Source organism: Neoarius graeffei, chromosome 24, assembly GCF_027579695.1.
Source record: "Neoarius graeffei isolate fNeoGra1 chromosome 24, fNeoGra1.pri, whole genome shotgun sequence".
In the NCBI taxonomy this organism is placed as follows: domain Eukaryota; kingdom Metazoa; phylum Chordata; class Actinopteri; order Siluriformes; family Ariidae; genus Neoarius; species Neoarius graeffei.
This window is the reverse complement of record NC_083592.1, coordinates 57,124,417-57,266,219: the sequence shown is the minus strand read 5'-3', so window position 1 is coordinate 57,266,219 and position 141,803 is coordinate 57,124,417. Positions and strand designations below refer to the sequence as shown.

General features: G+C 42.7%; 3 protein-coding genes across 3 annotated transcripts; all 3 read right to left on the bottom strand.

The window, feature by feature from the left end:
* Nucleotides 1-21,892: 21,892 nt before the first annotated feature.
* Nucleotides 21,893-67,699, bottom strand: arhgap25 (Rho GTPase activating protein 25). The gene is made up of 11 exons (XM_060907520.1): nucleotides 67,206-67,699; nucleotides 59,868-60,067; nucleotides 52,067-52,148; nucleotides 50,234-50,347; nucleotides 44,863-45,067; nucleotides 35,642-35,774; nucleotides 35,291-35,364; nucleotides 30,870-30,991; nucleotides 28,118-28,278; nucleotides 26,343-26,914; nucleotides 21,893-22,729 (listed from the first exon to the last, which is right to left on the bottom strand). The coding sequence occupies exons 1-11, from the start codon at nucleotides 67,267-67,269 to the stop codon at nucleotides 22,534-22,536; spliced, it is 1,923 nt and encodes a 640-aa protein (XP_060763503.1). The 5' UTR covers nucleotides 67,270-67,699; the 3' UTR covers nucleotides 21,893-22,533.
* Nucleotides 67,700-75,522: 7,823 nt separating this feature from the next.
* On the bottom strand, nucleotides 75,523-116,144 carry cds2 (CDP-diacylglycerol synthase (phosphatidate cytidylyltransferase) 2). The gene is made up of 13 exons (XM_060907519.1): nucleotides 116,002-116,144; nucleotides 102,023-102,165; nucleotides 101,614-101,710; nucleotides 98,747-98,844; nucleotides 98,119-98,258; nucleotides 91,108-91,166; nucleotides 90,915-90,997; nucleotides 83,788-83,875; nucleotides 83,625-83,693; nucleotides 82,667-82,819; nucleotides 80,802-80,921; nucleotides 80,499-80,602; nucleotides 75,523-79,122 (listed from the first exon to the last, which is right to left on the bottom strand). The coding sequence occupies exons 1-13, from the start codon at nucleotides 116,071-116,073 to the stop codon at nucleotides 78,990-78,992; spliced, it is 1,359 nt and encodes a 452-aa protein (XP_060763502.1). The 5' UTR covers nucleotides 116,074-116,144; the 3' UTR covers nucleotides 75,523-78,989.
* A 9,017-nt stretch (nucleotides 116,145-125,161) lies between these two features.
* neff1 (neuronal intermediate filament family member 1) lies at nucleotides 125,162-135,407 on the bottom strand. The gene is made up of 4 exons (XM_060907518.1): nucleotides 134,736-135,407; nucleotides 128,213-128,530; nucleotides 126,962-127,086; nucleotides 125,162-125,984 (listed from the first exon to the last, which is right to left on the bottom strand). Exons 1-4 carry the CDS (start codon nucleotides 135,405-135,407, stop codon nucleotides 125,573-125,575), a joined length of 1,527 nt encoding a protein of 508 aa, XP_060763501.1. The 3' UTR covers nucleotides 125,162-125,572.
* Between the last annotated feature and the right edge of the window lie 6,396 nt (nucleotides 135,408-141,803).

The window sequence follows — 141,803 nt, the reverse complement described above, 5'->3', positions numbered from 1 at the left end:
GGGTGGTGGTGATAGATGTGGCGATCCCAGCTGACGCCAACATCAGGAAGAAGGAACATGAGAAACTTGAGAAGTATCAAGGGTTGAAAGAGCAGCTGGAACGGATGTGGAAGGTCAAGGGTTGCGTGGTCCCCGTGGTAGTGGGGGCACTTGGGGCAGTAACCCCCAAACTGGGAGAGTGGCTCCAGCAAATCCCAGGAACAACATCTGAAGCCTCAGTCCAGAAGAGCGCAGTCCTAGGAACATCGAAGATACTGCGCAGAACCCTCAAACTCCCAGGCCTCTGGTAGAGGACCCGAGCTTGAGGATGACATGGATACCACCCCCCCGCCGGGGGTGAGAAGGAGATTTTTTTTTTTTTTATATATATATATATATATATATATATATATATATATATATATATATACACACACACACACACATTTTATATATATATATATATATATATATATATATATATATATATATATATATGTGTATGTGTGTGTGTATATATATATATATATATATATATATATATATGGCAGCAGGGGCGTGGTCAAGTGCCGGTCTGTGACAGGAGAGTGGAGTCAGGGAAGGTAAGTGGCAGAATCACTACACCTGATGGCAATTAACCTGTGTTTGTGTGTCTTCCCAGTGACCACACCCTACTTAAGGAGGGAGGGCGAGAGCAGAGGGAGCTCTTCCCCGAACCAGACGCCGATTGTGTGTGTGTGTGTGTGTGTCTGTCTGTGAATTCAAAATAAGTGTTCACTGAAAAGTGTAGCAATAAAATGCTGTACCAACCTGAACTCTGTCCTGCAGTCTTCTGTGCTCCACCGTTATACGAGAACTGCTACAATATAATATACAGTGGGGCAAAATAGTATTTAGTCAGTCACCAATTGTGCAAGTTGTCCCACTTAAAAAGATGAGAGAGGCCTGTAATTTTCATCATAGGTACACTTCAACTACGAGAGACAAAATGAGAAAAAAAAAATCAAGAAAATCACATTGTCTGATTTTTAAAGAATTTATTTGCAAATTACGGTGGAAAATAAGTATTTGGTCAATAACAAAAGTTCATCTCAATACTTTGTTATATACCCTTTGTTGGTCAAACGTTTTCTGTAAGCCTTCACAAGGTTTTCACACACTGTTGCTGGTATTTTGGCCCATTCCTCCATGCAGATCTCCTCTAGAGCAGTGATGTTTTGGGGCTGTCGCTGGGCAACACGGACTTTCAACTCCCTCCAAAGATTTTCTATGGGGTTGAGATCTGGAGACTGGCTAGGCCACTCCAGGACCTTGAAATGCTTCTTATGAAGCCACTCTTTTGTTGCCCGGGTAGTGTGTTTGGGATCACTGTCATGCTGAAAGACCCAGCCACGTTTCATCTTCAATGCCCTTGCTGATGGAAGGAGGTTTTCACTCAAAATCTCATGATACATGGCCCCATTCATTCTTTCCTTGACACGGATCAGTCGTCCTGGTCCCTTTGCAGAAAAATAGCCCCAAAGCATGATGTTTCCACCCCCATGTATGGTGTTCTTTGGATGCAACTCAGTATTCTTTCTCCTCCAAACACAAGTTGAGTTTTTACCAAAAAGTTCTATTTTGGTTTCGTCTGACCATATGACATTCTCCCAATCCTCTTCTGGATCATCCAAATGCTCTCTAGCAAACTTCAGATGGGCCTGGACATGTACTGGCTTAAGCAGGGGGACACGTCTGGCACTGCAGGATTTGAGTCCCTGGCGGCGTAGTGTGTTACTGAGGGTAGCCTTTGTTACTTTGGTCCCAGCTCTCTGCAGGTCATTCACTAGGTCCCCCCGTGTGGTTCTGGGATTTTTGCTCACCGTTCTTGTGATCATTTTGACCCCACGGGGTGAGATCTTGCGTGAAGCCCCAGATCGAGGGAGATTATCAGTCTTGTATGTCTTCCATTTTCTAATAATTGCTCCCACAGTTGATTTCTTCACACCAAGCTGCTTACCTGTTGCAGATTCAGTCTTCCTAGCCTGGTGCAGGTCTACAATTTTGTTTCTGGTGTCCTTTGACAGCTCTTTGGTCTTGGCCATAGTGGAGTTTGGAGTGTGACTGTTTGAGGTTGTGGACAGGTGTCTTTTATACTGATAACGAGTTCAAACAAGTGCCATTAATACAGGTAACGAGTGGAGGACAGAGGAGCCTCTTAAAGACATTGTTACAGGTCTGTGAGAGCCAGAAATCTTGCTTGTTTGTAGGTGACCAAATACTTATTTTACTGAGGAATTTACGAATTAATTCATTAAAAATCCTACAATGTGATTTCCTGGATTCTTTCCCCCCATTCTGTCTCTCATAGTTGAAGTGTACCTATGATGAAAATTACAGGCCTCTCTCATCTTTTTAAGTGGGAGAACTTGCACAATTGGTGGCTGACTAAATACTTTTTTGCCCCACTGTGTGTGTGTGTGTGTGTGTGTGTGTATATATATATATATATATATATATATATATATATATATATATATATATATATATATATATAAAATTATCTGTAGCTGCTTTATCCTGTTCTACAGGGTCACAGGCAAGCTGGAGCCTATCCCAGCTGACTACGGGCAAAAGGCAGGGTACACCCTGGACAAGTCGCCAGGTCATCACAGGGCTGACACATAGACACAGACAACCATTCACACTCATATTCTCTCTCTCTCTCTCACACACACACACACACACACACACACACACACATATATATACAGTGGTGCTAACCCTTTAGAATTTTCTATATTTCTGCTTAAATATGACCTAAAACAACATCAGATTTTCACACAAGTCCTAAAAGTAGATAAAGAGAACCCAGTTAAACAAATGAGACAAAAATATTATACTTGGTCATTTATTTATTGAGGAAAATGATCCAATATTACATATCTGTGAGTGGCAAAAGTATGTGACCCTTTGCTTTCAGTATCTGGTGTGACCCCCTAGTGAAGCAATAACTGCAACTAAATGTTTGCGGTAACTGTTGATCAGTCCTGCACACCGGCTTGGAGGAATTTTAGCCCGTTCCTCCGTACAGACCAACTTCAACTCTGGCATGTTGGTGGGTTTCCTCACATGAACTGCTCGCTTCAGGTCCTTCCACAACATTTCGATTGGTTTAAGGTCAGGACTTTGACTTGGCCATTCCAAAACATTAACTTTATTCTTCTTTAACCATTCTTTGGTAGAACGACTTGTGTGCTTAGGGTCATTGTCTTGCTGCGTGACCCACCTTCTCTTGAGATTCAGTTCATGGACAGATGTCCTGACATTTTCCTTTAGAATTCGCTGGTATAATTCAGAATTCATTGTTCCATCAATGATGGCAAGTCGTCCCGGCCCAGATGCAGCCAAACAGGCCCAAACCATGATACTACCACCACCATGTTTCACAGATGGGATAAGGTTCTTATGCTGGAATGCAGTGTTTTCCTTTCTCCAAACATAACGCTTCTCATTTAAACGAAAAAGTTCTATTTTGGTCTCATCCGTCCACAAAACATTTTTCCAATAGCCTTCTGGCTTGTCCACGTGATCTTTAGCAAACTGCAGATGAGCAGCAATGTTCTTTTTGGAGAGCAGTGGCTTTCTCCTTGCAACCCTGCCATGCACATCATTGTTGTTCAGTGTTCTCCTGATGGTGGACTCATGAACATTAGCATTAGCCAATGTGAGAGAGGCCTTCAGTTGCTTAGAAGTTACCCTGGGGTCCTTTGTGACCTCGCCAACCATTACACTCCTTGCTTTTGGAGTGATCTTTGTTGGTCAACCACTCCTGGGGAGGGGAACAATGGTCTTGAATTTCCTCCATTTGTACACAATCTGTCTGACTGTGGATTGGTGGAGTCCAAACTCTTTAGAGATGGTTTTGAAACCTTTCCCAGCCTGATGAGCATCAACAATGCTTTTTCTGAGGGCCTCAGAAATCTCCTTTCTTCGTGCCATGATACACTTCCACAAACATGTCTTGTGAAGATCAGACTTTGATAGATCCCTGTTCTTTAAATAAAACAGGGTGCCCACTCACACCTGATTGTCATCCCATTGATTGAAAACACCTGACTCTAATTTCACCTTCAAATTAACTGCTAATCCTAGAGGTTCACATACTTTTGCCACTCACAGATATGTAATATTGGATCATTTTCCTCAATAAATAAATGACCAAGTATAATATTTTTGTCTCATTTGTTTAACTGGGTTCTCTTTATCTACTTTTAGGACTTGTGTGAAAATCTGATGATGTTGTAGGTCATATTTATGCAGAAATATAGAAAATTCTAAAGGGTTCACAAACTTTCAAGCACCACTGTATATGGCGGCACAGTGGTGTAGTGGTTAGCGCTGCCGCCTCACAGCAAGAAGGTCCGGGTTCGAGCCCCGTGGCCGGCGAGGGCCTTTCTGTGTGGAGTTTGCATGTTCTCCCCGTGTCCGCGTGGGTTTCCTCCGGGTGCTCCGGTTTCCCCCACAGTCCAAAGACATGCAGGTTAGGTTAACTGGTGACTCTAAATTGAGCGTAGGTGTGAATGTGAGTGTGAATGGTTGTCTGTGTCTATGTGTCAGCCCTGTGATGACCTGGCGACTTGTCCAGGGTGTACCCCGCCTTTCGCCCGTAGTCAGCTGGGATAGGCTCCAGCTTGCCTGTGACCCTGTAGAAGGATAAAGCGGGTGCTCCGGTTTCCCCCACAGTCCAAAGACATGCAGGTTAGGCTCCAGCTCGCCTGCGACCCTGTAGAACAGGATAAAGCGGCTACAGATGATGAGATGATATATATAATTATTTTGTAAACTTAATAACATGGTTGATGGATACTGTTGGAGCGCTATCTGTCGAGTTCACGCTGATTAGTTGCTCCCCAGTATTGTGGATCAGTGTCTTCCAAATCCACCTTGATTCCAGGGGAGGGGGAGGCATTTTACAAAGGAAATGCCCATGTTTAGTAAGGGGTTGTTTATATTAGGTTCAGTGAGTGTGAGTGCTTGAATGTATGTGTAAACTTGCATCTCTATAATAAGGTTTCTCTTTTTTTCTCTCTTCTTTTTTCATTATTATTATCCCAGACGTACATGAATAATGTTATAATTGTATATGGAGAGGGCTAAACAAGAAAATGCAACCCCGATTTCAAAAAAGTTGGGACAAAGTACAAATTGTAAATAAAAACAGAATGCAATAATTTACAAATCTCAAAAACTGATATTGTATTCACAATAGAACATAGACAACATATCAAATGTCGAAAGTGAGACATTTTGAAATTTCATGCCAAATATTGGCTCATTTGAAATTTCATGACAGCAACACATCTCAAAAAAGTTGGGACAGGGGCAATTAGAGGCTGGAAAAGTTAAAGGTACAAAAAAGGAACAGCTGGAGGACCAAATTGCAACTCATTAGGTCAATTGGCAATAGGTTGCCCTTACAGAAAAACCACATGAACTTCACATGTGATTTCTCACATGTTAAATATGTGGAAAATGTGTTTTGCACATGGGAAACGTGGTTTTGGCCCAATTTTATGTGAATCACAGGTGGGAATGTTTTACACGTGTTAACTTGTTTTCCACAGGTGCTCTACGTGGGAACACACGTTACAAAATCTGATACCATGTATTCCACGTGGTGGCACGGTGGTGTAGTGGTTAGCGCTGTCGCCTCACAGCAAGAAGGTCCGGGTTCGAGCCCCATGGCCGGCGAGGGCCTTTCTGTGTGGAGTTTGCATGTTCTCCCCGTGTCCGCGTGGGTTTCCTCCGGGTGCTCCGGTTTCCCCCACAGTCCAAAGACATGCAGGTTAGGTTAACTGGTGACTCTAAATTGAGCGTAGGTGTGAATGTGAGTGTGAATGGTTGTCTGTGTCTATGTGTCAGCCCTGTGATGACCTGGCGACTTGTCCAGGGTGTACCCCGCCTTTTGCCCGTAGTCAGCTGGAATAGACTCCAGCTTGCCTGCGACCCTGTAGAAGGATAAAGCGGCTAGAGATAATGAGATGAGATGTATTCCACGTTACCACATGTGGTAACATGTGATCACATGGGAAATTCATGTGTTTTTTCTGTAAGGGTCATTAACATAACGGTATAAAAAGAGCATCTTGGAGTGGCAGCGGCTCTCAGAAGTAAAGATGGGAAGAGGATCACCAATCCCCCTAATTCTGCGCCGACAAATAGTGGAGCAATATCAGAAAGGAGTTCGACAGTGTAAAATTGCAAAGAGTTTGAACATATCATCGTCTACAGTGCATAATATCATCAAAAGATTCAGAGAATCTGGAAGAATCTCTGTGCGTAAGGGTCAAGGCTGGAAAACCATACCGGGTGCCCGTGATCTTCGGGCCCTTAGACGGCACTGCATCACATACAGGCATGCTTCTGTATTGGAAATCACAAAATGGGCTCAGGAATATTTCCAGAGAACATTATCTGTAAACACAATTCACCGTGCCATCCGCCGTTGCCAGCTAAAACTCTATAGTTCAAAGAAGAAGCCGTATCTAAACACGATCCAGAAGCACAGACATCTTCTCCGGGCCAAGGCTCATTTAAAATGGACTGTGGCAAAGTGGAAAACTGTTCTGTGGTCAGACGAATCAAAATTTGAAGTTCTTTATGGAAATCAAGGACACCGTGTCATTCGGACTAAAGAGGAGAAGGACGACCCAAGTTGTTATCAGCGCTCAGTTCAGAAGCCTGCATCTCTGATGGTATGGGGTTGCATTAGTGCGTGTGGCATGGGCAGCTTACACATCTGGAAAGACACCATCAATGCTGAAAGGTATATCCAGGTTCTAGAGCAACATATGCTCCCATCCAGATGACGTCTCTTTCAGGGAAGACCTTGCATTTTCCAACATGACAATGCCAAACCACATACTGCATCAATTACAGCATCATGACTGCGTAGAAGAAGGGTCCAGGTACTGAACTGGCCAGCCTGCAGTCCAGATCTTTCACCCATAGAAAACATTTGGCGCATCATAAAACGGAAGATACGACAAAAAAAGACCTAAGACAGTTGAGCAACTAGAATCCTACATTAGACAAGAATGGGTTAACATTCCTATCCCTAAACTTGAGCAACTTGTCTCCTCAGTCCCCAGACATTTACAGACTGTTGTAAAGAGAAAAGGGGATGTCTCACAGTGGTAAACATGGCCTTGTCCCAACTTTTTTGAGATGTGTTGTTGTCATGAAATTTAAAATCACCTAATTTTTCTCTTTAAATGATAAATTTTCTCATTTTAAACATTTGATATGTCATCTATGTTCTCATCTCATCTCATTATCTCTAGCCGCTTTATCCTGTTCTACAGGGTCGCAGGCAAGCTGGAGCCTATCCCAGCTGACTACGGGCGAAAGGCGGGGTACACCCTGGACAAGTCGCCAGGTCATCACAGGGCTGACACATAGACACAGACAACCATTCACACTCACATTCACACCTACGCTCAATTTAGAGCCACCAGTTAACCTAACCTGCATGTCTTTGGACTGTGGGGGAAACCGGAGCACCCGGAGGAAACCCACGCGGACACGGGGAGAACATGCAAACTCCACACAGAAAGGCCCTCGCCGGCCCCGGGGCTCGAACCCAGGACCTTCTTGCTGTGAGGCGACAGCGCTAACCACTACACCACCGTGCCGCCTCATCTATGTTCTATTCTGAATAAAATATGGAATTTTGAAACTTCCACATCACTGCATTCCATTTTTATTTACAATTTGTACTTTGTCCCAACTTTTTTGGAATCGGGGTTGTAGTCTGATTGTTAATATTACAAGTTAGAATGTGAGGGGATTGAGGAAAACAACTAAACTAAAACAAGTATTAAACAGGATAAAAGATCTAAAATCTAGGATTATCTTTATACAAGAATCACATATGACCACAATAGATATACAAAGGTGAACCAAAAGATGGCCTTGTCAGGTTTTTCATGCTTCCCTTAATAGTCAAGCTAGAGGGGTTGCTATTCTTATACACAAATCGATACCATTCCAAACAAAAAACTCAAAGACCCACACGGGAGGTACATTATAGTACAAGTCAGTATTCTGTCACAAAAAATAAACCTTATTAATATATATGGTCCCAATGACGATAACCCCTCCTTTTTTGAAAAACTATTCCTAACCGCGTCGGCTCTGGAGGGCCTATACCGTACATTATAGGAGGAGACTTTAACTGTACCCTAGACCCAGTTTTTTAGATAGATCTACTCAAACTGACAACACCCATACAAAAACCAGAAAAATACTCAATGATTATATACGAGACCTTAGACTATATGACATCTGGAGAATTAAAAACCCTAATAACCAGGAATATTCATGTTACTCTAGTTCATATAAAAGTCATTCACGTATTGATTTTTTTCCTAATATCTATAGAATTACAACCTCAGGTTAAAAAATGCTGGTATAACAGCATTGTAATTAGTGACCATGCAGCAGTGTCTATGTAAGTCCAATTGGGTAAAATTGATTTATTGTCCAAAAAGATGGAGATTACAATCATTTTTGTATGTCAAATTTATAGAAAACTCTATAGACATGTATTTTGAATTAAATAGGGATGAAACCACGGCTAGTATTAGATGGGAAGCTTTCAAAGCCTACATAAGGGGAGAAATTATAAGCTACACCAGTAACAAAAATAAGCAATACAAACAAGAAATACAGTCATTAGAAAAACAAATTAAAAACATAGAGAGCAAGTTCTATCATGACAAAGAGCCCAAAAAACTACAAAACTTGACTATTATGAGAGTTAAATATGATAAACTGAAAGAGTGGCTAAGAGTTTAATGTGGACCAAGCAAGCATATTATGATCAAGGAGAAAAAGCAGGTAGATTACTGGCCTGGCGAATTAAGAAAGCACAGGCTGAAAGGACAATTCATAGTATTAAGTCAAAAACAGGTAACTTAACGATTGACCCCACAGAGATAAACAATAACTTCAGAGCGTTTTATAAGCTGTTATACAAATCGGAATATAATGGAAATGAAGAAGCTCAGAACTTTTCTTGACCAGTTACAATTCCAGACGTTATCAGACGAGGATAAAGCAATACTTGATAATCCACTAACAATAGAGGACCTTTTAGAAGCTATAGGAGATATGAATAGTGGTAAAGCACCCAGACCAGATGGGCTGCCAATAGCATTTTATAAAGAATTTAAAAGTAAATTCGTACAGCCACTTCTAGACATGTATAATGAATCATATGAATTGGGAATGCTATCTGATTCGTTAAGAATAGCTACCATAACTCTTTTATTAAAACCAAATAAATCCCCAACTGAATGTTCCTCCTACAGGGGAATTAGTCTTATGGGATGTGACACCAAGATATTATGTCAGGCTCTTGCTAGGAGACTAGACAAATATTTACCTAAATTGATAACTGATGACCAACAAGGTTTTGTTAGAAATGGACAGGGCTATCACAATATCAGACGGGTTCTAAATATATTATATGAGAAACACAACACTAAAGACACAGCAGTGTTATCTCTAGATGCATACCAAGCATTTGACAGAACAGAATGGAATTATCTCCTGGAACTACTTCCAAGATATGGATTGGGTGAGTCATTCCTTCAATGGATTTGACTACTACTGTATATACAAATCCTACAGCACAAATTCTAACGAATAACATTTCAAAACCCTTTAGCCTACAGCGATCAACAAGACAGGGATGCCCTTTGTCACCACTACTTTTTACATTAGCAATAGAACCTTTAGCTGTAGCGGTGAGAACACATGCGGGAATATCAGGCATAAGAATTGGTAAAAGAGGCCACCTAATTTCTTTATTTGTGGATGACATCATATCTTTTCTGACAGATTTAAAAAAAGAGCATCCTGAACCTGACAAGGCCATTAGAAGACTTTGGAAAATTCTCTGGGTACAAAATTAATAATTCTAAATCTGTATTAATGTTTCTTCATGAGGAAGAGAGGGGAAACCCCACAATAACAACACCATTTACAACAACTACTGAAGGTTTCAAATATCTGGGTGTTAAAATCACTCCACAACTCAATAAAATAATCCCATCAAACTATGACCCTCTGGTAGATGAAGTCACCAAATTATTAAACCGATGGTCTAATTTACCCATATCCATGATGGGACAAATAAATGTTATAAAAATGACAGTTTTACCTAAATTCCTGTAGTTTTTCCAGACACTTCCTCTCCCATTACCAGCATCGTTTTACGATCATTTAACCAAGTTCTTCAGTCAGTTCATCTGGAACAATAGGAAAGCAAGACTTCGCCTAAAATTACTATACCAGCTTTATGAGAGAGGGGGGCTTCAGTTTCCAAATCTCAGGTGGTATTATATGGCGGCCCAGTTAACATCAGCTACACATTATTTTTGTACTTCACCCCCATCTTGGGTAAGCATTGAACAAGAATCAGTTCCAGAATTGTCCTTACATAGTTATTTATATTCTTCAGATGAAAAAAGACTTTAAAAACATACAAAAAATCCCTTCCTGAAAAACACAATTCTCGTGTGGCACGCTGCACACAAACATATGGGAGACTCTCTAGTATTCTCCCAATTTACCCCTATCTGGGGTAATGAACAATTCACACCTGGTAAAAAAGATGGGGGATTTAGATCATGGCATGCAAAAGGCATCCAGAGAGTGAAAGATTTGTATATGGATGGAGTGTTGCTTACCTTCAATCAGTTATGTGAAAAATATCAAATTCCTCCAAAGCATTTTTTAAAATATCTAGAATTGAAAAATTCGGGTAAAAATTTAAAAAATTTAATCCAGCCACTGGGGGTGCATAAGCATACTCTTGGTGCCGGTCCCAAGCCCCGGGTAAATTGAAGAGGGTTGCGTCAGGAAGGGCATCCGGCGTAAAACTGTGCCAAATCTAACATGCGGAATGAAAAGAGAAATACCATACCTGATCGGTCGGGGCCCGGGTTAACAACGACCGCCTCTGGTACTGTTGGTCAACAGGGTGCCGGTGGAAAGTGTGCTACCGTTGCGCCAAAACGGAGAAGGAGAAAGAGAGGGGGAGGCGTGTTAGGAGAGAGCGTGAAAGATAGAAGGGAAGGAGCTTAGAATTGAGGGTAGGAACACTGAATGTGGGAACATTGACTGGCAGAGTGAGAGAGTTTGCAGGTATGATGGAAAGAAGGAAGTTGGACATTTTGTGTGTGCAGGAGACGAGGTGGAAAGGAAGCAAGGCCAAGAACATTGGAGATGGATGCAAGTTGTTTTATTATGGAGTGGATGGAAAGAGAAATGGTGTTGGTATTGTTTTGAGGGGAGAGTTGGTCAACAGTGTGATTGATGTGAAGAGGGGTCAGATAGAGCGATAGGCATGAAGTTGGAGATTCAAGGAGTGGTAATCAATGTTGTGTGTGCGTACGCCCCACAGGTTGGATGTGAGAATGAAGAGAAAGAGTCTTTCTGGGAAAAGATGGATGAAGTGGTAGAAAGTATACCGAGGGAGGAGCGCGTGCTGATAGGAGCAGATTTCAACGGACATGTTGGCGAGGGAAACAGAGGAGATGAGGGCGTGATGGGCAGATATGGTGTAAGAGAGAGAAATGTGGAAGGGTAAATGGTGGTTGATTTTTCAAAGAGGATGAATTTGGCAATAGTCAGTACATACTTCGAGAAGAAAGAGCAGCACAGGGTGACATTTAAGAGTAGAGGAAGATCTACACAGGTGGACTACATACTCTGCAGAAGGGGTAACCTGAAGGAGATTGGAGACTGTAAACTGATGGCAGGGGAGAGTGTAGCTAGACAACATCAAGTGGTCGTGTGCAGGATGAGCTTGAAAGTGAAAAAGAGGAAGCGTGAAATAGTGGAGCCGAAGATTAAGTGATGGAAACTAAGAGGTTGAACATCAGAAGGAGTTTAGGGAAGAAATGAGACGAGCATTGAGTGGTTATGGAAGTCTGTCGGAAGATTGGAATCCTACTACTGTACTAGTAAGAGAGGCAGCAAGGAAGGTGCTAGGGTGGTCATCGGGAAGGAGGAAGGAAGACAAGGAGACATGGTGGTGGAGCAAAGAAGTGCAGGAAATTATAAAAGAGAAGAGGCTAGCAAAGAAGAATTGGGATGAGCAGAGAGACGAGGAAAGCAGGCGGTTATACAGTGGTGCTTGAAAGTTTGTGAACCCTTTAGAATTTTCTATATTTCTGCATAAATATGACCTACAACATCATCAGATTTTCACACAAGTCCTAAAAGTAGATAAAGAGAACCCAGTTAAACAAATGAGACAAAAATATTATACTTGGTCATTTATTTATTGAGGAAAATGATCCAATATTACATATCTGTGAGTGGCAAAAGTATGTGAACCTCTAGGATTAGCAGTTAATTTGAAGGTGAAATTAGAGTCAGGTGTTTTCAATCAATGGGATGACAATCAGGTGTGAGTGGGCACCCTGTTTTATTTAAAGAACAGGGATCTATCAAAGTCTGATCTTCACAACACATGTTTGTGGAAGTGTATCATGGCACGAACAAAGGAGATTTCTGAGGACCTCAGAAAAAGCGTTGTTGATGCTCATCAGGCTGGAAAAGGTTACAAAACCATCTCTAAAGAGTTTGGACTCCACCAATCCACAGTCAGACAGATTGTGTACAAATGGAGGAAATTCAAGACCATTGTTACCCTCCCCAGGAGTGGTCGACCAGCAAAGATCACTCCAAGAGCAAGGCATGTAATAGTCGGCGAGGCCACAAAGGACCCCAGGGTAACTTCTAAGGAACTGAAGGCCTCTCTCACATTGGCTAATGTTAATGTTCATGAGTCCACCATCAGGAGAACACTGAACAACAATGGTGTGCATAGCAGGGTTGCAAGGAGAAAGCTATTGCTCTCCAAAAAGAACATTGCTGCTCATCTGCAGTTTGCTAAAGATCACGTGGACAAGCCAGAAGGCTATTGGAAAAATGTTTTGTGGATGGATGAGACCAAAATAGAACTATTTTGGTTTAAATGAGAATGTTATGTTTGGTGAAAGGAAAACAATGCATTCCAGCATAAGAACCTTATCTCATCTGTGGAACATGATGGTGGTAGTATCATGGTTTGGGCCTGTTTTGCTGCATCTGGGCCAGGACAGTTTGCCATCATTGATGGAACAATGAATTCTGAATTATACCAGTGAATTCTAAAGGAAAATGTCAGGACATCTGTCCATGAACTGAATCTCAAGAGAAGGTGGGTCATGCAGCAAGACAACGACCCTAAGCACACAAGTTGTTCTACCAAAGAATGGTTAAAGAAGAATAAAGTGAATGTTTTGGAATGGCCAAGTCAAAGTCCTGACCTTAAACCAATTGAAATGTGGAAGGACCTGAAGCGAGCAGTTCATGTGAGGAAACCCACCAACATCCCAGAGTTGAAGCTGTTCTGTACGGAGGAACGGGCTAAAATTCCTCCAAGCCGGTGTGCAGGACTGATCAACAGTTACCGCAAACGTTTAGTTGCAGTTATTGCTGCACAAGGGGGTCACACCAGATACTGAAAGCAAAGGGTCACATACTTTTGCCACTCACAGATATGTAATATTGGATCATTTTCCTCAATACATAAATGACCAAGTATAATATTTGTGTCTCATTTGTTTAACTGGGTTCTCTTTATCTACTTTTAGGACTTGTGTGAAAATCTGATGATGTTTCAGGTCATATTTATGCAGAAATATAGAAAATTCTAAACGGTTCACAAACTTTCAAGCACCACTGTACAGAGAGACGAGACAGAAGGCAAAAAGAGCTGTAGTGAAGCTGAAAGCAGATGCATACCAGGAGTTGTACGAAAGACTGGAGACCAAAGAAGGTGAGAAAGACCTGTACAGACTAGCTAGGCAGAGAAACAGGGAAGCGAGGGATGTACAGCAGGTAAGAGTGATGAACGATGGAAATGTGCTGACAAAGAAAGAAAGTGTATTAAGAAGGTGGAAAGAGTACTTTGAGGATTTATTAAATGAGGAGAATCCAAGAGAGAAAAGGTCAGATTTGTTGGAGACAACAAATCAAGAAGCAGAGTTAGTTAGTAAGGATGAGGTGAGGGCAGCCATGAAAAGAATGAAGACTGGGAAAGCAGTCAGACCAGATGGTATCCCAATTGAGGCTCGGAGATGTTTGGGTGAGACGGCTGTGGAGTTCCTAATGAGATTGTTTGTTTAATAAGATCCTAGAGAATGAGAAAATGCCAAATGAATGGAGAAAGAATGTGCTAGTCCCAATATACAAGAATAAGGGAGATGTACAGAGCTGCAGTAATTACAGAGGAATAAAATTGATGAGCCACACCATGAAGCTATGGGAAAGGGTATTGGAGGCGAGACTGAGAAGAGAGGTAGCAATCTGTGAACAGCAGTACGGGTTTATGCCAAGAAAGAACACGTCAGATGCAATTTTTGCTTTAAGAATGTTAATGGAGAAGTACAGAGAAGGCCAGAGAAAGCTACATTGTGTGTCTGTAGACCTGGAGAAGGCATATGATAGAGTGCCGAGAGAGGAGTTATGGTATTGTATGAGAAAGAGTGGAGTGAATGAGAAGTATATCAGAGTGGTGCAAGACATGTATGAGAACTGTGAAACAGCAGTGAGGTGTGCAGTTGGAACGACTGAATGGTTCAAGGTGAAGGTGGGACTCCATCAAGGATCTGCTTTGAGTCCTTTTTTGTTTGCCATAGTGATGGATAGCTTGACGGACGAAGTGAGGCAAGAGTTACCATGGAACATGATGTTTGCAGATGATATTGTGATATGTGGTGAAAGTAGAAAGGAGGTTGAGTTGGGTTTGGAGAGATGGAGGTATGCATTCGAACGAAGAGGAATGAAGGTGAGCAGTAGCAAAACAGAATGCATGTGCATCAATGAGAATGGGGATGAGAGTGTAGTGAAGATGCAAGGAGTAGACGTAAAGAAAGTTGGTGAATTCAAGTACCTGGGGTCAACTGTGCAGGAAAATGGGGGCTGCGATAGTGAGGTGAGAAAGCGAGTGCAGGCAGGGTGGAGCAGTTGGAGAAGGATTTCAGGAGTCATTTGTGATAGGAAAGTCCCAGCAAAAGTGAAAGGTAAGATGTATAAGACAGTAGTGAGACCAGCTGTGATGTATGGATTGGAGATTGGACCCTTAACGAAGAGACAGGAGGCAGAGTTGGAGGTGGCGGAGTTGAGGATGTTAAGGTTTGCGATGGGAGTGACGAGGTTGGACAGGATAAGGAATGAGCACATCAGAGGGACAGCACATGTAGAGAGCTTAGGAATTAAGCTAAGAGAGATGAGACTGAGATGGTCTGGGCACATCCTGAGAAGAGATGCAGAGCATGTGGGAAGGAGAATGTTGAGGATGGAGCTGCCAGGCAAACGAAAACGAGGAAGGCCAAAGAGGAGATACATGGATGTGGTGAGAGAGGACATGAAAGTGGCAGGTGTGGTAGAGAAGGATGCAGAAGACAGGGAGCAATGGAGGCGAAAGATCCGCTGTGGTGATCCCTAATCGGGAGCAGCCAAAAGAAGAAGAAGAAGATCTACAATTGAAAAATTTCTTGTCATCCAGATCCAGACAGATTACGCGTGTCCCACCATTATCAAAAATAAAAGAAGTCTCCCTTGGGCGTATGGGAAGGAAACACCTACTTTCTATTTATTATAATTTGCTAATATCTACTTCTGAAGGTTCAGCAATGGACAGGTTAAATGCTTGGAGAGATGACATACAAGAAGACATAACTGAAACAGACTGGAATAAGGCTTGTTTAAAGGCACAAACACAAACAATAAATACAAGGTTTAAGCTCCTCCAATATAAATGGTTGATGAGGACGTACATGACCCCTGTCAAACTTCACCATCATGTCTGGCAACATTCCAGACACTTGCACTAAATGTCTAAATAACAAGGGAACCCTTTTTCACTGTTTATGGGAATGTCCAAAGATTCAGAAGTTCTGGAAAGATGTTATAAATTGTCTGTCAGAGGTCTTTTGTATTAACATACCACTAAATGCTAAGTTGTGTGTACTTGGAATCTATCCATTGAACTTCATACAAATGCAGAAACAGACTAAACTACTGGACTTTGGACTTCTACAAGCCAGGACTTAATTGGAAGAGTGTAGAGGCGCCCTCTATGAAACAGTAGATAAAGGAACTTTCAGAGTGCCTTGGTCTAGAAAGACTAACATATATTGCTAAGGGAAAACAGAAAGAGTTTGTTCTTCTCTGGGAACCATATATGAGCATTATAGTCTGAAATGTAAACTTTTATTTATTTCATTTTATTATATATGTATTTTTTTTTAAAGTGTGATCCTTATTATATTGAAGTTTAAGTATTTAATTTAAAATTTTACATTGATTTTAATTTTGCAAAATTGTGCATTGATATGTGGATTGTGCAAGTTTAGGTGTGTGTGTGTGTGTGTGTGTGTGTGTGTGTGTGTGTGTGTGTGTGTGTGTGTGTGAGAGAGAGAGAGAGAATGTTAAGTTCTATCTGTGACAGTAGTTCAATTGTTAAAGTGTTCTGTAATGCAAAAAGACCAATAAATATATTTTGGGGGAAAAAAACAAGTTTATTTTTCTATTCTTTATTATCTTAAACATTCCTTTTCTTAAATTAAAAAAAAAAATCATTTTCTTAATAACCAACAATATTTATTTACCTACATTTGTAAAGGTTGGAGTAAAATATCTCATCTCATCTCATTATCTGTAGCCGCTTTATCCTGTTCTACAGGGTCGCAGGCAAGCTGGAGCCTATCCCAGCTGACTATGGGCGAAAGGCGGGGTACACCCTGGACAAGTCGCCAGGTCATCACAGGGCTGACACATAGACACAGACGAAGTAAAATATAATAGCCTATTAACTAATATATTCCTTTTTAAACAAAAAATGAAAAAAGTTAATAAGAAATCATCCTTTTCTTCATAAACTTTTTTAAAACATTTGTTCTGCCTCCATTTACTTCTCTTTCCTTTATCTTTCAGCAGTCTGTAAAAAGAGAGAGAGCTCTGATTTCTTGTTAAATCTATTTATACATAACCACACAGCAGATCTTTCACATTTTAGATCCGTTTTTTATGTGTTTTTGTGACATTAGAGCTGTGTTACTTCTGTCTACGGTGAAGTCACGTGTATTGCTTATTGCTGTTGTATGTTATTGCACCCTCTGCTGTTTAAACAACACAATTACAGCTCAGAAAAACAGATGATGCAGCCTGATAATAATCCCAATTCATTTTTTTTTCATTGATTTGATTCATCATAAATTTGTGTCACAATTTATTGTCACATGACATACCGTTACAGGACTAACTGTGGCCAATTGTAGAGAAATTTATGTAATTTGTAAAATGCTGTAGGATTAATTTTGATACACTCAGCCATTTACCTTTTAAGCACCAAGAAGAGCTCTTCACCAAAAGTTAAAGCGAGACGGCGTTTCAGTTTCATAAAATCGGTCAAATTTAGTTCCGTCTGAAATGTGGTGATTGTGATATCTGTTTATTTCTGTAATATTTCACAAAATATCAGGCCATTCTGTGGATGGGAAGTTATTTAATTTGAGGGGATTAAAGCAAATAATGTGCATGAAATCGCTCGCTTCACGCAGTCAAGCAGACAGAGGAAGTCCGTGTGCGCATGCGCAGGTTTACCTTCTTCTTCTTCTTTTGGGTTTTACGGCAGCTGGCATCCACAGTGTTGCATTACTGCCATCTACAGGTTTCCCTTTGAGCGTGCACTGACAGTTCCATCATTCTGTCGCTAAACGAACAGCTGATCACACCGAGGTGCTCGCTGAGCGCCCATATTTATTAGTTTGGTCCTGCATTTCATGTCCTTTGCAATATAACATCTTTTCTTCTCGCTTTCTGTTAAGCCCGGCGCACACAGGCGATTTTTCCATCACTTGGTCGTGCAACTTTTTGACGCAAGCGAAAAATTACTTTGTCTGCTGATATTTGCAACGGTGATTTTTGTTGTTGCTTGTGACAAATCACAGGTATCAAAAATGCTTGATATTCTACGACAAAAACTCACCAGTTGCTGACTTGTTGCAGAAATATCACCTAGTGTGCGTGTATTTGTGATAACGAAGCGATCACCTCCAAAGGTTAAACCAATCCCTGCCTGCGAAGTAGTCACGTGATTTCCACGTGACTCGCACCCCTGTCCCCAAATCTCCCACTGGTCACAGATAAGGTGCACACACAGCTACCCAAGAGGGGAAACTTGCATCCAAAAATCACAATACGCTTGCGACAAGAAGTTGCCCGTGTGCGCCGGGCTTTACTGTAGTTGGTCTTTCATGTTTCATTTGCACACTCACATCCTCCATTTTTCTCTCCTGTTTCAAATTTGTATCCCACAATGCCTTGCGCGAACAGGGGAAGCCCACCATGTGATGCATGACGTAGTATCTTGAATTGGGTCATGGTGAAGCAGGAAAAAATAGCGGAGAATTTAGGGCCACATGGCTCTAAAGTCATTAATTGTTCCATTTTAAAAAAACTAATAAAATTGGAAGTCTGTGATTTGAATTCAGTAGCTTTCGGTCACTAAACAAAAATAATTGGGTGTCGGGGAAATTTCTTTTTATGACCTACACTTGAAAAATCTGAAAGGCAGTCTACCTTTAATTCCTGCTAGCTAACTGGTTTGTGTGTTTAAAAAACAAACAAATAAACAAACTAATATTTCCATGCTAATAATTCAGACAGTGTTACAGTGGTGCTTGAAAGTTTGTGAACCCTTTAGAATTTTCTATATTTCTGCATAAATATGACCTAAAACATCATCAGATTTTCACACAAGTCCTAAAAGTAGATAAAGAGAACCCAGTTAAACAAATGAGACAAAAATATTATACTTGGTCATTTATTTATTGAGGAAAATGATCCAATATTACATATCTGTGAGTGGCAAAAGTATGTGACCCTTTGCTTTCAGTATCTGGTGTGACCCCCTTGTGCAGCAATAACTGCAACTAAACGTTTGCGGTAACTGTTGATCAGTCCTGCACACCGGCTTGGAGGAATTTTACCCCGTTCCTCCGTACAGAACAGCTTCAACTCTGGGATGTTGGTGGGTTTCCTCACATGAACTGCTCGCTTCAGGTCCTTCCACAACATTTTCATTGGATTAAAGTGCATATCACGGGTAAATTCAGGAGTAAGATCAATGTAATTCTCTTATTTTATATTAAACTTTGGTCAAATATCTGTCACATTTTGCATTTTGTGCAATTTTTTTACCTTGCGCAATACCAGAAAAATTCAGTTGAAATCAAGCCATTTGAGGTGAATTGGTCCGCCTCTGAAAAAAACTGGCATTTGGATTTCCCGCCAAACATTGATTTTCATGACGTCACGTGCGGGACACCTCCTTCTGAATCCTACGTCAGTGCTGGTTTGTTTATGAGAAAATGACCTGGTGGTTTTCTGCAAATTTCTTCAACGTTATCACGTAATTATTAAAATGGTTAACAGATGTATCGTAGGAGGTGTAGCAACACCAATCTTGATGGGATTAGTACTCATCGTTTTCCAAAAGACCGGACAATGAGAGAGAAATGGGAGCGCTTCGTGCGAGGCACCTGGAAAAATTGGCTACATGCTACAGATTACAGAATTATTTGCGGTGCTCACTTCACAAGGCCCGACGACTTTGAGAACTATTTGCAGTGGGAAATGGGCTTTGCGAGGCAACTTGATCTGAAAAAAAGACACAGTTCCATCTGTCAGAATGCCCAAAGCAACACCGTCTCCATCTGTGTCAGTGTCACCAAAGGAGCCAGCCGTGTTCGTCTCCCCTGACAGAAGGCGAAGTGCCGCATCCACTGAGGCCCTCGAAGCCGAGGACCAAGCAGAGCCGAGAAAAAGAACAAGAAAATCGGCAGTTCACAAGTTGACTGTTGCCAGGGTGAAAAATAAGAGAGATTATACTCTAAATTAGGTGTTCCTGTGTTTGTGTGGTACACGGATAATGTTATTTATTGACACACACAAAAGTAAACAACACGAAAGCGCTGGGCGATAATGCACTTACTTCACATGTATCGAGGGATATACGGTGTGTCCGGGCTTGAGATCTTGGGACCTGTCAAACAGATTAAATGTATATACAGCCCTGCTTAGCCGATTCCATGTGTGTAGCTTATGAAATCTTTCTCCTACAGTAGCCAGTACTCTTCAAAATGAAGAAATATATAAATACATAATAGTAATTAGAAAAAATATGATTTATGTAACAATAGATAGATGAGTATTGATAGATGAATCCATGGGTTTAGAAGCTCAGGTGACAATTCGATATTTCAATACAAAATCGCTAACTGCTAAACTTGGTCTACACAGACTCTGCACTGAATCCATGCAAGCTCTCTCAGCCTGCTGGCAGATTCGTACATGATGTCACAAATCTGGCTCTAGAATCCCTTGGAATTTTTCCAGACACGTTTTATTTTATTTTTTTCTGCTGTAGACAGATGGCCTTGTGCAAAATTACCCTTCTGGATGAGTGTGTAAAGGGACATATATTCATATTTAAAAAAAAAAACTAAATTGGTCCAGGATACGCACTTTAAGGTCAGGACTTTGACTTGGCCATTCCAAAACATTAACTTTATTCTTCTTTAACCATTCTTTGGTAGAACGACTTGTGTGCTTAGGGTCGTTGTCTTGCTGCATGACCCACCTTCTCTTGAGATTCAGTTCATGGACAGATGTCCTGACATTTTCCTTTAGAATTTGCTGGTATAATTCAGAATTCATTGTTCCATCAATGATGGCAAGCTGTCCTGGCCCAGATGCAGCAAAACAGGCCCAAACCATGATACTACCACCACCATGTTTCACAGATGGGATAAGGTTCTTATGCTGGAATGCAGTGTTTTCCTTTCTCCAAACATAACGCTTCTCATTTAAACCAAAAAGTTTTATTTTCGTCTCATCCATCCACAAAACATTTTTCCAATGGCCTTCTGGCTTGTCCACGTGATCTTCAGTAAACTGCAGACGAGCAGCAATGTTCTTTTTGGAGAACAGTGGCTTTCTCCTTGCAACCCTGCCATGCACACCATTGTTGTTCAGTGTTCTCCTGATGGTGGATTCATGAACATTAGCATTAGCCAATGTGAGAGAGGCCTTCAGTTGCTTAGAAATTACCCTGGGGTCCTTTGTGACTTCGTCAACCATTACACTCCTTGCTTTTGGAGTGATCTTTGTTGGTCAACCACTCCTGGGGAGGGTAACAATGGTCTTGAATTTCCTCCATTTGTACCCAATCTTTCTGACTGTGGATTGGTGGAGTCCAAACTCTTTAGAGATGGTTTTGTAACCTTTTCCAGCCTGATGAGCATCAACAACGCTTTTTCTGAGGTCCTCAGAACTCTCCTTTCTTCGTGCCATGATACACTTCCACAAACATGCGTTGTGAAGATCAGACTTTGATAGATCCCTGTTCTTTAAATAAAACAGGGTGCCCACTCACACCTGATTGTCGTCCCATTGACTGAAAACACCTGACTCTAATTTCACCTTCAAATTAACTGCTAATCCTAGAGGTTCACATACTTTTGCCACTCACAGATATGTAATATTGGATAATTTTCCTCAATAAATAAATGACCAAGTATAATATTTTTGTCTCATTTGTTTAACTGGGTTCTCTTTATCTACTTTTAGGACTTGTGTGAAAATCTGATGATGTTTTAGGTCATATTTATGCAGAAATATAGAAAATTCTAGAGGGTTCACAAACTTTCAAGCACCACTGTATATATGAGGAAAAAATAAAAACTTTCAGGTATGTCCAGCATTAACATCGGCAAAGATGATTTATGACATGATGACATCATTGACGTAGTGAACTGAATTTTGTTAGAAATTTATTTTGAGGTTCAAGAACAAAGACTGTGGTCGCAGTACATCCAAAAACAATTATAGTTCTCTGTTTGATTCTGTCAAAATCAACAGACACTCTAGAGAACTTGTGTGTTTTTTTTCCAGGAAGACCTGGCTTAAAAAGCAAACTAAAAACATAACACAGTCCGTTAACATTGTCTCTCATCACCAGCAGTCTTGTTACAACGGGAATCGTCATTTTTCTACTCTTTTGTGCCATTCTCTGTTGGCAAACGGAATTTTTAGTTTTTCAAAACAAACTTTTGAGAAAATAATTCATAAATCAGTTTAAAAGCTTTGGGAACATTGTGAACTTTGTTCCCTGGGCACATATCGGTACCAGCCGATAATTCTTGTCCACTGATGTTCAAGATAAAACGTGACCTTGCTGTGAGGATGTAATATTTATTACCTAATGGAAAAAATACTATAATTTCATATATTATTGTCCAGAATCTAAGTTTAAATATAAGTCATTTAAAATATCCTCTGGAAATAAATAGCCAGATGGTTCGTAAACCCATAATGGATCAGTCATATTCGATCTGTCCTGATGTAAGAGTCCCGAGCCTGGTCGGCTGTCCGAGTGCATGTTCACACTGGTTTGGATTTACTGATGAACATCTGGATCTCTTGGTCCAGCTGTTTGTTGCGTCTCAGAGCTTCATCCCTGCTGCACTCTGCATTACGTAACAAAATTTCCAGAGCTGCTTTACGGCGTCGCTCAGCCTCCAGCGCTGACTGGAGCTCAGCCACGGTCGCACTCAGCTCCTTATTCCTCTGCTGGAGACTGAAACACACACAGAAAAAAAACACACACGCATGCGTTAGAAAAGTGTTGGAGTTCTAATCAGTAGCAACAGCCACTTTTAAAGATAATCCAAATAAAATAAAATAAAATTTGAAGGTAACTTTAGATGGATATTTGTGATGTGCTTCATTAGATATCATACAGTGTGAGTTCTTGTGCCATGAGGCTATGGTTACAATCAATCGTGATCGCGTCTATCATGTGATTTTCACCATCTTGTAAAGAAATCAAGTTGTGCAGTCTGAGTGATGGTCATGTGACCGGATTAACTGATCTAATTCTTAACAGTGTTCTGAATTTTTTGAGGAACAAGAACTACACAGTTCCTAAAAATGTTCCTGGTTTGGTTTGGTCTTCACAAAGATCATGGCCTTAAAGTGACCTGAAATGAAAGTTTACAGTGTCTTGCAAAGTGTTCATCCTGCTTTGTTGCATTACAAGCTGGAATTAAAATGGATTTTTGGAGGGTTAGCACCATTTGATTTACACAACATGCCTACCACTTTAAAGGTCCCATGGCATGAAATTTTCACTTTCTGAGGTTTTTTAACGTTAAAATGAGTTCCTCTGACCTTCTTAAGTCACCCCAGTGGCTAGAAATGTCATAATGTGTAAACCAAACTATGCCCACCCTTCGTCAACATTTGAGAATGGCGTGTCAAAATGGCACGTTGATAGGCTCTTCCCTTTACTACGTCAGCAAGGGAGATGATCCCCACGCCCCCCCTCTGGATTCCCACCCACTGTATGGATTGCCCGCCCAGCTCAAAAGTTGCCACCATAGATACGTCACATCAATTTTGTAGTGAGGAGACCATAGAGGACACAACAACATGGCACCACCTAAGCGAGCGAAACATGGAAATTGCGCTGTACATGGATGTGACAACACAGAAAGGAGTCTGTTTTTACTGCCGACGGGAGAGCCCCTGAAGACGCAGTGGCTTAATTTTATTTACTCCAATAATACGCCGTCGAGTCTACCTAAGACGGTGTATGTTTGTCGGAAGCATTTTCCTGAGGAATGTTTCCACAACTTGGGACAGTACAGGGCAGGTTTTGCACATCAACTGTCACTGAAGCCTGGGTCCGTACCAAGCATCCCTGCCGCATCAGCCACAAACACCGAACAAGTAAGTGTATAACTGTTAAGTCGTTTTGCTGTGTTTTAAAATCGGTGCGTTAGCCTTGCAATGGCTACATTAGCTGTGCAGCTAAACGCTTCCTGCAGTTAGCCAGGTACTCTGCGCTACAAAACCAAAAAGCATGCAGCATGCTCTGTTAAACTGAGTTTAGTCTGGAAATTGACTGTAACTTATGAGCTTATGTTTGACTACTGCTCCGCAATGCATGTCTTCTGTTGGATAAGCGATATGTTGCTGTAGTTGCTGCTTCTATCCTCTTTGGTTATGGAGTGCGTGTTCAAGCCTAGGGTATTATACGTTCGTAAACTACCACTCCGAACACTCTCACTCTCTGTTCTCTGTGTCACGTTGAGTTTACGAAAGGAGTCCGAGGGAGAACGGGGTTTTGCCTTAGCAGCGTGGCTACAGGCGCTGATAGCAGCGAGTATGTGTGCGCGCAGCTTGGTCAAGCCCCTCCCCCTCCCCCCATGGCCCGCCCCCACCCTCTACCCTTCCCCGCCTCCATGCTTCTCATTAGCAAAACGACGCACTGGGAAAAGGGCTGAAATGGGGCTTTCTCCCAGGAGGCTATATCTACGTACCGAGGGTTCATTTTGAGAAAGGCTGCGGATATAACATCCTGAAACCTCCACGAGCCCGTTTAAAGTATCAACAAACCACCATGCCATGGGTCCTTTAAAGGTGCACATTGTTGTTGTTTTTTTGGTTGTTTGTTTTATTGTGACAAAAACAATAATTAAGATGAAAAAACAGAAATCTGGAGTGTGCATAGGTATTCACCCCCCAAGTCAACACTTTGTAGAGCCACCTTTTGCTGCGATTACAGCTGCAAGTCTCTTGGGGTGTGCCTCTATTAGCTTAGCACATCTAGCCACTGGGATTTTTGCCCATTCCTCAAGGCAAAACTGCTCCAACTCCTTCAAGTTTGATGGGTTGCGTTGGTGTACAGCAATCTTCAAGTTATGCCACAGATTCTCAATTGGATTGAGGTCTGGGCTTTGATTAGGCCATTCCAACACATTTAAATGTTTCCCTTTAAATCACTCCAGTGTAGCTTTAGCAGTATGTTTAGGGTCATTGTCCTGCTAGACCGTGAACCTTTTGTTCCAGTCTCAAACCTCTGGCTGACTCAAACAGGTTTTCCTCCAGAATTGTCCTGTATTTAGTACCATCCATCTTTCCTTCAGTCCTGACCAGCTTTCCTGTCCCTGCAGATGAAAAATATCCCCACAGCATGATGCTGCCACCACCATGATTCACTGTAGGAATGGTGTTCTCAGGGTGTTGGGTTTGTACCACACCTGGTGTTTCCCATGATGGCCAAAAAGATCAAGTTTAGTCTCATTTGACCAGAGAATCTTCTTCCATCTGTTTGGGGAGTCTACCACATGCTGTTGGGCAAACTTTTCATCTTAATTATTGTTTGTGTCACAATTTAAAAAAACAAAACCACCTTTAAAAAGTGGTAGGCATGTTGTGTAAATCAAATGGTGCTAACCCCCCAAAATCCATTTTAATTCCAACTTGTCATGCAACAAAACAGGACAAACACCAAGGGGGATTAATACTTTTGCAATACACTGTAAATATAAGCAGTTTATAATTTAATAAGCACAAGGAAAGATGTCTTTAATGTTAAGTCATGTTGAAGATGGCAAATATCAATTAAGCTACGAGTGAGATTGCTGGGCTGAATACTTCTGAGACCTTTCTGTCTCGCAGCGTTTATAAAAACAAAACAAATAAGTTTGGCTTTGCTTGTAGTCACATGTCACTCATCAAAATAGTTTGCTAGCTAAATGCTGTGGAAGAGCAAAAGTTGTGACCTTTGCCAGAAACTTCAAGTGCTGCACCAGGAAGTAAATTTTTCCTGGAACTACAGCCCAGGGGCAGCACGGTGGTGTAGTGGTTAGCGCTGTCGCCTCACAGCAAGAAGGTCTGGGTTCAAGCCCCATGGCCGGCGAGAGCCTTTCTGTGTGGAGTTTGCATGTTCTCCCCGTGTCCGCGTGGGTTTCCTCCGGGTGCTCCGGTTTCCCCCACAGTCCAAAGACATGCAGGTTAGGTTAACTGGTGACTCTAAATTGAGCGTAGGTGTGAATGTGAGTGTGAATGGTTGTCTGTGTCTATGTGTCAGCCCTGTGATGACCTGGCGACTTGTCCAGGGTGAACCCCGCCTTTCACCCGTAGTCAGCTGGGATAGGCTCCAGCTTGCCTGCGACCCTGTAGAAGGATAAAGCGGCTACAGATAATGAGATGAGACTACAGCCCAGGACCTTCAATTGGTCCTGGATTCTCTGTTGGGATCATGCTGTCAGAAATGTCTTTGGTTCTTGTAAAGGTTCCTGTGCCAACAGAACTACTGTTAAACCCTGCATGCTTTGGGTTGGGTATGATTGGAATTAGGAAACCATAAAACTATGAACCAAAACAATATGAGCAGATCGAACCTGGTAATAAGCTGCTGTTGGTCAGGTGTGCTGTCCAACTGTTTCTGGATCACACCCTGTGGCTGCTGTTTCACTGACTCCTCTCTGCTCAAAGACAGCAAACTCTGCTTCGGGTTCTCTTTTGGCTTGGCCTGAGGTTCCACTTTCACTTGCGGAGGTTCTGTGGGTTTAACCGCACCATTGCTACTCCTCCTTTCCTGCGTGGCATCTCTTCCTTCATCTCTAACATTGGTGTTCTGTTTTTCCGGAAAGAGTGTCACCTTCTGAAGGTCCAGGATCTTGAAGATGTCCTCAGAGAACGTCTTCTCGTCCTTCTCGTCCAAGGCCTCCTGCAGATAGCTCCAGCGGTCCCAGGATGGTTCTCGGGATGTTCTAAACCCAGGGGGGCCACCTAAGCTGGGCAGAGTTTGCGTACGTTTCCTCGGGCTCCCGCTCAGTACATCTGCTGGAGGTGGGGATACTGGGGACGAGGAGGATGAGGATGAAGGAGCGACTTTGGATGCTGACCTCTCTGTCTCAAATGTGTCCAATTCCTCTTCTTCTGGGGACTCGGACAAGGACGACATCTCGCACTGAGAAAGCAGAGGACAGGGTTAGTGGAAGAACAGGAAGTGAAAGCAATAAGGAACAAATAAGAGTTGTTGGAACAACAGCATGGTGTGATGAAGTGATGTTACTGTGTGCACTTCAGAGTTGATTATTTTTCTGTAACAGCATGTTTTGAAATGCTTTTTTCCTCTTATACCACATGAATTTACCAACAATTATGATTTTCAGTGTATTACAGTACAATATATCACAAGTTTTACTCGTCAGTGGTGAATAACAGGCCAAGCCTTGGTCAGACCAGGCCGGGCTTGGGCTCACTGGAAAGGTCTCTTTGAGCCGGAGCTGCCTAGCAAATCTGGTGGCCCTGCACATCTCAGTGTGTGAGTTGCGGGCCCCAAAGTACAGGATTTCCGGGGCAAATAACAGGCGGAGCCGCAGTCGTGCTGGGCCGGGCTTGGGCTCAATGGAAAGGTCTCATTGAGCTGGAGATGCCTGTGAAATCTGTTGGTGCTGGGCCACGGGTTTGGGAGTTATGGGCCCTGAAGCACAGGGGTTCCAGGACAAATAACAGGTCAAGCTGCAGTCAGACTGGGTTGTGCTTGGGCTGCACAGTAGTTACATTTAATGATGTTGAAAGTCCATGAAACAAACTAGTTCCTTTTCTCACTTATATTAGACCATCTATTAGAAACTTTTCTTTGTTTGTTTTCAACTGTTACAAAGTGCTGACACTAGAGACTCCTTCCATAAACATTAAATAAATATTTCCTCACAGACATCTTCACCGTATCAATGATTACACATTTCTTTTTAATCCGTTTATATGGCACATCTGCAATAAGAGTCTCTATAGAGGAGCTGTTACTACAGAAACGATCACGTATCCAGACGAATGTGTTTGTATAAACCTGCACTGCTTAATTTTTAAATTAATCAACACCTTCTGACCAATCAGGATGCAGAACTCAACAGTGCTGTTCTTGCTGCTTTAGATTTTTGATATGTAATTGTTCATGTTGGCGTAGATGATTTGGATTTCTGACAGGAAGTGTCCAACAGTACTGCTTATTATAAATCACATTCCTGCACAATCATAAGAAATAAATCCATCATGCATATAGAGAATGTCCTAAAGTACAACTATGATTAATTTACTTCCTATAAAATATAGATTTGTCTCTTCTGTTGACCGAACAGTGAGGAATAAAATTTGACGAGTGCTGTACCTCTGCAGACTCCCAGCCCACCAGATTGCGTGGATTTGCTGCTTTTTTGCTCTTCAGCTTCTTGACAGGAGCAGGAGATGGAGCAGCGTCTTTCAAGGCGGGGAAGAGCAGCTCGTGGTGCCTGATCATCACCGTCATCACCTTCTGGATCATCGGGGTTCCTGTGAGAGTGTATGTGTAGTATCTTTAAGCAATATCTCACATCTGGTCCAAAAAGAATCCAAGCATAAGAATGTAACTGCTGAAGAGTTTGACAAGTCCAACATTACAGTTTCTCAATCCTGAACATTTAGTTACAAAGCCAGAGAGAAAAAACAGCGATTCTGCAGGACCAGGATGGAGAAAGATTGGTGTGGAACATCAAGAACGTATGGAACATCCGGAACATCTGAGTGCTGCTTATAGTGACATGTAGAAGGTAAATACTGATGTGAAGTGAATACTGATGTCCAGAAGATGGTGCTGTAAAGCTTGAACGCTGCTGATAGATTACAAACTAAACCACACAGCTTTATTTATTTATTATATTTATTATAAAGCTAAATAACATAATTTCTCCATGAGAAATAACAGAACAGCAAAATATGTGAGATTTTAACTGATTAAACAACTAATTATTGTTTAATAAATTCAATCAAATTAATATTTTCCATGAAATTGAGGTATGTTAAATTTCTCTTTGTGATTTTTATTTAAAGTTCAAAATATATATTTTTTCACAAAACATGTGCTTAAATCACACTGTAATGACAGAGTCATTTTCCAAAGAGCAGCTGTAGAAGTAATAAAGCTGTAACCTGCTGGAGTTTTTCGTTTACAACCCCAATTCCAAAAAAGTTGGGACAAAGTACAAATTGTAAATAAAAACGGAATGCAATAATTTACAAATCTCAAAAACTGATATTGTATTCACAATAGAACATAGACAACATATCAAATGTCGAAAGTGAGACATTTTGAAATTTCATGCCGAATATTGGCTCATTTGAAATTTCATGACAGCAACACATCTCAAAAAAGTTGGGACAGGGGCAATAAGAGGCTGGAAAAGTTAAAGGTACAAAAAAGGAACAGCTGGAGGACCAAATTGCAACTCATTAGGTCAATTGGCAATAGGTCATTAACATGACTGGGTATAAAAAGAGCATCTTGGAGTGGCAGCGGCTCTCAGAAGTAAAGATGGGAAGAGGATCACCAATCCCCCTAATTCTGCGCCGACAAATAGTGGAGCAATATCAGAAAGGAGTTCGACAGTGTAAAATTGCAAAGAGTTTGAACAGATCATCATCTACAGTACATAATATCATCAAAAGATTCAGAGAATCTGGAAGAATCTCTGTGCGTAAGGGTCAAGGCCGGAAAACCATACTGGGTGCCCGTGATCTTCGGGCCCTTAGACGGCACTGCATCACATACAGGCATGCTTCTGTATTGGAAATCACAAAATGGGCTCAGGAATATTTCCAGAGAACATTATCTGTGAACACAATTCACCGTGCCATCCGCCGTTGCCAGCTAAAACTCTATAGTTCAAAGAAGAAGCCGTATCTAAACATGATCCAGAAGCGCAGACGTCTTCTCTGGGCCAAGGCTCATTTAAAATGGACTGTGGCAAAGTGGAAAACTGTTCTGTGGTCAGACGAATCAAAATTTGAAGTTCTTTATGGAAATCGGGGACGCCGTGTCATTCGGACTAAAGAGGAGAAGGACGACCCAAGTTGTTATCAGCGCTCCGTTCAGAAGCCTGCATCTCTGATGGTATGGGGTTGCATTAGTGCGTGTGGCATGGGCAGCTTACACATCTGGAAAGACACCATCAGTGCTGAAAGGTATATCCAGGTTCTAGAGCAACATATGCTCCCATCCAGACGACGTCGCTTTCAGGGAAGATCTTGCATTTTCCAACATGACAATGCCAAACCACATACTGCATCAATTACAGCATCATGGCTGCGTAGAAGAAGGGTCCGGGTACTGAACTGGCCAGCCTGCAGTCCAGATCTTTCACCCATAGAAAACATTTGGCGCATCATAAAACGGAAGATACGACAAAAAAGACCTAAGACAGTTGAGCAACTAGAATCCTACATTAGACAAGAATGGGTTAACATTCCTATCCCTAAACTTGAGCAACTTGTCTCCTCAGTCCCCAGACGTTTACAGACTGTTGTAAAGAGAAAAGGGGATGTCTCACAGTGGGAAACATGGCCTTGTCCCAACTTTTTTGAGATGTGTTGTTGTCATGAAATTTAAAATCACCTAATTTTTCTCTTTAAATGATACATTTTCTCACTTTAAACATTTGATATGTCATCTATGTTCTATTCTGAATAAAATATGGAATTTTGAAACTTCCACATCATTGCATTCCGTTTTTATTTACAATTTGTACTTTGTGCCAACATTTTTGGAATCGGGGTTGTATTTTAACGTTAGTGTGTGATGTTGAACAATAGTGTGTGAATGATGTTGGATTTTTCTTGCAGTCAGAGTGAAATAATCGGACTGATATTAAATACTGTATGAGAAATACATTCTGGAACTTCATGAGGTGTGTTTAGTGTTTTTGTAAGTATCATATTCATCAAATATGAAAGATTTAAAGGTTGAATTTAGAGACGGATGGATATCGATCCAATGTCTCCAATGCTCCAATCCAATGTCTAACACACCCTTTTTCTGAAACAGTTGAACAAGTGATTAGTATTGCTCTGATTGATGAGGTGCCATTACTTTTGCTTTAACGCCTCACCCTTCATCATGCTGAACGCGTCCTCCACCTGTGGTTTGAACAGGTTCACCCCCATCACCGTGGCCAGGTTCTCCACGCTCATCTTATTCACCTTGGAGTGCTGCTGCACCTCAAACAGGAACCTGCAGGAACCAAAATGTCCATCACTGTGCTCGCCTTTTGTTTTAAAGGATTAAAGGAACAAACAGCAACAACTTCCTGTTCATAATGTCATGGTGCCACACCTTAGTGTTGCTATTCTTTGTGTGCATGTGACACCACATTTATTTTCCAACCCAGAAATCTACCATGTTGGATGATAACAATAACCAGGAACCGGTACTTCACGTGTGAGCTGCTGCAACGCTTTGTGAGTTTCTTTTGATTTCTTTGCCTTTGAAGAAAGACAATAGCAACTTTGTGTGCAGGATATACAGTGGTGCTTGAAAGTTTGTGAACCCTTTAGAATTTTTTATATTTCTGCATAAATATGACCTAAAACAACATCAGATTTTCACACAAGTCCTAAAAGTAGATAAAGAGAACCCAGTTAAACAAATGAGACAAAAATATTATACCTGGTCATTTATTTATTGAGGAAAATGATCTAATATTACATATCTGTGAGTGGCAAAAGTATGTGAACCTCTAAGATTAGCAGTTAATTTGAAGGTGAAATTAGAGTCAGGTGTTTTCAATCAGTGGGATGACAATCAGGTGTGAGTGGGCACCCTGTTTTATTTAAAGAACAGGGATCTATCAAAGTCTGATTTTCACAACACATGTTTGTGGAAGTGTATCATGGCACAAACAAAGGAGATTTCTGAGGACCTCAGAAAAAGCGTTGTTGATGCTCTTTAGGCTGGAAAAGGTTACAAAACCATCTCTAAAGAGTTTGGACTCCACCAATCCACAGTCAGACAGATTGTGTACAAATGGAGGAAATTCAAGACCATTGTTACCCTCCCCAGGAGTGGTCAACCAACAAAGATCACTCCAAGAGCAGGGCGTGTAATAGTCGGTGAGGTCACAAAGGACCCCAGGGTAACTTCTAAGCACCTGAAGGCCTCTCTCACATTGGCTAATGTTAATGTTCATGAGGACACCATCAGGAGAACACTGAACAACAATGGTGTGCATGGCAGGGTTGCAAGGAGAAAGCCACTGCTCTCCAAAAAGAACATTGCTGCTTGTCTGCAGTTTGCTAAAGATCACGTGGACAAGCCAGAAGGCTATTGGAAAAATGTTTTGTGGACGGATGAGACCAAAATAGAACTTTTTGGTTTAAATGAGAAGCGTTATGTTTGGAGAAAGGAAAACACTGCATTCCAGCATAAGAACCTTATCCCATCTGTGAAACATGGTGGTGGTAGTATAATGGTTTGGGCCTGTTTTGCTGTATCTGGGCCAGGACAGCTTGCCATCATTGATGGAACAATGAATTCTGAATTATACCAGCGAATTCTAAAGGAAAATGTCAGGACATCTGTCCATGAACTGAATCTCAAGAGAAGGTGGGTCATGCAGCAAGACAACGACCCTAAGCACACAAGTCGTTCTACCAAAGAACAGTTAAAGAAGAATAAAGTTAATGTTTTGGAATGGCCAAGTCAAAGTCCTGACCTTAATCCAATGGAAATGTTGTGGAAGGACCTGAAGCGAGCAGTTCATGTGAGGAAACCCACCAACATCCCAGAGTTGAAGCTGTTCTGTACGGAAGAACGGGCTAAAATTCCTCCAAGCCGGTGTGCAGGACTGATCAACAGTTACCGCAAACGTTTAGTTACAGTTATTGCTGAACAAGGGGGTCACACCAGATACTGAAAGCAAAGGGTCACATACTTTTGCCACTCGTAGATATGTAATATTGGATCATTTTCCTCAATAAATAAATGACCAAGTATAATATTTTTGTCTCATTTGTTTAACTGGGTTCTCTTTATCTACTTTTAGGACTTGTGTGAAAATCTGATGATGTTTCAGGTCATATTTATGCAGAAATATAGAAAATTCTAAACGGTTCACAAACTTTCAAGCACCACTGTAAATGCAGTAATAATGCTGCTTGTGGCAAAGAGAAACGGTTCTTCAGGATTCCCAAAATAATTAAAAATGGCAACAAGACTGTTCAGATGAAGAGCTGTCCAGAGAATGTTGTGTGTACGCTGTGGTTCAAAAACAAATCGTAACGACTTAACTGAGGAAAAAGCTAATTAAACTGAACTTTTGAGTGGTGTTTCTTGAGATCGTTGTGAACTGTTTACATGAGCATGAGCAAGCAGCTTATCATCTTTTAATTGTTTGGTGAGAAGACGACCAACCAACCGAGCGAAACACAAAGAAACTGTCGGTATCTCAGCTCTTATTAGCCTTCATTTGTGCGTTGGTTGTCTACGAGGTTTGTATAAGGAGAGAGTTCACGCTGATATCAGGGGATTCAATCACTGGTAACAAGGCTAAATCCTCTGTATAATCGGATGGCTTTAACATATCCAGGTCAAAGCCACAATTTTCAACTTTTTTTTCTCTGAAACTTGACTTGGCAGACGACTCCAGAGAACCATAATATTTCCAGAAAGTTGGAGATGCATCACAGTTATTGTTCACACGAGACGGCATTCTGGATTTGTATATCATCCAACATGGTGGTGGATACATACGTCACACTATTTGTCACGTGGTTGCACACAAAGAATTCCACTGTTTGGCTGCGTTTGAAACAGAAGGTTTCTGATTTGTTGCCTCGCAGGTGTCTCCGAAGACAGGACTTTTGCCTGAAGGCATCTTCAGTTTGAATAACATTTCTAGTTCACTAGTTGGTTAACAGATACCTCACAAATCAGATCAAACAAAGTGTGTTGGTTCCAGTCTTGGGGTTAGAAGATAGTATGTCATCTCATCTCATTATCTGTAGCCGCTTTATCCTGTTCTACAGGGTCGCAGGCAAGCTGGAGCCTATCCCAGCTGACTATGGGTGAAATGCGGGGTACACCCTGGACAAGTCGCCAGGTCATCACAGGGCTGACACATAGACACAGACAACCATTCACACTCACATTCACACCTACGGTCAATTAAGAGTCACCAGTTAACCTAACCTGCATGTCTTTGGACTGTGGGGGAAACCGGAGCACCCGGAGGAAACCCACACGGACACGGGGAGAACATGCAAACTCCGCACAGAAAGGCCCTCGCCAGCCACGGGGCTCGAACCCGGACCTTCTTGCTGTGAGGCGACAGTGCGAACCACTACACCACTGTGCTGCCCCAGATAGTATATATATAAAATAAACACTATATATATAAAAATGAAATCACGAGCGTCACAGTGGTGTAGTGGTTAGCGCTGTCGCGTCACAGCAAGAAGGTCCGGGTTCGAGCCCCGTGGCCGGCGAGGGCCTTTCTGTGCGGAGTTTGCATGTTCTCCCCGTGGGTTTCCTCCGGGTGCTCCGGTTTCCCCCACAGTCCAAAGACATGCAGGTTAGGTTAACTGGTGACTCTAAATTGAGCGTAGGTGTGAATGTGAGTGTGAATGGTTGTCTGTGTCTATGTGTCAGCCCTGTGATGACCTGGCGACTTGTCCAGGGTGCACCCCGCCTTTCGCCCGTAGTCAGCTGGGATAGGCTCCAGCTTGCCTGCGACCTTGTGGGACAGGATAAAGTGGCTAGAGATAATGAGATGAGATGAGATGAGATGAGATACGAAATCACTTTTCTGTGAAGTTCGGTCCGCCATTGTTTTTATGTTTTTGTTTCTTGACAGAGCTATGGCACAGATTTATGGGTCATCAGTAACATCGAGGAGACATTAATCAATGTTGCCTTCAAATGGGGCAGTTTGAAGGCATCTTAGACAGGAAACAAGAGTTTGATCAGTTTTAAAGGGTCTTTGAAACCTCACTGTCTTGTTAGACATCCTCCTGAGACAGCATTTCCACTGTTTTGAACGCAATGCCTAACAAGACCATTAATGACGGGGCCAGAGTGAGCTACGCCATCTAGTCCAGAAGGAACGATCTAAAGTGGGCCACCTTGCACAATAGATGTTGCAAGCTATATACACTATATACAAGCTATATATAGAAGCAATATCAACCCTAGGAATACCGACCTATTTACCAGAAAGAATCCAAAACGGCGAGGAATTGACCGAGAAGAAGCGATTTTTGTTGAACTGCTCATTAAGGCTTAATTAGTCCATAACTTCATTTATAATTGTAATTAAACAAATCAGGGTAGAAGTTATATGCACCCTAGGTACCCCTACCTACATGCCAGAAAGAATCAAAATCAGTGAAGAACTGAGAGAGAAGAAACAATTTTCGTGAAATGTGGACGACGCCAGACGGACAACACATGAAGGGATAAACTCATCACCTGTCGGCCAGATGAGCTAATAATATACGGCACACACTCCACAGCCTCATTTTCCTGCAAGCTCACCTGCATGTGTAGCTCAGGAGGTTGTAGTTGGCTTTCGGAAGCAGGCTGATCTGTTTCTCCAGCTTCTCCTTCCCCTGTGAAAGAAACAGATTTACTATGAAAGGTTCACACTGTTATGAGAAGTTCATCTCATCCTGGTTCAAACTGATAAACATCGACTGAACAGATGCACCGATGTGCATAAGAACTGTTTACCTTCACTAAGGCTTATATTTCCTGTCCTGCAGGTTAGTAAATTATTTAAGACTGGACTTGATGTAATGTGTCCCTGTTCTCTATTTCTGAACCTGTGACATTCCGGTTACTGTGAGTTTATCAGTACAGAGGCACTGACGCCGCTCTGCGTCTCACCGCTGCTGTCGTGGCGTCCAGCGTCACGCTGCTGTCCAGAAAGTCCTGATACTGAGTCCAGGGCACGACCGGCTCAGGCAGCTCACGCAGGTACAGCTTGAGTAAGGACGCCACCGTGTGGACATCTGTGTCACTGCAGGCAGAAAGGAGAAGAAAAAAGGTCAGAATTTTCTTTCAGTCATGTGGATTATCCTGATCTTTTTTTTATATATATTTTAAATGGTTTGGAACAGAAACAATATTTTTACATTCCAGCTGCAGCATTCAATGCCCCAAACCACAAAAAACTCAAAAAGAATATTCAATAAAGTTCTTTAAGGGAAAACTTAAGACATTCTTATTTGATGCATAAATTACTTTTCTTTATGGAAAAAAATGAATAATTTTTTTTTTAAGATTTGATATTGTTATATTACTATCACTATTCTCTTTACTATACTATCACTGTTTGTTTGTTTTTTTCCAGCTGAGAGTACACTGTGCACATTTTGGCTGCCTCTTCTCACCACAGCTTTTTATTTTTCTTTTTTCCCTTTGTTTTTCTTTTTGTGATTGTATGATTTGATGTTTGTTCTTTGTTTTGTCCACTGGTTGTGGCGTAGCTCCAGACCCAGTTTTGGGCGTCGGTTCCCTTCAGGCCTTGGTCCACTGTGGGTGATGTCTGCGCTCCTCACTATGGACTGCAGTGAGCTCGTTGCTCTTTTTAACATTGGAGTTGTCCAGCGCTTTGTGCAGCGGTGCTTCTGTGTGTGCTTTGTGGAGCCATGGCGCAGTGTTCCAGGCCATGTTGCCCAGTGGCGTTGCGGCGGCTCTGCAGGCGGCATGAAACATTTATACCTTTGTGCACCTTTTGGTGAGATTATGGGCAGCTACACCACTGGAATTACATCCTGACCCTCACATCATTAGTTGATTAAGCTCCACCTGTGTGCAATCAAAGTGTCACATGATCTGTCACATGGTGTCTGTATAAATCACCCTGTTCTGGAAGGACCCTGACTCTGCAACACTACTAAGCAAGCAACATGAAAACCAAGGAGCCTCCAAACAGGTCAGAGACAAAGTTGTGGAGAAGTATAGATCAGGGTTGGGTTATAAAAAAATATCCATATCCCACAGAGCTTCATTAAATCCATTATAGCAAAATGGAAAGAATATGGCACCACTACAAACCTGACGAGAAGGCCCCACCCACCAAAACTCACAGACCAGGCAAGGAGGGCATTAATCAGAGATGCAACAAAGACACCAAAGATAACACTGAAGGAGCTGCAAAGATCCACAGCGGAGATGGGAGTATCTGTCCATAGGACCACTTTTAACCATACACTCCACAGAGCGGGGTTTTATGGAAGAGTGGCCAGAAAAAAGCTATTGCTTAAGAAAAGACGATTGGAGTTTTCCCAACAACATGTGGCAGACTCCCCAAACACATGGAAGAAGATTCTCTGGTCAAATAAGAATAAAATTGAACTTTTTGGCCATCATGGGAAATGCCATGTGTGGCACAAACCCAACACCCTGAGAACACCATTCCTACAGTGAAGCATGGTGGTGGCAGCATCATGCTGTGGGGATATTTTCTATCTGCAGGGACAGGAAAGCTGGTCAGGACTGAAGGAAAGATGGATGGCACTAAATACAGGACAATTCTGGAGGAAAACCTGTTTGAGTCAGCCAGAGGTTTGAGACTGGGATGAAGGTTCACGTTCCTGCAGGACAATGACCCTAAACATACTGCTAAAGCTACACTGGAGTGGTTTAGAGGGAAACATTTGAATGTCTTGGAATGGCCTAATCAAAGCCCAGACCTCAATCCAATTGAGAATCTGTGGCATAACTTGAAGATTGCTGTTCACCAACACAACCCATCTAACTTAAAGGAGTTGGAGCAGTTTTGCCTTGAGGAATGGGCAAAAATCCCAGTGGCTAGATGTGCTAAGCTAATAGAGACATACCCCAAGAAACTTGCAGCTGTAATTGCAGCTAACAAAGTATTGACTTTTTTTTTTTTTTTGGGGGGGGGGGGGGGGGGGAGATGAATACCTATGCACACTCCAGATTTGTTTTTTTTTTCATCTTAATTATTGTTTGTGTCACAATAAAACAACAATTTTCACCTTTAAAGTAGTCGGCATGTTGTGTAAATCAAATGGTGCTAACCCTCCAAAAAATCCATTTTAATTCCAGCTTGTAATGCAACAAAACAGGACAAACAACAAGGGGGATGAATACTTTTGCAAGACATTATAAATAAAAAAGTAATACACAATAATTACAATATTTACAATTATGAAAAATATTTTAAAAAATTTTAATGTAGCTAAATTATATTTAAATATTAAAGCGAGACGGCCTTTCAATTTCATAAAATCGGTGAAATTTAGTTCCCTCTGAAATGTGGTCATTGTGATATATGTTTATTTCTGTAATATCTCACAAAATATCAGACCATTCTGTGGCTGGGAAGTTATTTAATTTGAGGGGATTAAAGCAAATAATGTGCATGAAATCGCTCGCTTGGCGCAGTCACGCAGACAGAGGAAGTCCGTGTGTGCATGCGCAGGTTTACCTTCTTCTTCTTCTTCTTCTTTTGGGTTTTACGGCAGCTGGCATCCACAGTGTTACATTACTGCATCAAAGGTTTACCTTTGAGCATGCACTGACCGTTCCATCATTCTGTCGCTAAGCCCACCACGTGATGCATGATGTAGTACCTTGTATTGGGTCATGGTGAAGCAGGAAAAAATAGCAGAGAATTTAGGGCCACGTGTATCTAAATTCATTAATTGTTCTATTTTTTTAAAAAAAACTAATAAAATTGGAAGTCTCTGATTCAAATTCAGTAGCTTTCAGTCACTAAACAAAAATAATTGGGTGTTGGGGAAAATTCTTTTTATGACCTACACTTGAAAAATCTGAAAGGCAATCTATATATATATTTTTTCTCCTCCTGCGTAAAGACCACAAGTGGAGGCCATTCACATCGGATCTGCTTTAATATCAACAGATCTTTGATTAAGGTATGTGAATCTTTTCATCATGGCACACCTTCAGCCTGTTCAGTGTGCTGAGTGCAGAATGTTTAGTTATTCTTCCTCCATCGCTAGCGATAGCTTTATTTGTGATAAGTGCAGATTAGTTAGCTCTCTGACGGAGAAGATTATAGTGCTAGAAGCACGTGTCCATGCTTTAGAGAAGGCCAGTGAGTGTGAGAACAGTGTAGTTTCTGTAGAGGAAAGTCTGGATGCCCTAGGTGGAGTTAGTAATCCCCCAACTCCGGCATTAGAGCCCTCACAGCGGGACGAATGGGTGACGGCTCGGCGGCATAAGCATAGAGCCAAAGCTACCGCTGAAGCTCGCCCACAGGAGCACCACTCCTCTCCGCATCACGTGTCGAACAGGTTTGCTCTCCTTAGTGATGCACCCGCTGAGAAACCTGAAAGAGCTCTGGTTATAGGGGACTCTACCATATGGCGCGTAAAATTAGCTCAGCCTTTAGGGGCACCGCTTTAGTCAGGTGTATACCAGGAGCCAGGGTGTCGGACATAGCAGGTAATCTGAGGGTCCTAGGCAAGCACAGGTTCTCAAAGATAGTTATCCATGCAGGAGCTAATGATGTACGCCTTTGTCAGTCTGAGGTTACTAAGAGTAACTTTGTAGAGGTGTTTAAATTAGCGAAGGCGATGTCAGATGCTGTAGTATGCTCTGGCCCCATTCCAATGTGGCGTGGCGATATAGCTTACAGCAGGTTATGGTCGCTGAACTGCTGGTTGTCCAGGTGGTGCTCTGAAAACAGTGTGGGCTTTATAGATAATTGGGCTAATTTTGAGGGCACTGCTGGCCTGTTAGGGTGGGATGGTATCCATCCCACTCGGGAAGGTGCTGCTCTCATTTCCTGCAGCGTAGGTCATAGTCTCAGAACAGGCCTAGTGAATTTCTGACAATCCAGAGCCAAGGCCAGGGAGCAGACGAACAGGCTAAACTGACTGTCTGCTATCTGCATAGAGTCGTCACTCAGGGTCCACTACATCGAGACTGTGTCTGTTCCCCGAGCTCAACAAAAAAGTAGAAATACTCAGAGAGTTTGCTCCAGTTACCTAATCAATATAAAATTAGATCATACTGACTGTACAGCCGCTGCCAGCACCTTTGATCTAAAGGTGGGGCTATTAAATATTAGATCTTTTACGGTACATCTAAAGTGCTAATGGTTAATGAACTCATTACTGATCAGGAGTTTAATGTACTGTGTTTAAGTGAAACATGGATTAAGCCAAATGAATATATAGCATTAAATGAAGCGAGTCCTCCTGGATACAGTTATATACACCAGCCACGTCTAGCTGGCAGAGGAGGAGGCGTCGCAGTTATTTATAATGATTGTAACACAAAAACCTGGTTATAAATTTAATACATTTGAAGTTCTTCATACTAATATAATGTATGTAGCCTCGAAAAATAAGTCTACCCAGTTAATTCCGTTACTTATTATTTACAGGCCCCCGGGGCCATATTCTGAGTTTCTTTCTGAATTTGCAGATTTTATCTCAGATCTGGTTATTTCCTTAGACAAAGATTTACTTGTTGGAGATTTTAATATTCACTTCGATAACCCAGAAGACCCTTTGAAAACAGCGTTTGTGTCCATTTTAGATTCAGTAGGGGTTAATCAGAATGTCATAGGACCGACCCATAATGGTGGTCACACCCTCGATCTAATACTAACATTCAGGTTAAACGTAGAAAATATAGTCACACTTCCACAGTCTGAAGTTATCTCAGATCATTATCTCATCTCATTCAAAATATGTCTGAGTAATAATATATGCACCTCACCACGCTACTGTATTAAACATACATTCACGTCAACTACTGCACAGAGCCTTATAAATGATCTCCCAGAGTTATCAACTTTGATTGGGTCACTGTCAGCCCCTGCAGAACTTGATCAGGCAACTGAATGCTTAGAGTCAACATTCCGCCATACTTTAGATAATGTAGCTCCTCTTAAAAGGAAAATGGTCAGAGAGAAAAAAATTAGCACCCTGGTATAATGATGACACTCTCACTTTAAAACAGGCCACTCGAAAATTGGAACGTAAATGGCATCAAACAAAATTGGTAGTGTTCAAATTAGCGTGGAAGGAGAGCTTCCTGAAGTATAGAAAAGCTCTTAGTGCTGTGAGATCAACATATCTCTCCTCCCTAATAGAAGATAACAAAAATAATCCTAGATTCCTATTTAATACTGTAGCAAAATTAACCAGGAATAAGTCCACTATAGACACATGTACACCTGCAGTATGTAGTAGCAACGACTTCATGAATTTTTTTAATGATAAAATTGAGAATATCCGACAAAAAATTCAAACTACTAATTTAAGGTCAGACAATGTAAGTGACCCTGTAGTTAACAATATAACTGTATCAGATCAGCAATTAGAATGTTTTACTTCCCTTAGAGAAACTGAATTACTTTCATTAATCTCGGCATCAAAAGCCTCGACTTGTGTACTAGATCCCTTACCTACACGTCTGTTCAAACAGATAATACCTGAAGTAATTGAACTGCTTCTAAAAATAATAAATTATTCTCTTAGGATTGGCGATGTACCCAAATCCTTTAAACTAGCAGTTGTCAAACCCCTGATTAAAAAACCTGACCTTGATCCCTGTCAACTGTCCAATTATCGGCCAATATCAAACCTCCCCTTTATCTCCAAGATCCTTGAAAAAGCTGTGGCACAGCAGCTATGCTCATATTTACATAGGAATAACATCCATGAAATGTATCAGTCAGGATTTAGACCTCATCATAGCACAGAGACAGCTTTGGTTAAAGTAGTAAATGACCTGCTGTTGGCGTCTGATCAGGGCTGTGTCTTGCTGCTTGTGTTGCTTGACCTTAGTGCAGCATTTGATACCACTGATCATTCCATTCTTCTGGATAGATGAGAAAATGTTGTGGGAGTTAAGGGAACGGCCCTCTCCTGGCTCAGCTCTTATTTAACTGATCGCTATCAGTATGTTGATATAAATGATGATATTTCTAGACATACTGAGGTAAAGTTTGGTGTTCCACAAGGTTCTGTCTTGGGTCCACTGCTTTTTTCTTTATATATGTTACCTCTGGATGATGTTATTCGTAAACATTGTATTAATTTCCAATGTTATGCTGATGACACACAGTTGTATGTTTCTGCAAAACCTGATGAGAGACACCAGCTTAATAGAATTGAGGAATGTGTGAAGGACATTAGACACTGGATGCTTATTAATTTCCTTCTGCTTAACTCTGACAAAACTGAAGTACTTGTACTTGGACCACATGCAGCTAGAAGTAAGTTTTCTGATTCCACAGTAACTCTGGATGGCCTTTCTGTTTCTTCACGTGCAGCAGTAAAAGACCTCGGGGTGATTATTGACCCCAGTCTTTCATTCGAAACTCACAGCGATAACATTACCCGGATAGCTTTCTTTCATCTCAGAAATATTGCTAAGATAAGAAATTTAATGTCACTACGTGCCGCGGAAAAACTAGTTCATGCTTTCGTTACCTCCAGGTTGGATTATTGTAATGCCTTACTGTCTGGATGTTCCAATAAGTGCATAAACAAACTCCAGTTAGTTCAAAATGCAGCAGCAAGAGTCCTTACTAGAACTAGAAAATATGACCACATCACCCCTGTCTTATCCACACTGCATTGGCTCCCAATCAAATTTCGTATTGATTATAAAATACTACTATTGACCTTTAAAGCACTAAATGGTCTCGCACCACAGTACCTGAGTGAACTTCTGCTCCTCTATGACCCGCCACGCCTACTTAGATCAAAAGGTGCAGGCTATCTGCTGGTACCTCGTATAGTGAAGGCTACATCAGGGGGCGGAGCCTTTTCTTACAAAGCCCCACAGTTATGGAACAGCCTTCCAAGTAATGTTCGGGAATCAGACACAGTCTCAGTGTTTAAGTCTCGGCTGAAAACATATCTGTTTAGTCAAGCCTTTTGTTAATGGTGTTTATGAGGTAAAGGTGTAGATCTGGAGGGTCCTCAGACAGAGTGTTTTGGTAAACTGGGATGTATGGAAGCTGTCAGTCCCCACTCGCTTGCTCACTCGAGTTTGTTGACGGTGTAGTGGCTGCTGCTTTATGTCCCGGGGCTCCCTCATGCCTGTGTTACCTTCTGGCTCTCCCCTTTTAGTTATGCTCTCATAGTTAGTTTTGCTGGAGTCCCTGCTTGTACTCAGTGCAATATGTATACTGTTCCTACTTATTAAGGTGATATTGGGCATACCGAACAACCTGTGTTTTCCCTCCCCCCCCCCCCCCCCAAATCTGTCCCTCTGAGTTACATGTCAGTCCTGGGATCGAGGTGCTGAACCTCTTCTACTCCTCGGACCTGCCTGATCCATCCTGGTGCCCTGTGTCTGGTTGGAGTCTCATCACATCGCTCCTGTGGAGGACGGCCCCATGAGGACAGTTGAAAGTCACACCTGGAAGACACTCTGGACTCTTACAGTAATGCTTTTATGGCTGAGGACTACAGTTGACTTGCTAACTTTAGGACTGCAGTTGTCATGAACAGTTTTGCACTCAAGTTTCCATCAATGAAGAGTTTATAACATCAACGAAACTGCCTTCATGTTAAAACTGTTAATGTTATAGTCATGTTGTCTGTTGTTGCCCAAATGAGGATGGGTTCCCTTTTGAGTCTGGTTCCTCTCGAGGTTTCTTCCTCATGTCGTCTGAGGGAGTTTTTCCTTGCCACCATCACCACAGGCTTCATCATTGGGGATAGATTAGGGATAAAATTAGCTCATGTTTTAAGTCGTTCAAATTCTGTAAAGCTGCTTTGCGACAATGTTTATTGTTAAAAGCGCTATACAAATAAACTTGACTTGACTATATTGAAATATTAACCTATTAAAAAAAACATCCTTAAAATGTTCAGTGTTCATCTTTGGCCTTATACAGGTTCTATTTATAAGGCGCGCAGATAATTCTTTAGAAGTAGCGAGGAAACTGTGTAAAGGATGATCCATTTTTAGTTTTATTAAAAAGGCAGTGGCAGTCACACTTCTGCAAAAGTGCCAAGATGTTAAAACTAACTGATGTACAGTATAATGTCTCTTAGAGCATCTTTTTAAAAAGCATTGGACAACAGTAAGATCTGAAACACTAGCAGCATAAACTGGAAGGCTGTATGATCATATCTCAATGACAAAATCTCTTGCTGAGATCAGTTATGGACTGGAGTGATGTAGCTGAGGTTGAGGAACCCAAATTCTCTCTCTTTCACACACACACACACACACACACACACATCTACATCTGAGTAAAAAAAAAAAAAATCCACATTAGGCCACACCTCTTTCAGGTGTTAAAGCTGAGCAGAGATAGTGATATTTGGAGCATGAGACAGAGAGCATGTCACTGCATTACATCCCTAATGTGTGTGTGTGCACGCATGTGCTTAGTAATGGTAGAGAATTCATCTCAGTTGGACAGGATGTTGTTTAACCACATATCTGATGTGTAGCAGGTTTCACGGAAATAAATCCTGCTTTTGCATCTGGCACTCGCTCACTTTCCATGACAGATGTTCAACACTTGCTGCATCATCAGACGAGTTCTATCTTTGAAAATAACCCTCAAACACACAGCTACTATTAACTCATTATAACCATCAGGTCTAAATTTCTGGTTAGCTCAGATGGTGGATTTGAACAACACCAGTGAGACTGAAAGTGCTGATTTCCTGGGTTTCACACATCAAAGCCTTTCAGTGACGAACAGCGAAAATTACATTCTATCTCCAAACCAGGAAATGAACTTTCTATACCTTAAAAGGTAAATAGCATCACAAGAAATGGTGAGAAACAGTCCGGTATAACAGTTCTCTCCTATCAGAACCCTTTTTAGAAGCTGTAAGTGATTTACTTATCCAGTGGTTCCTCGAGGAACCCTTTAAAAACCCATTTGTGCACCAAGTACCACAAACTGGCTGACGGATGCTAAGAAAAAATTATTTATAGTGTGTATCTCACACAGACAGAGACACATATACTCTGAGAAAAAGGGTTCTTGAATGATTAAGGGTTCTTACTTTCCAGAAACGGGGTTTCTGACAGGAACACACTTTGTTGTAAGGTTCTATGTGGAACCTTAAAGTGTTCCACTAAAATATTTTCTGTCCAAAGGATTTTCTTTAACTCACTCAGGAAATGAAGGTCTCTCTCCAGCATCAAAAGCCTCTCGGAAGTGTTTGACCTGGTTCTCCTGCCCTGGCAGACGGAAGATGCCTTCCTCATCCAGCCCGTGCTCCCTGATGAAGTCAGCACACTTCTCCACGAGCATGGGCACAGAGCGAGGCCCGCGCTTCTTCTCGTAGGCCATGATGTCTACCAGATTTTTCCCGAACACTGAAAACAATTACAAAATTAGGCGAAAAAAGTCCTGACATTCATTTATTTGATTTAAAATGCAGCACTGCTGAATTCTGGATCCTGATTGGTCAGACTGGACAGTAATGCAAGTTTATATTATTCTATCCACATTCACTTGATATGAGCAATCGCACACTCTGATTGGCTACTCTACTACTAGGCTATCAGCTCATATGCCGTGAGGAGAGAAAAACAAAATGGTGGCATGCATGAAGTCAGATATTTCACTTTATCATGTATTTAAAATAAACAGAAATGGCTAAAAGAATATAGTTTTGTTTTTGTTTTTTTCCCCGCAATAGCGCCTGTTCCACACTCCAGCCCAGGTGGTGGCAGTAATGCACCTGTAAGTTGGTTTGCCAATCACCAAAAAAAAGAAGAAAAACAAAATGGCGGAGCGTGTTGCTGAACCAACCGAGGATGAAATAAAAACTATACTCAAAAACAACCCCCCCCCAAAAAAAGCAACAAAATATGGAATAAAAGTATTTGATGGCAAGAACGTATCTTTTTTTTTCAAGAATTATCATCGTATTTTTCAGAAATTGCTCCTGTCATTTCGCCGGTTTGTTTACATTCTAAGCGGAAATGATTTTGTCCGTGTTTTGTGTAAAGTTTTTGTTTATCAAATTGCAAAAAATAAAAATGCTCGGTTTCTCAAAATCCAGTGAATGTGGAGAGAATAAAACAGTTATTCCAATCAATCTTGGTACTACGCGCCTCGTTGCCTATCAGCTCATGTACGACTCGATTTCGTGGAATAACTGTTAAATAATGCACTCATTCTGACACATTATGGTTTCCATAGTAACAGCTTATTCACAGGGACTTGTACGCCGGACACGCTGATTAAACGTGTGTGTAATTGTTGATACAGTGAAGTGTTCCGTATTTCTGGAAGGAGTCTCCAGTGTCAGCGCTGTGTAACAGTCAGAGATAAAGCTGGAACCGTGAGCTTTCTGACATCTTCAGGACCGAGGAGTTTTTTTATTTGTGGTTTCTTGGTAACATGACAAGTTGGGGGGGGGTGTGTCTTAACTTCAAGAGAAAAAGAGGTGCTGGTGAGGAAGCGATTGTTTATATACTTATAGCTGCTATAACGTAAGCAAAAACAGGAACCAACTTGTTCCACTGACGTTCCGTCACATTACATATGGGTATGATGTCATTCTTTATTAAATTGCTGTGATATAAGAGGAATAAATCACTATTATAGAAAGTCCAGATCTGCTCTGCTTCAACACCACCAATAACAGAGAGTTTTATTTAAATGTTATTATTAAACTATATGAATATAATTCTAGAGATTTACAAATCACCTTTATCAAGATGTCTGAAAATTCACACTTAAACTCTTTCTTTGCTTTGACCTTATGTCCTGTATTTGTATTCTGTTAAATACTCTACATGCATTACTTTTCAACCGTCACATTTTCACAAAGTATAAAAATCATCCCCTCCCCCCCAAAAAAGTCCCCATCCTGTTCCTCATTTCAAAATAACTCCTCAAGGAGCATGGTTCACAGGAAATGACATCATCTTATTAGGACAAACGCAGTGATTCAACATTGAGTAAGTTTATTTCGTTCTTAATTGTCCTTCACTCCAGGTGTTTTTGATTAACCAAGAACGAGATGGAACATCTGCCCTGATTCCATCCCAAGTTTCCACACTGTTTTCCTTATATGGTCATAGTTTCCTCTCCTTCTTGCTATCATAGTTTCGCTTGTTACCTGTTACCTCCTCATTAGCGTGTGTAATGGTTTTCAGTGATGTTTACATATGTAAAGTTTACATTCCGGAGTTTTTTTTTTTAATATTATTTTGTTTTCTCTGTCAGAAAAAAATCTCAGCACCTTCATGTCCAGTCGTCCTCAGAAGAGCAGCTCGAGCTCCTATGAAACCCAACACCAGTCACTTCACCTCTCCCCTCGGCATCAACAGTTTCAGTTAGAAAAACTTCTGCATTAATGTTTCAATGCTCGACTTTCATGATGAATTTCAGTAGAGACAGAAATCATGTGCAGAGGAAGGAGGCAGTATCACGTCCCTGTGATCATCTGATTTGCTGAAATACAGGACTGAAGCGGATTTGAGGTGTGACGTCTTTCTTTAAACAGACGGGATAGTTTTACAGACATTATTTAGTTTGATTTACCTCTAATTTAGCCGTGTGAAGTTAAAAATAAATTTTACAGCTCAGACGAACAGTTATAACTGTTAACACACTCTGTATGAAAACTAGAGCCACGACATCTTAACTTATCACCTGTTAAAACTCTGGAGCTCAAATCACGGATAGTGGGAATTTGTTGAAGTCGGAAAATTCTCAACAGGCAGATATCAGAGAGAGAGAGAGAGAGAGAGAGAGAGTGAAAGAGCATGAGAGAAAGAACAAGAGAGAGAGAGTGAGAGAGAGTGAAACAGCAAGAGAGAAACAGAGAGAGAGAGAGAGAGAGCACGAGAGAAGGAGTGAGGGAGCAAAAGAGTGAGAGAGAGCAAGAGACAGACCGAGGGTGAGTGAGAGAGAGAGAGTGACCGAGAGAGAGAGACGTGTTGAGTGTTTACAGCAGGTTGAGTGTTTAGTGTTGCATGTTTATAAGAGGTTCAGTGTTGAGTGTTTACAGGAGGTTTGGTGTTGAGTGAGTGTTTAGGGCTGAGTGTTTGCAGAAAGTTTGGTGTTGAGTGTTTACAGGAGGTTGAGTGTTGAGTTTACAGGCGGTTCGATGCTGAGTGTTGAGTTTACAGGAGTTTCAGTGTTGAGTTTACAGGAGTTTCGGTGATGGGTGTTGAGTTTACAGGAGTTTCGGTGCTGAGTGCTGAGTTTACAGGAGTTTCAGTGTTGAGTTTACAGGAGTTTCGGTGCTGAGTGTTGAGTTTACAGGAGTTTCGGTGCTGAGTGTTGAGTTTACAGGAGTTCATACATGTCAACCTATACAGAATGTCCGTATTTTATATGGATTTGATTCAATAAACGTAGTATACGGACGTACAAATAAAGTTATACGGATTCTTTAAAAAAACCTTCAATATTTATTTAGAGCTATAATCAATTCCCACGATGATAAAAGAGCGCATAACATTTACAAACGTACTATACACCACAGACAGCCAGTAAAGAGTCTTATGAAATCACGCGTTGTGGTAGCGAGACTTCATTCCACTTCTGATCAGGGCTTTGAACCAGAATTTTTTTCCTATTGGTTCGTTCCGAACAGAAACGGAATTTTAACGTTTCCAGTTTTGGGTTCCACCATTAAATAGATGTTCCCGAACCGGTTAGAACAAAAAAATTTACTGTTAATTACGTTCCCTGTCAGCTGTTTAACAAATGGCTATAAAATTATGTCTCTGTCTCATCCAGCTTAAGCCAAATGTAGGCTAATTCTATTACAACCTTCATTAAATAAGACAAGAAATAATTCAAAACAATTATTTCAAATGTTGGCGATTTGGATTCTCAGTATGTCTTCCCATCTACACAAACAGAAAAAGTGCCAAAAATGAAAGATAATTCGTTTAGTGTGTTACGTCACCGCGCCGCGAGATTTTGTTAGGCGCCATATTGGAAGACCAAGTACACATCTATGCAAGTACATACATACATAAAACAAACTACACCTGAAATGTAGCCAGGGCCGGTTCTGCCCTAATCTGGACCCGGGTACAACATTGCGCAACCCCCCCCAGAAAAAAAAAAAACACCAGTCTAAATCAGGACAACCATCACATAACTATAACTATAAACATTTTATATCAACTATTTTAACTAAATGGGCTATAATAAATAAGCCTGCAGGCAGCCACGGCGGGCTGCCTCAGAAAAGTAACCATTCAATGACACAACTGAAAGCCTGCAGCCACGGCGGGCTGCCTTAAAAAGTAACCATTTGTCCTACCTTAAAACTCGTTTTGCATTTTCTGCCTCCTTTTTTGTATTTTCGACCCTCCGTTTATTTTCTTTCCTTTTCTGAAAACCCGATTTGTGTCCAGACATTTTGTTCTGCTACCAACGAACTAACTCGTCAGGTCTCGTCTCTCGAGCCCGCGATGATTCCCGTGGGAAGGGCAACAATTGATACATTTTTACAAACAGCCAATAGGGAGGTTGCAACGTTCAGGCTCTTCTTTGCTCAGACACTCAGTAATGCACTTACTGAGTAATGCACTTACTCACTTATTATCACGTGGAGACGTGATAGTAGTCCACCTTCCCGCTCTCTTGATTCAGTCAGCGAACGTCACACAGGAAGTGAACCCCAGCGGGTCATAGAAATTTGCGTAGGAGAAGAATGACTTTTTTATTTGTAGGCTACGGAAACTTTGAGGAACGAAATAAAAACCGGTATTAACCGGTTACCCTTATTTTTAATAAGCGTTTCTGTTCCGGAACATAAAAAATAATAAAGTTTCTGGTTTCGTTTCTGTTCCATGTGAAATAGAAAAAGTTCCCGGTTTTTGTTTTCATTCCTTGAACCGGTTCAAAGCCCTGCTTCTGATCATGCGCACACCGCATTGCAAGAATCCCGCCAACCGGGAAGTAATATTTTGTTTGAAACGCGTATTTCCACCTGAGCGACTTTCACTAGCGACTGAAAAGATTCTGAATGGGCGCTCCGGCAAGATCAACACAGACACTTGCTGTGACGTGCAGCCTCGTGAGGTATTGGTGCAGAGCGCTAAAAGCTGTCATGGAGTACAATTCAGAACATTAGAGTGACACTTTGTGTTTTTGTCAAACATTGGAGCTTTGTATTCATTCTGAAGGTTTATTGTTATTAATATTGAATAAAAAGTAACTTGGATATATCATTGTTAATTATCATTCAAATTTTAGGTAAATTATTTTAATTTGCATCTTATAAGGATTTTATAAGGGAAATACGGATTTTGGAGGTTGGTTATACAGGTTTGATTGACCAAAGGTTGACATGTATGGGAGTTTCGGTGCTGAGTGTTGAGTTTACAGGTGGTTCGGTGTTGTTCTGGTTACAGCAGTAAAGTTTTCACCCTGAGATGTTCATGTGAGTGCAGGTCCTGGAGGTGAGACCAACACGTGAGCCAAGTAACTAAAGAGCTGTGGGACACTGGGCACCTGGTGTGGTGTTGAATTGTGTGTGTGTGTGTGTGTGCGTGCAGTACCTCCACTGCTCTGAGCTCCTATGGCCCGGCGGATCAGTCGCACCCACTCGTCCATCTCACTCTGACTGCTTGCCATGAGAACATAGCCATCACGCTCCCGGTCCCCATTACTTCCTACACACACACGCGCGCGCACACACACACACACACACATTGTATATACTATACTAGTGCATCTTAAACAATTCGAATATCATGAGTTTAATATTTTCCATTAGGTATTTAAGAAAGTGAAAATTAAATATATTCTCGAGTCATTACACATAAACTAAAATGTTTTCCTATTTTAATTTTGATAATTATGCCCTACAGCACAAAAAAAAATCTCAAAATATTAGTGTGTTTCATTTTGAGTTTGAGTAAAACAGTATAAAACTGTGTATCTCTCGGTCTAGTTCAGTACACACAACCACGATCATGGGGAAGACCGCTGACTCGACAGTTGTCCAGAACGTGATCATCGACTCCCTCCACAAGGATGGTAAGCCACAGAGGGTCATTGCTGAAAAGGCTGGCTGGAAAAGGTGCACAAACAACACGGATGAGCGCAGCTTTGAGAGGATAGTCAAGAAAAATCGATTCAAGAACTTGGGAGAGCTTCACAAGGAATGGACTGGTGTCAGTGCATCAAGAGCCACCACTCACAGACATCTTCAGGAAAGGGGCTACAATTGTCATGTTCCTAATATCAAGCCCCTCCTGAACCAGGGGCAACGTCAGAAGCGTCTTACCTGGGCTAAGGACAGAAAGAAATGGACTGTTGCTCAGTGGTCCAAAGTCCTCTTTTCAGTAAATTTTGCATTTTGTTTGGAAATCAAGGTCTGAGAGTCTGGAGGAAGAGTGGAGAGACACAGAATCCAAGGTGTTTGAAGTCCAGTGTGAAGTTTCTGCAGTCTGTGATGATTCAGGGTGCCATGTCATCTGTTGGTGTTGGTCTGCTGTGTTTTATCAAGTCCAAAGTTAACGCAGCATCTACCAGGAAGATTTTAAAGCACTTCGTGTTTCCATCTGTTGACCAGCTTTATGGAGATGCTGATTTCCTTTTCCAGCAGGACTTAGCACTTGCCCACAGTGCCAAAACTACTACCAAATAGTTTGCTGACCATGATATTACTGTACTTGATTGGCCAGCCAACTTGCCTGACCTGAACCCAGAGAGAATCTATGGGGTATTGTCAAGAGGAAGATGAGAAACACCCAACCCAAAAATACAGACGAGCTGAAGGCCGCAATCAAAGCAACCTGGGCTTCAATAACACCTTAGCAGTGCCACAGACTGATCACCTCCATGCCACACCGCATTGATACAGTAATTCATGGTAAAGGAGCCCCAATAAAGTATTGAGTGTACAAATGAACATACTGTTCAGAAGTTGGTCATTTCTGTATTGTAAATCCATTTCTTGATTGATCTCAGGAAATAATCTAATAATTTGAGATCCTGGATTTCTGTTTTTCATGAGCTATACTGTAAGTCATAATCATCAAAATCAAAACAAAAAAATGGCTTGAAATATTTCACTTTATATGCAATGACTATAGAATATATGAACATTTACCTTTTTGAAGTAAATTATGAAAAAATGAAATTTTTCATGATAATCTAATTGTTTGAGATTGAGATGCACTAGTATCTCAACTAGTATCACTAGTGGGAAAAACGCCTAAATGTGCTTTATCATGAGTGGACTTTATGCTTTAATGAACACTTTAACACACTCTCAGTATCCTGAGTGTATAAGAGTGTATTACACCCAGCTAAATGAGGTCAGTGGTCTATAATAGATCGAGTCCAGGAAATGGAGGAGGGAAAGAGGGAAAAAAAACGCTTACGTGGGATGATCTCAAAGATGAATTTGTCATCTGTGCTTGATGGCAGCTCGTTCACTTGACTGGCCCACAGCGGGATTGTTCCCTGAAATGAGAAATTTTCAAGAAGTCATGACTCAGACAATTATAAATTGATTCATCTTCATCAATGCGGCCTCAGCCGAGTTACGCCCCTGGTGGCCCAGTCATCGCGATTGCTGTAAAGAGTGATTATGTGAGTTAATATATCCTTCCTGGCAAAAACTAAAAAATCTCAAACTGTGAACTTGTCCATTTCCCTCTGACCCTCTCTTATCAACAAGGCGTTTGTTTCCACCCACAGAACTGTCACTCACTCAACTCACCCAATGTTGTTGGGTTTTTTGGGCACCATTCTGTGTAAACTCTAGAGACTGTTGTGTGTGAAAACCCCAGGAGATCAGCAGCTTCTGAAACACTCAAACCAGTCCATCTGGATCAAACCAACACCCATACCACAGTGAGAGAAAGTCACACTGTGAGATCACAATTTTTCCCGTTCTGATGTTTGAACATTGTGAACATTAACTGAAGCTCTTGATTTGTATCTGCGTGATTTGATGCATCGTGCTGCTGTCGAGTGATCGGCTGATTACAGAACTGCAGAGAACACACAGCAGGTGGACGGGGTGTTCCTAATAAAGTGGTCAGTGAGTGTATATTTGCAGACTTGCCAATCACAATGATGAATAAGGATTGTTCCTGGGAAGGGTAAAGAGAAATACTGGAACCTTTTTATGCACTCGAGTATGTGTTATGTTAATTAAATAAGCCACACTCTCATACACGGTGTTTTCACACCTGCAGTTTGTTTGCTGTGGTCTGTGTGTGAATTAGTTGTTGAGTTTGTAAACTTGGAGTGATTTCCTCTTGATTTAGTTTCTTTTGACACAGAGAAAATCCAAGTGAAGTAAAATGCATCACTACAAACCATGTGAGGACGCTGACTCCGCTAATTGGCCAGATGTGTCTGGGATGGGAGAGAGAAAGTAAATCCAGAAGGAAAAGGAAGGCCCTGTGTTCTGGACTAGTGCATATTTCTGTCAGAGAAACCCTGCAATGCAATTTAACATGGAGCAACGGCACAATTGGCATTTATTAGATAGAGTAGGCGATTACTGTGTTCACACCTGCACAAACGAATCACATCCAGAGTGAAAACAAACCAGAGTTCGATTAAACTCAGACAGACATGGATGTTTGTACGTGATGATAATAATAATTTATATTGCGCCTTTCTCAAAACCCAAGGTCACTACAATTATAGAGAGAAAAAAAAAAGTCCCCCAAATAAAGGTCAGGATGTCATTTCAATGGTGTAGCAGCCACAGTCCCACCAAAAGACACACGAAAACAAGTCCCACACCGCCAGCACAGCCGCCGTGACGCCGCAGGGCAACATCACTCAGAACACCAAGCCATGGATCCACAAAGTGAGCACAAACGCACCACCACACAGAGCACTGGTATGTCCTAAACCACCTGCACAGCCGCCACGACGCCACCAAGCAACATCGCTCAGAACATCACGCCAAGCACTAAAGCACCGCTGCGCAGAGCGCTGGACAACCATGATGTTAAAATGAGCAACAAGCTCACTGCCATCCATAGTGAGGAGCACAGGCACCACTCACGGAGAACCAAGGCCTGGAGGGAACCGACGCCCAAAACTGGGTCTGGAGCTACACCACAACCGTCGGACAAAACACTCAAACAAAAACAAACATCAAACTAGACAAACACACACAAAAAAAATAAATAAATAAAAAGCTCCGGTGAGAAGCGGCCCCCAGAATGTGCATGACGTACTCTCAACCGGAAACGGAAATGTCCACTAAGTGCTCCATCCTGGTCATGCTGCCGTTAGAACACACAGTCACCTGGAGCTCAGGATCAAACCAGATCAAAGCTGCTGTAATTTTTTATACAGTATTTTAAAAATATTTTCTGGTGTTGCTCCTTAAATCCACAGCACCAAGGAAGGAACGCCTGCTTCCCAGGACCTGTAACGTCACTCCACAGAACGAGCTTAAAATTTACCAGAACTGTACAGTACTACAGAGAAAAGACTTCAGACACAAGTGGAGGACGGGTACGTAAGTGTCGAGAAACATCAGGTGACGACTCACTGGGCAGGTAAGTCAGTGTCTCGATCTCAAAATTCGTTTCGATTCAGGGCTCAGTTCAGGTTTTCTTTATCATCACTCATGTTTGTATGTGAGGTGATGTAAGAGAAAAAGAAACCCCATTAAAAAAACATTGTGTGGTCTGAAGGCACCGTTCAGTGGTTCACTGGTGCGGAGGTGAGATCTGAGTGGTTACTGCAGGGCACACAGGAGCAAGACGTCCTGCAGGTCAGCTCAAGGTGATGGACACGACTGATACTGTTACTACATTACACTCTACTTTATTCTATCCACATTCACTGGATATGAGCAATCATGTGTTCTGATTTGCTACTACTAGGCTATCAGCTCATATACCGTGAGTAGAGAAAAACAAAATGGCGGCACGTGTTGCTGAACCAACTGAGGACGAAATAAAAACTCTCTTCGAAAAAAAAACCCCCAAAAAATACAAAAAAAAAAAAAAAAAACAAAGTCCACCTCTGGCTCAACTTCAAGTTTTGAACAGATGTGTAGAAATTAGTGCACCCTAAACCTGTGTATTTTATTGACTGGAGTTTAATAGAAGTTGATGTCCTGTATCTCAGCTTTGGAGTGTGAGATTCAGACCAAACCTGCGCTCATGTTTAGGGCTCAACTTCATTTACCAACTGTATGAATATGAACATGATCAAAGAAAGTCAAAAATTTCACCCAAAAAATCTGTTTTCAGGTGAAAAAAATCAACTTTCTCAGATTTTCCTGAAATTCATACTGTGGGTTAAAGGGCTCAAGATATACACAATATGTACTTTGTATTGTCCCGTCACACTCCAAAGATGAAATTCAAGGCTTTGTTTCCAACAAATCACTACACCATCACTATAACATCAGTATACCGTTAATATTACACAGACTCGAGTGTTTTACTGGGAAATACACCAATGGTATTTTTCATCCGCGCTCCATCGGGACATGGAAAACAAAAACCGGGACATAAATCTCTATCTATAATAATAATAATAATAATAATAATAATAAGTTCAATTTATATAGCGCCTTTCACAAACCCAAGGACGCTTTACAAAAGAGTTACCACCAAAACAAAACCCTCTTCTGTCACTTGTGAGGAAATCAATGAATTGTTTTGATCAATTTGAGGACTTTTTGTTGGTGAATGTGTCAATATAATAAAAAGAAAATCACACGTTGATTTGAAGATATGAAGTTTATCTTCTCATGTTGAAAATATTTTCACTCATTCGTGATATATACAGTGGTGCTTGAAAGTTTGTGAACCCTTTAGAATTTTCTATATTTCTGCATAAATATGACCTCAAACATCATCAGATTTTCACACAAGTCCTAAAAGTAGATAAAGAGAACCCAGTTAAACAAATGAGACAAAAATATTATACTTGGTCATTTATTTATTGAGGAAAATGATCCAATATTACATATCTGTGAGTGGCAAAAGTATGTGAACCTCTAGGAGTAGCAGTTCATTTGAAGGTGAAATTAGAGTCAGGTGTTTTCAATCAATGGGATGACAATCAGGTGTGAGTGGGCACCCTGTTTTATTTAAAGAACAGGGATCTATCAAAGTCTGATCTTCACAACACATGTTTGTGGAAGTGTATCATGGCACGAACAAAGGAGATTTCTGAGGACCTCAGAAAAAGCGTTGTTGATGCTCATCAGGCTGGAAAAGGTTACAAAACCATCTCTAAAGAGTTTGGACTCCACCAATCCACAGTCAGACAGATTGTGTACAAATGGAGGAAATTCAAGACCATTGTTACCCTCCCCAGGAGTGGTCGACCAACAAAGATCACTCCAAGAGCAAGGCGTGTAATAGTTTGCAAGGTCACAAAGGACCCCAGGATAACTTCTAAACAACTGAAGGCCTCTCTCATATTGGCTAATGTTAATGTTCATGAGTCCACCATCAGGAGAACACTGAACAACAATGGTGTGCATGGCAGGGTTGCAAGGAGAAAGCCACTGCTCTCCAAAAAGAACATTGCTGCTCGTCTGCAGTTTGCTAAAGATCATGTGGACAAGCCAGAAGGCTATTGGAAAAATGTTTTGTCGATGGATGAGACCAAAATAGAACTTTCTGGTTTAAACGAGAAGCGTTGTGTTTGGAGAAAGGAAAACACTGCATTCCAGCATAAGAACCTTATCCCATCTGTGAAACATGGTGGTGGTAGTATCATGGTTTGGGCCTGTTTTGCTGCATCTGGGCCGGGACGACTTGCCATCATTGATGGAACAATGAATTCTGAATTATACCAGTGAATTCTAAAGGAAAGTGTCAGGACATCTGTCCATGAACTGAATCTCAAGAGAAGGTGGGTCATGCAGCAAGACAACGACCCTAAGCACACAAGTCGTTCTACCAAAGAATGGTTAAAGAAGAATAAAGTGAATGTTTTGGAATGGCTAAGTCAAAGTCCTGACCTTAATCCAATGGAAATGTTGTGGAAGGACCTGAAGCGAGCAGTTCATGTGAGGAAACCCACCAACATCCCAGAGTTGAAGCTGTTCTGTACGGAGGAACGGGCTAAAATTCCTCCAAGCCGGTGTGCAGGACTGATCAACAGTTACCGCAAACGTTTAGTTGCAGTTATTGCTGCACAAGGGGGTCACACCAGATACTGAAAGCAAAGGTTCACATACTTTTGCCACTCACAGATACGTAATATTGGATCATTTTCCTCAATAAATAAATGACCAAGTATAATATTTTTGTTTCATTTGTTTAACTGGGTTCTCTTTATCTACCTCTAGGACTTGTGTGAAAATCTGATGATGTTTTAGGTCATATTTATGCAGAAATATAGAAAATTCTGAAGTGTTCACAAACTTTCAAGCACCACTGTACATTCACCACTCGAAGATAAACTTCATATCGTCATGCCACCATGTAATAGCCTCTGTTTATTCTATCCACATTCACTGGATATGAGCAATTGTGCGCTCTGATTGGCTACTCTACTACTAGGATATCAGCTCATATACCATGAGTAGAGAAAAACAAAATGGCAGAGCGTGTTGCTGAACCAACCGAGGACAAAATAAAAACTCTACTCGAAAATAAAACCCCAAAAAATACAAAAAAAAGCAGCAAAATATGGAATGAAAGTATATGATGGTAAGAACATATCTTTTTTTATTTTTCAAGAATTATTATTATTGCATTTTTCACAAATTGCTCCTATCATTTCGCCGGTTTGTTTACATTCTAAGCAGAAATGATTTTGTTGGACGTTTTGTATAAAGTTTTATTAATCGAATTTGCAAAAAATAAAAATAAAAATGCTCTGTTTCTCAAAATCCAGTGAATGTGGATAAAATAAAACCGTTATTCCACTCAATCTCGTCGTACATGGATTATAGACAACTCAGTGCTACGCACCTCGTCTGCTATCAGCTCGTGTATGACTCAATTTTGTGGAATAACTGTTTATTATTATTATTATTAGTAGTAGTAGTAGTAGTAGTAATATTATTTGCAAGCAGGTGTTGTGCTGTTTTTCTTGAAAGAAAGTGAGTCATAACAAATGACCAAAGGTTCCTCTCAAATCTTCTACCTTCACATTTCCAAAACTTTTCTCAAAACTCTGTCCCTCAGAGCGCCGTCTTCTGCAGCAAATCCGTTCTAATCTCTCTTCCCAACTTTTCCAACCACTGATTCAGTTTCTTTGTCACTATGCCCAAGGCGCCAACAACAATTGGAACTATTTCCACCTTCATACCCCAAAGCCCTACTCCCTCTCTTTTCAAGAAGTCTTGGTCCTTCTCTGTCTTCATGCTCTTTTGCAGCCACCCTGCTTTCACTCCAGCATGCAATGTCAATCGTTCTGCAGATTTTATCTTTTTTGTAAGTGATGATCAGATCAGGCTTCCTTGCCTCTATTACACTGTCACAACTTCACCTCTTCATCTTCTGTCACTCCTGGTTTATCATCATACCATTTCTCACACCTTTCTAACCCACATTTTCTGCGCAGCTTCCAGTGAACAATACGGGCTGTGTTCACTAACAATATGCTTTACGATTACACTTTCACCTTTCTGCTCACAGTGGAGAATTAGCGGTTGTGTCAATATGGTACTTCACATAATTGCTCCTGATAGATTGTTCTTGTGCTGCACAAATCAACACTTCTGTTCCAACTTTCAAATCTGTTTTCTTCATCTGTCGCCGTGTTTCAGTTTCGTCAATAGTGTCATCCATGTCCCGCAGAAATGAACCATGCATCACCTTTTCTTTCCACAGTCTCTCTTTTCTGTCCACTACTTTCTTCTTGTATTCCTCCTCACAAATACAGCTTTCTGTTTCTATTATTTCAGCTAATAACATTTATTATTATTATTATTATTATTATTATTATTATTGCTACACAATAATAATAATTGGTTTGGGACCAAAAGGTCACTTGTTCAAGTCCCTGGACTAGAAGGAATGGCTAAAGTACCCTTGAGCAAGGCATCGAACCCCTAGCTACTTCTTAAATGCCTGTAATGTAATGTAGATGGATTGGCTTCACTAAATTGCTCTTACAGTAGGTGTGTGTGTGATGGACTGGCGTATTCCCATCTCACTCCCAGTGTTCCTGGGATAAACTCTGGATCCACTACAACCCTGACAAGGATAAGGTGCTTAATAAAAATGACTTAATAAAAATGAAGAAGTGTAGCCTCCATTTTGAAATATCACTGCTCTGTTATTTCTGTCAACACAAATTACTTTTAAATACATTTTTTAAAAAAAACAAAAACCAGAAACATATTTCACCTTGTTTTTGAATGCAGTTAGATGATTGTAGTTTCCCACACTCAGATCCACCCTGGCTACTTTCTGGTACCATGCAGATGAAATGATGACATGGTAAAGTCAAGACCGTGTTAAAGTCAAGCCGTTTTCCTCGCTCATGATCCAAAATAAGGCATTCGTGAAATGCATGTGATTTCTTGTGTCTCGCAAGACTGATGTCCATGAAGTCACAGGTTCGTGTTTATCTGAAGAAAGTCAGTCATCCACTACATAATCACGTCTCGTCTCCATTTACCTTCTGTGACTTGGCCTCCAGGTTATTTTTATTTGCTCTGCATTTGGTCAAAGGTAAAAGCATCGTCTTCTTGCACGTTGCCGAAAAAAGGTGTCAAAAATTGCAAATGCTGTGGCTAGACTATAAATGTTCACACTTCTGCTAAAGGGGAATCTCATTAACACCCTTTAAACCACTGTAGCATTAAAACGTACTTAATAATCTGTTCTGTCTTTTTCGAGTTGCAGCTCCTCTCACCCTCAGGACCCGCCTGATTTATCCTGACACATCTTCTGACTGTTTCTGGAATTGACTCACATCCTGCTCCTGTGCACGGTCCCACATGGACACCTTAAATATTTACACTTCCAAAAACAATCTCACCCAGATACTGTAGATTTGTACTAAAGAGCTGCTGCAGCGATCATGAAAACCTTGTGCTTTCGGGGAGTTTTTCCTCACTGTTGTCGCCTCTGGATTGTTCATTAAAGATCTAAATCTACATCCAGATTTCTCTAAAGCTGCTTTGTGGCAACGTTTATTCTTAAACGTGCTATATAAATAAAACTGAATTGAGTTATGAGGAAAACTATGCAACATAAGACCCATTATTTCATTTCTCACCTGTACGGCGCTCTCTCGGTCATCCTTATGGTACGTCAGGACGCTCCCTCTGAGCACAAAGTAGCATGGTTTCCAGTTCTTCACGATGGACCTCTGCTTCTTCAGCCAGCCTTTCTTCAGAGGTTTCTCCATCAATCTCTTGCCGTCGAGGCGGCCTGAACCAACTCCTCCGTCTGCCGGTATCACACTTTTAGACCTCGCTGATTTAAAGAAAGAAGAAAGAATACCCAACTGATCAGATGCCGTTCAAGCTCTGCTTTTTTTCTGTGGCTATCTCGCTCTACGTCTGTGCACCACAAACAGAGAGTGGTGTTAACTGGAGGTATTTCTGTAACGACTCCACAGTGCTGTGGCTGCGTAGGAAGCAGCCTGACCCAAGAAACTTCCTGTTTAATTTGTTCTAAACCAGCTATGATTGTTATCATATAACACAACTGACTTTACATAACCTGAAAGAGGTCATTTCAAAACAACACACTGCCTCTAAACTGTGAGTCACTAATGAGGAGCTGAGGGTCAGAGGAAAGGTCAAAGGAAGGTGGGGACGTTGGTGTTGAGAAAAGCATTCTGGGTGGAAAGGGACATGTAGACCTACACTCGGTCAGGGGAGAGCGTGCCTCAAAGGCTACAGCACAAAATACAAACACTGAGACACTTTCCATTTCAGAGAATAATAACAGAACCATTTTTAAAAGTCAGATGTTTGTGTAGATATTACAGACATGTAGTTTACTAAGAACTAACTAAGAAACCTTTATTCATCACATGCACACTTCAAGCACAGTGAAATTCATCCTCTGCATTTAACCCATCTGAAGCAGTGAACACACGCACACACTCAGAGCAGTGGGCAGCCACACCAGAGCGCCCGGGGAGCAGTCAGGGGTTCGGTACCTTGCTCAAGGGCACCTCAGCCCAAGGCCGCCCCACGCCAACCTAACTGCATGTCTTTGGACTGTGGGGGAAACCGGAGCACCCGGAGGAAACCCACGCGGACACGGGGAGAACATGCAAACTCCGCACAGAAAGGCCCTCGCCGGCCACGGGGCTCGAACCCGGACCTTCTTGCTGTGAAGCAACAGCGCTAACCACTACACCACTGCCGTTTACAGTTTGTAACAGCATTATGGATATAATGTTACGGATATGACTGTGGGTGGGATGCTGTGGACGAGACATTACAGAGGTAGCATTACAAAAGTGACATTACACGTGACATTTCATATGTGACATTATGGCGGTGACATCATTACAGAGGCGACTTTACAGATGTAACAATTTGGAGGTGATATTACAGATGTGAGTTTATGGATGTGGCATTACGGATATAACTTTGCGGATGTGACATTATGGATGTGACATTGCAGATGTGATATTATAGATGTGACATTATGAATTAAATTCAGTTTTATTTGTCTCACACTTTTAACAGTGGACATTGTCAATGGAGCAGCTTTACAGAAATATATAAATATTATATGAATATTATATATATGAATTTATAAAATTTATCCCAAATGAGCACACCAGAAGGTGACAGATGTGACATTACGCATGTGACATTACAGTTGTGAGGATGCAGATGCAGATGATTACAGGATGCAGATGTGGCATTACGGATGTGATTTTATGAATGTGACATTACGGTTGTGAGGATGCAGATGTGGCTTTACAGATGTGACTTTACGGATGTGACTTTAGTGCTGTGACATTACGGTTGTGAGGATACAGATGTGACTTTAACGATGTGACTTTACAGACGTGAGGATGCAAATATGACTTTACAGGTGTGACATTACAGATGTGACTTTACAGCTGTGACATTATGGATGTGACATTACGGTTGTGAGGATGCAGATGTGACTTTACAGGTGTGACATTATGGATGTGACTTTATGGATGTGACTTTACAGATGTGACATTATGGGTGTGAGGATGCAGATGTGACTTTACAGATGTGGCATTACGGATGTGACTTTACACATGCGACTTTACGGATGTGACATTATGGAGGTGGCATTAGGGATGGGACATTACAGATGTGACTTTACAGATGTGAGGCTGCAGATGGGACATTATAGATTTGGCATTAGGCATCTTGTTAAAGATGTCATGATGGGTGTCATACACTCTCACAAGTTCATTATAATCATTTACAGCCAGAACCTGTCATTTTTTTTCTTATTGCTAATTGTAATAAGAGCGTAGGTCACATGCTAATTTTTGCTAAATTTTGTGTTTTCATGATGACACATGCACTGAAACATACACTAACAATTACCACATGACATAAGCGGCCATAACTGGCAGTTGTCATCGCAATTAATGATGATAATATTGCAATAATAATTACGTGAACGTGTAGCTGTGTCATGTTACCACTGTTGATAATTGCAAAAATCATCCAAAGACATTGCCAGTGGTTACTATGATAACATTTCATGAAACTTCTTGAATGCTAACCAGAGCGTTGTTCATTTTCTATATCAGTGACAGTTCTCATATCCTTAGAGACTGTATGGATCACATGGCTGTGACATAAACTGCATCATTCTACATTCTACACTGTACAATAATGAAATAAAACACATTTCAATTAAGAGAGAAAATATAAAAAAAATACCAAACAAAGGGTAAATAAACTGAAAGTGAAAGTGGCACTTGGGTGAAACAGCAAAGGGAAATACCACCCAGCTGTGATCGGCGTTACTCTTCTGTAGTTAAACGCACACAAAAAAGTATGAATTTAAAGGAAAGGCCAGATGCAGACAGAGATCGCAGATACACAGGAAGTTGTTGCATCAACTTCCTGTGTATCTGTGCTCAAAAGCTCCACACCTAACATCAGTGTCTTTAGACACAACCATGTGGAGTGAAAACTTCTCATATCTCAGTCTGCTCCACCACACCCATCCTTCACACTCACACAGCGCCGTCTCCCACTGAGGACACAGCGGTGAGGATGCAAGGAGAGAAACAAAGAAATCAAAAAATGAGAGAGAGAGTTCACATGATCACAAAGCACTCATGCTAATTCTCTGTGTTTTTGTAAATTTATAAATGTATACTTAATTAAAATGAAAACTCAACAAGTGACATTACGAGGTGAATGTTAACCCTTACCTGAAAAACTTATTTTATAAATTAAATACTGAAACAACCTACTGCTTGAGTGTCCATGTGATAAATTAAGGCTCCTTCTGCTGCTGCTTCTTCTCATCCCTGCTATCTCCCTAACCACCATTACCACCCAAGCGCCCTAACTCACCTCCGCTAGCTCCACAACACCCTAACTCACCTCCGCTAGCTCCACAACACCCTAACTCTCCTCCGCTAGCTCCACAACACCCTAACTCACCTCCGCTAGCTCCACAACACCCTAACTCACCTCCGCTAGCTCCTCAACACCCTAACTCTCCTCCGCTAGCTCCACAACACCCTAACTCACCTCCGCTAGCTCCCCAACACCCTAACTCACCTCCGCTAGCTCCACAACACCCTAACTCACCTCCGCTAGCTCCCCAACACCCTAACTCTCCTCCGCTAGCTCCACAACACCCTAACTCACCTCCGCTAGCTCCCCAACACCCTAACTCTCCTCCGCTAGCTCCACAACACCCTAACTCACCTCCGCTAGCTCCCCAACACCCTAACTCACCTCCGCTAGCTCCCCAACACCCTAACTCTCCTCCGCTAGCTCCACAACACCCTAACTCTCCTCCGCTAGCTCCACAACACCCTAACTCACCTCCGCTAGCTCCACAACACCCTAACTCTCCTCCGCTAGCTCCACAACACCCTAACTCACCTCCGCTAGCTCCCCAACACCCTAACTCACCTCCGCTAGCTCCCCAACACCCTAACTCTCCTCCGCTAGCTCCACAACACCCTAACTCTCCTCCGCTAGCTCCACAACACCCTAACTCACCTCCGCTAGCTCCCCAACACCCTAACTCACCTCCGCTAGCTCCCCAACACCCTAACTCACCTCCGCTAGCTCCCCAACACCCTAACTCTCCTCCGCTAGCTCCACAACACCCTAACTCACCTCCGCTAGCTCCTCAACACCCTAACTCACCTCCGCTAGCTCCACAACACCCTAACTCACCTCCGCTAGCTCCTCAACACCCTAACTCACCTCCGCTAGCTTCCCAACACCCTAACTCTCCTCCGCTAGCTCCTCAACACCCTAACTCTCCTCCGCTAGCTCCACATATAGGCGCCGCCAGGGGGGGAAAGGTTAGAACAATTCTAGGGGCCCAGCACTGCCATGGGGCCCTTTAAGGGGCTGATAATATGCTTTTAATGATTTTAATAAGACTTTTGAAATAACAACAATGCAATATTCCATCTGGTAAAATGAGCTAATTGAACAAGGTTTTCTATTTCTTGAGTTCTTCAACATATTGTCATTTAACCCTCCCCCTTTTGTGAAATGGTACGGTCCAGTTCTGGTAGAAGCGCGATGCGTTAAATCTGTGTGCTGATCAGTGCAACGCTACTTGCTGCTGTGTCGCGGTGCAGCAGCCAGCCAGCCAGCAGTGGAGTGCGTACAGTCTATGATCGCTAAATATGAAGAGTGGCTGTGAAAAATGTAAAGAAAGGCAGGTGAAAGCTGAGTGGGACCGGAGAGGCAGGCAACTGGTCACTCAGTTTTTCCCAAAGAAAGGTAGCTATCGCTCACATGTGTGTTCAAAATATTAGCGAATGGTAAATGAACAGTATGAACGTGGTTGGATTAGCCTATCAAGAGAACACTTTTACAGTTTGTACAGTGACATTTTTTCCATTTTAATAACTGAACTGACTTGTGTGATAAACAAGATGAAATATTACGTTATGCTGGTGCTAATAACTAGTGCTAATAACCAGTTTCATAACTAATGGGGTGCCCTAAATATGCACAGATTCAGCCTCAGGGGGACCTCCGCCCTACCAAACCACTGAACCCCCCTTTGGAGAAGGAGGTAAGCAGCAATACAACCCATAAATGCTTTAGGATTGAAGTTTTTAATGAGCGAGCGCCATATACAGTTTGCTAGATTAAAGTTTTATTAGCAGTCACATCACACATTTCACTACCAATTGTCCTAGCACAAGAAGGCATGTGGCAAAATCTTGAATTTTCATTTGTGATTGTAAATGCACCAGAATTAGTCACTGACCAGTTTTCATCTAGTCCCTGGTAGGTTAAAACATAAAATGTAATAACAAAGTCACAAACTCAAGGTCCATGGGCTATCAAAAGTCAAATAATGACAATAGTGCAATTGTGACGAGGGTGGGCAAAGTTGGGGGGCCCAAAATTTCTGGCGGCGCCCCTGGCTCCACAACACCCTAACTCTCCTCTGCTAGCTCCCCAACACCCTAACTCACCTCCACAACCATCCCAAAACCCTAACTCACCTCTGCTAGCGTTAGTATTTTTACTGGACAGACTACAAAAGCTAGAAAGTAAGTTCCGTGTTCCTTCAAAGCTGCTTAAAAACATGCAGTCTGTCGTGAACCACAGCAGGATGCAGTTGTGTGATGAGCGTGTTAGTGGCCGTGTGCAGGTGTGTGATGTCTGTAAAGTGTAACCTGTAAACTTCCAATGTGTGTTTAAGGAGGCAGAAAATCTGTCCTAAAGTGAACAGACTGAAAGCAGAGCGAGTTAAAATGACACTGAATACTGCAGTTTGTTCTGCTCCTGTTGAGCATTTCATCAGCTTCCTGCTGCTCTACCACACTGAGAGGAAACCAGAAAGATGTGTGTGTGTGTGTGTGTGCCAACACCATGCACTGTTCACTTCTTTAAAACACATTCTGCATACTGTAGGTGAGGTTTTACTATTAAAAAAAAAAAGTACCTACACAAAATACTCATAAAAGTCAAGCTTGGGCGGCACGGTGGTGTAGTGGTTAGCGCTGTCGCCTCACAGCAAGAAGGTCCTGGGTTCGAGCCCCGTGGCCGGCGAGGGCCTTTCTGTGCGGAGTTTGCATGTTCTCCCCGTGTCCGCGTGGGTTTCCTCCGGGTGCTCCGGTTTCCCCCACAGTCCAAAGACATGCAGGTTAGGTTAACTGGTGACTCTAAATTGAGCGTAGGTGTGAATGTGAGTGTGAATGGTTGTCTGTGTCTATGTGTCAGCCCTGTGATGACCTGGCGACTTGTCCAGGGTGAACCCCGCCTTTCACCCGTAGTCAGCTGGGATAGGCTCCAGCTCGCCTGCGACCCTGTAGAACAGGATAAAGCGGCTACAGATAATGAGATGAGATGAGACACTGCATCCTGACACAGCATTACTCTTACACCCTGACGCTGATTGTTTTCCTCCAACACCATGCCCCTGTAGTGTTTTATTCCTCTTACACCACACCACAGCAATTTGGCAATCATGATTTATTAAAGCACCATCATACCGTCGTGCTTTTTTATCCATTTATAGTTACATTTATATGAAATAAACTCTTCTGTTCTGTCGATAAACGCCGTTCCAGCTTTACCTCGGACCGTCCAAAAGCACCGACACCGGAGACTCCTTCCGTAAAATGTGAAATATAAAAATCTCCTGACAGAAAACTTCTTTACCATATCAATGATTGCAAACGTTTTTCTTTTGAAAGCATCCACCAAACATGTCCCTGTTACCATAGAAACCATAGTATTAGAACGAACACCTTAATATAAACCTGCAATCTGAAGCTGCGCTACCGTCTGAGCTGCTGTTTGAGGAAATTAATCAACCCCTTCTGACCAATCAGAATGAAGAATTTAATAGCAATGTGACACGGTAGGGTATGTTTTGAACAAAGCTGATGTTTCCAGAAGGTTTAGGAACCAAAGGTTGTTGATCACATCAAGTACACACACACACACACACACACACACATAAAAATGTTTGTTTCACTATCCTTGTGAGGACCTTCCACTGACATAATTTTTATTGCAGTTAATTAATGCTGTGCTGCACCTAAACCCAAAGCTCAGTAATGAAAAGGAAACTTTTTGGCTCTTTTATTTTTTTCAATTTTTGTTTAAAAAAAAACAACAACAGCAATTTCCTTGTGGGGACCATCCAAATTTCCTCACAAGGTCGAAATTGTCAGATTTTACTATCCTTGTGGGGACATTTTGGCCCTCAGTAGTGTATAAAAACACTCTCTCACACACACACACACACACACACACACACACACAAAACATATTGCATTACACTAGTGCGTTCTGTTAAAGTATTTAGCATGACTACTTTATACACACACACACACACACAAACTAGGTAGGACAAATGACAAGTGAATGGTGAGGGTGGTTTCACCCACACACCCATACACACACACACATTCACACTCACTCACCTATTTTGGTAGCTTCACCTCGGAGAGTGGTCAAGTCCCAGTTGCGAGGCAGCTTCAGAGACATGTTTATAACTCAGGAAAATGTCACTCTCTATCTAACCACACACACACACACACACACACACACACACAAACACACACTTCTACACCTTGTACACTTATGTGTACATATTTTAGTCCCTCATCATAGCCTCTCTCATTCTGTCTCCCTCACTTCCTCCTTCCTTTCAGTCTTCTCGTTTTTTTTCTCCTACCACCCAACACGTTGCCTCTTGCCTGCTCGCTCGCTCTCTCCCGCTCTCCCCTCCACCACCATCTATCACTTCTTCTTGGTATTTACCTAACTAACCCTTGTCCTCTATCTGTATCTGTTCATTTCTCTTGGCTTCCTTCAGGTCACAGGATGGAGTGAAGCTGCTGAGAGTTCAGGGCGAGCGAACGCAGCTCTGATGGAGACACTGTGTCTCTCAGGAGGAAGTTGGTGACAAACACAGACGCCACTGTATCTGAAGGCAGAAAAATTTCTATATATGAGAAGAAAATCAGGTCATGCATGAGAGCAAAGCACGCCTGTGTGTGTGTGTGTGTGTGTGTGTGCACTCATCCTGACGTCTGCACATTCAGGTTTCATTCAGAGTGAATTTCAAAAATGCTTTGCATTATAATCAATCCTTATATGTTTTTAATCTATATTTAAATTCATGTGAAAAAGTAAGTGCATCCCATGGAAAGTGTAGATGTTTCTCAACATATTTAAACAAACAAGCAAACATTTCACATTCCTTTTGAAACAGCGCCTACAGAGAAAGGGGATCCACAAAACAAGGAAAATTCACTCTTTTAATAATTTCTTCACTGTGATGACCTGGCGACTTGTCCAGGGTGAACCCCGCCTTTCGCCCGTAGTCAGCTGGGATAGGCTCCAGCTCGCCTGCGACCCTGTAGAACAGGATAAAGCGGCTACAGATAATGAGATGAGATGAATAATTTCTTCAACAAAAATATCAATATTCTTCAGTGGAGAAAGTAAGTACACCCTCGGCTTCAGAAGCAAGTCCGGTATTTCCCCGTGAACAGAAATAACTTCTTGTAGGTGATTTTTTTTCATCATTCATCAGCTTCTAAGATCATCTTGCTGAAATTGTTGACCGCTCTTCCATGCAAATGTCCTTCAGCTGAGGGTTTTCTTGCATGTTCTGCCCTTTTTTCAGATCTCCCACAACATCTCACTGGGGTTCAGGTCTGGGCTTTGACGAGGCCATTCCATAAGCCTCCATTTGCTCGTGTGCTTAAGATCATTATCTTGTCGAAAAGTCCACCTCTGGCTCAACTTCAAGTTTTGAACAGATGTGTAGAAATTAGTGCACCTTAAACCTCATCTCATCTCATCTCATCTCATTATCTCTAGCCGCTTTATCCTTCTACAGGGTCGCAGGCAAGCTGGAGCCTATCCCAGCTGACTACGGGTGAAAGGCGGGGTTCACCCTGGACAAGTCGCCAGGTCATCACAGGGCTGACACATAGACACAGACAACCATTCACACTCACATTCACACCTACGCTCAATTTAGAGCCACCAGTTAACCTAACCTAACCTAACCTGCATGTCTTTGGACTGTGGGGGAAACCGGACCACCCAGAGGAAACCCATGTGGACACAGGGAGAACATGCAAACTCCACACAGAAAGGCCCTCGCCGGCCCCGGGGCTCGAACCCAGGACCTTCTTGCTGTGAGGCGACAGCGCTAACCACTACACCACCGTGCCGCCCCCACCTTAAACCTGTGATATTTTATTGACTGGAGTTTAATAGAAGTTGATGTCCTGTGTCTCAGATTTGGAGTGTGAGATTCAGACCAAACCTGCGCTCATGTTTAGGGCTCAACTTCATTTACCAACTTTCTCAGATTTTCCTGAAATCCATACTGTGGGTTAAAGTGCTCATGATATGCACAAAGGTGTACTTCGTTTTGTCCCGTCACACTCCAAAGATGAAATTCGAGGCTTTGTTTCCAACAAATCACTACACCATCACTATATGCTGATGTTTGATGCTTTTCTGCTGCACTTGTGGTTGAATGTTTTTTTTAATGGTTTTGTTGCTGTCTATAGTGTCCTGCAGTGTCCTGATGTTCTGTTTAGTGCGTTGTTTTGTTTTTTATTAAAAATTTTATTTTTAATTTGGCTTTAAATAACTACTGGTCAATCAATGGTTATCAAAACATCCTGCCAAAGGACTACATTTGAAAATTAGCATGCTGGCTAACACTGGCACATTTACAGAAATGTTGATTAATGTGTGCGATACTTATAAATGAAATGAAATAATATCAGTATACCATTAATATTATACACAGACACAAGTGTTTAACTGGGAAATACGCCACTCGTATTTTTCATCCGAGCTCCATCGGGACATGGAGAACCAAAACCAGGACATAAATCTCTATCTGTCACTCGTGAGGAAAACGAGTGAGCTGTTTTGATAAATTTGGGGACTTTTTCTTTGTGAATGTGTCAATATAATAAAAAGGAAATCACACGCTAGCTTGAAAATATGAAGTTTATCTTCATGTGTTGAAAATATTTTCACTCGTTTGTGATACAGATACATTCACCGCTCAAAGATAAACTTCATAGCTTCAAGCTACCATGTAATATACTCGATTTGTTCTATCCACATTCACTGGATATGAGCAATTGTGCACTATGATTGGCTACTCTACTACTAGGATATCGGCTCATATACCGTGAGTAGAGAAAAACAAAATGGCGGAGCGTGTTGCTGAACCAACCGAGGACGAAATAAAAACTACTCGAAAACAAAACTACAAAAAATAATAAAAAAGCAATAAAATGTGGAATGAAAGTATTTGATGGTAAGAATGTATCTTTTAAAAAAATTTCAAGAATTATTATTATCGCATATAAAGTTTTTATTCATCAAAAATAAAAATGCTCTGTTTCTCAAAATCCAGTGAATGTGGTTAGAATAAAAGTTATTCCACTCAATCTTGGTGCTACGCGCCTCGTCGGCTATCAGCTCATGTACGACTTGATTTTGTGGAATAACTGTGAATTATTACGTGCCTATACAATTATTATAGCTTTACTATCACATCACTATAACACTACTAATACAGTATTACAATACTATCACTGTACCATACGGTTCAAACTCATTAATCAACTGTATGAATATGAAGAAGATGCGTGTGGGTTAAGGGGCTCAAGATATTACAGGCATTTAGCAGACGTTCTTATCCAGAGCGACATACAACACACCCAGAGCAGCCTGGGGTTTGATGCCTTGCTCAAGGGCACTTCAGCCATTCGTGTTGGTCCAGGGAATTGAACTGGTGACCTTTTGGGCCCAAAGCTGCTTCTCTAACCTTTAGGCCATGGCTTCCCTAGATATACAAAGGAGTTTACTTCATGTTACACTCCAGAGATGAGATACGAGGCTTTGTTTCCAACAAATCACTACACCATCACTATACCGTTCATATAATATCACTATAATATGGGTGGCATGGTGGTGTAGTGGTTAGTACTGTCGCCTCACAGCAAGAAGGTCCGGGTTCGAGCCCCGTGGCCGGCGAGGGCCTTTCTGTGCAGACTTTGCATGTTCTCCCCGTGTCCGCGTGGGTTTCCTCCGGGTGCTCCGGTTTCCCCCACAGTCCAAAGACATGCAGGTTAGGTTAACTGGTGACTCTAAATTGAGCGTAGGTGTGAATGTGAGTGTGAATGGTTGTCTGTGTCTATGTGTCAGCCCTGTGATGACCTGGCGACTTGTCCAGGGTGTACCCCGCCTTTCGCCCATAGTCAGCTGGGATAGGCTCCAGCTTGCCTGCGACCCTGTAGAACAGGATAAAGCGGCTACAGATAATGAGATGAGATTACTATAATATTATTACACCGTATCACCCTACATCACTATATCTGCATTACAGCATGACAGGAGCATCACAGCAAGAAGGTTCTGGGTTCGAGCCCAGTGGCCGATGGGGGCCTTTCTGTGTGGAGTTTGCATGTTCTCCTCATGTCTCTGGGTGCTCCAGTTTCCTCCACAGACCTTGAGCGAGGCACCTAACCCCCAACTGCTCCCTGGGCGCTGTAGCATGGCTGCCCACTGTGTGTACGCTCACTGCTCACGTGTGTGTGTGTGTGTGTGTGTTCACTGCTTCAGATGGGTACACTTCACGGCTACACACTGTGCTTGAGTGTGCATGTGACAAATAAAGGCTTCTTCTTCTCATGACCATCTCCTGTATGAGCCTTGTAGCTTCAGCTCAAAACCAAAGAAGCCACCGTCACAAATCGGACTCGATCACACGCGGGGTAAAGTGTGTGCACTTCATCCTGTTGAAACTGCAGAGCCCACTCACTACAAACACAGCATGAGTGGTAAATAGAGGAAATTCAACCGAGTGAGCGTATGAGTGGCGCTCAGTGAGGGAAGTTCCAGAGCAGAGGAGGAAGAAATGCAAACACAAACACACACATCACCAGAACACATTTATCTTTGTTTTATTGGCTGTAATAGAAATGCACAGGATTGGGGAAGAGCACATGTAGGACTGCGTTAAAAAAAAAAAATACAACCAACACAGAGCATAATCATAATAATAATAATCCAACAGAGAGGTATAATCATTCTCACAGATGTAAACCAGTTTTCAGTTAGTGTCCCAGATGACACCCTGTTCACTACATAATCCACCTTAAACCAGCGCCCTACACCATGCACATATTAAACACCACAGCTAGTGCACTGTAGGAGTGAACAGAGTGATGATTGTGTCCCAAATCACACACTATTCCCTACACAGGCCACCTACATGCCACGATGCTTTGCAGGGATTCTGTCCTGTTTATTAAACTTTACTTCCTCTCATCATTTGGTTTGTCCTGTTTGAGGAACCATTAAAGCATCTGCGTGAGGGGAAAAAAAACCCTATGTTCTTAGAAATGTTCTTCTTTGTATAGTTTTGGGTTCTTATGTTCCTGATAGAGTCTGATAAACCTTCAAAGGGACAATCAAAGGATCCTTACAGGTTCAAGAAGGTTCCAAAATGGTAGCCATTTAGAAAGATAGTTCCCTTAACCGACACTGAACTCTTGCGTGCCCCAAACCAGACAACATTCACTATGTAGATCACATACATGGTATGGTGCATTGTGGGTATCCCACCCATCAGGTTATACGAGGTGCTTTCAGACCAAAGGAACTTTTTCATCGTTCTTAGAACTGTTAGAGGAAGTTCTGCCTTTTCTGTGTGTCCACACTGCAGGAACTGAGCACCATCATTGGTCTTAGAAGGCTGTTTCAAGGAACTTTTTTTTTGGTTCCTACTAAAGGGTAGGCTCTCTCTCAGCACAAGAGGAACCATGCGTGATATAAGTGTACAGTGATTAGTCAAACATGAGCCAATGCAGCACTGGTAACCACCATTTAAAAAAATCTGTGTAAAACATTAGCCGTATAAACAACAGCTCACAACGTTAGTGTTTTAAAAAATGAGAAAAAAACAGACACATGGACTGACAGTAAAGTTCAGGCTTTATTGAGTGCGATGGAGGGAATACAACCTGATTTTGACTCGGATAAGAAAAATATAAAAATTGTAATTAAACTAAATGTTCTTGTCCATTTTTTTTAAGCTATGACGTAAGAAAATGTTATAAAACAATAATCCACACTGACATGTTCGGCAAACATATTTTAACCAAATCACTATTTTCCACTACAAAGAATTTACTGTCAGCATGCAACACTTCCTGGTCTCCACACCATTCTACAGCGCAGTGGAACGATCCGTTTCGATAGAAACCTTCAACCGAAACGCAACACACGAAAGTGGGCAAGTTTAAATCCTAATGTTGTTAGTTTGCTGTTTTCAAAGCAAAACAAATTCACTGATGGACGAGACACGCATTAATATGAAAAACAAACTAGTGACGTTGCTATAGCGACCGTCAGCCAGGTCACATCACTTCAGCATTCCGACTGGTGGTGTGAATGGGAACAGATTAAAAAGCCCTTGAAGGTGTGTAGTTCTCAGGGAGATCCCCAGTGGGTGGATCCTCTCAGTAAGTCCCAAGAACTGATTGGTCCGAAAGCACCCAGTGTTTCCATGCAACAAAGGTTCCACAAAGTACCTTATATATTTGGTTTGGCCCCTTAATGGAATCCTTAATGCATATACACTCTTTGACATGTTCTTTCAAAGTTCCTCAAGGGGTTCTTTGCTTCCTAAATTGGTCATAATTTGAATCCTTTTCTCATAGGGATTCAAACAAATCACTGTTGCAAGTTCTGTGTAAAACCTTCAAAAAGATTCCACTAAAGGACAACCAGAGAATCCTTACGGTTCTGGATTGGACTTTTTTTTTCTAATATTGTACAAGTACTACAGAATGAGAAATGGGAAAAAAGTTAGCATCCTATTGACGTATTTGACATGAATGCATGTAAATTCTTACATGCTTAGAAACATCCAAGGTTCTTCATTGGTTCTTTGCTTCTTAAATCTGTTCTAGGACAATCTGTTCCCCACCTGGACAATCAAAAACCCTTAGGAGTTCTAGATTTAACCTCTTTGACCAAGACAATACAAGTACTACAGTTTTAGAGAAAATGGTTCCACCTGGGGCGGCACGGTGGTGTAGTGGTTAGCGCTGTCGCCTCACAGCAAGAAGGTCCTGGGTTCAAGCCCCGGGGCCGGCGAGGGCCTTTCTGTGTGGAGTTTGCATGTTCTCCCCGTGTCCGCGTGGGTTTCCTCCGGGTGCTCCGGTTTCCCCCACAGTCCAAAGACATGCAGGTTAGGTTAACTGGTGACTCTAAATTGAGCGTAGGTGTGAATGTGAGTGTGAATGGTTGTCTGTGTCTATGTGTCAGCCCTGTGATGACCTGGCGACTTGTCCAGGGTGAACCCCGCCTTTCGCCCGTAGTCAGCTGGGATAGGCTCCAGCTTGCCTGCGACCCTGTAGAAGGATAAAGCGGCTAGAGATAATGAGATGAGATGAGATGGTTCCACCTGGCATCCTACAGACTTGTCAATTTGGGAAATTCTTAAAGCATGTGTGTAAATTCCTACACTTTTATAAACATTTTTCAGAGGTTCTTTGTTTCCTAAAAGGATTCTCATTTGAAAGGTCTTCTGATGCAAATGGTTTCCCCACATGAACAACCCACGTAAAGGTTCTAGATTTGACTTATTTTCTTAAGACTGTGCAAGTACAGCATTACACTTTTGTCCTCGTGGCGGAACCCATACAGGGTCTACAACAGGACATCTCCAGGTTTAAGAAGCTTCAGGAACCATCTTCTTGGAAGTGATATACAGGACTCTAGCCAAGGATTCATCAAGCATTTCTCAAGGTGTAGTTTGTTTAGTTTAGAAATAACCAGTGCACTAGGTAGTGAACAGGGTGGATTAAGTAGCTGAATAAAACACCAGCAGAACATAAGGTCGTGCCAAGAGTCAAATCAGTGCAGATCTCATTTCATGTCGCAAACCAACACCAAATGGCACCCGGTTAGTAAATGGAACATTTCTCAAATAGTCACTAGACGATGATTTGAGTGGTTAAAAAATAAAAATAAATAATAATAATAAAGATGGATGTTGTTTATTGTCAAAAAGGACGGAGCTTTAGCGCCCTCTGGTGGCCATCCTGAGCATTAATGATCCAAGCTCGTGTCTTTCCATGGGTAATTTAGAAATAAATCCCAGGATAAAGCGGCTAGAGATAATGAGATGAGATTAAATGTTCATGAAGAAATTTTTAAACCTGAGAAGTCTAAACAATCCCGAGAACAGCCTTGATCCATCACCAACAGATGCCCCCCCACACCTCTTCTATCCATAATTAAGAACAGAACAATCAATTTCTCCCCAAATATACATCTCTATATATCCACTCTGTACTACAGTAGGATTTAAAGTTTCTCTATAAAAACACATTATAGCTTCAGTAGCCTCAATAACCATACAAAAACAGCCTGCAGGGTTACAAAGGTGGCGATGATGTCACAATGAGGTCATGACGACGTGGTTATATAGACATTACTATGTAAATATATTCTACATACAGTGTTTACCAGAGAACTTCCACATGATTGGACCTTTGAATTTGTCTACATGGTGAAAAAAAAAGTGTCACATTTGTCCTTTAAATTAGTAAATAATGATGGAACATTGTTGTTACTGTACACAGAGGTTACGTCGCTGGTTCTCTAAACATTTTTACTGGTAATTTATTATTAAACGGAATTTACTGTGATTCAAGAAACCAAAACTCGAATGCAGCGTTTCACTGGAAATGTCAGTAGCTGGAGGTTTTATTTGGTGCTTGGCAGTGCATTGTGGGTACAAGCAGGACAAAATTGAGAGAAATGATTTCTTCGATTACATCTAAGTCCTCGGATCAGCTTCACGAAGAAGTGGAACAGTTAAAAATGTGTAACAAACTCATAAGCAGTTGTTTATTAAAGCTGGAACGTAAAAGAGCTGAACTTTCGTCCAATTCTGTTCAATGGTCCAGAATTCAACTCAAAATGAACAAAGAAAAAAAATATTCTATATAAAAATATATAAATAAGCTGGGCGGCAGTAGGTATAGTAACCTGACAGGATAAATATTTTAGCCAATCATATTCAACAATCATGATAAACATCTCAGCTAATCATGTATCACGATGAACAAAGAATTTCTTTTCTTCTTTATTACGCTTTTTAATAATAAGTTTAAAAAAAAAAAAAGACCAACGGCATTCCATGTTGAGAAAAGCAACGTTGCCAGTGTAAACTTCCACGCCAAAGATTTCAGCCAATCACCTTCAGTGTTCAGGACAGGACTTCCCTCAATCAATCAGGAATCCTTCGGTTCATGCTCCACATTCGTGATGAAGCACGTCACCGATGGCATTCCATCATTTCAATAAAGAATTTATCAAATAATATTCTGGAATCATTTCACAGAATTTCAAATCATGTTCCGCATGTACAACAAATACCTTCCGATCACATTGTGTTCACGATCCAACAATTTCACCAATCGTATTTGGTGTTCAACACTCGTATGCATTTTTAAAAAAAATTTAATAAAATCATGTTACGCAATCGTAATAAACAACTTCGCATTCTGAAATTGACGTGCTGGCGAATTATTTTTTTTCACAACAATTCAGCCAATTACGTTTAGCCAAGAACATGAATATGAACACATTGCAGGCGTTCTACAACTGCGACTTCACATTCCACGATCATGATAATTTGGTTAATCAAGGATTTTAATCCCATCAGGTTACGTTTATGGCACGGAGCTCAGCCAATCAGGTTAGAGAACTGTGCATGTTAATGAGCGTAACGTTCACTGAAGTTCCTCACAGTCATTCGAACGGAAATATGCTCCGTGTTGAAAATGTAACAGGACTGAAACTGAGACAGGACAGAAATGTTGGACGTTGTGGATGGCAGCAAAGACACGTGAAGAAAACGATAATGTGATGTGTTATTGCACCGCTGACCTGAACTGCAGCTTTTTTCCTACTGGAAAATACAAACAGTGTTTACGTGGATCACTGATACAACACACAAACACAGGATCATGTGACCTACTCAACCGTGTCACATGATAAAATGCGACACATAGAAGAGCAAAAAAAAAAAAAAACCCCACCCCCACGCAGACATTCAGTTTCCTGGCAAACTCAGTGATTATCAGAGCGCTAAGCTACACACTGAACACGTCCAGATGAAGATCACAGCACACAAACAGTGCATCTAATACTTAAAATATCTCAAAACTCAACAAAAATTACAAAAAATACAAATAACACATCTACAGATTTACACTGAGGTCACTTGATATTCATTTCCCAGGATATAATAAATAGAGAGACGCATTTGGTGTCTGAAGTTTGACTTGTGAGCTTCGTACAAGAGAAAGAACCTGTTAGAGAAGATTCTGGACGTCAGTTAATCTGTAAAAACGCTCAAAACCAACCTGTAGTTTGGAACGCTATTCTGCGTCAGGAGGCGTGGCCTAAAGATTAAATGCCGTTACTAATCCAAACTTATTTTGCTGATATAGTGAGCGTGTGTTTCGTCTTGAAAAGCAGGTAATTGTTGATGTGATGAAGGAGAAACGCGTTTATGTAACATTTATGGAAGGAGTCTCCAGTTCCAGAGTCAGTACTTTGTAACAGTCAGAGTTAAAGCCGGAACATTTCGGTTTTCTGACACGAGAGGAGAAGTTTATGCTTCTTTATAGTTTCTCAGTAATATGACAAAAACTACGCATGAGAAAAAAATTCTTATTAATTTCAAGAGAGAGGGAAAAAAAGAGAGGCTGGTGAGGGAATGAGCATTTATAGCTGCTATAACGTGAGTCATGGGGAGTTTCACGGACAGATGGGGGGTTTTTTTTGGTACTATATGTGTCTTATCTTCTAGTCTTATACTTTCAAACTTTCGTGGTTTCTATATTTGAGTATTTTTTCATGGATATTTGATTTGTGATCATTTATGAGAGGGATGGGGGAGGGAGTCTCACCGTTTCGTTGGAGTTTTGTCGGAGCGTTTGGACTCTTTCTCTCACCGCTCTTATTTTCTTTGATAATGTTTTTATGTAAATGAGTTTTTATTAACATTAGACTTATTTATTATTATTTCACATATATTACTGTAAGGGCATTGAGATTGTTATGGAATGCACACAGAAATAAATTATTATTATTATTATTGAAACATAAAATGGATAAACGTACAACATGTCCTTCGGGAATAAATTAAAAATCAATCAATCATTCATTCTGATCATCAAGCTGCTGTCGAATAAGAGGAATAAATCACTCCAGCTTGTGCTGTTATTGGAAAATAATCCCACTATCCAGTGGTGTATTAGTTTCCTGTAACTGCGCCCCCTGTCCTGTTTTACTCCTAAACTTATTGCTCATTCGCTGCACAAACGCCAGACACCAAACACATCTCGACTTGTCTACTATCTGAAAAAAGTTTTTGTTCCTTTAAATCTTTATCATTTAAAAAAATTCCTCATTATCTGATAAACGTCTTTATGCAAAAAAAAATAAAAAAACCTCAGAAACCAAACCTGCGTCTTTTCGCGTGGACATGATCATGAGCGTAAAACTACACGTGAGGTCGAGTGAATAGTGCGGTGAGCAGAGCAGTGCATTAAAAACAAAATATAATACAACATCTGCACCCTAATTAGAATCAGAATCATTGTTGTATAATAGAATGTATAATATATACGGTAAAATATTCACAATACAGGTAGCAGATACACTTTACGTGTGTGTGTGTGTGTGTGTGTGTGTGTGTGTGTGTGTGTGTGTGTGTGTGTGAGAGAGAGAGAGAGAGAGAGAGAGAGAGAGAGAGAGACTCACAATGGAAAAAATATAGGACGTGTGATTCTGTGTATAATATTCACCTTATCTAGTAAAAAACAAAGGACAGACAGTTTATCACTTGCAAAAAAAATAATAGTAAACACTAATTAAACACTAGCGCGCACACACAAACACACTCTTTCTTAGTGTGCACACACGCGTGCACACACACGCAACGCACACAGGAAATGGAATGACCCAAGGCTTTAGCTTTTTTCCTTTTTCCTGATCTGGATCTTCGTCTCTCCCACCTCCACTCGCCTCCTGCTGCAGGCTGACCCCGTGACCCTCCTGCCCTCTCTCTCTCTCTCTCTCTCTCTCTCTGGCTCTCAGGCGGTGTCCGTTCCAGTGCCAGTCGGGGTTTAGGCTGCCTCCCCCGGCGCTGGGAGCAGGCCTCTCTCACTGAGGTGGGCCTTCAGAGAGTTGTAGATGTACAGCTGCTGGTCCGGTCTCAGTGCGAGCAGCTGCTGGATCACTTTAGTCGGGTTCGGACCCCTGCAGAGAGACGGAGAGGAAAACGTTACGCGGCTCATACGGTGAACTACAAGCCTCGTAAATTTAATATCAGAGCCTACATCCATTATTTATTTAGAGCTTAATGTTAAAATTGATCAGTGCATAGATATGGCAGCAAATAAAAAAAGATAAAGGATAAAGGAGGGAAATTAAAAAAAACAGAAAAATGAATGAAAGAACACAAGGGGCAGAAAAAGACACAACTAAGAAGAAAAGAAAAAAGAGAAATAAAAATAACCAGAAAAATAAAAGATAAATAGAAACAGAGAAAGAGACTAATTAGATGGACAACTGGTGGATAAAAGAAAGAAAGAAAGAAAGAAAGAAAGAAAGAAAGAAAGAAAGAAAGAAAGAAAGAAAGAAAGAAAGAAAGAAAGAAAGAAAGAAAGAAAATGGAAAACAAACTGAAAGGTACAACAGTAAATTAAAAAGAAAAAAGATAAAGGGGGAAAGTAAAACAAAAATCAGAAATGTGAAAGAAAGAAAAAACAAGTAAATGGAAAACTAAAAAAGTAAAGAACAAAAATTAAAGAGTAATAAAGAGAGAGATTGTAATTACATGGGACAACTGGTGAAAGAAAGAAAGAAAGAAAGAAAGAAAGAAAGAAAGAAAGAAAGAAAGAAAGAAAGAAAGAAAGAAAGAAAGAAAGAAACTCAAAGAAAAAACTAAAGTGAAATAAAAAGTAAATGGAAAACAAAATAAGAAAAAACAAAAGTAAAAAGAACAAATAAAGAGCAACAGAAAGAAAGATCATAATTAGATGGGACAACTGGTGGATAAAAGAAAGAAAAACTAAAAAAAGACAGAAAATGAAAAAGAAAAAAACTAAAAGGAATAAAGTTTAAAAAAAACAAAAAAACAAAGAAAACCCAAACCAGAAAATGTAAAGAAAAGATAAAAAGAAAAAGACAATGAGGAAAATCCCCAGAAACATAAAGAAGAGAAAGACGTATGGTGGGATTAGAAGGGACAAAATGTTGTATAAAAGAAAGAACAAATGGAATGGATGGAAAAGAAACAAAGAGAAAAGACAAAATCGAGAAAAACAGAAAAGTAAAGTAAAAAGAAAAGGAAATTAAGAACAGAGTATGTAAATGGAAAAGAACTAAAGTGAGACAGGAAAGAAATGTTTGCGTCACTAATTTATTCACAGCTTAACATTAAAATCGATCACTACGTTTATAATTTAGAGAGTTTCTGATAAACTGTTCCTGCTTTCTTATTTTACAGTTAAACTATAAAACACTTCTGTAGTTTTTCGTCCCAAAATATTCCGGCGTCTGTTTGAGCAGAATGACGTGCTGCTCATGGTCCTAATGCCCAACCCCCCATGCTACAGGACTGAACGGCAGACCTGATGAAGCTGGCGATGTAAACGTTGACGAAGGTGGCCATGAGGTACTGACAGTCGAAGCGGTCCATAATTCCTCCATGACCCGGAATGGTGTTGGCGAAATCCTGCAGGAGAGCAGAGCAGAGCAGAGCAGAGATCACTCAGGAAGCGAAACCTGTGCTTGGTTCATATTAAACCCTCAAGCAGGAGGTCACATGACAACAGCTGATTTTGAACGAATGATCGCCAATGAAAAACCACAAAGGGTTTAGATCAGATGTATACGTCTGAAATAAAGAGCATGTGAACAGGCTTATCGTGAACCTTGATCTTGAAGGCCCTCTTGAACCCGCTGGCGAAGAATCCTCCGAACGGACCCATGATGGAGGCGAAGCTGGACAGAGCGATGCTGTGGATCTGGAATGGGTAAAGCTTCACCGTGGTCTGGAACAGACAGAGAACACACACACACCCCTGCATCAGACTTATGAAAACATTTTCATGAGTCACTGGAGGAAGCGTGTGGTGGTTGGAGCAAGAAGTGATGTTCACACTTTACTGCATAATTTAAAAAAAAAAAAAAAAAGGAAAAGAAATGAAAGAAAATCGACAGGTCAAGTATATAACACTGTTATCCAGTCAGGATTGTGTTCCTGCCCCCAATACCACTGTGACCAATCAGAACAGTTCCTACACAGAATAACACTAGACCAAATTTTACAATAATAATAATAATAATAATAATAATATGGCTGTTTCTGTAAAGATTCACAGTTTGTATTTGTTAACATTCAAATATTTACAGTGTTCTGATGTGTGGATCTGGATGAATGAATGATTATTTGGACGGATTTTTGGACAGACGGATATTTGAATGGACAAATAGAGAGATATTTAGAGGGACAGATATTTGGATGGATGGACAGAAAAATATTTGGATGGATATTCAGACGGATGGATGGAGAGATATTTAGAGAGACGGATATTTAGATGGAGAGATTTGCTGGAGAGATATATGGATGGATGGATGGATGGATGAATGGATGGGGAGATATGTTTGATGGAGAGATGTCTGGATGGATGGACAGTTAGAATGAATAAATACTCAATCATATGTAGTGCACCATCAAGAACAACCACTGTTTTCTATTGCAAATGCTCAAGTTCAAAAGTGTGTGTGTGTGTGTGTGTGTGTGTGTGTGTGTGTGTGTGTGTGTGTGTGTGTGTTACTTTCAGTCTCGCCTGACACAGCACTGGACTGGGCTACGCTTACAGGGGAAGCTGGCTTGTTTGTCTTGTGCTGATCATAGCGTCTCGCACTCTGCACTGAAAAACACAGTCTTGCACGAAGACATCCTGAAGTTCACATTAAAAGCCCGTCTTCAGGTTCTGCCTACCAAAGCCAACCTGTCAGCCTGGTACCCTTCCACACATGAACCATCCTGCCTGCTTCACAGCAGCCGGGAGAGACACACAACAGCGCACATTATGAACAGATGTCTCGCGTACAAAGGACTTTACATCGCGCGTCATGACCGCATTGTCGCGCCCATTCTCGGAGAGCTTTGTACCATCGACAAATATACAAAATTTCACAACAACGCAACTGTTAAAAAGGACTGGTTTTCCGGTTCGCATGAGAATAGTGCAATGCTAGACTGTGCCATAAGTAACTCAGCTAACACTCCAGATATAGTGCAAATTAATGAGTCAAACAAAAGAGTCGCTATCCTAGAAATCGGCTGCTCCTTTGACGCATATATGGACACGTGCTACACATCAAAACTGCTAAAATACCAGCCTTTGTGTAATGCTCTAAACAACTGTGGCTATAAATGTAATGTTCTAATCTTTGGTAGTTTGGGACATGTTCATAAATTGTGTGTTCGGGGGCTACAGATTTGCGGATTTACTAAAAGAAAAGCTGAACAATTCGTAAAGTTTTGCTCTGCATCAGCCACAGCTGGTACTGTAGTTATTTTATCTGGAAACGGAGATGCCACCTTTGTCTTTGATGTGAATATTACGACTGATGCCATGCTGCTGAAAGAAACTCTTTTAAAGCAATATTTGGATTCTGATATGATATGTATCTTACTTTCTAATCCAAATAAACAATTAATGTGTGTGTGTGTGTGTGTGTGTGTGTGTGTGTGTGTGTGTGTGTGTGTGTGGTTTTTTTTTTTTACCCAGCCAGTGATGGACTGTAGGACGGAGGGCAGTGTGTAATCCTGTAGCTGGAAAAGCTCCGAGGGCTCACAGTCCACCGTGAAACTGTTCGAGTCGTTATTAAACTCCACTGGACACACGAAGTAACGATAACCTGCCATCACATAGGACAACTACAGACAGACAGACAGGGGGAGAGAGAGAGAGAGACAGACAGACAGACGGGGAAGAGAGAGGGGGAGGGAGAGAGAGTGAGAGAGAAACAGGGAAAGACAGAGGGGAGAGAGAGATGGAGAGGGAAAGACAGAGGGAGCAATAGAGAGGGAGAGAGACAGAGACAAAGACAGAGGGAAAGAGAGAGAGAGAGAGAGAGACAGACACAGAGAGGGAGGGAGAGAGAGACCCAAACACAGAGAGAGAGAGAGAGAGAGAGAGAGAGAGAGAGAGAGAAACACAAACACGGAGAGAGACAAAGAGAGACACCGAGAGAGAGAGAGAGAAAGAAAAAGATTTTCTTGTGAGGTACTGGATTATTAAACAAGGAAATTCAATAAATCAATGGATAAAATTAAAATTAAAAGAGCAAAAACATCAAAAGGCAAATAAATGGAAAGAAAACTAAGATAAAATAAAGGACAAGAAGATAAAATAAGAAAATTGGGGAAAGAAACAAAAGGAAAAAAATACAGGAAAAAAAGGTAAGGGGAAAATGAAAACTGACAAATAAATAAAGGAAAAAAGAGGAAATGGTAAAGATTATAAACTAAAGATCTGGTATTCAGAGTTGCAGTGGAGCTCGGAGCATAGCGCGTGCGTGTGTGCGTGCGGTACAGATATAGCTGTGTAAATCACGCTGTGATAAGCAGCGAGAGGAAATTCTTATAGATCATTAAATGTACATCACACTGATCCTCACACACGCTACTCCTCTGAAACTCCGCCGTAACGATGACACACTGCGGAGGGACGGATACTCACCAGGATCCCGAACACAATGGTGGAGAAAAATCCCCCAATAAATCCTTCCCACGTCTTCTTAGGAGACAGCTGAGGAGGGAGAAGATGGAGGTTTGAGGAACATCATCATCACTCAAAACTACTGTAGTCTTTAACGAAGAGCGGTGTGTATGGAAGAGCTCACCTTGATGAGAGGCGTTCGGCCGAAGAAGAACCCAAACATGTAGGCCATGATGTCATTACAGATCACACAGGAGATGGGGACGATAAACCTGCAGGTACCAAACACACCTGTCTCAACTTACAGCCTCGTTCACAACAAAACACCACAAAACATTGTGCGAGTGTGACGAGAAGTGTTGCATTAGTGTCATTGTTGCTGTTGTTTAGGTTTTTGTACAAAAAATAAATACACAATCTGTGACGGCCATGAGCTTTTGAGTAATGATTGTTTTTTTTCTGTTTAGTGCGTCTCCCCAATCTGTCTTGAAGCGCAGGTGTGTGCAAGGGGCGGGCCGCTTCTAATGGACTATGGCTTCCACCGGCGCGCAGGCGGAGCCTCTCCTTCAAAACGAGCGTCACCCGCGACCGAGGGGGGCTTTTTTTTTTTTCCTTCTCACCCGCACTCTACAGACACACAGCACTTTCCACTCCACTCCTGCATTTGCACACACTACTGATAGCCTACCATCCCTCCTTACACTATTGACTTTAATCGCAATTTTTGTTGAAACTGAGATTTTGGGACTTTTAAAAAATAAATAATACGTTGGATTTTTCCTTGCAAACGTCGTGTCGTCTCCCCCATTCTTTTTGGTATTGTGGTGACTCCCCTAGGTCACAACAATATGGGGGCTCGTCTAATTTCTTTTTTTTTGCTGAATTTTTCCCTCTCGCTCCTCCGCTTTGGGTTTGCCACGAGAATATCTGTGTTTGTTTGCACTTCCGACATTTGTTTCGTCCCACTTCACTTCTTTTGTGGGGGGCGGCGTGCGTGCATTTGCCTATTTTCACTTTTACCTTTCGGTAATTGTTTGATAGTCGCCTAGGTGGCATTTGTAATCGTTGGGGTATTCCCCACTCGCGTGTTGGCTATTAAGATAACCCGGTACTGCTGCTCTTTTGGTAGTCTCACCACAGCGTACCTTCCCTGATAGGCTGAGGGTGTGCTCTTGGGCGCACCATTTCTTTTTTTAGTTTGTTTTTTTCACGGTGAAGGTGGGTAGTAGCAGTTGTCTCGGGTGCACCTCCGGGGTGCGCACCTCACGTGTCCACTGGTTTTGTGTGCTTAAAATCCCCCCATCGGTAACCGCAGAAGACCTAGGGTCTACTTAGTTTAGTTTTGAAAGTGTTTTAGTTGGGTAGATGGGGATGTAAGCGTGAGACTGCTGATAACAGTTGTGTGGTTATTTGGTTTTGGATTTTCAGTACGCCTTGAATAAAGCAGGCTGTTTTTTTTTTTTTTTGGATATGTCGATCGTTGACGATTTCGTTGCCACTCCCTCTGTGGAGACGTTTAATTTATTAACTAAAATCCAGCTCTTGGACATTGCCGAGCGTTATAAGGTTCCTCTAACTAGTGAAGACAAACGTTCCAAGTCGCTCATGCAACTAGTTGTTAAAGCGGCGTTGATTAAAGCGCAGGTGCTGCCCGAGGAGGAGGCGACTCCTCCCTCTCCGGCAGCGGCGGCTGAAGTGACATACGAACAGCAAAAAGAGCTCCTTAGGCTTCAAATGGAGAAAAGTAGACTGGAGTATGATAAAGAAATAGAAAAACGACGCCTCGACCAGGAAGTGGAATTGTCTAAATTGGATGTCGAGCGCCAGCGTTTAGATTTGATTGAGCGTGGCAAAATGCCTGCTGGTACTCCTGGGGAATTTGATGTGGCACGTAGTTTAAAGCTGGTGCCTAAATTTGATGAAGCCAAAGTGGAAACTTTTTTCACTCTGTTTGAGCGTGTCGCCAATGCGCATCACTGGCCCGACGTCGAGCGCACACTGCTACTGCAGTGCACCTTAACTGGCCGCGCCCAGGAGGCCTATTCCGCGCTGGATGGCACCGAAAGCCTGAAATACGACTCTGTTAAACAAGCGGTGCTCAAAGCTTACGAGCTCGTTCCTGAGGCCTATCGCCAAAAGTCCCGTAGCATGCGAAAACGACCTACGCAAACCTATACCGACTTCGCCCGTGAGCTTGCCGTTCAGTTTAATCGTTGGTGTGTAGCGTCTGGCGCTGAAACACAAGCTGGCCTTACAAACCTAATTTTGGTCGAACAGCTAAAAAACACACTACCTGAAGCTATGGCCACTTTCCTTAGTGAACGTGAAGCGATCACACTGACTGCTGTAGCTGCGTTGGCCGATGACTATGCCCTCATTCATAAAAGTAGGTTCTCTGCTCCACCGAGCCGTGACATTTGCTGGTCACGGAACACCCGAACACCCCGCGATGCTGTACTTTCGAATAGGGGCGCTCCTCGCGCTCGTAATCAACCAGATCCAAGCAGCGTTTGTAATTACTGCTTGGGGAAAGGGCACTGGAAGTTTGAATGTCCCGTCTTACGGGGTAAAGAGAAATTTAAAATTCCCGTTAAGGACAATGCCTTGGCTGTGCCAGTTGGTTATCTCGCTTGCGTGGATGAAAGTTTTTCACCCTTTGTGTTTGATGGTTATGTGTCACTGCGTCGTGGCAGCGATAAAATCGCAGTGAAAATCCTGAGGGATACGGGCTCCGTAGAGTCTTTCATTTGTAGGTCCGCCTTGCCCTTTTCAACGTCTTCTGATACCGGCCAGTGTGTTTTTGTTCGTGGCATTAATTTGAATGTCCTGACCGTGCCCTTACACAGCGTGTACCTAGAGTCCGTTTTAGTCAGTGGAGATGTTTCACTCGGTGTGCGCCCTATGCTCCCTGTCCGTGGGGTTTCTGTTATTCTTGGGAATGGGTTAGCTGGGGCTTGTGTATGGGCAAATGGGGTGATTGAATGTGGGGGCATCCAAAATTCAAGTAGTGCTCTCCCAGACCGTGAAGTTGCGCCTGTGTCCGTGGTAACGCGCTCGTCCAGTAAAAGGACATCTGCGCTGGAGAACGATGATGCTCATTCTTTAACTGGTTTGCCGGCCTCGATCTCTTGCCAGCAGGTGATTGACGCGCAGCGGTCGGATGCTTCCCTGCAGACGCTGTTTCCCAAGGCTCGTGGTTGCGACGATGACGTATCTGAAGGTTACATACTGAAGGACGAGGTCTTGATGCGTAAACGCCCTCCAAGCGGCCCAGCTGACGAACATGCGTGGCAGGTAGTGGTGCCAACCACCTTGCATAGCCTGGTGTTAAAAACTGCCCATGATGACGCCGGGCACATGGGTGTCCGTAAAACCTACGACCGAGTCACACGCTACTGCTACTGGCCTAGGGTAAAACGTGACATTACGGAACATGTGCGAGCCTGCCATGTCTGTCAACAGACTGGCAAGCCTAATCAAATGCCAAAACCGGTTCCTCTGCGACCCATCACCCCTGCGCCAAAACTGTTTGAACACCTCGTCATTGATTGTGTCGGGCCACTTCCTCGGTGCAAAACTGGATGCAATTATTTGCTAACTGTCATCTGTCAAACCACCCGTTATCCTGCGACGTACCCGCTTCGGTCCATTACAGCCAAACCCGTTGTCAAAGCACTGTCTCAGTTCATGTCAGTGTTTGGTATCCTAAAAACCATACAGTCAGACCGCGGAATGAACTTTACCTCCAAAACCTTTGGCCAGGTGTTGCGCTTACTGAACATCCGTCACAACAAGGCGTCAGCGTACCACCCCCAAAGCCAAGGGGTCTTAGAACGGTTCCACCAAACGCTCAAGTCCATGTTGAGAGTGTACTGTGTGGAGCTGGGAAGCTCCTGGGACGAAGGACTGCCCTGGTTGCTGTTGGCGGCCAGAGAAGTGACCCAAGAAAGCACTGGCTTTAGCCCAAACGCGCTGGTGTTTGGCCATACAGTGCGAGGTCCGGTAGCAACGTTGATGGGCGATGTTGACTTGTCTAGCGGTCCTCTGCAATCTTTAACTGACTACGTCAATGGGTTTCGCCGTAGATTGTATGAGGCGGGGAAAATCGCACGGGAAAAACTGCTCTCCACGCAAACCAAAATGAAAAAAGCATATGACAAAAAGACTGTACATCGCGTGTTTAAAGTTGGTGATCAAGTAATGGCCCTTCTCCCAGTCGTGCATTCGCCTTTCCAGGCCAAATTCGCTGGCCCTTACAGGGTTGTTCGCGTAGAGCAAAATGACAATTATGTGGTGGCAACACCGGACCGGAAGACTAAAACCCAACTGTATCACGCCAGCTTGCTGAAACAATATTTTGATCAGGCAAAGGTTGAACCTGCTACTGCTTTGGCTACCTCTGTCTGTCCTCTCTCTTGCTTGTCTGTGGCAGGGTCGGCTGGGGAGAACGACAGACGTCCATCCTTGGGTGAGATGACTCCTCCAGCGGGGGCAGCGCTGCAGGAGGTAGAGGTTCGTGAACCTGACGATGCGGTCTTGTTAGGAAGGCTCAAAAATTCTGAGTCATTGGCTAACCTTCCGATGCTATTTAACCATCTTACCCCACAACAGTCGTCCGAATTGGAAGCTTTGATAAAGGAATTTCCGTCCTTGTTCTCCGACACCCCCACCCAAACATCTGTGCTTACCCATGACATTGACGTTGGGGACTCTCCCCCCCATTAAACAGCGTTTTTACAGGGTTTCCGGGGAAAGACAAAAAATCCTGGAGGGGGAAGTGCAGTATTTGTTGAAACACGACCTGGCTGAGCAGTCGTACTCTAGCTGGGCTTCGCCTTGCATCTTGGTGAACAAACCCGACGGTACCTATCGATTTTGTACGGACTACCGTAAATTAAACAGCGTCACTAAACCTGACTCCTTTCCACTACCACGCGTAGACGACTGCGTTGATCAGGTGGGATCTGCCAAGTTCGTAAGCAAGTTTGACCTGCTCAAGGGATATTGGCAGATTCCCTTGACTGCCCGTGCACGAGAAGTCTCCGCGTTTGTTACACCCACAGGTCTCTACGTTTACAAGGTGATGAGTTTTGGATTGCGTAACGCACCTGCCACCTTCCAGAGATTAATGAATAAAGTTGTCGCACATCTGGAAGGCGTTGCGGTGTTTCTGGATGATGTGGTCCTGTGTAGCGAAACGTGGGAATCACATTTGCATCGCATCCGCCAGCTTTTCACACGGTTGGCCCAAGCCAACCTTACGATCAACCTGGCCAAATGCGAGTTCGCTAAAGCAACGGTTACCTATCTTGGCAAAGTGGTGGGGCAAGGTCTCGTGCGCCCTATTCGCGCCAAAGTCTTGGCTATTGACGCATTTCCACAACCAACTTCAAAAAAGGAACTTATGAGGTTCCTGGGGATGATTGGCTATTACAGAGGGTTTTGCCAAAACTTTTCATCTATCGTAACACCCCTCACTGATCTGCTCAAAAAGAGCAAACCGTTCGTTTGGAGTCCTGCTTGTCAAAACGCTTTTGACAAGATCAAAAGCGTCCTCACCTCTGCGCCACTCCTCGCGGCACTGAAATTGTATGAGCCTTTTAAATTGCAAGTTGACGCGAGCGGGGTAGGCGCTGGAGCTGTTCTACTGCAAGAGGATGATGAGGGTGTTGAAAAACCAGTGTGTTACTTTTCGCGTAAATTCAACACTTATCAGTTGCACTACTCCACCATCGAAAAAGAAGCGCTCGCCTTGATTTGGGCCCTTCAACATTTCGATGTGTACCTGGGGGGTAGCGTAAGCCCAATTACGGTCTACTGCGACCACAACCCCCTTACCTTTCTCCACTCCCTCCAAAATCCCAACCAAAGACTAATGCGCTGGTGTATTTTCTTGCAACCTTTCCATCTAAACATTAAACACATCCCAGGGAAAGAGAATGTGGTAGCGGACGCGCTGTCACGCTCTCCAGCCCCATAGATCTACCCACTGCGTTTGTAATGGTGTTATACTGTGTCTTCTATTCCAGGGCCCGGAATTTGAAGGCACTGCTGGGTTGCCACCAGGCCAAGTCGGGTTGGTAATGTAGTATGAAAATGGTGAACATGGATTTGTGACTGTTTTGTGTGAATGCCTTTGGTGTATGGTGTTATATCCCCTTGATATTTGCAACTTAGAAACGCTACTAAATGTGGACTAAAGTGGCTTGAGAAAGCAAGAACCAAATACGCTTGTGTTGATTGACAACCATGGTTAGACTGTGAAATGTTTTGAGAATTTAGAAATTGTAAGTGCACTAACTATTTTGTGTTTTCGGAGGGTATTCATTTGCTGGAAACCCATGGGGTTTCTCTTAAAGGGGGAGGTGTGACGGCCATGAGCTTTTGAGTAATGATTGTTTTTTTTTTCTGTTTAGTGCGTCTCCCCAATCTGTCTTGAAGCGCAGGTGTGTGCAAGGGGCGGGCCGCTTCTAATGGACTATGGCTTCCACCGGCGCGCAGGCGGAGCCTCTCCTTCAAAACGAGCGTCACCCGCGACCGAGGGGGGCTTTTTTTTTTTTCCTTCTCACCCGCACTCTACAGACACACAGCACTTTCCACTCCACTCCTGCATTTGCACACACTACTGATAGCCTACCATCCCTCCTTACACTATTGACTTTAATCGCAATTTTTGTTGAAACTGAGATTTTGGGACTTTTAAAAAATAAATAATACGTTGGATTTTTCCTTGCAAACGTCGTGTCGTCTCCCCCATTCTTTTTGGTATTGTGGTGACTCCCCTAGGTCACAACACAATCGTTTCCAACACCCAACATCAGCTCTAAAATCAAACTCACAAAACGGAAAATCAGATCTCTGTCTGCAGTCTGAACCTAGCCAATGCTGCCCTCTACTGGACACAGCACGTATGACGTTACGTTTCTTGCACAAACAAAAAATTTCCAAGATGTCAAAAGAGAGCAAAATGGGCTGTGCTCTCAGAGTAGGAGGGGCTTACCCCCTTTGTTTGTCCTGTCAATCACAGTGACACTCGCCACTGATACGCTCATAAGCTCGCGTATGTGGAAGAGGGCAGATAGTGCTTTCCTCCGAGTGTGTTACAGAGCCGTGTGGTGCAATGTGAGCAGCAGCTGGAAAAGGTGCAGAGGATGAAATAACAATAACATACAATAACCTCCGTGGATCACTTCCTAATCTTTTTTCGCCTGACCGGAATATCACATCCAGTTATTTTCTGTGTGTGTGTGTGTGTGTGTGTGTGTGTGTGTGTGTGTGTGTGAGAGAGAAAGTGTTAGGGTCAGTACTGACCAGATCATGCCTTCAAACAGGTTGTGGATGATGAGGTGGGACTGAGTGACCACGATCAGCAGAGTCACATGGGTCCAGCCAAACTACACAGGACACACACACACACACACACACACACAGAGCATTGTAACTTCAAATATTATTGTAAGATTTTATGTAGAAAATCACAGGCTGACCTAACAACAATATTTACCATGTAGAACTGCAGCCGGTAGTGCTTTTTCACCAAGCTCAATACGAACATGCAGAACCCTGCAACACAAAACACACACACGTCCAAGATCAGAGGAAGAGCCCTATTCATGGCATTCCCAGCTGGGTAATGAACTATTTTTAGATCAGCCACACTTTCACTAATTATAATCCTTTCCAGAGGAGCCATCAACACAAGCCAGGCTGATACTGAACACACATCGATACTCACCTCATGATCTCCTGAACAACCCATAAAACAACAAATCACTCACAATCTAAACTGCATGGGGAAAGAAAAATTAAAGGACCCATGGCATGGTGGTTTGTTGATGCTTTAAATGGGCTCGTGGAGGTTTCCGGATGTTATATCCGCAGCCTTTCTCGAAATGAACCCTCGGTACGTAGATATAGCCTCCTGGAAGAAAGCCCCATTTCAGCGCTTTTCCCAGTGCGTCGTTTTGCTAATGAGAAGCAGAAGGCGAGGAAGGGTAGAGGGTGGGGGCGGGCCATGGGGGGAGGGGCTTGACCAAGCTGCGCGCACACATACTCGCTGCTATCAGCGCCTGTAGCCACGCTGCTAAGGCAAAACCCCGTTCTCCCTCGGACTCCTTTCGTAAACTCAACGTGACACAGAGAACAGAGAGTGAGAGTGTTCGGAGTGGTAGTTTACGAACGTATAATACCCTAGGCTTGAACACGCACTCCATAACCAAAGAGGATAGAAGCAGCAACTACAGCAACATATCGCTTATCCAACAGAAGACATGCATTGCGGAGCAATAGTCAAACATAAGCTCATAAGTTACAGTCAATTTCCAGACTAAACTCAGTTTAACAGAGCATGCTGCATGCTATTTAGTTTTGTAGCGCAGAGTACCTGGCTAACTGCAGGAAGCGGTTAGCTGCACAGCTAATGTAGCCATTGCTAGGCTAATGCACCGATTTTAAAACACGGCAAAACGACTTAACAGTTATACACTTACTTGTTCGGTGTTTGTGGCTGATGCGGCAGGGATGCTTGGTACGGACCCAGGCTTCAGTGACAGTTGATGTGCAAAACCTGCCCTGTACTGTCCCAAGTTGTGGAAACATTCATCAGGAAAATGCTTCCGACAAACATGCACCGTCTTAGGTAGACTCGACGGCGTATTATTGAAGTAAATAAAATTAAGCCACTGCGTCTTCAGGGGCTCTCCCGTCAGCAGTAAAAACAGACTCTTTTCTGTGTTGTCACATCCATGTACAGCGCAATTTCCAAGTTTCGCTCGCTTAGGTGATGCCATGTTGTTGTGTCCTCTATGGTCTCCTCACTACAACTGGGCGGGGCAATCCATACAGTGGGTGGGAATCCAGAGGGGGGCATGGGGATCATCTCCCTTGCTGACGTAGTAAAGGGAAGAGCTTATCAACGCGCCGTTTTGACGCGCCATTCTCAAATGTTGGGCATAGTTTGGTTTACACATTATGAAATTTCTAGCCACTGGGGTGACTTAAGAAGGTCAGAGGAACTCATTTTAACGTTAAAAAACCTCAGAAAGTGAAAATTTCATGCCATGGGACCTTTAAAGCAACAGAAGGAGTGAATGAGACGAACCTCCAGGAAGAGTCATGTGACCCAAATCACGTGTAACACTACATCGACACGTCCAGATTAAAAACAAAAACATGACCAAACACAAAATGTGTCCATGTGTGTCCTTGAATCAGTCAGACACAAATTTATACTACAGACAAATCTAATCTAATGCATTATTGCTTTAAAACAAAAGAATGAACGGAAAGCACAAAGTTATAACGTTGAGTGACACTTATATTTTTACTGACTGAAGCCACCGAATCTGATACTGTAGGCTGTTTCCTGAAAACAAAACAAAAACGAGCAACTGCTGATCTTTTTACCTCCACCAAGGAGGTTATGTTTTCGGTGCGGTTTGTTTGTCTGTCTGTAAGCAGGATTGCACAAAACCTGACCGAACCGATTTTCGTGGAGCGGTGTAGTATGGGTCGAGGAAGAAACTTAAATTTTCAAGGGAAATCCGAGTCACGGGGCGGATCCACGAATCAAGTTTAAGTTTCGCTAATGTTGCAAAATATGACATTTCAATGTTGATTGTACCACCCTGATTGCAGTAAAGTTAAAAAGCAACAAAACATAATCCATGTAGAAATACGACAACTCCAAATCAGAATCCACAACCCACATTGGCGGGCACCAGTAATCCTCTGGGAGACACATGTAGGCTATCCGCTAAACGTAATACAGAAAAACAGTCGGCATGGAGCACACGTGGGCAGGGGTTTTAAAATGCGTTTTAATGTGAAACAAACAGGCTGCGGAATCACTGCCGGCAAACACGACTCGTCCAGACATATAAAAGTGGTCACGGGTGCAGATTTGCACATCGTAGAAGAGTCGACTTTGTCCTTGGTGGAGGTCTGTGCTCTTAACTTCTGTCTTTTTTCACAATCTTGACACCTTACACTGCTGAAGAAGTTCAGCGATAAAAATCGACAAAACTCTCTGTCTCTCATTCGGCTAGCTCTTCCACAACATCAGGTGACTGCGAGTCGGAATGAGAATTCTTAATTATAACTACTTATTTTAAAAAATGATCTGTGTTCAAGACTTGGGCTCACAGAAAACTAATAATGACCATTTGTGGTCATCTGCCCAAAAATTTTAAATTTGGGCTTATATACGGAGTGGTATCTTATTTTCCTCTTTCTGTTTGCACAATAATACAAAAATAACCACCAAGTAATAAATTAGTTATGCCATGTACACACGTAGCCGGGTATTTTTAAAACCGAACATTTTCCCCCCCCCGTTTATAAAAATGTTTTATCCACACCACCTCGTCTTCGAAAAAAATCCCTTCCACACATAACCGAACATCTGCGTTTTCAATCACATTCATAAGCATTCCAAACCTGTAGATGGCTATTTCCCCAAATCCTACCCCCTAATCACATCGCCTGTGCTCTTGGAGCAGTAGTTGGGCTTCTAAAATTAAACATGTAAATAGCACCTGCACAATAATTAACGCTTTCAAGGCACTACTCCGATCCATTACTCTTTAGCTAGCCGCACACTACGCCGATTTTCAGCGTACCGAGCCAACTGAAGTCGCGAGTCAGGCGTAAAGACTAGTTTTCGATGGTACCGACTCATCTCACAGCCGATTCGAAAAACTAATCGGGAGCCAGACTGATCGGCGAGAGTCGCTAGCAATAGCCAATCATATCTTTCGCATATAACACGTGACATCATTAAACACAATTTCTAGCGCGAGAAATACGTGATGGTAGCACCTAATGCAGGTATATACTGTAATTCCATAGACTGAAGCTTTATCCATAGACACAGTGGGCTGGAAAGCCACTCTGCTCAAGTTGTGTGGCTGAATTCCAAATCGCTTTAACTCCCCTATATAAGTGCACTATTTAAGGTTGGGAATAATAGCTCATGCAGCTTAGATAGTGCGCTACATATTCCGTGTTGTGTCATTTGTAATTCAGCCTGTAGCATCTTCAAGTGTTGGATTTAACAGTAACTATATCCAATAGCCAATCACAAAGCTATTAAGTTGTCACATGTCGCTTCAATCGCGACTGCACTCGTCAACAGTCGGGGGATATGTGCGTGCCCTGTCGGGAGTCGGCTCTGAAATGGGTCGGTTCGGTACCGCGTGGATCGCCGTAGTGTGCGGCTAGCTTAAGTCCATGCTTAATCTGGCTTCTGCAGTAAACAAAGGTCGCACGTTTGACGTCAGGGCAGATTTGTTGTCATTTTTTTGGCGCAGATTGTGACGTTCTAAAACGCAAACCTCCGGTTATCTCTGTCTACACGAAAAGGCATACACGGAGTTTTCAAAAATCTTCACTTTGCCCTGAGTTTTTTTAAATATTCGTTTTTGATGTGTTTTCATGTGGATGACAGGCCAAAACATAGAAAAATATCTTCGATTTAGCAGATACCCGGCTACGTGTGGACGGGGTCTTAATTACAGAAAGCAAAGTTTGTTTTTAAAAGGTAGTTTTGAAAATTGAGTATTTCAAAGCTTAGCATCAAGAAAACAATAAAACGGTTTTAAAGCTGATGTTTTATATTTCTATGAGGGTTAAAGATCTGGCTCAGAGCGAAATATAATTTTTTAGCACAATACCAATTTTTCCAATAAGGAAACCCTGAGCATCAGCCGATAGCCAACCAATATTTAAAAATATTTCTTTAAAAACTGACGAGCTTGAAAATGTTTGTTTTCAACTGCAGTACTTTTACAAATTTTACACTGAAAATATAAAGTTTCACGATAATAAAGAAATAAATCAATTCTCTTTACGTGTAAACATTTGCACTTGTCAATTTTTTTTTTCCTCAAATCCAATTCCAATCTTTGCCTTTTAAGGGCGGCATGGTGGTGTAGTGGTTAGCGCTGTTGCCTCACAGCAAGAAGGTCCGGGTTCGAGCCCCGTGGCCGGCGAGGGCCTTTCTGTGTGGAGTTTGCATGTTCTCCCTGTGTCCGCGTGGGTTTCCTCCGGGTGCTCCGGTTTCCCCCACAGTCCAAAGACATGCAGGTTAGGTTAACTGGTGACTCTAAATTGAGCGTAGGTGTGAATGTGAGTGTGAATGGTTGTCTGTGTCTATGTGTCAGCCCTGTGATGACCTGGCGACTTGTCCAGGGTGAACCCCGCCTTTCGCCCATGGTCAGCTGGGATAGGCTCCAGCTTGCCTGCGACCCTGTAGAAGGATGGAGCGGCTGGAGATAATGAGATGAGATCTTTGCCTTTTATTACAGAATCTGATATCCAATTTTTTTTTTGATGGTATCCAAAAAAAAAAAAAAACACCCACAGTACACTTAGTATACCTATTTAATGCTTGTGTTGGTTCTGATGACTCGAAGTTTGAAGTCCAGTCCTTCATCAAGCGGTCAGAGGAGAACCACATGAAAATTAATTTAACAAAAACCTACAAATTGCTCCTGAGAAGTAGAACAACTAGGACACTGCTGGATCCTCTCCAAATCACTGATCGTCGTCATCAGCTGTCCATCGCTAGCGATGATGACTGCTTCATTAGGATGCGCAGAAACGCAGATGGGCCACGAGGCCTACACCAGAGCGCACCAGACTTATTCTCCTTTCCTAATGAAGCAACTTGCACAGTAAAGTAAGACAAACAATGTTGTCCCCCATCGTGTTGTCTCTCTGGACCTCTAGACCTGAGGCCAAGTGGTGCACAAAAGTGCCACAGACCTGACGGGTATGGAAGTTTCCCCACAGTGACAACTGACTTGCTGAGTGATGCCATCCGTTGGCTATTTGAGTGGATCGTCCACATGCTGTCTGGTGGTGTGACATTGACCCTGTTGGGTTCATCTGCCACACTGCACCGAAAAGCACCCTGCTGCCAGCACCTTATTGGTAATGTGCTATTTAACGCATAGCTGGAACCCCGGCAGGTGCTACCACTCCGGGGCAGAGCGGCCCTGGGAGCAATGGTGATTAAGGGGTAACTCCACTTTTCCCATAATATTCTCTTAGTATCTACTTTTTAGGTTCTAGATATTTTAAGTTCGTTTCTTAGACAAGGATTTTTTAAACTTGTTACCTTGTTAACAGTTTCGGCGAGAATCTTCCGCCTTCTTCAGAAACAGTCACCAGATGTCGAGTGGTGACGTGCCTTATCAGCTGATGTTGCGTTACGGAGGCGTGAACGTCCTGTTTTAGGTTCTACCTTTTTAGGATCTTTTTTCACATGCTCTCGAGTTCTGGGGCAGCGCTTTCTATAATAAGTACTTAAGTCAGACTGAAAAGTTATTCGCTCGATCTTATAAATCCAGTTACTGTTCCAAGCGACACAGCATTACTGAGCTTTTGCAAAATAGGGACTTAAAGTTACAACCACAGACACGGCTCTTGGTGATTTCCTACCGTCACAGAGAAACAGGCAACTTAAGAAAAGGGCACACAATTTTATCGGACCTAAAATAAGGACTCGCCACTTTAAATCGGCTTTCATTAATCTCAGTCTTTTTAATTATTTGTAGCATTTTTGCTTATGTTTCTTAGGTCTTGATATTAAGTCAAGTTTATCTGTATAGTGCTTTTAACACCAGACATTGTCGCAAAGCAGCTTTCTGGAAAATTAAAGATTTTAAACATAAGCTAATTTTATCCCTAATTTATCCCCAATGAGCAAGCCTGTGGCGATGGTGGAAAAACTCCTTGAGACTTCATGAGAAAGAAACCTTGAGTAGAACCAGGCTCTAAAGGGAACCCATCCTCATCTGGGTGATAACAGATAGCATGATTATAAATAATTTGCTTCTATAACAGTGTTCTGTAGAGTCAAAGTATTAGAGATATTATTATTATTATTATTATGTAAACGGTGCATGTCTGTGTACCTTGTTATATTTAATAAAGACCTTTAAAAAAAAAAAAAACTTGATACAGGTACTGGGTGTCAGCTCAGAGTCGTCTCTAATTAATTTATTAACTATATTTTAAAATATTAATATAAAGTAATAAAAATAAAATAATATCTGCTGATGTACCTGTTAATGGAAGGAAATGTGGATGGATGAGTTTTTGCTGACAAACTGGGTGTCAACCACAAACAATAACAAGCGCTGGAGCTCGTGTGTGTGTGTGTGTGTGTGTGTGTGTGTGTGTGTGTGTGTGTGTGTGTGTGTGTGTGTATCAGCAGCAGCGTCAGGTGTTACCACATCCTGTTCACTGCACTTCATATTGGCACACACACAAAGTTTGTACACCCTTACTCTGCAAAGATGACATCAACAAGACACACATTATTTAAAAAATAAATAAATGAAAAAGATACTCTGTTGAACTGCATTGTACAAGCCACCATTTAAAAAAAAATTATTAAATATTAAATTTTTTTTCTGAGCTGCAATACCCTTATAGTTTTATATTAATATATTATTTGCTTTATGATGATGTGTAGAATTTTATTCCAGGCGAGTGTGTGTGTCCTCACCAGAGAGATAGAGGGCGAAAGAGATGAAGCGATGGTATTTGCTGAGGATCCTCAGAGGCTCCTCCCTCTGCACCAGTGTGAAGAAGTAATCAGTTACCGTCTCACCGTAGAAGAAGTAGTTCACACACAACAGGAAGTACCTGACACACACACACACACTATATCAGGTGAATGTTGCTAAACAAATGTTTCATATAAATTTCAAAAGATGTACTAATGTAGTTTAGAACACAGGGACTTCCTGTCATTAATAAACAGGAAGTAAACTTCACAGTGGAGATGATCATAAAAGCAAGGCAGCCATGTTGGACTCACGGACACTAAAAACTACATCGTTCAACTATTATAACTATCGCTATAAAATCTAATCTAAGATGATTAGACAGTTACCTTCACTCTAATCTTCACTGATGGTTAAATATAAGAAGCAGATCAGACAGAAACGAGGATCAACAAGAAAATTAATGAAGTTAATCATATTAATATCACACCTGCACAGCGAGAGAGAGAGAGAGAGAGAGAGAGAGAGAGAGAGAGAGAGAGAGACGAGCAGGTGTGCGAGTTAATAAAAGGATAAAGAGAAAGTGTGAAAAGTAATAAACGAGGTCGGACGTGTGGAGCATCTCACCAGCTGAGCGTCCTGAACCAGGGAAGGTCGTAGGAGTGATACACGCTGTAGCCGATGGTGATGATCTCATGGAAACACTTTATCTGCACACACAGCACCTGAGGACAGAACGGAGAGAGAAGGAGGAGTCTGCTGAGTTCTGGATTCTGATTGGTCAGAAGGTGTTGATTAATGGTCTGCAACAGCAGTCGTGTAGGTTTATATTAATGAGCTCATTCAGATACATTATCATTTCTATAGTAACAGCTCGGTCACAGGAACGTATATGACGGATTTAATTAAAAAAAAAAAAAAAAATCGCTGATGCGGTGAACAGAAATGTGTTCATTTGTGGAAGGAGTCTCCAGTGTCAGCACTTTGTAACTTTAAGCTTTCAGAGTTTATACTTTTTGTTTTCTCAACATAACAGTAACAGCAGCTAAACAAACGAGTTCCTGTTTTTACTAAACAGCAATAAAGTCGTTTATCACCAGACCAAAAAAAAAACAGAGACAGCAAAAACAGAGAGGAGAGACAGAGAGAACAAAATAAGAGAGGAGAGACGGACAGAGAGAGAAAGAACGAATGAGTCAGAGGGGGAGAGTGAGAGAGCAAGAGAGATGATGAAGAGGGGCAGAGAGAGACAGGGTGAGACAGAGAGAGGGTGAGACAACAAGCGAAATAGAGTGAGACAGAGGGAGCGAGACAGAGAGGTAAAACAATGTCAAGCTGCATTTTTTTTTGTGTGTCTTATTAACTCCTAAAGAGGGTAAAAAAAAAAAAAAGTCTGGTGTGGGAGCGACTGTGTAGCACTGTTAAATAAAAACAGGAAATAATCTGTCTGTTGCTCCACAATATAAATGTAACAATAAGCAGACAAAAAGCGCATCATTTTAATCCAGGGGTTTTCAAAGTGTGGGAGAGTCAGCCCCCCCCCCTCGGAGAGCAAATAAACAGCAGCGCCCCCCCTTACAATTTTTGTTGCTGCTATACTTAATGTTCCATTTGTATTTTTAAAAAAATGGTTGTTGTACACATTATTTTTTTCTTTTTCACATTTTAAACATCTGTGCTTTTTAAAACATCTTGTTTTACACATTTTAAACATCCCATAGCATCGTTAGCTAGCACCTCTTGGCAGACAACACACTGTGGCAGTGGAGCATCTTCAGATCCAGTCCATGAAAATCCAAACTTTAAATAATCGTGGTCATACTTCCTTCTTTTTCCAGTCCCCCAGGATTCCGCGGGCCTTTTTTGTGATTGTTGTGGGCTAAAATGTCTGATGTTGCGGGGGTTTTCCAAAAAAATTGTGATGAAAGTTGCGGTGTTTTTTAGGTTTTTGTTGCGATTACATTGCGGGAGGAAGTGAAAGTTGCGAGAAATTGTTGCAATTTTCTCTTTTTGTGATTAAAATTGAGTGATATGTTAAATATTAAGTTATTACTGAAAAACTATTGATTAAAAAAACAAAGAGAAATGGTCCTATAAACAACTTTACCAATATAAAAGATTACCAGGACTACAAAAATGCAGAAAAATAGGCTTTACTTATCCAAATGCACCTGTTGGTTCAAAAGTTAAAGTGCAGAGAACCTCGCAGCACAACATGAAGTTACCTTAAAATATAATATAAATGCCTCAGCTGTGTGCAGGCAGTCTCTCCTGAAGACTAAATTAAACAATAATTATAAACTAATAAAATAAATGGCTCAGGCTTCATAGAAGAAAAAAACAATTTGAACAGAATCTCACAGTATGATGCTGAAGCTGCCTAAACAATGGAAAATAAAATACCATTTTGGCAAAAATGTTGGCATCCATTAACTTCTTGTATTAAGTAAAAAAAAATAAAGTGCACACAGTCCTTCACTGTAAACATAACACACTTTCAGTGTTGCCAGATACTGCTGACGTTTTCCAGTCCAAAATATGTTCAAAACCCGCCAAAATGCACTTGAAATCGTCCAATCTGGCAACACGACGCGCATGCTGCTTCTCTTGAACACACGGAAGTAACGCGGAAGGTAGTCTGTCGACGTCACCTCAAGACGACACCAACGATTGGTCAAATTTGCGGGAAAGTTGCGGTGATTGGATATAATTGCAACACCGCCCTGAATTCGCGGGGATTGGTTGAATTTGCGCTGAAGTTGCAAATCGCAACATCCTGGAGGCTCTGTTTTTTTGCTTGGCCCAGACTTTGTCTCCTCACTCACTGTAGCTTTAGGTACTAAAAACCGATCCATTTTGTCTCTCACGTTGCGCCCCCCCTGAATAACTCTGGCGCCCCCCAGGGGGGGCGCGCCCCACACTTTGAAAAGTCCTGTTTTAATAAATAAAAAATAAACCAGAGCATGAGTGACGCAGTAGCTCACACGGCCGTACCATGAGAAACCAGACTTGGTTATAATTAGCTAAGCTGTTCTTCATGAGAACAATTAGAACAATTTGATCTTCCAAACAAAACAATCAGAATCAAAATCCATTGAAAACTCCAGGAGGAGCAGCGATTTTTGTGAATTGTGGCTGGACGGACGCTGCATGATGGCAACAGCTCATCGGCTACAGCCGGTGAGCTAATAAAACACTCAGAGATGTGCTGTTAGAGGAAAACAATCCACTTCAAGCTGGTAACAGTGATTCCGCCTCCATTACTATTGATTATTTTCCTCCAAAAGTGTGACACACAGTGTGTTGGCTTTTACACAACATAAAAGCTTTCGGTGTATTACAGTACAGGATCCCAACTTCTCAAAGAAACTGATTTTAAACATGATACAATCACTGCTCTTGCTGTGTGTGTGTGTGTGTGTGTTGTAAAAGACTCGGAGAACTATGACGAAGAAGAGGACAAGGAGGAGGATGATGAGAACGAAGACACTCACGATCATCATCAGTACCATCGGGCCGAGATAAATGATAATGAAGAAGAAGGAGATCATGGCAAGGGTGAGGATTCCTCTCACCCACCAGTTCTTCCACCTGTGGGGGACACACACACACACACACACACACACACACACTTCAGCTGTGCACCAACTCATCAATAAACACACTCGATCCTACAGGAAATCAATCACCAGGGCAGGAGAGAGTGAGAGATGATGTCATAGTGTAACATCACTACATTACCGTGTACACTACAGGCTTATACCTAAACATGACCGGCCCAGACCCAAACCCAGACAAACAATCTGCTCTCTGTTTGTCAGAGCAGCTTTAAAAAAAATAATAAAAGTCAAAAACCCAGCAGGTGTGGGTTTCTGGTTGTGTGTTTATACATAATGGCGTTACCGTGACGACAGGCCTGACAGGGCTTTGTTCAGCACCACAGGGGTGTCGTCAGACGGTGGGGGAACATCAGGTACACTGGATTCAGGCTTAGACTCGCTGTCTGATACACCATCTTTCTCCATCCTGTCCTCCGCCTCTGAACCCTGAACACAGAGAGAGAGAGAGAGAGAGAGAGAGTGAGTGGAGATCATTATTATTATTATTAGGACACTAACTGAAACTCCTCCTCTCTAACAGAACTCTTCAGCATCACTGCTGCTCTGTTTTCTGACCACAGTAATCTTCATGTCACACAGCAGCCTGTTGCCGTGACGTTACAAAACCACCAATCCCAATGAGCCTTCCTCGTCGCCATAGCAACAGCTGAACTGTGTCATCAGCGATGGCCAGCAGGACCTTGTCTCCAGGAGCCTTCATGTGTCTTGTTTACATTCCCCTTCACGCTAATGACTGTACTTGGAGCCGACAGGCGGCTGTGTTCCAGCTGTCTCTGTCACATCTCACCCACGAGCCCCATACAGACGCCAGGAGGAGCCGGGGTTGCCATAGAGACGGAGCACTTCCTATCATTCAGGATGCCCGGAGTTAAAAATAGACCTCCTTCTCACTTCTCTGATGCAAAAAATAGCTGCTCAGGATGCCGAGAGAGAGAGAGAGAGAGAGAGAGAGAGAGAGCAGTAGCATCTGTCAGGGTTCAAGAAATTCTCCTACATATCTCTGTGTGTGTGTGTGTGTGTGTGTGTGTGTGTGTGTGTGTGTGTGTGTGTGTGTGTGTGTCATACTGCGATGGCGACTCATTCTGGATTTGGCTGCGAGCGCTGCGTAAACCTGTGAGAGCCTCTAACTCATCCTCAACCCACTATGTTTAGTTTTTATAAATAAAGTACGACACAGAGCTCTGGCTGTGTTTACACTGCGGAGCCTCTGCACCATTTTGATCCTCTGACATCTGTTTGTTTACTTTCATTACATAAAACCCGACCCAGATAACGACCCAAATGCACCTCAACAGCTATCAGCTCATGTACGACGAGATTGAGTGGAATAACTGTTATTCTATCCACGTTCACTGGATTTTTAGAAACGGGACATTATTTTTATTTTTAGCAAATTCCATAAATAAAAACTTTGTACAAAGTCTCATTCATCTCATTATCTCTAGCCGCTTTATCCTTCTACAGGGTCGCAGGCGAGCTGGAGCCTATCCCAGCTGACTACGGGCGAAAGGCGGGGTTCACCCTGGACAAGTCGCCAGGTCATCACAGGGCTGACACATAGACACAGACAACCATTCACACTCACATTCACACCTACGCTCAATTTAGAGTCACCAGTTAACCTAACCTGCATGTCTTTGGACTGTGGGGGAAACCGGAGCACCCGGAGGAAACCCACGCGGACACGGGGAGAACATGCAAACTCCGCACAGAAAGGCCCTCGCCGGCCCCGGGGCTCGAACCCAGACCTTCTTGCTGTGAGGCGACAGCGCTAACCACTACACCACCGTGCCGCCCCACTTTGTACAAAGTGTCCGACAAAATCATTTCCACTTAGCATGTAAACAAATCGGTGAAATTACAGGAGCAATTTGTGGAAAATGCATAATAATAATTCTTGAAAAATATAAAAAGATACATTCTCACCATCAAATACTTTTATTCCATATTTTGTTGCTTTTTTTTGTATTTTTGCGGGGTTTGTTTTCGAGTAGTTTTTATTTCGTCCTCGGTTGGTTCAGCAACACGCTCCGCCATTTTGTTTTTCTCCACTCACGGTATACGAGCTGATATCCTAGTAGTTGAGTAGCCAAACAGAGCATGCGATTACTCATCTCCAGTGAATGTGGATAGAATAAAATAAGTTATCCCAAATTCTTACAAAAATCAGAACTGGGTGAAAATAATAATAATAATAATAATAAAAATAATAATCCACGGAGGAATTAAGAAGCTTTGAGAACCATGAAGACATCAGGGATACAGACTACATACATCAAACATGTACTCGGAATGTTTTTACACTATTTATTGTGTAAAAGCGTTAGCTAACATAACGTATTGCAGTATGGCGAGAATGTTAGCTAACGCAACGTAATTCTGTATGGGGAGACTGTCAGCTAAAGTAAAGTAATGCAGTATGGCGAGACTGCAAGCTAACGTAACGTAATACCGTGTGGAGAGACCGCTAGCTAACGTAACGCCGTACGGCGAGACTGTTCGCTAAAGTAACATAATGCAGAATGGCGAGACCGCTAGCTAAAGTAACATAATGCAGAATGGCAAGACCGCTAGCTAACGTAACGTAATGCCGTATGGAGAGACCGTTAGCTAACGTAACAATTCCGTATGGCGAGACTGTTATGTAACGTAACATAATGCAGTATGGAAAGACCGCTAGCTAATAAAACGTAACGCTGTATGGCGAGACCGCTAGCTAACGTAACGTAACGCTGTATGGCGAGACCGCTAGCTAACGTAACGTAACGCTGTATGGCGAGACCGCTAGCTAACGTAACGTAACTCTGTATGGCGAGACCGCTAGCTAACGTAACGTAACGCTGTATGGCGAGACCGCTAGCTAACGTAACGTAACGCTGTATGGCGAGACCGCTAGCTAACGTAACGTAACGCAGTGTGGCGAGACCGCTAGCTAACGTAACGTAACGCAGTATGGCGAGACCGCTAGCTAACGTAACGTAACGCAGTATGGCGAGACCGCTAGCTAACGTAACGTAACGCAGTATGGCGAGACCGCTAGCTAACGTAACGTAACGCAGTATGGCGAGACCGCTAGCGAACGTAACGTAGTATGGCGAGACCGTTAGCTAAGGTAACAATTCCATATGGCGAGACCGTTAGCTAAGGTAACAATTCCGTATGGAGAGACCGCTAGCTAATAAAACGTAACGCAGTATGGAGAGACCGCTAGATAATGTAACGTTACGCTGTATGGAGAGACCGCTAGCTAACGTAACGTAACACCATATGGACAGACCGTTAGCTAATGTAACAATTCCGTATGGCGAGACTGTTATGTAACATAACGTAACGCTGTATGGCGAGACCGCTAGCTAACGCAACGTAACGCTGTATGGCGAGACCGCTAGCTAACGCAACGTAACGCTGTATGGCGAGACCGCTAGCTAACGCAACGTAACGCTGTATGGCGAGACCGCTAGCTAACGCAACGTGACGCAGTATGGCGAGACCGCTAGCTAACGTAACGTGACGCAGTATGGCGAGACCGCTAGCTAACGTAACGTGACGCAGTATGGCGAGACCGCTAGCTAACGTAACGTGACGCAGTATGGCGAGACCGCTAGCTAACGTAACGTGACGCAGTATGGCGAGACCGCTAGCTAACGTAACGTGACGCAGTATGGCGAGACCGCTAGCTAACGTAACGTGACGCAGTATGGCGAGACCGCTAGCTAACGTGACGCAGTATGGCGAGACCGCTAGCTAACGTGACGCAGTATGGCGAGACCGCTAGCTAACGTGACGCAGTATGGCGAGACCGCTAGCTAACGTGACGCAGTATGGCGAGACCGCTAGCTAACGTGACGCAGTATGGCGAGACCGCTAGCTAACGTGACGCAGTATGGCGAGACCGCTAGCTAACGTGACGCAGTATGGCGAGACCGCTAGCTAACGTGACGCAGTATGGCGAGACCGCTAGCTAACGTGACGCAGTATGGCGAGACCGCTAGCTAACGTGACGCAGTATGGCGAGACCGCTAGCTAACGTGACGCAGTATGGCGAGACCGCTAGCTAACTTAACGTAATGCCGTATGGAGAGACAGCTAGCTAACTTAACGTAATGCCGTATGGAGACCGCTAGCTAACTTAACGTAATGCCGTATGGAGACCGCTAGCTAACTTAACGTAATGCCGTATGGAGAGACAGCGAGCTAACGTAACGTAATGCCGTATGGAGAGCCCGCGAGCTAACGCAACGTAATGCCCTATGGCGAGACCGTTAGCTAATGTAATGTAATACCGTATGGCGAGACAGTTAGCTAACGTAATGCTGTATGGCGAGACCGCTAGTTAAAGTCACGTAATGCAGTATGGAGACCGCTAGCTAACGTAACGTAATTCCGTATGGAGAGCCCGCTAGCTAACGTAACGGAATGCAGTATGGCGAGACCGTTAGATAACGTAACGTAATGCAGTATGGCGAGACCGTTAGATAACGTAACATAATACCGTATGGCGAGACCGCTAGCTAACGTGACGCAGTATGGCGAGACCGCTAGCTAACGTGACGCAGTATGGCGAGACCGCTAGCTAACTTAACGTAATGCCGTATGGCGAGACCGCTAGCTAACTTAACGTAATGCCGTATGGAGAGACAGCGAGCTAACGTAACGTAATGCCCTATGGCGAGACCGTTAGCTAACGTAACGTAATACCGTATGGCAAGACAGTTAGCTAACGTAATGCTGTATGGCGAGACCGCTAGTTAAAGTCACGTAATGCAGTATGGAGACCGCTAGCTAACGTAACGTAATTCCGTATGGAGAGCCCGCTAGCTAACGTAACGGAATGCAGTATGGCGAGACCGTTAGATAACGTAACGTAATGCAGTATGGCGAGACCGTTAGATAACGTAACGTAATGCAGTATGGCGAGACCGTTAGCTAACGTAACGTAATACCGTATGGCGAGACCGCTAGCTAACGTGACGCAGTATGGCGAGACCGCTAGCTAACGTGACGCAGTATGGCGAGACCGCTAGCTAACGTGACGCAGTATGGCGAGACCGCTAGCTAACTTAACGTAATGCCGTATGGCGAGACCGCTAGCTAACTTAACGTAATGCCGTATGGAGAGACAGCTAGCTAACTTAACGTAATGCCGTATGGAGAGACCGCTAGCTAACTTAAAGTAATGCCGTATGGAGAGCCCGCGAGCTGACGTAACGTAATTCCGTATGGAGAGCCCGCTAGCTGACGTAACGTAATTCCGTATGGCGAGACCGTTAGCTGACGTGACGCAGTAGGGCGAGACCGTTAGCTGACGCGACGCAGTAGGGGGAGACCGTTAGCTGACGCGACGCAGTAGGGCGAGACCGTTAGCAGACGCGACGCAGTAGGGCGAGACCGTTAGCAGACGCGACGCAGTAGGGCGAGACCGTTAGCAGACGCGACGCAGTAGGGCGAGACCGTTAGCAGACGCGACGCAGTAGGGCGAGACCGTTAGCAGACGCGACGCAGTAGGGCGTGACCGTTAGCTGACGCGACGCAGTACGGCGAGACCGTTAGCTGACGCGACGCAGTAGGGCGAGACCGTTAGCTGACGCGACGCAGTAGGGCGAGACCGCTAGCTGACGCGACGCAGTAGGGCGAGACCGCTAGCTGACGCGACGCAGTAGGGCGAGACCGCTAGCTGACGCGACGCAGTAGGGCGAGACCGCTAGCTGACGCGACGCCGTAGGGCGAGACCGCTAGCTGACGCGACGCCGTAGGGCGAGACCGCTAGCTGACGCGACGCCGTAGGGCGAGACCGCTAGCTGACGCGACGCCGTAGGGCGAGACCGCTAGCTGACGCGACGCCGTAGGGCGAGACCGCTAGCTGACGCGACGCCGTAGGGCGAGACCGCTAGCTGACGCGACGCCGTACGGCGAGACCGCTAGCTGACGCGACGCCGTACGGCGAGACCGCTAGCTGACGCGACGCCGTACGGCGAGACCGCTAGCTGACGCGACGCCGTACGGCGAGACCGCTAGCTGACGCGACGCCGTACGGCGAGACCGCTAGCTGACGCGACGCCGTACGGCGAGACCGCTAGCTGACGCGACGCCGTACGGCGAGACCGCTAGCTGACGCGACGCCGTACGGCGAGACCGCTAGCTGACGCGACGCGACGCCGTACGGCGAGACCGCTAGCTGACGCGACGCGACGCCGTACGGCGAGACCGCTAGCTGACGCGACGCGACGCCGTACGGCGAGACCGCTAGCTGACGTGACGCAGTAGGGCGAGACCGTTAGCTGACGTAACGCAGTAGGGCGAGACCGTTAGCTGACGCGACGCCGTACGGCGAGACCGCTAGCTGACGCGACGCCGTACGGCGAGACCGCTAGCTGACGCGACGCCGTACGGCGAGACCGCTAGCTGACGCGACGCCGTACGGCGAGACCGCTAGCTGACGCGACGCCGTACGGCGAGACCGCTAGCTGACGCGACGCAACGGCGTACGGCGAGACCGCTAGCTGACGCGACGCAACGCCGTACGGCGAGACCGCTAGCTGACGTAACGCAGTAGGGCGAGACCGTTAGCTGACGTAACGCAGTAGGGCGAGACCGTTAGCTGATGTAACGCAGTAGGGCGAGACCGTTAGCTGACGTAACGCCGTATGGAGAGACCGCTAGCTAACGTAACGCCGTATGGAGAGACCGCTAGCTAACTTCACGTAATGCAGTATGGAGACCGCTAGCTAACATAACGTAATTCCGTATGGCGAGACCCTGAGCTAACGTAACGTAATTCCATATGGCGAGACTGTTAGCTAACGTCACGTAATGCTGTATGGTAAGACCGCTAGCTAACATAATGCCGTATGGAGAGACTGCTAGCTAATGTCAAGTAATGCTGTATGGAGAGACCACTAGCTAACGTAACGTAATGCCGTGTGGCGAGACCATTAGCTAACGTAAAGTAATGCAGTATGGCGAGACTGTTAGCTAACGTAACATAATGCCGTATTGCAAAACTGTTAGCTAACTTAACGTAATGCCGTATGGTGAGACTATTGGCTAACATGACGTAATGCCGTATGGCGAGACTGTTAGCTAACAATGCCATATGGCGAGACCGTTAGCTAACGTAACGTAATGCCGTATGGTGAGACCATTAGCTAACATAACGTAATGTTGTATGGCAAGACTGTTAACTCACGTAATGTAATGCCGTATGGTGAGACTATTGGCTAACATGACGTAATGCCGTATGGCGAGACTGTTAGCTAACAATGCCATATGGCGAGACCGTTAGCTAACGTAACGTAATGCCATATGGTGAGACCATTAGCTAACATAACGTAATGTTGTATGGCAAGACTGTTAGCTAACGTAATGTAATGCCGTATGGTGAGACTATTGGCTAACATGACGTAATGCCGTATGGCGAGACTGTTAGCTAACAATGCCATATGGCGAGACCGTTAGCTAACGTAACGTAATGCCATATGGTGAGACCATTAGCTAACATAACGTAATGTTGTATGGCAAGACCGTTAGCTAACGTAACGTAATGCCGTATGGTGAGACCATTAGCTAACATAACGTAATGTTGTATGGCAAGACTGTTAGCTAACGTAATGTAATGCCTTATGGCGAGACTGTTAGTTAACGTAACACAATGCCGTATTGTGAGACCATTAGCGAACATAATGTAATGCCATATGGCAAGACTGTTAGCTAATGTAACGTAATGGCGTATGGTGAGACTGTTAGCTCACGTAACGTAATGCCGTATGGCGAGACCGTTAGCTAACGTAACGCCGTATGGTGAGACAGTTAGCTAACATAATGCCGTATGGTGAGACAGTTAGCTAACGTAATGCCGTATGGTGAGACAGTTAGCTAACGTAACGCCGTATGGTGAGACCGTTAGCTAACGTAATGCTGTATGGTGAGACCGTTAGCTAACGTAACGCCGTATGGTGAGACCGTTAGCTAACGTAACGCCGTATGGTGAGACCGTTAGCTAACGTAACGCCGTATGGTGAGACCGTTAGCTAACGTAATGCCGTATGGTGAGACAGTTAGCTAACGTAATGCTGTATGGCGAGACCGTTAGCTAACGTAATGCCGTATGGTGAGACAGTTAGCTAACGTAATGCCGTATGGCGAGACCGTTAGCTAACGTAACGTTATGCTGCATGGTGAGACTGCTAGCTAATTCAGTCCAAAAACCAGAGGAAGTGGTGGATAAATTTATCTTTCTCCCAGCATGCAGGCTCAGGTCTTGAAAACACCTCCTGAAAACTCGCACCACTTTCACCGAGGCGTTATCATCAGTTCCATTAGGCGCACAGAGGAAACTGCGCCTGGGGGAAAAGGATGGACAGATGAGCTGCTGCAGGACGATTAAATGGATAGAAAAGTCTCGCAGGCTTCGATTGGGCCGAACTGCAGTGGAGGAAACTGGGACGTTATCTTTAGCAGAGCGTGGAAATGTGCAGAGAGACGACACTGCAATCTGACAAGAGGGGGACAAACAAAACTTTTAAAAATAAATAAATAACTGCTTTAAAAAATAAATACATTACTCTCAGCGGGCGGCACGGTAGTGTAGTGGTTAGCGCTGTCGCCTCACAGCAAGAAGGTCCGGGTTCGAGCCCCGGGGCCGGCGAGGGCCTTTCTGTGTGGAGTTTGCATGTTCTCCCCGTGTCCGCGTGGGTTTCCTCCGGGTGCTCCGGTTTCCCCCACAGTCCAAAGACATGCAGGTTAGGTTAACTGGTGACTCTAAATTGAGCGTAGGTGTGAATGTGAGTGTGAATGGTTGTCTGTGTCTATGTGTCAGCCCTGTGATGACCTGGCGACTTGTCCAGGGTGAACCCCGCCTTTCACCCGTAGTCAGCTGGGATAGGATCCAGCTCGCCTGCGACCCTGTAGAACAGGATAAAGCGGCTAGAGATAAGATGAGACATTACTCTCATTAAACTGAATATTAATATAAATCAAGAATATACACACATTCATATACTGTACATATACACACGAGGACGTCACTGCTGCAATTAATTACGCTTAACAACGCAGGTCTCATCAGGATAATAAACTGTGCGCTGTCACAGAAGGCGGACGGTATTATCATTTGCGAGTATTTTTATTGCCCGGAGATTGCAAGTTTGAATCCCGACGATGCTGCAGACCAAGAGAGCAAAACTGTCTCTGAGTGGGAGGGGCTTGCTTGCTTTCTCTCTCTCCAGTCAATCACAGCACCACTAGCCAATCATGGGCTTCGGTGAGCTCAAGTATGTGGAAGAGGGCAGATAGCATTGTGCTCCGAGTGAGCCGACTGTGACTAGCACGTGTTAGCCTGCACCCTCGCTGGTTGCTAGCTGCAGTATAGGACATGGCTGGGTGGGAACTCAAAACAAAAAGATGGAATGAGAATATATTAATCCATACAAAAAAATAATACCACGCAGGAAAAAGAAAAAGATTTCAGATCGTACTAAAGAACATCAGCAGTTCCTCAGGTCCAATCCAACAACTTTTTTTTCTTTTTTTGATGATATGGATCTCATATTATATACATCATGATCCACAATTTACAGCTCGGCTAACAAAATGCCAGCAAGAAGAAAAATAAAAACTAATGATGTCGAAATGTTTAAACATTTAGATTTAAAACGTTTCAATCCAATCAGCTGCTTCCAGCAAGTTTGCAGTTGTTGAATTAAACGAGATCCACGAAAAGAGTGTCCTGCTCGTTTATCACAGTGATGATACTCCATGAGCTCCATTGAGAACCAGATCTAATAATGAAGAAAGTGAGGAGAACAAAACAGTCAACTGGGTCTCCGTGTGGTCACATGTCCACGGTTGGAGAAATGAGAAACACGTGGACATGGACAGACTCGTGATGGAAACAGATTGAGTGCCTGAGGGTTCTGATCCAGCAGAGAGGCGTGACCTTACACGGGCCATTTAAAAAAAAAAAAAACGATGAGGGGACACCAAGCGGAGCCACTCTTCTGAACCTGAACTAGATTATTCTCTGATAACAGTATGTCTTTTAGTCCTCTGATACCACAGCAATTTTTTTTTATTTCCTAAAAAAAACCATGACACGAAACATCATACTTGTTATTCGTTTATATTTACATTTAGCATCATGAAAAACACACGTATATTCCTGTTCTCATTAGAGATGAAAGTGGAGCAAAGAAAAAAACCCTGAACTTTTGAAAGTCAAACTAAGACGGGGGGGGGGGGGGGGCGTTAACGTCCCCCAAAAATATTTTAATAACATAACACGCAAAACCGGGTGGCACGGTGGTGTAGTGGTTAGCGCTGTCGCCTCACAGCAAGAAGGTCCGGGTTCGAGCCCCGTGGCCGGCGAGGGCCTTTCTGTGCGGAGTTTGCATGTTCTCCCCGTGTCCGCGTGGGTTTCCTCCGGGTGCTCCGGTTTCCCCCACAGTCCAAAGACATGCAGGTTAGGTTAACTGGTGACTCTAAATTGAGCGTAGGTGTGAATGTGAGTGTGAATGGTTGTCTGTGTCTATGTGTCAGCCCTGTGATGACCTGGCGACTTGTCCAGGGTGTACCCCGCCTTTCGCCCGTAGTCAGCTGGGATAGGATCCAGCTCGCCTGCGACCCTGTAGAAGGATAAAGCGGCTAGAGATAATGAGATGAGATGAGATGAGATGAGAACACGCAAAACCCTGCATTTTCATGCATTTTAGTATTTATTTTCACTAAAACAAGTTATAACTTTTAAGCCTTTTTCTTTCATGTACATTAATGATTAACATGTCAAAAATATCAAATTTAATTCCCCGAGTTAACGAGTAATTTTCAGGGGTGCATTTAGAAAACGTGGTGATTTTCCTGCTACACAGTTCAGTACTTTGAAAAAAAAATCAGACAGTTGAAGGTAAACTCAGCAAAATCCCAAAACAGTGCTGTTAAACAGTAAAGGTCTGTTAGAGTTTCTAAAGCTTTCAGGTTTCAATGTTGGGGACGTTGAGCCTCGTTTATCAATCTTTTAGTCGAGTTGTGCGTTTGCAGAAGCTAAAGTGAACTAAACATTTCCAATTCAGATTTATGCGAGTTGAAGCCAATTGTTTACATTAGTTCGTATTGTCTGTAAATTTAAACACACCAATGAACACCAAATTTCAGGGTGCTAGGATTTTTCAGGGTGTGTGTGTGTGTGTGTGTGTGTGTGTGTGTGTGTGTGTGTGTGTGTGTGTGTGTCACACACTGACTGTCAGCCTGAGTGCATTATGGAACAAAAAATAAATTCCCATTGCTAGTTTTAGGCAGCTTAGAAACCGGCTCTTTCTTTACTGCTGTTTCTTCCACGTTTTCTTGATGTTGTGTTCTAGAAACGGCACTAAAACTTAGCTTCGAAACCACAAAATGCAACTTTGATGGGGAAAAAAAAAAAAAAAAATTATATATATATAAAAAATAAATTGCTTACCTCTCTTCACGTCGAAAGAAGGAGGAAAGTTTTGCTTGTTTTGACGGCGAATTATTAACACGAGGAAATACTTGTAATTTGCAGCTAAAAAGACTGCAGCTACACTGGCAGCTCGAACATGCTTTCTCGTGCGATTGTGCTGCGCTTGCACAGAACGGTGTCAGTCGTGCGCGCCTAAGGAGCTCCGGCACGCGTACCATTAACAAAGAACACCTGTCTTTAATCAATGAACTGTGTTTGGGCTATTTAAGGATCGCGCCCATGCGAGGACGATGCGAAGTATTACACCGCATCTAGGAACGCGAAAAATTCGGAAAACCGGAGATTTTCAAGAATTTTGTCAAATATCCGGATTTCCGGGTAAATCCGGAAGACTTTCATCCCTGTCTCATGTACTGTACATTACAGCAGCTTCTCGCGAAGACCTCACAAAACTTAAACTTACAGCTTTACCTCTGACTGAAACTGAAGACTCCTTACATTAAATACGTGTTAAATAACCTCATCAACATGTACACACGTTCACGTGAGGCGTGCGCCATACTCTGAACGAGCTGTTACTATGGAAACAGTAACATATCAGAGTAAGCATGTTAATATGAACTTGATCAACACCCTGTACCTTTATAGTTTAGTTCAAGTGACATCACTAAACCACAGCGATGCAAAACAATCAATCCCACAGGCATTGAACCACATCCACATCGTCTCGGCCCGATGCAAAGCTGTGGTCTGAAGTTAACCTCGTACCACCTACTCACCATTTCGACCAGATCTCCTCCATCCTGCTTCATAATAAAAATCTTTTTCAGAGTTTATCCTCCTGTTTAGTGCCAGACTTCTCTCTCTCTCTCTCCTGCTGAACCGTCCTCTCTGGCTGTCTCATGACACTAATGTCCCAGTGAGGACGTTAAACACAGCGAGATCTGTTCTGTTCTGGAATAATTTCATTTCTGTCACTGATTAATAAATGACCAGCGCTCGGAAGAATTCAACACGGCTTACAGAAACACACGTCTCTTTCTAACTCAGTGTTGGACAGCCGGACGACGTATCGTATATGGGAACAATCATAACGATATGAGGATATAATAAAATAAAATTCCAATACACTCTGGTATGATACAGTTTCAGGAGTTTTACGACTCATTTTATTTACCACTATAACCACTAGCTGTCTATTAAACATTTAATTTTAGATCAAGCAGCTGAACAACGACAGACTGAACAACTCGGAATCATAAATTAATAATAATCTCATCTCATCTCATTATCTGTAGCCGCTTTATCCTGTTCTACAGGGTCGCAGGCAAGCTGGATCCTATCCCAGCTGACTACGGGCGAAAGGCGGGGTTCACCCTGGACAAGTCGCCAGGTCATCACAGGGCTGACACATAGACACAGACAACCATTCACACTCACATTCACACCTACGCTCAATTTAGAGTCACCAGTTAACCTAACCTGCATGTCTTTGGACTGTGGGGGAAACCGGAGCACCCGGAGGAAACCCACGCGGACACGGGGAGAACATGCAAACTCCACACAGAAAGGCCCTCGCCGGCCACGGGGCTCGAACCCGGACCTTCTTGCTGTGAGGCAACAGCGCTAACCACTACACCACCGTGCCACCCTTAATAATAATAATAATAATAATAATAATGTGTGACCTGATCACTTGATGAAACTCATGTTCTTTGTCATCGACATAAGAAAAAAAAACTTGTCTTGTTTTCCATTTAAATGTTTCTCTTCATCATTAGTTTCCACTCTGCTCGTTATCTAAAAACCTCGAGTCGTTCCTGAATCATTACATTTTAATTACAGTCAAAGAAACATCAAAAACTCATTCTTTTTTTAGACAGAATATCTGATCAATACTGCAACACAAAGATAAATACTGTAGAGCTCGGTCATACAACTATTTGTACAAATATTGACATGGCAGGAGATAATACACACACGCGATAGAGTGTAACTGTAAAAGAGGAAAGCAAAAAAATAACAATATTTTATAAAGAGATGACTTTATACTCAATGTCAGCCTTTTTTAACTGTAAAAACAGAAGATGAGATGTGATGTGACGAGACGTGACGTGATGAGACGAGATGTGATGTGACATTATATGACGTGATGTGACATTATATGACGTGATGAGACAAGATGAGACGAGATGTGACGTGACGTGAACATGTGATCTCCTGGTCTTCCATAACAACTCACAACTGTGATAACGCGTTAAACTAAAAACAGAAATATCGCGATATTTCATTTCTTTAACATCAAAATGTCAGTTATCGCGATAAGCTTTATATTTGTTACCTATCGCTCACCTCTGTGTCCAACACTCGTTCTATCCTCCTGAATTATTTCAAAAGAAGATAATTCGGGTTTATAGCTCAAAAGCAAGAAAACACACTGAAATGTTTCATAAAATGGAGGAAAGCGTGCACAGAAACACGGAGCTGAACTGACCGACTCCAAATTAGCCCTAAACTGTAAACCCCTCAGGCTATGCTATATATTTAGCCATCTAACTAGCCAGATAGCTTCATTACTAAACCAAAACAGCTCAAATAAATCAATTCAGCACGCGTTTATTTTTCTATTTAAGTCATAAAACGACCAGGAGTGATTTAATAAAATCTGTTGCTAAAGCTAGCCAGCTCTGACATTCGGGTTACCCGGGTAACGAAGCTAGCACAGTTAGCAGCGCTCGCGCTTCGTTTCTAGCTGCCATTACACCGCTATATAAACACGCACCGCTTTCTTCTTCTGCTGCTGCTGTGATTATTTTATTTTATTTTTTTACCTTATCCTCCGACGACTGCTGCTGCTGCAGGTCAGGGTCTGCGGGACCACCGCGGTGCCGCAGCTCTGTCATTTTTTTATCCGGGAAACTTGTTTAGCCGTTAACGCTCAGCGTTTTCTGTCAAAGCGAGTGAAGTGCAGTGGCGTTTCATGGTGTGAGTTCAACAGCGCCCTCTGCTGGTCAAATGAAGCGTTCAATCGCGCCCTCTGCTGGTGAATAAAAGTGTTTTTGAAATGAAACATTTAATAGCGCCCTCTGTTGGTGAACAATAATGTTGGTCAAATGAAGGGTTTAATAGCTCCCTCTGCTGGTGTACAAAGGTATTACTGATATGAAGCGTTCAATAGCGCCCTCTGTTGGCGAACGAACAATTTTCTAGCTCTTTCTGTTGGTGAACGATGTTGTTTGTGGAAAAGTATTCAGCCGTGCTCTCTTTTGGCGAATCATACGTCAGTAGCACCCTTTGTTGGTCAACAACAGTGAAGTGAAGCATTCAGTAGTGTCCTTTTTTTTGAAGCAGGAAGCATTTAGTTCAGAGCTTTGTTGCAGAATTAAGGTGCTGGTGAATGAAATATTTCAATAGCGCCCTCTATTGGTCAATGAAGGATTTGATGGCATCCTGTGATAGTGGACATGAAATGAAGCCTTTCAATAGCGCTCTCTGTTAGTGAATGAAGCGTTTAATAGCGCTTTCTGTTGGTGAATAATGTTCAGGCCCGCCGACAGGGGGGGACAAACGGGTATGTTGTCCCGGGCCCAGGAATGGGGGGGCCCAGAACTGGGCTCTCATGAAGTTGAGATTATTTTATTTAATTTCAAAATGTGTTGATTTGGGGAGAAATGTGCTATATTTGCATTCAATAAATGATTTCTAGATCTTTTGCCTTTATTGTCTTTGAAAAAGTCGTCAAGAACCCCCTACCACCCCTAATGCAAAAATGGTTTGGTCTGACTCTTTGATTAAGGGGAAAAAAACGACATCGTTCGATCATAGCGCTTCGACAATCAGCGTGCGTGCCATTTGCCAACATGCACAAGTCAGGAGCACAGAAAAGAAAAGAGAAAAAGAGAGGAAGAAACCAAGAGACTCAGGGGCTCACTGCATAAATATTTTAAAAAAGATTGGGATGATGCAGCAGGTACTAGCAAAGGCAGTGGGGCAGCTGAGCCAGGTAAGACACAGCCAACTTTTTCCAGCCCCGTAAAGTAACCCCAACCAAGGCACGCGCCGCACGCAATTCATGTTACAAACGAGGGGAGAGCAAGTCACACTGAACACCATATCAAACGCACAGGGCACTGAATCATTTCATAACCACAACGGCTTAATAACATTGTGTTTCATATATCTGATTGAAGCTAAGAATATTCACATTAGCCTGCAATCATATCCCGCCGTTTCTCGAGCGGTGTGTTCTTCTCTGCTTTTCACACTGGACAGTACGCACGCACGCACAACAAAAGTCCGGCGCATTGCATTTCGCACCTGAATAGTTGCAGACTAAGGAAATGTTAAAACTGTAAAAATGTTGAAATGCTAAAATGAAATGGTTGTTGACCGGTTGAATGGTTTTTGAATACCTGTCATTTAAGGGTTGGAGTGAGTAGAGACTGGGATAAGAGGGGGTTGTTAGGGGGGGCCCATTCAGAGCATTTTGTCCCGGGCCCAGCCAAAGCTGTCAGCGGCCCTGATAATGTTGTTTGCAAAATGAAGCTTTTCAATACCGCCCTCTGTTGGCGTGCAAAGGTATTAGTGAAATGAAGCTTTTCAGTATTTACCTCTGTTGGTGAATGAAGGATTTTGTAGCTGTTTCTGCTGGTGAACAATGCTGTTTCTGAAATTAAACCATTAATAGCGCCCTCTGTTGGTGAATCATACATCAATAGCACCCTTTGTTGGTCAACATACAGTGTTGATGAAGTGAAGCATTCAGTAGTGCCCTGTTTTGGAGAATGAAGCATTTAGTTATGAGCTTTGTTGGTGAATGAAGCATTTAATAGCTCCCTCTGCTGGTGTACAAAGGTATTGGTGAATTAGCGCATTCAATAGCGCCCTCTGTTGGTGAATGAAGCATTTTTAGCTCTTTCTGTCGGCGAACAATGTTTTTTGTGAAATGAAACATTCAGTAGCGCCCTCTGTTGGTGAATCAATAGCATCCTTTGCTGGTGAACAACACAGTGTTAGCGAAGTGAAGCATTCAGTAGTGCCCTGTTTTGGAGAATGAAGCATTTAGTTATGAGCTTTGTTGAGGAATGAAGCTGTTGGTGAATGAAGCTTCACTAGCACCCTTTGTAACAAGGTGTTAGTGAAATCAAGTTTCCAAGAGCGCCATCTGGAGGTGAATGAAGATGTCAGTAGCTATCTTTGATGTGGAACAAAGCAGTTGGTGAATGAATCATTTAATAGTGCTCTTTAGGGGAGAATGAAGAGTTCGATATCATCCCTACTGGAGAATGAATCATACAGTAGCCCCCAGTGTTGGTGACCAAATGTATTATGAGTAAAGGAGCACATTGATGTGATATACAGCTGCACTATTAATCAACGGTCTGTTAGAAACAGATAGAATTAAATAAAATAGCACTACTGGTTATTACATTAAACTAATTTACAATTTATGACGCAGAATATTAGTGTCATGTCTCTGTGACACATCATTTGCAAACCTTGTTTTCAGTGAATACACTATTGTAAGTAAATCTATCACGTGCAGTACACAGCTCCTAATGCTTTACACACACAAGTATACAACATTCACAGCTGACCCGGGGATAAATCACTACCCCTGCATGCGGCAGTGTTAGTCCAGCTCCTCTGCAGTGTTTCTGCACATTACAGCATGCACCGCTGACTTCTCCAACATAATGTTATCCAGATGTATATTCCAATTATCACCTTTTAATCAGTTCTATAATTGTCTCTGCATTTCATCCATACACATTAATTCAGTCAGCTGCATATTTACACAGCAGCTAAAGGTACACTGTAATAAAGAATATATAATATGATCAACTGTGGGTTTATAGTAGTGTAGGGTGTGTGTGTGTTGGTTTGTAGGACATCTGCAATGCAGACGTCTATATATAGCAGCATGTCTCTTAGTGTGTGTGGGGGGGATGTTGGGTGTCATACAAAAACAAAGGAAATTATGTCTTAAAGGAAAGAAAACACACATTTCCAACACCCTAGGAGAGTCTATAAGGTCATCTTTATTAACTGACTCTAATTACAAAGTTGTTTAAAAAAAAAAAGCAATAATACCACCATACACAGCTTGTAAAACCCAGAATACATAGAGTCTGAATCAGAATCTGGGTCTATCTGCTGAGTCAGAATTAGATTCAGAGCCTGTTTGGTGAGTCAGAATCGAAGCCTGAGTCCGTTCCTCAAGTCAGAATGAGAGTCTGTTTGCTGAGGCAGAATCAGAGTCCAAGTCCATTTGGCAGATCAAAGCCTGAGTTTGTTTGCTAATTTCGAATCAAAGTCTGAGTCAAAGTCAAATTCAAAGTCTGTTTGCTGAGTCAGAATCCGAATCAGAGTCTGTTAGGTGAGTCAGAATCAGAGTCTGTTGGCCGAGAAAGTGTCCAATCAGAGAATCAGAGGCTAAGTCTGTTTGCTGAGTCCAAATACGAGTCCATACGTTAAGTGAGATTAAGGGTGTTTTCACACTTGGTCCCTTTCAGCCATCTAACCGAACTCAGATCGATGACTCGGCATTTTTGCGCATATGTGAACACTCCAACCGTACCCAGACCCCTTTAAAGTGAACCGAACTGAGACCACCTCAGGAGGTGGTCTCAGTACGGTTCGCTAAAAATCAACGGTACGGTTCGCCTAATCTGCGCATTGTGAACAAAAAGCACACTGGGTTCACTTCACCTTTTTCACTGTAGTTTAACCTTCTTCGTTTGCTGTAGTTGGTCACGTGACTGTAGCAGGGAAACTCAACTTCCTTTTGGAACTTTCCACAGCCGCTTTACAGTTCTCTGAACTTACTGACTGACGAGTCGGCCACAATAATATAACTATATTATATATATATATATATATATATATATATATATATATATATATATATATATATATAAATACAGTTCTCTGAACTTACTGACTGACGAGTCGGCCACAATAATATAACTATATTATAAATAAATAAAGATATATATATATATATATATATATATATATATATATATATATATATATATATATATAAAATACATTTATTTTCCTTAATCCGCACTATTTTGATGAAAGACTACAGCAGGGCAAGCATGGCAGCAGACATTTTGATTCAAGAGAAAATTACCCAGAATTCCATGCACTGGGGGTCTGAGGGCTCTAGAGGACCTGGTGTGAACAGAAAGAGGACTGAGGCCCCATCAAAGCTTAACTGGACCAGAAAGAGAACCCAGTCCTCTTTGTAATAAATTCACAGTGTGAACACAAAAAGAACTGAGTTCTTTTTCTGTTGGTCCACTTTTTGGTCCACTTAAAGAGGACTGAGTCTGGTTCCTTTAAAGGGGACCAGGTGTGAAAACACCCTTAGAGTCTGTGTCCTTTTGCTACATCCAAATCAGAGTGTGAATCCATTTTCTGAACCTGAATGAAAGTCTGATTTATTTCGCGAAGTCAGAGTCACTATCTGATTCCAATTCAGGGTCCAAGTCTCTTTGTCATGTCTGAATCAGAGTCCAAGTCCATTTGCAAAGTCTGGATCAGAGTCTGAATCCATTTGACAAATCAGAATCCGTGTCTGTTTGCCAAGTCTGAAACGGCAAAATTGAATTTTTAAAGGTTTGTTGTAGCACTGTGTTTCCTTCAACTTAACGATCCAAGGAACCCTCAAGGAACCTGTTTTTCTGAGAGTTGATTAATAAATCAGACAGATTATGGATACGCTGAAGGAAACTGTTGATCCTCTCAACTTTATTTCAGGAACTGCCTACTTAGGGAACGTCCCTTTAAACAAAACATAGCGCTAATGAAAATGATGAAGGCCCACAATAATAAAATGCTAAATATTGTAAGATATTCTGTAACTGATTATCAGCAGGCTGCATGGTGGTGTAGTGGTTAGCGCTGTCGCCTCACAGCAAGAAGGTCCTGGGTTCGAGCCCAGCGGCTGGCGAGGGCCTTTCTGTGCGGCATTTGCATGTTCTCCCCATGTCTGTGTGGGTTTCCTCCGGGTGCTCCGGTTTCCCCCACAGTCCAAAGACATGCAGGTTAGGTTAACTGGTGACTCTAAATTGACCGTAGGTGTGAATGTGAATGGTTGTTCATCTCTGTGTCAGCCCACCTCTCACCCATAGTCAGCTGGGATAGGCTGCAGTTTCTGAACTACTCAAACCAGTCCATCTGGCTCATGGATGTGGCCCATGCCACTGTGAAAGTAAGTCACACTTTGAGATCACAGTTTTTCCCGTTCTGATGTTTGAACATTGTGAACATTAACTGAAGCTCTTGATTTGCATCTGTGTGATTTGATGCATCGTGCTGCTGTCGAGGGATCGGCTGATTACAGAACTGCACAAAACACAACAGGTGGATATATGGGTGTACCTAATAAAGTGGCCAGTGAGTACATATTTGCAGACTTGCCAGAGTATATTTGCAGATTTGCAGTTAACAGCTGAGGACATTAATCAGATTTATTCATTAAAACACTCATTAACAGTATTGTGATCGACTACACACACAATCCTCCAGGTATAAAATCATCACATACACAGAATGATGTTGGTTGATAAACAGCTTTATTTGGCTTTGAGAGAAATGAGCAGCTCTTTCGTTCTCAGTGGAAGACTGAAAGCTCTTCTGATCCAGTGGGACAGTGAAACTGCATTCCATTCAGCATTAAGGCAATTCCACGATACACTTCATCTCTTTATTTACACACAACAAGCAAAATTGTTCCATTCTGTCATCTTACAGCGAGCTCTAAAAGTTAGACCATGCAGAGAAACAGCCTCCTGTCGACTCAGACGTTGAAAGCAGTGATGGAATGTGACACCATATGACGGATTTCGTGTGACATCTATTGATTTGTGCAAACTGTTCAATCTGATGTGAAAAAGTACGAAGTAAGGCCACACCTCCTTCACCGTAACTGACAGTTACAAAGACCACACCTCCTCCACTCAGCCTGAAGGAAAAAAGGCCACACCTCCTCTCCTGGGATTGACAAAAACAAAAGACACACCTTCTTTTCTTGGACTGACATGTATAGAAGCCACACCTCCTTTGCTGTGACTGACACAAATAGAAGCCACGCCTCCTTCACTGTGAGTGACAGACACAAAGGCCATGCCGACTACACCATGACTGATGAAAACAAAGGCCACGCCTCCTTCACTGATACCACTGAGAAAAATGTCATGCTTCTTTCACTGTGACTGATAGTTACAAAGGCCACACCTCCTCCCCTGGGACTGATAAAAACAGAAGCCACACCTCCTTTTCTTGGACTGACATGTACAGAGGTCATACCTCCTTTACTGTGAGTGACAGAAATAGAAGCCACACCTTTTTTACTGTGACTGACAGAAATAGAAGCCACGCCTCCTTTGCCGTGACTGACAGAAATAGAAGCCACACCTCCTTTGCTGTGACTGACAGAAATAGAAGCCACACCTCCTTTGCTGTGACTGCCAGAAATAAAAGCCACACCTCCTTTGCTGTGAATGATGAGAACAAAGGCCACGCCTCCTTCACTGTGAGTGACAGACACAAAGGCCATGCTTACTACACCATGACTGATGAAAACAAAGGCCACGCCTCCTTCACTGATTCCACTGAGAAAAAGGCCATGCTTCTTTCACTGTAACTGATAGTTACAAAGGCCACACCTCCTCCCCTGGGACTGACAAAAACAGAAGCCACACCTCCTTTTCTTGGACTGACATGTACAGAGGTCATACCTTCTTTACTGTGAGTGACAGAAATAGAAGCCACACCTCCTTTGCTGTGACTGACAGAAATAGAAGCCACACCTCCTTCACCGTGAATGATGAGAACAAAGGCCGCGCCTTCTTCACTGTGAGTGACAGACACAAAGGCCATGCCTAATACACCATGACTGATGAAAACAAAGGCCACGCCTCCTTCACTGATCCCACTGAGAAAAAGGCCATGCTTCTTTCACTGTAACTGATAGTTACAAAGGCCACACCTCCTCCCCTGGGACTGACAAAAACAGAAGCCACACCTCCTTTTCTTGGACTGACATGTACAGAGGTCATACCTCCTTTACTGTGAGTAACAGAAATAGAAGCCACACCTCCTTCGCCGTGAATGATGAGAACAAAGGCCACGCCTTCTTCACTGTGAGTGACAGACACAAAGGCCATGCCTAATACACCATGACTGATGAAAACAAAGGCCACGCCCCCTTTACTGAAGCCAATGAGAAAAAGGCCATGCTTCTTTCACTGTGACTGACAGGAACAAAGACCACACCTCCTTCACTGTGACTGACAGGAACAAAGGCCATGCCTCCTTCATTGGGACTGACAGATACAGAGGCCACACCTCCTTCACTGTTCAATGGCACTGAGAGGAACAAAGGCCACACCTCTTTTACTGGCACTGACAGGTATAGAGGCCACGCCTCCTTCCGTGGGCCTGCCAGTAATAAAAGCCAAAGCTACTTCATGGCGATGAGTTTTAAACGCCACCACTGGTGTGTTGTAAGTGTTAGTCAGCCACGCATAATGTGTGCGTGTGTTGATACAGTGAGGTAATTCTCCTTCTCTACTGGCTGTTGCTAGGAGACTGTCTGTCTGTCTGTCTTTCTGTCATGTGCAGAGTTCGACATGTCAAAACCAAACGCTGCGTCTTAAAAACATGTCAACAATCTTTCAGCAGGTTTTGTTTTTCAATGTGGCTTCATGAAGAACGTCCTTGTGTGACGACGATTTATTACAAATGATCAAGTCAACAGGAGGCTTAAAAAAAACCTTATTTAATAAATATGAACTTGATAAATGATAAATAGCAGCAACCGCTTTAAAATCTTTAAATGTTTCATTCTTGAATAGACTCGATGCAGAAACGCAAGCTCTCACATCGACACTCCCAAAGCCCTTTAAATAGCGCTGATATAGAGCTCGATTGAGTGTTTGTGATGAAATGTGTGGCAGGTGAGAGTGAGAATGAAAATTTTCATTGAGTTTAAAGATTTGGCAAAAAAAAAAAATCTGATTTCTAATCCATTTATTATAAATTTAGTTGTTTCGTGTCTGGCATCTTTCTTCAGTTTACTTTCTGAACGCTAGAATGTTCTGAGGCAGCCATCTTGGAAATCTGGAATATTTTTCCCCTCAGCATAATTGAGTCTAGTTTCATACAAGACAACAACATGGTCATGGTTATACTAGTGACAGTTTAGGCCACGCCCACAGCTTCGGAATTGTCACTGAAAATTGGAAATAAAAGTAATTCACAAAAGTTATCTTCAATGCAAAACTACAGAAGTAACTATTAAATACCAAATGTGTCTTTGTCGATTGGCATTTGACCTTCCAATCATATATTTCGCCAAACCGCCCCTTTGACTCCCTCAGCGAAGCTACTGCTGTTTAAATTGAAAAGCACCATGAAGTTGGAACCATGTCGACTTTCTGGAGATGACCACATTGTTGGATCGAGTAAACGGGTCGACATGACCCAAACTGGGCGTCCTGGGTTATGGACTTGAACGGGAACAGACATGCTATGTCAAATTTCAAAATTTCTAGACTTGTCTACTGAATCTGTTGAGACAGAGCACCAACCAGAAAAGATCTAACGTTGATGAAATCAGCTTAAAAATCACTGAAGCTTCCAAATGATATTCCTTTATTAACTAGATTGCGTATATTATATTATATATAAGGCATTATAGCATATAAACATGGTTTGGCAGAGCAAAAATATGCTCACTAACGTTAACACTAACAAGGTTGAATTTCTTCACTTCTTGGAATAAATTAGACAATTTTTTTTTGTATTAAAAATACATTTTTAAAGATGAGATTAAATCATTACAGCAAACATTACGTTACCGAATTTTGAGCCGCTACAGAATTATTAATGTTACTTCTAGCTAAATTTTTTTTTAAATGTGATTTCTCTGGAACATTATTTACAGGTAGTTTAGCTAAGTAAAAGTATGCTAGCTAACACTACTTGTCGGGGAAACAGTTGGTTCCTTGGAATAAATAAGATAAATTCGTATCGGATTTTGAAAGATATTTTTAAAGATAAGATTCCGTTCTAATAGAATTATACTTACAGCTAACATTAAGACATTTTTACTTCCATGTTAAGTTGAAAGGTCATCCCAGTTTACCGGGTCACCATCCTAACCCAAACTCATGGATGATGGTGGGTTCTTCTCGTCTGAACATTCAGACATCTAATTTGTGGTCAGTGCATGAAGTACATACAGCTAATGTGAAGATCTGTGTGGTCATCCTAAATGGATGATGGAGATGAAGATGAAGATGATGATGATGATGGTGTATTGATTGAGGTGTAAATAAGATTAGAGTCTAGATGTGTGTGTGGACAGCTGGAGAGGGCGTGTCTTTACTTGCTCTTGTCTCCTTTATTGCTCTCGGTTTTAACCTCATCCCCTTTGTCTTCACTCTTCTCTTTCTCCTTCACCACCTCCTGGTTCTTCTTCTTCTCTTCCTTCTCTTCCTCAACCTGTTCTTCCTCCTCTCCTTCCTCATCCTTTCCTCCCTCCTCTTCCTTCTCCACCTCTTCTTCCTTTTCTTCTTCAGCTGCTTCTTCTTCTTCCTCTTCTTCTCCTTCTTCCTCCTCCTCTACTTCTTCCTCTTCCTTCTCCTCCTCACTCTCAGGTTTGGCCATGCCCCTCCTGTAGGAACCTAGGGTGTAAACGCGCCCTGCTGAATAGGAAACAGCAGTGTAGGCAGGTTGGATCGAAGCCACACCCACATTGCCAGCAAGACGGCACTCTTCACCCTCCAGCAACTTCCTGTAAACAGACAGAGCAAAATATTTGAAGGTCAGACATTAAAATTTGTCTCTAGAAAATCTTTGTTTTGTTTTTACTACATGTTCATGATCACGCTCTTTGTTTTTTTTCCCATTAGCTTTTCAGTGATTTCAATACCAACCATTTGGTACCATGCTAGCCAATTAACTACCTGTTTAATACATTTTAATTTATGTTCCTGTTAGCCATCATACTCCAGAGTCAGCCCAAGACTGTACGGGTCGCTCGCGTATTTAAATCTTATACTAACATGAGCTAGCTAGGTTTAGATTTCTATATTATGTTCTGTATAAATGTACATTAAAATGACCACGTCGGAACATTAAAATGAAACTCATGTTTTTGATATAATTTTAAAAAATTCCTGCAAACACGGTTGCTAGGCAACAACTAACTGAGGTAAACAATTTAGCTAACTAGCATACAGTAAAGACAAAGTGATACTGAAAATAAGGCACGAGACAGAACCATCAGCAAGATCATTAACGTTCACTTGAGATGGGCGTGGCATTCAATGACTAAGAAAAGACTCCATATGACTACAGTTAAGGCGGCACGGTGGTGTAGTGGTTAGCGCTGTCGCCTCACAGCAAGAAGGTCCTGGGTTCGAGCTCCGGGGCCGGCGAGGGCCTTTCTGTGTGGAGTTTGCATGTTCTCCCCGTGTCCGCGTGGGTTTCCTCCGGGTGCTCCGGTTTCCCCCACAGTCCAAAGACATGCAGGTTAGGTTAACTGGTGACTCTAAATTGAGCGTAGGTGTGAATGTGAGTGTGAATGGTTGTCTGTGTCTATGTGTCAGCCCTGTGATGACCTGGCGACTTGTCCAGGGTGTACCCCGCCTTTCGCCCGTAGTCAGCTGGGATAGGATCCAGCTTGCCTGCGACCCTGTAGAAGGATAAAGCGGCTAGAGATAATGAGATGAGATGAGATGAGATGAGATGAGATGAGATGTGTGTCACCTGTAGGCGGCGATCTCGATGTCCAGTGCCATCTTGACATTCAGCAGATCCTGATACTCACGCAGGTGACGGGACATTTCTTCTTTAGTGCTATGCAGAGCGTCTTCGAGCTGAGCAGTCGTCTCCTGTCCCAGACACACAACATACTCTCAAGTGTTACGGCTCAGACAATAATATAAATACTAACATAATAATAATAATAAATCAGTATATTCTATGCACACTAAAGCATGCCTGAAAACACGGTTTATTTTATATTGGGTATCATCTAAAAATATTTATTTATTGATTGGTACATTTCAATTTTTAAATCAATTTTATCATGTAACATTAAACAATATTTTGTTTTTAATCATTTTGATTTAACTCTCAAGCTAAACAAAATGGTATTTGTTAATATAATAAATTAAATTAAAATCTACCTTATTTTTAATATATTAAGCTTTTTTATTTTTAAATGTCCTATGTACTGTTCAATTTTTTTTATTTAAACTGATATAATTTTTATACATTACATTTGTATTTAAGTATAAATAGATGTATGCGAGTTAAATCTACAATATGTTGAATGTATTTTATTAATTTAATATAATTATTTAAATAACATGAATAAATACGATAGTGGTTACGCTACAATAATTATTATTCACTATGTTTACTTAACGTTCTATCTACACACATGTAAAGAAATACTGTCAACCAAAAATTGCTTGAAAAAATAATGAAATGAAATGTTTCTACATTAAAAAAATACTATAAACAGTAATCAGTAAGCTGTAATAAATGAAACAAAGTCAATATTTAGTGTGAGACAATCCTTTGCTTCAAAAAAAAAAAAATAGTAGTCTGAGCTCCAGTGAGTGCGGTTTTATGTGGAAATGATCTGTAGGTTTTCCTGAGCATCTTACAGAACCAGCCCCAGTTCTTCTGGACACTTTGACTGTCACACTCACTTCTTCATTTTACACCGAAACCCAGCAGCCTTCATTATGTTTTCTTTTTTAATCTGAAAAGTGCTCTCTTATGGAATATACTGCTCAGATACAAACTTTTTTTTCTGTAACATTTAATTTTGTACTGGAAAAAAAAACAAACATTTGGACTCTAAAATGTTTTTATAATGTTTTGACTTGATAATGTATTAGTCATAAAATGGAAATCTATAACAAAGTTTGTATGAAAAAAATGGGGGCCAAGACTTTTGCACAGTACTGTAACTAAATGTGCAAAATTTGGCTGTCTCGCTCTCACCTGCAGCTCTCCGATCTCAGTGCTGTGCCGATCCTCCATCTCGGCCAGCTGCCGCTCGAGTGCCTCGTTGTGACTGCGCAGGGCTTCGATCTCCAGTGCACGCGCCTGAACCTGGCGCCGGCATGAGCTCAGCTCGTCTCTGGTCTGTCTGATGGCGTCGGTGTCGCGTGCCGTCACCTCGGTCATGCCTGCAAACTTGGCGCGGTACCACTCCTCCGCCTGCTGCTGGTTACGTGAGGACAAAATCTCGTACTGCGCCCGGATGTCTTTCAGAGCCACAGTGAGATCCGGTTTACTCAAATCCATCTCCACACATATCTGAAATTAAAAATAAATAAATAAATAAAGGGAATGCGTTTAAAGGAGCAGTCAGTAATGTTTAGCGCCCTCTGCTGGCTGTGAGGTTAGCAATTCTAACTTATTTATCTCCACCCAAATTAACTCCTCCCACTCTGATAAAACTATAAGCCTTGTTGCATTGACCTTTAAGCAAAAGGGGGTGGAGCTAATTTCCAGGCCAGAAAAATATAAATAGAAGCCTGAAAATGGGAAAATTAGTGAGATTCAGTACACAAGTCAAACTTTTTCTACAGTATCTTTAAAACTTAGCGATTATTTAAGATCTAGAAACGCTTTACATTTTTACAAACTTCAGCTTTATTTATAAATCATTTGTTTTGGAGAGAGTAGTTCATTATGGATTTCATTACTGATTAGGTAATTAAAGTATCAGGACAAACTTTCTGAAAGAATAATTACTTTCATGATGTGATGTTTCCACAAAAAAACCTTTAACCCTCATAAAGAAATATAGATTTTAACAATCACACTATGTTAATGAGACACACCCCAATTGTCCAAACATCCGCCCACATGCCTGATGTACTCTGTCCCCTTACTGGTGTTGCAATGCCTGAATTTACATATCGGAACATGATTGGCTCTTCTATCTTATGATGTAACAACGTAACCTAGCGTGTCATGTTCTCAGTCCCAACTCAAGTAAGATTTCCAGCTGCTCTCGCTTTGAAAGTGGGTTTTAAACATTACAATGACTTTCATGTTAATAAGGTTAACTCCTCCTGCTGCTGATTCTGATCATGTAAGTTATAGTTGTGGTTAAATTGTCAAAATACAATTTAGATTTTTTAAAGCAGACTCTACTTTGGCTGCTTTTTACCAGGTTGTGAACTGTTCAACAAGGAACAACAGGACAATTGACTTGCTGTACGCTAATGTGAGGGATGCATACAGAGTCACACCCCTCCCCCCACCAGGGAAGTCTGACCACAACCTGGTTCATCTACAGCCGAAGTACACCCCCCTGGTCCAAAGGCAGCCTGCAACAATTAGCTCCATCAGGAGGTGGTCCCCTGAAATGGAAGATGCCCTCAGAGACTGTTATGACATCACGGATTGGGATGTGCTGCTTAGCCCACACTGTGAGGACATAGAGGGGCTGACACACTGTCTGACGGATTACCTCAACTTCTGTGCAGACGTGGTCTCCCCCGCTAAGACTGTATGGTGTTACCCGAATAACAAGCCATGGGTAACACGGAGTCAAAGCTGTCCTCAACAGGAAGAAGGCCGCCTTCAGGAGCAGGGAGGCAATGAAAGCAGCACAGCAGGAGGTGAAACGCTGTGTGAGGGAAGCTAAGGACAGCTACAGGAGAAAGGTGAAGCAGAAGCTGAATGAGAACAGCATGAGGAAGGTCTGGGAAGGTGTGAAAATCATCACAGGCCACAACACAAAGACCAGAGTCATTGAGGGGACAGTGGAGAGGGCGAATGAGCTGAATTACTTCTTCAACCAGTTCAACCAGCCCACATCCCCCCCACCTTCCCCCTCACTGCAGCCATCTCTCCTTCTTCTCTCAACACACCTCCCCCCAGTCATCGCAGCAGCCCCCTCCTCCCCCACCTCAATGGAGACTCCTCCATGCATTACTGCAGACCAAGTCAGAGGTCAACTGATGAAGCTTCACCCCAGGAAAGCAGCAGGCCGGGACAAAGTGTGTCCCCGGCTACTGAAGACCTGCGCTGCTGAACTGGGTGAACCACTCCAACGCATCTTCAACCTCAGCCTGCAGCTGGGGAGAGTGCCAACCCTCTGGAAGACATCATGCATCATTCCAGTTCCCGAGAAGAACTGGCCCAGCGAGCTGAACGACTTCCGACCGGTGGCACTCACTTCACATCTGATGAAGACATTGGAGCAGCTCTTCCTCAGCCTCCTTAGACCCCAGGTGCAACATGCCCAGGACTATCTGCAGTTTGTGTACCGGGCAGGTGTTGGTGTGGAAGATGCCATCCTCTACCTGCTACACTGAGCCCACTCGCATCTGGATAAGGGAAATGGCACAGTGAGGATTCTCTTCTTGGACTTCTCGAGTGTCTTCAACACCATCCAGCCCCTTTTGCTTCAGGACAAACTGAATAGGATGCGAGTGGACCCCTGCCTGGTCACCTGGATCTCCAGCTACCTCACCGACAGGCCGCAGTACGTCAGGCTGAAGGACATCACGTCTGACACAGTGATTAGCAGCACCGGAGCACCCCAGGGCACAGTGCTGCCCCTCTTCTCTTCACCCTGTACACCGCAGACTTCTGCTACAACTCAGAGCTGTGTCACATTCAGAAGTTCGCCAATGGCACAGCCACTGTTGGCTGTATCAGGGATGACAGAGAGGAGGAGTATAGGAGTCTGGTGAGGGACTTTGCCATCTGGTGCAACAGGAACCATCTGCAGCTCAACACCTCAAAGACCAAGGAGCTGGTCATTGACTTTGGGAGGTCCAGACCAAGGTCACGACCAGTTCTGATTGGGGAGTCGAGGTGGAGGCTGTGGATTCCTACAAGTACCTCGGGCTGTGGCTGGACAGCAAGCTGGACTGGACTTGCAACACCAACCACTTGTACAGGAAGGGACAGAGCAGGCTATACTTCCTGAGGAGGCTGCGGTCCTTTAACATCTGCAGGAAACTCCTGTAGATATTCTATCAGTCCATGGTCGCCAGTGTCCTGTTTTACACCATGGTGTGCTGGGGGTGCAGCACATCCAAGAAGGACACATCCAGGCTGGACAAACTGGTCAGGCAGGCCAGCTCTGTGGTCGGCATGAAGCTGGACTCTCTGGTGATGGTGGCAGAGAAGAGGACTATGGACAAACTACTGAACATCATGGATGATGCCAGTCACCCTCTGCACACCATCATCAGCAACCAGAGGAGCCTGTTCAGTGACAGAATGCTCCTTCCCAAGTGCAGGACGAACAGACTCAAAAACTCCGTTGTCCTTCACGCCATCAGACTGTACAAGTCCTCTCTGAGGGGAGGAGGGGTAACAGGAGGACAAAGGATGGGAAGGAGCAGTAGCCTAGTCTGACAAAAAGCAATACTGGACAATATGCAATATAATGTGCAATACCTCTCCTGCTGGACTTTTTTTTCCTTTTTCTTTTTTCTTTTCCCATATCTTATTTTTTTTATATTTGTATATGTAAATAGTTAATTTAATTTATCTAGAAGTTTTCTCTATTTTCTATTCTCTTTTTATCTGTAATGATGCTGCTGGAATTTTAATTTCCCTGAGGGAATCCTCCCAAAGGGATCAATAAAGTTCTATCTAATCTAATCTAATTTAATCTATAACTCTGATTTGGGGCATGGCTTCTCATGAGCTCAGTTTGTCACTCAATAAGATCATGTCTTAAACCGATCATATCCAATATGCAAATTAAAAGATGATGAAAAAGTGGTACCTGAAGACTTCTAGCCACCGAAGCTGGGAATCTGTGTGCTAAACTGGCTAACACAGCTAATATTAGCAACAAACAAACTGTGGTTGCGATATAAGGTGATGATATAGTGTATTTATTTACAGTTTGGGATATTGTATTATAATTCATGAAAACAACAATGTAAATCAAGGCTCTGTTATAAATGTTTGTTATCCAACTCGCTAATTTATCTAACATTAAAGACATTAATCTACTTGGGATTAAAATGCAAACTTTATCAATGCTTCTGTTTACAACTGATTTTTGGGTGTGGCTAAACAAGAACTTCAATTGTGATGTCACTAAATTAACTCACTTTGAACAAATCGTATCTGATGTGTAAATTATTAGAGAATGGAAACGTGGTGCCTGAAGAATTCTATCCACTGAAGCTGGGAATCATGAACTAAACTAACGAGCTAACGTAGCTAATATTAGCAATTAACAAACTGTGCTTGTTAAGATGGCTTTTTTTTTTACAGTGATGGATATCGTATAAAAAGTGACTGAAAAATAACCATGCAAATCAAAAATAATGTAAAACCTCGATACAAATATAAACTAGTTTATTAGCAATTTGCTGTCCGTTAGCTAATCCTAGCTAATATCAGTGACATGAGAGACTTTCGGGATGGCAGGAGGACATTTTATATTTACATAATCAAATATATTTATAGTTTTTAATGAAGGTAAATGTGTATAAATGCTTCTAGCCCATTTTAGTCATTTTCTCCAGCATGTATTAAACATGACAAGAATTTATTATTATATATTTGGGGAAACTTTCGATGTTCTTGGCTCACAATACAATTATTGATGCAGTAATTGAACTTAATGTGTAATAAAACGTAAACTCTCTTATGGAATAATCTTCTACCCGGTTATGAATGTCCTTAATAATATTATTAAGTATAAATGTTGTAAATAATGTACATCAGAGACTGGGCAGTGTGTTTATAAGTATGTGTGCTGACGTTTAATGAAATGTAGGTGTGTGTGTGGTTCTGCAGTGGACGTGAGCTGCGTGATGGTGCAGAGAGGTGAGATGTGTGCAACTACGTGCACTACAGAGTGCTGATTCAGGTCCACACGCCCCACGAGAGACGCTGCTGCTGCCAAAGAGCTTCAGCACACAGCAGAATCCGCAGTGCTGAATCACTGACTGCTGAATTTAACACCTCACTCTGCTCCAGAATGAACACAAACACCACTTACAGACCTTCAAATAAATCTTTAGGTCTTCATTTAGTATTTCATCAGCACTGCAGAGTCAAATAACATGTTTTATAGCACTGTTTTAGGGATTATAATAAATATCCTGTGTATTATTATTATTATTATTATTAGCAATATTGAAAAATATGATGGTTATTGAAAGTTAAAAAAGATTAATATTATTAATATTACAAGAAAATTCATCCATCCATTATCTGTAGCCGCTTATCCTGTTCTACAGGGTTGCAGGCGAGCTTGATCCTATCCCAGCTGACTACGGGCGAGAGGCGGGGTACACCCTGGACAAGTCGCCAGATCATCACAGAGCTGACACATAGACACAGACAACCATTCACACTCACATTCACACCTACGCTCAATTTAGAGTCACCAGTTAACCTAACCTGCATGTCTTTGGACTGTGGGGGAAACCAGAGCACCCGGAGGAAACCCACGCGGACATGCAAACTCTGCACAGAAAGGCCCTCGCTGGCCACTGGGCTCGAACCCAGAACCTTCTTGCTGTGAGGCGACAATAATAACCACTACACCACAAAAAGTTATTATTAATAATTATTTTATATATATATATATATATATATATATATATATATAATTATGTCGGCACGGTGGTGTAGTGGTTAGCGCTGTCGCCTCACAGCAAGAAGGTCCGGGATCGAGCCCCGTGGCCGGCGAGGGCCTTTCTGTGCGGAGTTTGCATGTTCTCCCCGTGTCTGCGTGGGTTTCCTCTGGGTGCTCCGGTTTCCCCCACAGTCCAAAGACATGCAGGTTAGGTTAACTGGTGACTCTAAATTGAGCGTAGGTGTGAATGTGAGTGTGAATGGTTGTCTGTGTCTATGTGTCAGCCCTGTGATGACCTGGCGACTTGTCCAGGGTGAACCCCGCCTTTCGCCCGTCGTCAGCTGGGATAGGCTCCAGCTCGCCTGCGACCCTGTAGAACAGGATAAAGTGGCTACAGATAATGAGATGAGATGAGATGAGATGAGATGAGATGAGATGAGGAGATGAGATGATGAGATGAGATGAGGAGATGAGATATGAGATGAGATGAGATGAGATGAGATGAGGAGATGAGATGATGAGATGAGATGAGGAGATGAGATGATGAGATGAGATGAGGAGATGAGATGAGATATGAGATGAGATGAGATGATGAGATGATGAGATGAGATGATGAGATGATGAGATGAGATGATGAGATGAGATGATGAGATGAGATGATGAGATGATGAGATGAGATGATGAGATGAGATGATGAGATGATGAGATGAGATGATGAGATGAGATGATGAGATGAGATGATGAGATGATGAGATGAGATGATGAGATGAGATGATGAGATGAGATGATGAGATGAGATGAGATGATGAGATGAGATGATGAGATGAGATGAGATGAGATGATGAGATGATGAGATGAGATGATGAGATGAGATGAGATGATGAGATGAGATGAGATGATGAGATGAGATGATGAGATGAGATGATGAGATGTTGTCAGCAGCACCTGAGAGGCTTGCAGTGACGCCTGCAGCTCGCGCACTTCTTCGTCGTGCACTTTCCGCGCGAACTCGATCTCGTGCAGCAGAGACTCCACCCTCTTCTGGAGCTCGAGCTGCTGCAGCGCTCCTTGCTCCGCCTCCCTGCGGCAGCGCTGCAGCTCTCTCTCGGCCTCGTCGCGCAGGCGCCTCTCCTCGTGCAGCTTCTCCTGGACGCGCGCGAGCGCCTCGTCCATGTGCGCGTTCTCGAGCTGCGCGCGGCTCCGGTCGCGCTCCAGCTGGTCGGCGCGCTCGCGCAGCTCACGTAGCTCGCGCTCGTAGAGGTCCCGCAGGCGCGCGGGTTCGGAGCCCAGGCTGCGGCGCAGGGACTCGGCCTCGGTCTCGAGCGCCCGGTTGTGCTGCTCGAGCTCGCGCACGCGCTCGATGAAGGCGGCGAAGCGGTCGTTGAGGCCCTGCAGCTGCTCCTTCTCGTTGGTGCGCACGATCTTCAGCTCGGTGGCCGACGCCGCTGTGCGCGCGAGATCCGCGTCCGGCGCCGAGGAGGACACGCGGCTCCGGTAACCGGCTCCGTGAACCCCGTAACCCGCTGAGGACCGGAGCGGAGCCGCGAGCACGCGAGAGGAGTCCCCGAAGAACTTCCGGTACGAGTTCGTGGAGTAAACGTCGCTATGGCAACTCATGATGCGGAGGAGAAAAACCAACCCAGAGAGAGAATGAAGAGGAGAGAAAGAGCGCGTGCTTTATATATATACAGAGAGAGAGAGAGGGAGGGGGGAGAGAAAGGATGAGAGGAGGAATGAGCACCTCTATCTGTCCATCATTCATCAGGAAATAACCCGAGGAGGGAGCATTACTGCACTTTCACAAGGGTTCTGTTCTTTTAAACCTTTACTGAATGTTGTATGGTTCCACAGAGAACCTTTATGGGTTCTCCCAGCAGGACAACCAGAACACTTTAGGGCTCTAGATACCGTAGTTCTCAGACGTGTGTGTGTAGTGTAGCTGGGGCAAAGTGATGATTCTGATGTCAGGTGGAGATGTGATCCACTGCTGCAGTCTCAGGATGTACAGTGTGTGTGTGTGTGTGTGTGTGTCTCTGCCGCAGTGGCTGAATATGGAATGAGATAACGAGGTTTTCAACTCCTTGACCCTGTACATGTTCCAGTGTGGGCTAAGGATCGATCTCACACACACACACACCAGTAAATTTACATCTCCATAAATCAGGTTTTGAGTCATGATTATTAAAAAGACAAATCAGAGGGAGTGATTGTTGAACAAGGGGGCACTAATGCTGTTGCATCACCACCTGATCAGCACTTTTTTTAACAAACGCCTGAGACAGGGCATTTCAGCTCCTCCTGGGAGACTGAGGCAGCTCAAAGATCTGAATCAGGCCATTCTGAGAGACAAAGTGTGTGTGAGTGAGTGAGAGAGAGACCGATCGCATGAGGAACATTTTGCAGGAACAAAAGACAATAAATAAAACATCAAAGATGAATGAAGGAAGCCAATTCCCAGTGTGATTTCTTACATAAATGTTTTAGGGAATTTTGTCCACTCGTAACCAGAGTTTAATATTCATTCACAGAGGATCCAGAGCGTATCCCAGGAACACTGTGCTGCGATGCAGGGAAACACCCTGGGTGGATTGGCTGAGTTTATCATTACAGTTAGATTATGTGGAGCGAGACACCATACAACACTCTGTGAATGATACTGCATTAGAATGCAGGTTTGTAGTACTCGAGTCCGACTCGTGCCTTAATTTTAAGGACTTGTGACTTAGACTCGGACTCGTGCATTAACTGCATTCAGACTCGTAAATTGGAGAGGAGGACACTGATTTTTTTTCTTTATTTTTTGTAACATACCATAATAATTTGGCATATTTATATCTACATTAATTTTTATACTAATTTCATGCAAGAGAAGCACATACACCTGTTCATGCGTCATGTTCAGGAACAAACTAACATTAATGGCGCTAAAATGCCTGGAGAGACGCCCCTAGGATTGTCTGCTTTGCTTATACAGACTTCTCGTGCAGTGGGAAAAAATGCACTGCTCCACATGTAGAAGAACTATCAAGGAGACGACGGGTACAACCTTGAACTTCAATCGTCAATTGGTAAGACTCCACTCAGGCTACATCCACACGGCAACGAGATTTTTTTTTTTTTAAATATCGCTTCCACATGGGCAACGGATCAGTAAAATATCAGGTTCATATGGCAACGCAATGCTTGCTGAAAACAATGCAATACACATGCCACACCTCTACGTGCGCTGTAAGACGGTCCCATCAGAGACACCAGAACAATAGAAGTAGACACATGCGCATGAACCCCTTCTTCTGTAGCATTAGCCACATAAAGTTTTGATTATTAATCAGTAGCATAAAACGAAAGACGCGGAAAGAGGAATGAATGGGGGTAGATGGAAGTCGGTACGCCAACATTCTGATATCCTCCAGAATGCTACACGTTGATGGATTACTTTGTTCTTCTACGCCCTTTTTGAGGAATGTATTGTCGGACTTAAACCAACATCTGAAGAGGTGAGATCGCTACTTTTTTTTTTCTATTTTTGCTGGCGGGATTGTTTTTGGAAAGCGCACGGGCGGTGCGCGGTTTGGTTATACTCAGTACTTCTGCAGTGTTTGGATTAAAGACTCTGCCCTAAGGGCTATTCTCTCTCTCTCTCTCTCTCTCTCTCTCTCTCTCACTTTGCACCATTACACAATAAATATTCACAGTGAAAATATTTTGTAAGCGCGTTTCATGAACCAAGTTATAGGATCTGTTGACAACTCGCATCGAATTCATTACACTTCTACCCGGCGTGAAGCACTGACAGTCATGTGGTTGTGACGTCATCGTAAACAAATCCGTTCTACTCATCCAGACGACTTCGCAACAGCGCCGTTGCCAGATTTTTCCACTCTGGAACCCGTTCTCAAAAGATTTCGTTTTGGGGCACCCAAAATGCCGGTGCTGTGTGGACGCCAGGCCGAAACGATAAACAATTTTATCAGATTCACCTGAATCCGTTGCCGTGTGGACAGGGCCTCAGAGAAGGAAGTGGCACGCTATGTTCATTGTTCTGTTGATAGTGGGCGGGACTTGCTTGCTGAGTGATGAACTAGCTAGTGTTAACCCTCTCTCATGTTATTTACCCTGTTGATAGTGGGCGGGGCTTGCTGAGCGATGAACAAGCTTTTTATCTGTAGCCTGTTAACTAAAACGGGGCAGTCGAGCAGGAACGTTAGTCCAACACAGTAGCAGAGATGCTTTCACATAAAGGCAGCAACAGCCACCGTCACGTGGTGCAGTTGGAGTCTTGTTCTCGGACTCGACTCGAAATTTTCTTTAATGACTCGGACTTGAAGACTGGACTCCAACTCAAGGTTTAGTGACTCGACTACAACACTGTTAGAATGGGCACGTATTAGCAGCAGATCCTTTAAATCCTGTAAATTGTGGGTGTGGCTTCCATCGATCAGAGTTGTTTGTCCAGGACATCCCACAGATGCTTGACTGGATTGAGGTTTGAGAAATTAGGAGGCTGAGTTGACCCCAGAACTCCTTGTCATGTTCCTGAACAATGTTTGCAGTGTGTCAGGGTGCATAATCCTGCTGAAAGAGGGCACTGGTTTGAAGGAATACCACTGCTATGAAGGGGTGAACTTGTTCTGCAACAATGTTCAGGTAGGTGGTAGGTTACATTACATTAATGGCATTTAGCAGATGCTCTTATCCAGAGCAACATACAACATAGCAGTTGGAGGTTAGGTGCCTTGCTTAAGGGCACTTCAGCCATTCCTGCTGGTCCAAGGACTCGAACCAGTAACCTTTTGGTCCCAAAATTGCTTCTCTAACCATTAGACCATGGCTTCCCCAAGGTAGGTGTCAAAGTAACACCCACATAAATGCCAGGATCCAAGGTTTCCAGCAGAACATTGTCCAGAGCTTCACACTGCCTCCGCTGGCTCGCCTTCTTCCCATAGAGCATCCTGATGCCATCGCTTCACCAGGTAAGTGACGCACATGCGCCCGGCCAGCCACATGATGTAAAAGAAAGCATGGTTCATCAGGCCAGATCACCTTCTTGCATCACTCCATGGTCCAGTTCTGATGCTCACATGCCCATCGTCAATCTTTCAGTGGTGGACAGGGTTCAGTATGGGCTCTCTGACTGTGCTGTGATGCACTGTGTGTTCGGACTCCTTTCTGTTTTAGCCAGCATTCACTTTTTCAGCAGTTTGTGCTACAGTAGCTCTTCTGTGGGATTGGACCATATGGGCTAGCCTTCACTCTCCATATGAAATCAATGAGTCTTCGACATCCTGTCGCTGGTTCACTGGTTCTCTTTCCTTGGACCGCTTTTGTTCGGTACTAACCACTGCATACCAGGAACACCCCACAAGATGTGCCATTTTGTTGATGCTCAGACCCAGTCATCTTGCCATCACAATGTGGCCCTTGTAAAAATCCCTCAGATCTTTACGCTTGCCCATTTTTCCTGCTTCCAACACATCAACTTCAAGAACTGACTGTTCCTAGACAGGTGCCACTGTAACAAGATAATCAATTATTATTCATTTCACCTGTCAGTGGTTTTAATGTTATGGCTGATTGGTGTATATTTATATATATTTCAGGTTTCTCTGAATATTATTTCTGTATTTATATAAATAATTTATATGTGTTAAATATAAAATAGCTATTTTCTTACCTTCATAGATGTATGATGAAGCTCATTAGAAGGGGCTTTACATGTATTTTTTACATATTTGATTTTTTTGGGTATTATACATAATATATATGCATTATTTACCAGCTTAAGGTCGGTCCGTATGGTGAAATACCGTGACCGAGGTCCTGAAAGTACTGAGCGAGGCCCTCTGGGCCGAGGTCAGTATTCAAGGCCGAGGTCACGGTATTTCACCATACGGACCGACCTTAAGCTGGTAAATAATATATTTTTTTCTTTATCAAATTCTAACAGAAAACGAGAGCGCCCGAAAGGGAGAGCCAAGCCGCCATTTTGAATTCTAATTCACGGCTGTAATGCAAATTGCTTCCTCCTCGGTATACAAGTGCACTTCCATGGCAGGAAAAAAACTACATTTTGCCACCTATGTAGTCCCCTATTTATACAAATAGGAGTCATTCATGATTCAGACATGTTTTTGCTTGGCGTTAGCAACAGTTACAAGTTTTTAGCTTTCTCCTGAAATGTTTTATTTTATTTCTTCTTCCTCAGGGTAGTAAAACTCGCTTTCGCTGTGAACACTGTCGTTATCGCTATCCATGATGTAAAATTAATGCTATTCTGAGAAATGCTGGCAAACATTTATAAGATTTTTGATAAAAATCTTATAAATCTTATAAAAAAGATAAATGTTGACAAAAATTGCTACTATGTTTTTGTTGTGAACGAACGAGTTGCCAGAGGTCCGTAACTGGGGTCTGTATCGTAGGATACGGACCCGCTCGCCAGCCAATCAGAGCGCAGGATTTTATGGAAACTGGACCGCGAAAAAAATACATCTATTTATCTTTCTCTCTCAAACAATGAAACTTCCACCTTTTATCAACCATCATCCTGCTCTGCAGAAGTCTAAACTGACACCAAGTTCCTCTCAACTAAACTTCTGCTCAACTGGTAACACTGAGGATATAAAAACCAATGGTAAGGATAGATAGATAGATAGATAGATAGATAGATAGATAGATAGATAGATAGATAGATAGATAGATAGATAGATAGATAGATTTCACTGTAGACAGACAGACAGACATTTACTATAGATAGACATGCATTTACTGTAGACAGACAGAGAAAGAGACAGACATTTACTACGGGTAGATAGGTAGATCAATTGATCAATAGATAGACAGACAGGTAGATAGATACAGTGGTGCTTGAAAGTTTGTGAACTCTCTTGAATATTTTCTATATTTCTGCATAAATATGACCTAAAACATCATCAGATTTTCACACAAGTCCTAAAGGTAGATAAAGAGAACCCAGTTAAACAAATGAAACAAAAATATTATACTTGGTCATTTATTTATTGAGGAAAATGATCCAATATTACATATCTGTGAGTGGCAAAAGTATGTGAACCTCAAGGAGTAGCAGTTCATTTGAAGGTGAAATTAGAGTCAGGTGTTTGTCATCCCACTGATTGAAATCAGGTGTGAGTGGGCACCCTGTTTTATTTAAAGAACAGGGATCTATCAAGTCTGAGCTTCACAACACATGTTTGTGGAAGTGTATCATGGCACGAACAAAGGAGATTTCTGAGGACCTCAGAAAAAGCGTTGTTGATGCTCATCAGGCTGGAAAAGGTTACAAAACCATCTATAAAGAGTTTGGACTCCAACAATCCACAGTCAGACAGATTGGGTACAAATGGAGGAAATTCAAGACCATTGTTACCCTCCCCAGGAGTGGTCGACCAACAAAGATCATTCCAAGAGCAAGGCATGTAATAGTCAGCGAGGTCACAAAGGACCCCAGGGTAACTTCTAAGCAACTGAAGGCCTCTCTCACATTGGCTAATGTTCATGAGTCCACCATCAGGAGAACACTGAACAACAATGGTGCGCATGGCAGAGTTGCAAGGAGAAAGCCACTGCTCTCCAAAAAGAACATTGCTGCTCGTCTGCAGTTTGCTAAAGATCACGTGGACAAGCCAGAAGGCTATTGGAAAAATGTTTTGTGGATGGATGAGACCAAAATAGAACTTTTTGGTTTAAACAAGAAGTGCTACGTTTGGAGAAAGGAAAACACTGCATTTCAGCATAAGAACCTTATTCCATCTGTGAAACATGGTGGTGGTTGTATCATGGTCTGGGCCTGTTTTGCTGCATTCCTCCAAGCCAGTGTGCAGGACTGATCAACAGTTACCGGAAACGTTTAGTTGCAGTTATTTCTGCACAAGGGGGTCACACCAGATACTGAAAGCAAAGGTTCACATACAGTGGGTACGGAAAGTATTCAGACCCCTTTAAATTTTTCATTCTTTGTTTCATTGCAGCCATTTGCTAAAATCAAAAAAGTTC

What these genes read in the sequence shown, in the direction of transcription:
- arhgap25 (XM_060907520.1), bottom strand. Translation starts at nt 67,269, where the DNA reads ATGTCTCTGAAGCTGCCTCGCAACTGGGACTTGACCACTCTCCGAGGT. An exon ending in AGGAGCTCAGAGCAGTGGAG is followed by an intron (nt 45,068 to 50,233) that starts GTACTGCACGCA and finishes AATTGTTTTCAG; the next exon opens with TGTTCGGGAAAAATCTGGTA. An exon ending in CAACAGCAGCTTATTACCAG is followed by an intron (nt 22,730 to 26,342) that starts GTTCGATCTGCT and finishes TGTGTGTTTCAG; the next exon opens with TCTCCAGCAGAGGAATAAGG.
- cds2 (XM_060907519.1), bottom strand. Translation starts at nt 116,073, where the DNA reads ATGACAGAGCTGCGGCACCGCGGTGGTCCCGCAGACCCTGACCTGCAG. An exon ending in CTGTCAGGCCTGTCGTCACG is followed by an intron (nt 101,711 to 102,022) that starts GTAACGCCATTA and finishes TGTCCCCCACAG; the next exon opens with GTGGAAGAACTGGTGGGTGA. An exon ending in TACATCGCCAGCTTCATCAG is followed by an intron (nt 79,123 to 80,498) that starts GTCTGCCGTTCA and finishes GTCTCTCTGCAG; the next exon opens with GGGTCCGAACCCGACTAAAG.
- neff1 (XM_060907518.1), bottom strand. Translation starts at nt 135,407, where the DNA reads ATGAGTTGCCATAGCGACGTTTACTCCACGAACTCGTACCGGAAGTTC. An exon ending in CGTCACTGCAAGCCTCTCAG is followed by an intron (nt 128,531 to 134,735) that starts GTGCTGCTGACA and finishes TTTTAATTTCAG; the next exon opens with ATATGTGTGGAGATGGATTT. An exon ending in CTGAGATCGGAGAGCTGCAG is followed by an intron (nt 127,087 to 128,212) that starts GTGAGAGCGAGA and finishes TGTCTGGGACAG; the next exon opens with GAGACGACTGCTCAGCTCGA.